We start from the raw sequence: 139,087 nt of genomic DNA on the forward strand, positions 1-139,087 counted from the left end.
AGAACTGGTCGAGCTCATCTGTCACAGGCTGGGTCTCCGACCCAGCACTCTGAGTTTTCTTTGTATTTTTTGATATGTTATTAGTTTGTGTTATTTCCTATTTGCCTTTAGTTTAGGCAGTTATTGTTCCTGGGTTTTCTATGTTTTGGGGTTTTCTATTTATTTCATCACGTATTAGGTCTGTTAAGTTGTGTTGTCATTTCCTGTTTTATTCTGACAATGTCATGTGTTCTTTGTTCATTGTATTTAGCTTTCCTCTCCTGGTCCTGTCATTAGGTTTACAGTGGGGCAAAAAAGTATTTAGTCAGCCACCGATTGTGCAAGTTCCCCCACTTAAAATGATGACAGAGGTCAGTAATTTGCACCAGAGGTACACTTCAACTGTGAGAGACAGAATGTGAAAAAAAAATCCATGAATCCACATGGTAGGATTTGTAAAGAATTTATTCGTAAATCAGGGTGGAAAATAAGTATTTGGTCACCTCAAACAAGGAAAATCTCTGGCTCTCACAGACCTGTAACGTCTTCTGTAAGACGCTTTTCTGTCCCCCACTCGTTACCTGTATGAATGGCACCTGTTTGAACTCATCATCTGTATAAAAGACACCTGTCCACAGCCTCAAACAGTCAGACTCCAAACTCCGCCATGGCCAAGACCAAAGAGCTCTCGAAGGACACCAGGAAAAGTATTGTAGACCTGCACCAGACTGGGAAGAGTGAATCTACAATAGGCAAGCAGCTTGGTGTGAAAAAATCAACTGTGGGAGCAATCATCAGAAAATGGAAGACATACAAGACCACTGATAATCTCCCTCGATCTGGGGCTCCACGCAAGATCTCATCCCGTGGGGTCAAAATGATCATGAGAACGGTGAGCAAAGATCCCAGAACCACACGGGGGGACCTGGTGAATGACCTGCAGAGAGCTGGGACCAAAGTAACAAAGGTCACCATCAGTAACACACTACAACGGCAGGGAATCAAATCCCGCAGTGCCAGACGTGTTCCGCTGCTGAAGCCAGTGCATGTCCAGGCCCGTCTGAAGTTTGCCAGAGAGCACATGGATGATACAGCAGAGGATTGGGAGAATGTCATGTGGTCAGATGAAACCAAAGTAGAACTTTTTGGTATAAACTCAACTCGTCGTGTTTGGAGGAAGAAGAATACTGAGTTGCATCCCAAGAACACCATACCTACTGTGAAGCATGGGGGTGGAAACATCATGCTATGGGGCTGTTTTTCTGCCAAGGGGACAGGACGACTGATCCGTGTTAAGGACAGAATGAATGGGGCCATGTATCGTGAGATTTTGAGCCAAAACCTCCTTCCATCAGTGAGAACTTTGAAGATGAAACGAGGCTGGGTCTTCCAACATGACAATGATCCAAAACACACCGCCCGGGCAACAAAGGAGTGGCTCCGTAAGAAGCATTTGAAAGTCCTGGAGTGGCCTAGCCAGTCTCCAGACCTCAACCCCATAGAAAATCTGTGGCGGGAGTTGAAAGTCCGTGTTGCTCGGCGACAGCCCCAAAACATCACTGCTCTCGAGAAGATCTGCATGGAGGAATGGGCCAAAATACCAGCTACTGTGTGTGCAAACCTGGTAAAGACCTATAGTAAACGTTTGACCTCTGTTATTGCCAACAAAGGTTATGTTACAAAGTATTGAGTTGTATTTTTGTTATTGACCAAATACTTATTTTCCACCCTGATTTACGAATAAATTCTTTACAAATCCTACCATGTGGATTCATGGATTTTTTTTTTCACATTCTGTCTCTCACAGTTGAAGTGTACCTCTGGTGCAAATTACTGACCTCTGTCATCATTTTAGGTGGGGGAACTTGCACAATCGGTGGCTGACTAAATACTTTTTTGCCCCACTGTATGTCTGTCAGCTGTTTTCCCCCATGTGTCGCCACTTCCCCTGATCACCTCATGTCTGTATTTAAGCCTTTTGTTTTCTTCATGCCATTGTCAGTTCGTCTGTTTATCTCACCAGAGTTACAGTCATAGTCTTAGCCTGTTTATTTTCCACCTCAGTCATAGTTATAGTTTTTGGTCTTAGTACCTTTAGTGTTTTGTTTCTTAGTGTTTTGCCAGCTTAGTGTTTTGTTTCTTAGTGTTTTGCCTGTTTGCTTTGGTCTCTTGGTTCATTTCCTGCCGTCATCGCAATAAAGGTTCACTTTTCTGTTAATCATTACTATTCCTCGTCATCATCTGCTTTTGGGTCCTGTTTCCGCACACATCGGCGCACCCCGCCGTGACATCATCAGCTCTTTCCACATCACCTACAAGTGTCCATGTTTTCTTTTTGATTTTGCATACCTCCTCACAGGTATTGCTGTACTGTAGCTTCCTTTCTATCTTCTTTTTGTATTCAGTTTTTTGTTTTAGATCTTCTCTTCCTGTTTGATCCATTCTTTGTCACCATCTCTAAAAGCTCCTTTCATGGTTAAAAAACCTTTTATGTTGCATCCTTATGGGAGAAGGACGCAACACATAACAACAATGTTCAGTGTCTAGTGGACTGAGCAGCACCTCCCTGAACAGGGTCCAGTAACCATCACAGTGTCAAATATCCAAGAAAGAGCCTCAAACATGAAGAGTTGTACAGCACCAGGCCCTGATATGGTTCACATCTGATGGCTAAAGAAGCTAACTGCACTCCATGAACGTCTGGCAGCACAAATGAACGAGATGCTCGTGGATGATGTGCACCTAGAATGGTTTCCCAAAGGCGGGACAGTCCTGATCCCCATCTAAATTCTGGCATGTAACATGCCAGTTAACATAGTGGATAAGATGAAGAGGCACATGGCTCAGTACAAAAGCTGAGCCTAGAGAGGAATTGACAGAAACACCAGAGCCATTATCAGAAATTCAGTGGTATGTGGCAAACAACACTAGAGGCCAACTTCAAGACAATTGCACAAGTTGCCATCAAAACAGAGATGCTCTGCTCCCACTGCTGTTCTTTACAGTCAGGAACCCCCTCACCCAAGACGTCTTTCAGACTGGAGAAATGTAGTAACAACTAGTGAGTGTCAGAAGGAAACAAAAGAAATCATGAATACATCAGGAAGATGACCACAATTGATCATGTGCTTAGTGAGTACCTCAGGTAGCAGAAACCCAAGAAAGGGGGTGGGGAACCGGGAGGAGGAGTTGGTGGTCGGGGTCTGGGATGCTGGGCCTCCCTGCTGCTGAAGGACCGGGGATGGTCTGCTTGTCTCCACCCCAGAGCAAAGGGAAACATCTCCTGGGTCTGGGGGCAGATTGCCCCTCTGGGGGTGATGGTACCTGGACCTGGGCTATAGAGTATGTCTGGGGAGGGTGAGTGTGCGTACAGTGTTCATTTGTTTGTCTCCACGTTGGGTGAGTGCTCATTATTTGTATGTGTGTGCGTGAGGGTGGGAATGCATGTTTGTGTCTGTGTGTGCCTGTCATGTGTCAGTCGGGGTCTTAGACTCCACCTCTCTGGGAACATCTCAGGGCCCCCGAGGAATCTCCCCCCACCACACTCCCTGCCAGTGGCTGATGTCCTCACCCACTGGTGCGTTGGTGGTTCCCAGTGTCTGGGGCTAGGTGCTCTCGTGCTCTGGGGGGCCTCTAGATGTCTGGGGCCTGGATCTCCTCCATGTCTGCTTCATGTCCTTGGGGGCAGGGCTATGACTCCTCTGAACCAGCTCCCCTCAGGTTGGGTTAATAAATGCCAGATCGGTGGCAAATAAGACATTTATTTTGAAGGATTTCTGTTCTTCCCATGCTTTGGATTTCCTCTGTTTGACTGAAACCTGGAGTTCCCCCGGTGAGTTAAGCACCTTTTCTGAACTGCTGCCCGCCAGCTGTGCTTATGTTAGCGCTCCGAGAGCTTCTGGTCATGGCGGGGGGTTAGCTGTTTTTAAAGCACACTTTGAGTTTAAGCAACTATCCTCATGGACACGCCACACCAGCTTTGAACTTTGCCTGTGTGAACTGGGCCACTCGCCTTCATTGCTGTGTGCAATAGTTTATCGGCCTCCTAAATATAACAAGGAGTTTTTATCTGAGTTTTCTGAGTTTCTCGCTGACTGCACATCCCGGTTTGACCAGGTCCTGCTGCTTGGTGATTTTCATCTGTTGCCCATGAAGCCCCTGGCTAAGGAGTTCATGGACCTGGTGAACTCTTTTAATCTTGTTCAATCTGTTAAAGGTGCCACTCAAGAACCTGGTCACACGTTGGACTTGGTGTTATCCTATGGGTTATCTGTCTGTAACTTACATGTGGAGGATGCTGTATTCTTTGACCATATGCCCATTGTATTTGACGTTGTTCCTCTTAGTCCTGTTGTTAAACGGGCTGCACTTATGCGATGCTATCGTGCCTTCGGCTCAGATACTGCTGAGGATTTTTCAACACTATTTGAACAACTTGTGTCCAGTCCCTCTGAGTCGTTCTCCGTAGATCAATACCAGCCTCTTGTCAGGTCAAGTACCAAGCGAGTTTAAGCATGCAGTTATTCATCCTTACTTACAGTTTTTGCCCGTTGCCTGAACACATTTTGCAAAACTTTGCTCATTGTGCCAAAACCCTAAACACAAGTACACATGACACAACACTGGGAAATATACCATTCACATCTGCACCAAATTGAAACTCTACTCTCAAAACCTAAACTCTGCTATCAAAACCTGACATTCCTTTGTCAAAATGTAACTCTGTTGACAAAATGACACATACTTGCATCATATGCAAACACTTACAGAGCAGGGGGAACACACTAGTCTACTTTATATAAAGCACTGCAGTCTTTGATTTCCATTGTTCATTCAGAAGGCATATTTTCAGGAGACACATTTGCAAACAACCAAAAAAGCAAATAGGCCTACTCAATATTGTACATTGCAGCACTGTACATTGCAGTACCATGAATTCAGATAAAGCAAAAAAACAAAACAAAAACAAAAAACCCATAATACAGTAATAGAAAAAACACTATACTGTAAACAAAAAATCATGACAATTGTGCATACGTGGGCTCATGGATCCCGCCGTCTGTTGGGGTCTGGCCACAGAACCTCATCAACATCGCAAGCAATGTCTTCTCCCGCTAGGCACTGGGGAAAATATCCTCTTCCATGTCAAATCCATCCATGGATTGCTGTCACCTGAATGTCGCCGCAGGCCTGTTCCATTGCCTGCAGAAGAGGCATGCAGGCATGTAGTTGGCGGTCATATACACGCCATCTCCAAGCCTAAAAAATTCCTCTATAGGGTTTAAAAATGGTGAGTAAGGGGGCAAGCATACCACTTCAAGTTGACTGTGGTTGGAGAACCAGGCCTGGACCAGAGCAGCCCGATGGAAACTGACATTATCCCATATCACCACAAACCTGGGCTGATCTGGTCTGTTCTGTACAACTATATCATGGAGAGCATCTAGAAATGTGAGTATATGTTGCCTATTGTATGGACCTAGTTTTGCATGATGATGCAGAAGCCCTCGAAGGCTTATGGCGGCACACAATGTGATATTTCCCCCGCGCTGCCCTGGAACGTGCACAATTGCCCTTTGGCCAATTACATTACGACCCCGTCGTCTTGTTTTGCACAGGTCGAATCCAGCTTCATCAATGAAAATGAATTCATGAGGCTGTGCAGCTCCATCCATGGCCAAGATTCTCTGTAAAAAAAAAAAGAAAAAAGAGAACATATTACTGCACTACAGTGCTACACATACAGAACCCTCACCCATCACACAGGTACCTGTGTAGCTCTCAGAATGTATTCATGTGGTACTGATATGGTACATATTCAGCTCGAAGTCCTTTGACCCTGTCACTGTTCCTCTCAAATGGGACTCTGTAGAGCTGCTTCATGGTGATGCTGAGTTTTCCCAAGATGCGTCTGATGGTGGTGATGCTCACATGGTTTATGTTGTTGAACACTTGCCTGTCTGCAAGTATTTGCTTTCGTAGCTGGTGGAGACGCATAGCATTGTCTGCCCTCACTAGGTCCACAACGGCAAGTTCCTGCCGTTGTGTGAACAGGCGTTGGCGTCCTCCCCCAGAAGGTCTTCGAGTCATTCTAGAGAAATACAACCACATGCTGTCATCGGTTTGCTTATTTTTCTTACAGTACTTTACTGTATATACTGTATCATCCACTGTACAACACTGTACTTCAATATAAGTAATCATGGTATGTTTCACAGAAACTACCACTTTGGCTGCAAAAGGAGCATTAGCACCCTGCAGTACCCTGCACACTTGATATGGTAACTGTAGAACAGTACTATAAAAACCATCTGAGTAGAGTAGAAGGCAGTGAGATGAAGACAGACCTGTTTTCTAGTCGGAATTTTCTTATTACAGATGCCACTGTGAAGCGGCTTAGATGTGGGTGGACTCTCTGCCCAGCTTCCCTCATAGTCAGGCCGTGGTTGATGACATGGTCCACCAAAGTTGCTCTTATATCATCAGAAATATAGGTCCGTGCATGGCCTCTTTGACCTCCTCCTCCTCTTCCTCTTGCTCTCCCTCCATCCATGCTTGCAAAGTTCTTGAAATGGCTAAACTGAGGGCTTTTTGTGGTTGGCTAATTGGTGTTCAGTTTTGCAAGTAAGTGCCTTCAGGTGTGTATTTGAGTGGTTGCAATTACCCGATGTGTTTTGTATTTTGGATACATGTGTTTTCCAAATGGCACCCTGAAATTTCATTTTGTGAACGAAGTGTCTTATGTATGAAATAGAGTGTAGTATGCAGGACCATGTGTGTTGCATAAAGGAGTAAGTGTGTTGCATAATTGCAACCAGAGTGCAAAGCAGCACTTTTGTTTAAGGTATGGGTACATGTGTTTGGGGTATGGTAACAAAAGCTTCAAGTTGTGTTACTTTAGTCTAAGCATGGGTTTATAGTGTTCAAGCAACGAGCAAAAACTGTAATACCATAATTCCCTCCACACTCACCACCAAGCTGGAGCATCTGGGACTCAGCTCATCTATGTGTCAGTGGATCTCCAACTTCCTAACTGGCAGACCACAGGCAGTAAGGATGGGCGGACATGTCTCAGCCTCCACCACTCTCAGCACTGGAGCCCCCCAGGGGTGTGTTCTGAGCCCCCTGCTGTACTCTTTGTACACATATGACTGCGTGGCCACTACCAGCTCCACCACCATCATCAAGTTTGCTGACGACACCGTCGTGGTGGGCCTGATCTCTGATAACAACGAGACGGCCTACCTGAAGGAGATTAGGAATCTGGAGAACTGGTGCCAGAGGAACAACCTCCTTCTAAACGTCAGTAAGACAAAGGAGCTGATAGTGGACTTCAGCACTAAGCAGGAGAGGAACTACCAGACCCCCGTCATCAACGAGTGCCCAGTGGAGAGAGTGGACAGCTTCAAATACCTCGGAGTTCACATCACGCAGGACCTGTCATGGTCCTGTCACATCAACACCGTGGTGAAAAAGGCCCGACAGCGTCTCTACCACCTCAGACGCTTGAGAGACTTCCAACTGCCCTCCAAGGTGCTCAGGAACTTTTACTCGTGCACCATAGAGAGCATCCTGACGGGAAACATCTTAACCTGGTTCGGGAACAGCACCATGCAGGACAGACGAGCTCTACAGAGGGTTGTGCGGTCAGCTGAGCGCACCATCCGCTCCGAGCTCCCTGACCTGCACTCAATCTACAGCAGGCGGTGCCGGACCAAGGCCAGGAAGATCGTGAAGGACCTCAGCCATCCCAACAACAGACTGTTCTCTCTGCTGAGGTCAGGAAAGCGATTCCGCTCCCTGAAGACCAACACAGAGAGACTGAGGAGGAGCTTCTTCCCGCAGGCGATACGGTCTCTCAATCACACCACCACACAGTACTGACCCACACATACAGTTCTTACACACACTGGACATTCTGGACATTGTTTTCACTTCATTACTTAAATCACGCTGCTGTTATTGTGTATATATTTATTTATATTTCTTCATACATTCTTATATAGTTCTATATTGTGTATTTTGTTGTAGAGTTATTTTATTTTCAACTTTAATTTATATATTTTATCTTATTCTTTCCCAGTTAAATTTACCCTTCATTCTAATTTGTGTTGTACAGTTATTTCATTTTTAACCTTAATTTATATTTTATTCCTTCCTAGTTAAATTTACCCTTTTTAATTTTTCATATTTATTTCCTATCTTATTCATAGCCTTTTCCTTTTTTGTTCTCTTTAGGTCACGAGCAGTTCTCCAAGCATTTCACTACATATCGTACTGTGTATGACTGTGTACGTGACAAATAAAAAAATTTGAATTTGAGTATGGAAAAATAACAAACACATGACGACTTCATAAGGTCAAGAATCACAGCAAAAACATCTCACATTAGGCTTTGTTTCTTAATTTGACTATGGGGAATAGGACGCTTGGACTATAGTGAGAGAGCACCGGTTCCACACTGATTCAAAGAAGCGCATGAATCACACTTATCTGACACGTTAACACAACTAAACACAGCTGTGGCCCTCGAGATATGATATTACACATATACACAATACAGTGTTTGTCATCTTTCAATGCCATTTGCTGCTGATGCTAGCCCCGGAGGCTTGCAAATCCAACCACTGGTGCAGGTTGGGTATGAAAATGACCGACAATCGAAGGCAGGTGTATTTGTCTTTCTTTTACACCTGGTGTGTGAAAAGCCCACGCTGAATGCCAGCACTGATAAACTACTTGTCCATGTTCTGCAGCTCAGGTGATACAGAAGGGCAGAGAGTGAATAGTAAACAAGAGACAGTTCTTTGGTTTTAATAAAGAAGACTGTTGCAACCAGCTCAAAGAATTCAGACTGTGCAGCTAGCTAAGCATGTAGGTCAGTTTACAGAGACCACATATCCCACAGGAAACCTCCATAAAAACCTCGTTTGATTCCCAGTTTACAGCTCGAGTTCTGGCTTCTGGAAACATTGGAGTGCATTCAGGACTATGGAGATTTTTGCCATGTCTGTTGTAAACCTTTCAAGAATATATTAGGTTTAGCGACAGTTTGTGTTTGATAAATAAAGTATTTCAAGATGTTGTATTTCTACATTTATTGGTTTATTTTTCAGATAAGATCAATATCAGTTTACGGCAGGGGTGTGGTCTCTGGCCTGCTGCAGTGGAGCGGTGGTGCTGAGGGGACGGGTGATTATGATGGGACTAATCACTCTCTCCCCTTTCCTCTGCACTCTTTACAAAGAAGGCAGGAGGGTAGGAAAATTGTGTTTACGTGGTTTGTGTCTTTCTTATCCATGCGAGTGGGTGGAAGTTAAGCTTTATTGTAATAGCTTAAAACACAATCTGCAGCATCATCCATAAAAATTTTTATATCTGCAGGTGTTTATGCACAAGACCAGTTTCAAGGGTTTTAGTTTTTATCATCAGACAACACCAGATTTCTCACTGAAGTAATGACATCAAAATGTAGGGAGTCTTCAGATTATACAAAGTTGTAATGTTTGCCCAGGTTGGAGCAACCAGGCCATATCTTTCCCAGTCCACCAAGCCCAGCCCCTCTCACGCCATTGATGCTTCAGCTGCCTTCAACTGGAAATGATGGTGTAAGATATCCTGTAAAGAGGAAACAAAGAGCATCTGGAAAAAGTGCAGGCTGGTGGCCGACTGGGGACACAAACAGGGACAGTAGAGTTGTCGCTGATGTCATGTGGTTGTGCGCATAATTAATCCAGGGCAGGTGAGATCTCCAAGTTGACCGGTTGGATGATGCAACACAGCAAAGAGCGGCATCAGTGCAGGTGGTTAGCATGCTCAGTTTTTCCATTAGTCTGGGGGTGAAAATGGATAAAAGACTGAGCGCTCCACACATGAGAGGTGAATTATTATTCCGAAATAAGAAGATGTGATCAATAAACAGCTGGGTGGTTTTGAGAGTGGATGGAAGTTTTTTTGGTTTGTTTTTTGTTGGTTTGGGAACAGAGACAGTTTCTAAGGGTGAATGAATACTGTGAATTTAATCAGCAGATGATTAAACAGAAATGTGAATTATTACACTATGAAATAAGATGTTATCTACAGATTTTTAACTAACCTGGCTGCACAGATAAGCTGTGTGTTGTAACAGGAACAGGAAGTGATGCTTTCGTTCTTGAGTCCCACTGAAATCTAACTTTGGGAGAGCTGCGATTAGTCTAGGGCATGGTGGTAAAATTTTGCAAATTGTTTCTCCAGGAATCTATTTGTAATCAACATGAATCATTGAAGCTGCTTTCTGCTGGGGGGGGCAGGCCACTCCATCACTGCTTGCACTGACCTTTCTCAACAGTGAAACCAAGAAATGAAACTTGGCGTGAACCACTCACATCTCACCCTTTACACAGAGACGGTTTTCCAAGAGATGTTGACCAACTTGACAGATGTTAGACTTAAAGTTGGATTAGGATGTGGTCGAGTTAGACAAAGACAGAGTGAGGACATCGTTCACTAGGGGCTCAAAAGCAACTGGTGCATTAGTTGACTCAATTGGCATTACCAAATACTAGAAGCGAAGACCGTCTTCCTCCGTCCTTTATACTTGACTGGAAGTGGTGCACAGGCCCAGCTCCAGAAGTTGATAGCCACTGCAGAAGGTCAAAAGCAGAGGAGAACAGAGGTCACAGTTCTTTAAAGTTATTTTGTTCAGGCCAAACAGGGACAGAGTTATTTATCTTTCTTTTAAACAAAGAAAAAACCTGCACCAGGAAGAGACACCAATGATACCAGGAGCTCAACCGTCACTGATGTACCTCAGCGGGCGCCGATTTAGAGCAGGCAACCATGAACTGCTGAGAGCGGCTGGTCCGGGTTTGAATCCCAACCCGTCAGTCTCGGTCGTTGTGTCCTTGGGCAAGGCACTTCACCTACCGCCTACTGGTGTTGGCCAGAGGGGCCGATGGCGCGATATGGCAGCCTCGCTTCTGTCAGTCTGCCCCAGGGCAGCTGTGGCTACAACTGTAGCTGCCTCCACCAGTGTGTGAATGTGAGAGTGAATGGGTGGATGACTGGGTGTGTAAAGCACGTTGGGGTCCCTAGGGGGGACAGGCCATTTACCATTTACCGTAGTCCTTTGCCACATGTCTTCCTTTCTCTCCTTCTGCTTTTACTGCTCCTATCAAATAAGACCAAAAACACAATTTTAAAAAGGACTTGGCTAAACTGTAGAGGCAGCTACAGGGCAAAGGAGCACAAGGAAGCAGATCTATAGAGTCCAAGATCTTTGGGGAACACCTCAGTTAGGTCGTGACACAAAGCCGGATGGTCGGAGGGAGGGACTGAAACAACCAGTGCATAGCTGACTTTGGAGACCCCAGAGACTCCCACAGGAAATGCTATACAACAGCGGTCCCCAACCCCCGGGCCTCGGACCGGTACCGGTCCGTGAGTCGTTTGGTGCCGGGCCGCGAGAGTTGAGGCTCAGGTGTGAAATGTATAGTTTTCAGGGTTTTTATCGGTTTTCAGCGTTATTTTGTTATCGTTCTTATCGTTAACTCGGTTTTCCTGGGTCTTTTCACCTGTGTTATGAATAAATCGTCTTTTTTTCAGTACCGGTACTAGTTTTATTTTGTTGTATTTATCCGCGACACCTTAAAGGCCTTAAAGGCCCACAACCGAGATGTGCGCCTTGTTGACCATACATACAATACACAAACATCACATTGGGGAAACAGGTCAGGCTAGGTAGCGAGGAAAAAAAACATCGAAATGTGTAACACAAAAGGATAATACAGGAATGCACAGATATCAACACACCATAGCACAATAAACACAGACAGCAACATGGGAAAGAGTTCCAGTGTGTACATCTGATCTGGGACCGCTGCAATCTTCGACTGCGCCTCCAGCTGACCCGAATATTGTCGGGCATAAACCGGTCCGTGGCGCAAAAAAGGTTGGGGACCGCTGCTATACAACATAGATGGTAAATGGCAAATGGACTGGTTCTTACAGTATATAGCGCTTTTCTACTCATCTGAGCACTCAAAGCGCTTTACACAACTTGTGCATTCACCCATGCACATTTTTCTAAGTGCTTTATAGCTAAAATTCACACACATTCATACTCCGATGGATGCATCAGAGAGCAATTTGGGGTTAGTATCTTGCCCAAGGATATTTGGCACGTAGACTAGGGGAAGTCAGGAATCGAACCACCAACCTTCCGACCAGTGGATGACCTGCTCTACCACCTGAGCTACAGCCACCCCTACAGCCAGGTGGGAAGTAACTCAGTTTTGTTGTTGTTGTTGTTTGTTTTTTGGATACAAAAAGTGCAGCTGTGCATAAGTTTGGCTGCTGTGCTCAGCATCCAGCTACGAAAGAGGAGCGAGAGGAGCATAAAGAGTAAAGTTTGTAATTAGCAGAAATGCAGCGCTTCTAAACAGCAGCAAACACAAACTGTTCATGTGTGCAGTGTGTCTGCTAAAGGTCCCACTGCTGCATTTTAAAGAGCGAACTTCAATCAGATGGAGAAAGATAAGAAAGAAGGACAGGAGAGGAGGAAGAGAGGTTTGTTGCTGAGGACTGCTCAGCTTGCATCAAGTGCTCATGGCTTCAAATCAGATGCTGGGTCTGTACATGTGAAATGTGCTACAAAATAAACTAAGGTAAACAAACGGTGTTATTTAAAGGTTAAAATAATCTGCAGTTTAGTTCAGGATGAACTGGTTAGCTCGGAGTAATGATGGATTCAAATGAAGATCATGGTCTGATTCAGGTTACATTATAGCAGGGACCTTCATGCTGTTAAAGTCAGGACAGCTGTTGACAGTTTTCACAAAGTCAAAGGCATCAGTCCGATTGTGCTGACAGAAGCTAGATGTGACACATTTTTCTAACCCACTGACAGAGAATTCAGGTTCAGGCGACTCCGGAGGAGCAGGAACATCAGGCTGTGAGGAGGACATGGTTTAGGTTCCAGAAGATTTAATCAGAACTATTAACTCTGTGAATGATCGCACCCTGCTGTCCCGGGCGTCCTGAATAGAGTGGACGGATCAAACTCGGTCCGCTGAGTCAGGTTTGCTAGCGGGATCGTTCTGTAGGTAGGCGCCACTCTACTGAAAATTCACCCGGTTTACGTCCAATAAGAAAGTGCATCCATAATCCAAACTTTACCCTGCAGAGTTAAAGAAAGATCAGTGCTCTTATTCTTGTGTCTGTCATTCATGATAAACCCAATCACGTCCACGACTTTAAATCAATATTTTTAGCTCGGATGAAAGAAATGTCATGGAGAGAACTCCGGATGTTTCATAAGCCACTGATCATGGTAGCAAAGGGATATCGTTGAGTGCAACACAAACTCCTGGTCATTAAAAATCATTTCTTGAGTCTTGGAAGGTTTGACGGCTAACAGTGGTTCTCTGATAATGAAATATGTTTAAATAAATATTTATGCAAGGACATCAAAAACACACGGTGTGTTATTTCTGCGGGGGTGCCCGTGTATCTGTCACTGTGGAAACCCATGCACATATTTGCTTAGAAATGTTGCAATTACAAATCTCCCAAGTCATCAAACAGACTGGAAAGAGCGAGCAGAGGATCACACACAATGGTGGCTTCTGGGTACACACTGAGTGGAACTGTAGCTGGTGCTGAGTGGACCCCCACACCCACCCAGTTCAAAGAAAATATGCATACATACAGGATTTGCTCCCTTCCTCAAGTCTTAATTTTTGAGTAGGTTTTCAGATGCTGACAGATACGTAACAGGTACATGTTTCAGATCATACATGTGTTAATAGTTAACATGTGTTTGTTAACAATCAGAAAACTCAACAAACTGTTTAATTTGGTATCTATCACACTCCTGGCCCTGACTCAGTTTCACTCTAGCTCTTGTTTTGACACATGGCACAGACACTGAGCATTTAACAGCGTGTCCTGAAGTCCCTCGTTTGTCTGTTTCTTAATAACAATGAAATGTACAGTAATTAATTACACATCAGTGGGGATTATATTAACACATCAATGCACTCCAGTTTCTTTGTGTAACTGGGGAGTCTTCTTCACTCTCAGGTTAATTATGTAACACAGTATAATTTACATTATACATTAACAGTAGAATGGGAGGCAGAGCCTTCAGTTTTCAGGCCCCTCTTCTGTGGAACCAGCTTCCAGTTTGGATTCAGGAGACAGACACTATCTCTACTTTCAAGATTAGTCTTCAAACTTCCCTTTTTGCTAAAGCATATAGTTAGGGCTGGACCAGGTGACCCTGAATCCTCCCTTAGTTATGCTGCAATAGACGTAGGCTGCCGGGGATTCCCATGACTGTTTCTTCTTTGTCACCTTTGTCTTCATGCACCACTCTTCATTTAGTCATTTAGTGATTATTAATCTCTGGCTCTCTTCCATGGTGTGTCTTTGTCTCGTCTTCCTCCATTCACCCTACTTGTTCATGGCAGATTGCCGCCCTTCCCTGAGCCTGGATGGGCCAGAGGCTTCTTCCTGTTATAAGGGACCTTTTCCTTTCCACTGTCGCCAAAGCGCTTGGTCATAGGCAGTCATCTTGGGTTTCTCTGTATTATTTCCCTCGAGGCACCTCTTGTTGTGACTTGGTGTTATATAAATAAAATTGAATTTTTCATGTTCAATCTTGCCTCTTAGTGTGTGAGACACCAATGATGTGCCCGGGGCAGTCAGTGTCTCTTTTCGGATGCTGAATCAGAAGATTACCAGAACAGCCCCTGAGCCACACACACACACACACACACACACACACACACACACACACACACACACACATCAGGAAAGACGGAATACTCAACCGGAAAAAAAGGGCCAAAGGGCACCCTGATACCTGCACAGCTGTGTAATAAGTATTGAGCTGTCAACAATTTCTAAAGGTGCTGCTGACATGAAATGTTTTATTAGGTTTCACTGATAACCCAGATCATGCTAAGAAGTCAAACCATCAATGTCCATAGATGAGTCATGTGTAATAATGAGAAGTACTAAACTCTTGAAAAAGAGAGGTGCAAAAAGGCACGGAAAGCCACGACAACAGCCTAAATGCATCAGATATTAGAAAACAATCCTTCCACTTAGTACAAAGAGCCACGTCCGAGAGCCGAGGACGACGTGTGGAGAGCTCCAGAAGGAACTGGAGTCAGTAGGTACAGTTGTTTCAAAGAAAACAATAAGTTATGCACCCAGTCACCATGGAGTGTATGTCAGTATCACCTTTAGAACAATAGTTAGAAAACTGGTGGCAAAAATGTTTCATAGCAGTTCAAATAAGAGATCTGCAGCAGCAACAGTAACATGCAGCTCGATGCTTCAGTATTATGCAAATGTGACTCACAATAATATGTAAGATCAAACCATGCAATTAGGGTCATGATTTGTTTGACAAAGATAGAATTTGTGTCGTTTTGCTTTGGTACAGCACCACAGAGGATTTTAAATCAGTCAGTATGTGATTGAATTCCAGACTTTCAGCTTTAATTTAAGCGGTTTTACAAATATTTTACATAAACTGCTTTAGAAATGAAACGAAACGTACGTGTAATGGCCAGAACACAGCCAAATGACAGCTAAGCGTCACAGTGGGATTGCTCCTTTCGTGCTTTCGTCATCTGTCCTTCGCAACCTAACCCGCCACTAGTCCCGCCTTTATCACTATGTAACGCAAGTGGTATTTTTGAGAACCCCTGTTATTTGTAAATAGTTATAAAGTAACACAAGCATTAATATAACAATCAGCCTTATTTCATGATCTGATACGTACTTGTATAATGAAGCCGTATATAGCCTTAAAAACTACTTGGTTTAGTTGCACGTCAATCAAAACTGTGCAATCATGTTCGGTTGAGAGTGTAGAGCTTTTCCACGTCAGTGTGTTTACTAAGAGCAGAGTGACAGCTGGAAGGTGTAGACTTTACTGACCTGTCGAGCATTTTTAAGCGAATGAAGAGCCGGTGTTTGGGAATATTTCGCTATCGCACTGTGGGATGTCCGACCTTTTTGCTTTGTTTCATTGCGGAGACTGAACTGAACTCTGGTCTTTTTCATTCACTCTTGGCCGGCTAGCCTACTAGCTTACCGAGCAAGGCTAGCATTAGCTATAGAAGGACTTCATCTGCGATACAACCGCCCTAGACAGGTAATATATTCATTTCAAATGGACAACAGAAGCGTTTTATGTTTTACTCAGCGGAAGTTTATCCTAAGCAAATCAGGGACGTACATAGTGGCTTGGATGATGAAAACACAGCTACCAGTAGCCTAAATAAGATGCTAGCTAGTTAAGCTAAGTAGGTAGCATGCAGGTAATTGGTCCCGTAAATTGCTCATTTACATTTGAGTTCGTCAGAACGTCGATTAAACTTAAGTCTGACGCCATGTTTTTCTTTTGATCAAATGATAAATGCCTTTCAATGAGAGAGAGCCTGTTGAGTTTGTCTTTAAGGAGATACTGCCTAATCTAATTAGCCACATAGCATATTAGATTATCAGAAGCTTGCATGGCTGAGTTTATTTTTTTGTTTCTTTTTACACTGATTGATAAAATTGTCTGCATTCTGACACAGAGGTTGAATCACCGGAAGTTACTTGTAATCCAGACACAGGCTAAAAATACCACTTTCCCCCAAAACAAGCACAAACTGTTCCATAAACACTGTTACTTTTTACTCAGCTTGTTTATGGGGTTGGTATTATGTGATTTTTCTTTCTGTCTAAGGAAATATTACCATTTTAAAGGGTTGGTACAAGTTAACCATAAAAATGTTTTCCTGCACATAAAAAATCCTGGCACCCCATCAAAGATGTTTTGGTTTCCACCAAATAAAAACCAGAACTGTGACAAAGATATTTATTTGTCAGGTTTCATTAGCTGAACCTAAAATACATTTCATTTTTGTTGCTTGTGTCAGCTGTTGTTGGAGATGAGACATGAATATATGAGGCCAATTGATTATGATGACTGTAATTACATTAATTTAATTAATTGAATTTAACAATAGTAAAATGTGCTAAGCTTAATTGGTGAGTTGCTGCTGCTGCATATTTTGACTATCGTTGATGCCCGACATCATCGTCCATAAGCACGACCCTAGTGACATCACCAGCCCCTGAGATGAACATTATAAGGAGCAGGTAGGACAAGGTGTCACTAAATAAAGGCCCCTGCACACTGAGGACACTACTAAAACAAAGTTACTTAGGTGTGGAACAAGGTGCCTTTACTTTGTAAATTAGGGATGTTTTGGCAACTAATTTCCTAGTCAATGAAATGCTCAAAGATTAGTCCACATCTGGGCGTTGTATGGCCCTGGACCACATCCAGCCTTGTAGTTATCTCTGACTCGCCCACGTGAGGACATTTGGGAATTTGGATTCAAATTTACATATGTACATGTGTGCACGTGAATGCAGCTTCAGTGTAAATGCATTGGGACTGATGTGTATGACAGATGTGAGTGTGCTGTCAGCTCACATTTAAAAAACAAAAACAAAGGAAAAAACCCAAAGATTTCTCAGCCGGAAAAGGGTGGAGTGGCCACTCCGGGTCGGGGATGAGTTCCTCCCACAAGTGGAGGAGTTTAAGTATCTTGGGGTCGTGTTCGCGAGTGATGGGAGAAGGGAGCGGGAGATCGACAGACGGATTGGTGCTGTGGCTGCAGTGATGTGCACGCTGTACCGGTCCGTCGTGGTGAAGAGAGAGCTGAGCGTAAAAGTGAAGCTCTCAGTTCACCGGTCGATCTACGTCCCTACCTTCACCTTTTGGTCACGAGCTGTGGGTAGTGACCGAAAGAATCCCCGGGCCACTGACCGGTACCGTCGTTTGGTACCAGGTCCCGAGAGTTGAGGCTCAGGTGTGAAATTTATGGTCTTCAGGGTTTTTATTGTTAACTCCGTTTCCTGGGTCTTTTCCCGTGTTGTAGTTGTGTCTTATTTTGAAAGTAATATTTACACGTTACCATAGCGACCAGAGAGCATTAAGGGACAGAGAGGAGGATGTTACTCTCAATGTTGTTGGCGCATTTCAGAAGGACTAATAAAGTTACACACTTACAAAGTGAATTCGCGTTTATTATTATATTTACAAAATACCACCGTTTTTGTCTTGGTCGGATCATTTTATTTTTTTGTATTTATCAGCCACACCTTGAAGGCCGGCCAGTTTGGTTTATTGGTCAGCTGACGCTAGTACTTATGACTCTATTACCTCAATGTCCATTCTGTGGCTGTTCACTGTAGTTTAGGTAGGTGGAGGATGTTTGTGCTTGTGGAAGTCAACCAGCAGCTCCTTTGTTTTCTCACCTTTGAGATGGGGGTGGTTCCGGTACCACCAGTTGACGGCGTCCTCAGTCAGTTCTCTATAGTCCCTGTTGTCCTCATTGGCGATGAGGCCAACAATTGCTGAGTCATCAGAGAACTTCTGAAGGAAGCAGATACCAGAGTTGAAGAAATCTGGGGTGTATATGTTGATTATGAGCTTACTTACGATAGCCAAGTTAGGGTAACTTATAAATCGTGAGTATTGTGACTGCTGAAGATGTTTCATATTTCTAATATTATCATATGTAAATGTTAGAATTATTTGTTAAACAATTTAAAACTTTAATAACCTTACAATAAAGCAACATCTCAGATTTAATCATTTTGAAACAAAGTGTAAACTTTCCATAACTTTGTATTGTAAGGTTTTAGGGTGGTTTGTTTCCCGGCTCAGGCATTACTGCTCGACTATGATAGAGTTGGGTGATCCAAGTGCAATTTCCTGACATGTCCTCTTTTATTACATAAGGGTCCAACCACAGATAACCTTGTATCTGTCCATTACCAGCATTTCACTTCTATAAATCTTCCAAGTTTGTGTGGTTTTTCCATGTCACCTGATGCAGCTTTCTCTACCGCATTTTTAACATCCTTATGTTTATCACCACACTGTGTTTATGTGCTGAAAGAGAAATAATTTCCTTCCTTGTAATAAAAAACAATTCTGAAGTGTGATGTCACTAACTTGGACAGTTTGGGAACTGTGGTGGTTTGTCTCGAAACAACCATTTCGACTTTTTTCTGGAAATACAAACTAGATTTTCAACTTTAGTTTCTAAATTTCAACTCTAATACTAGCTCTAATACGCCATCTTTTTTTTAAAAAAAAGGGACCTAATGATTCTGTCCTCTTCTTTATGTAAGACTGTAGATGTAGTTGTCTCACCCAGATGTAAGAACTAGAGACCTCTGACTTTCTGCATATGCTGTGGGGGAAATACAGACCCGTTAACAACTGTGGCTCATGAAATGAATGTCTGGTAATTCTTCCAGACTGCTGTCAGCTCCTGAGCATTGGGCTCATTCTCTTGCCAATATCTACTTAATATTATTATCCTTTTTTTTTTTTTCCATCAGCTATACGCCTGTCACTGTATCCAGCTATTTACACTTATATCTGGGTGTTATTTTAAATAGGCTGCTTTCTGTGTATTCAAAAAATGAATGGTATGAAAAATTGCCATGAGAGTCATGGCAAAAGGAACAAGGTTAATCCAACTATTCAGACCTGTACTGCTTGTCAAATATAAATCACATGTCATTTTGATTCTGTTTGGTTATCCATATTGGCTTTAGGCATTGGAAAGCCAGACACGGAAATTTGCTGTTTGCTTCTTATATTCGATGCACATTTACTGGTCATAGTTCTTAGACTTAAACTTGAAGCTTGAAGACTTAACTTTCATATAGTTTTTGTAGAAATTTGGTATTTGACATTGAATTTTTTAAAGTCTCACACATAAAATGACACAGTATACCTACTCAAATTTTTATTGGAACCTATCTGTTCTGAATAGTATGATCAATAATGTATGTTTCTTTTTTTTAATTTATTTTTTTAAATATCTATGGTTTGACTTGAAAAGCATACCGGTGGTGCATCTGCTAAAAATCGTGGACTAGTTTAAATCCTGGTGACCAAGGGCCGTTTTCTGAAAAATATATTGACAACAATAAGTTGGGGAAAGATGTCACCTAGGATTTATAAAAAATAACATGGGTGCATCTACTAGGAGGCTGAGGGGTAGCACTGGCGACCACCAGTATTTTTACTGGATGCCGCCGTCAATACTACCAGATTGACGGCAGCAAAACTGGTACGGTAGATAACATCACCCCCACCCAAGACCCCGAGTGTGATGGAAGAAGGATCATTGAGTGTGAGAGAAACTGACCTGAGAGATGGGATCATAGCGAAGCTTGAAACCTGGATCCTCCCTAGCCGGTTACCACGACTATGTAAAGTATCCTCTGAAGATCTACTAGATGATGTGAATGAGCACATGGCTCAAAACATGAGCGGGGCACAGAAAGGGATGGGTAATAATACCAGAGTAGGTAAACACCAGCTGCTGGTAGATCAAGCAGTCGTCCGAGACTGCAAGACTAGACTGACCAAACTGTGCCCTTTCTGGATTGATTACAAGAAGGCCTGTGACTCGATGCCCCACACATGGATCCTGGAATACCTAGAACTAAACAAGATGAACAGGACCCTAAGAGCCTTGATCAGGAACTCAACGGGGATGTGGCGGACAACACTAGAGGCCAACTTCAAGGCCATAGCACAAGTCACCATCAAGTGTGGGATCTACCAAGGAGACGCTCTGTCCCCACTGCTGTTCTGCATAGGCCTGAACTGACTACAGATACCGACTACGGGATGGAGCAGTTGTCAATCACCTCCTGTACGTGGATGACATCAAGCTGTTTGCCAAGAGTAAACAAGACATTGATTCACTGATCCACACCACCAGGATATACAGCAAAGACAAAGGAAGTCGTTCGGACTGGAGAAGTGTAGTCAGATGGTAACAAAGAGAGGGAAGGTAGTCAGAACTGAGGGGACTGAACTACCAGAAGGCAACATTGCAGACATGGAGGACAGTTTCAAGTACCTAGGGATCCCGCAGGCAAATGGGAACCATGAAGAGGCCGCTAGGAAAGCTGCAACCACCAAGTACCTGCAGAGGGTCAGGCAAGTCCTGAGGAGTCAGCTGAATGGCAAGAACAAGATCCGGGCTATCAACACGTACGCCCTGCCCGTGATCAGGTACCCTGCTGGGACAATAACCTGGCTAAAGGAGGAGATGGAAGCTCCTGACGATGCATGGAGGGTTTCACCCCAAATCCAGCACCCTGAGGCTGTATGCTAAGCGGAAGGAAGGAGGCCGGAGGAGACAACGACCATCCATGAATACATCAGGAACATGGCTCCAACTGACCACATGGTCAGTGAATACCTCAGGCAGCAGAAACCCGAGGAAGAGGAGGAACCATCATGGATGGACAGGCCCCTGCACGGTATGTACCACTGGCAGATAGCGGAGGTGGCTGACATCCAGAAATCTTACGAGTGGCTGGACAAAGCTGGACTGAAAGGCAGCACAGAGGCACTAATCATGGCAGCACAGGAACAAGCTCAGAGCACAAGATCCATAGAGGCTGGGGTCTATCACACCAGGTAAGACCCCAGGTGCAGGCTGTGTAAAGATGCCCCTGAGATAATCCAGCACATAACAGCAGGGTGCAAGATGCTAGCAGGCAGGGCATACATGGAACGCCATAACCAAGTGGCCGGCACAGTGTACAGGAACATCTGTGCCGAGTGTGGCCTGGAAGTCCTGAGGTCAAACTGGGTGGTGGTGAATGACCGAGCTAAGATCCTGTGGGACTTCCATGTTAAAAACTTAAATTCTTCTGTGATTATTTTATTAAGGGTGAAAAAACCTCGATGACTTTCACTAAGAAAGACTTACAGACAGGCAGAGATGGTGGCTGCCTGCTTGGATGGATCTTTAAGAGGTGACGATAGTTTCAGTGCAAATGAAACGCTGCAGCTGAACAACAAGCACTAAAATGAGAAAATCCCTCTTTTGAACGTTGTATTTTCCTAAACTTTATCACAGAAAAAATTATTGTTTTTGTAACAGTGATTTGTAAATACGTTCTGTCAGTGATTCCTTGAATACCATTTACATGTGATAAAATCAGGGCTGGCATCGAGAGGATATTTGGGCTGGGGTTTGGAAGTCGCTGGCTTCTGTGGGGGTGGGAGCGCTCTGAATGGTCACCCACTGTGTGACAAAGGAACCCACTGTGATGCTAATGACAGCCTGTGCTTTCTTACCTGTCTGTAAAAGTCACAGCAGGCAATTTACTGCATTTTAACATGATGCAATCCATACTTCATTAGTAAAGCTACTGTCAAGTCATCCATTCAATATATTTTTACCAATTGTGTTATAAAAGTGTTCATTTATTTATTCACCGTTAAAATACCATATTACATTTTGATTTTGCATTGTATATAAGAACATTAGCAGTGCAATAAAAGCCTCGTTTTATGCTTTCATGTTCAGAAACACAAGTCGACAATAATCAGAGAACACAAACGGTGTTGGCGACTGTCAAGCCTTTGAGTCGCCGAGCAGCTGAATAGGGGAATAATGTTGACGCGCCCGCTGTTTAAAACGTTAGTCAAAGTTCCAAGTTAAAACTCCTTTATTTGTTATCAAATCCTTAAAATCCGTAGAAAAACAGTGAACAAAAACATTCCAAGCTTGAGCGGTCAGCAAAAGTCGACTTCCCCCATCACCCACTCATTCACAAAATTTCCCTCGGGCCGTGAACAGGTGATATAGCAATCACTATTACTGACACCACGTGACCAAAAGCTACGCCTATCCACAACAAACAGTACTTTCTGTCTGGCTGCTTCGCTGTGCACAGCCTCTATTTTATTTGCTGCAAACACATATCCAGGTATGAGTCTGTCATAATTAAAAAAAACCCTGAACAAGTATAAACATATAGTGTAGCAGCCTGTAAATGACTGCAGCGCCACACTGCTCCCCCTGGTGGATACATTAGACATTACCACTGGTTTTCCTAGCTGTTTAGCAGCATTACTACTCCATGGTTGCCTCATCCACGTCACAGGCAGGGGCTATCATTACGGTCACCCATCTGCCGGCAGTCAGTCAGAATTCCTTCATGGTCCTGTCAGGGAGAAGGCAGCAGTACACATCTTTCAGTGGCTGTATCTGTCCATGGTCCATCCTTTAGCTCCAGTCCCTCCTGCGCCCTCAGCCCAAAGCCTAATGTTCTAAATTCAGCAGGTATCCAATCATTATTTTCCCCAGCGTACTTTTTACACTGGATGCCCTTCCTCTACCTACAATTGAACAAGTAACCTTTCACTTGCTAAGTGAACGTAAATCAGTGTAGCATGGAGCCACAGATGAAGAGCCGCATTATAAACGCCTGTAGAAATGGCCTTTCAGTGACTTCAGGTTATTTAGCCTGGCTCTAGAAGTGACCATATGCTATTATGTGTTTTCTGTCAGGAAGCAGCATGGTGGATAAGAACATCTACATCGTCCAGGGTGAAATTAGCACCGTTGTTGGAGCCATAAAGAGGAACTCCAGATGGAATACCCACACTCCACTAGTAAGTTCAACACAAGCGTGTTATGTGTTGTTTTACACAGTTAGTTAGATTTACTAACAATATGAAAAAGTGACCAGCGTGAACGTGATGAGCTCCAGCTTGGCTGTATGTCTGTCTACAGTCAGTCTGCTTCAGGGCCAAACAGTAAACCCATAATACTGATAATACTGTGTGTAAGTGTTTTCTTACCAATCAGATTCTGTTCTTTACCCAGGACGAAGAACAGGACCCATTACTCAACAGCTTTGGCAATCTCAAGGACATCCTGAACACCATAAAAGGTACGTGGCCTTATTTAGGCTGTGTGCTAATTTGAATTCCACTTTAAATACTGAAAGATTTGATTTTTGAGTCACAGCTTCACTGGAGAACCTTCAATCTGTAAAAAGTGTTATGAATTCGTATTATTGAACAGATACGAGTCTGCAACTGTTCATCAAGATTTGCTTTGTTGGTTATCTTATTTTCAGGACTTCCACGTACTTACAAGTTTATTTATCAAATGACCTGAAGTTGAAGTTAAAGGACAGGTCCACTGTTCTTCTGTAAATCACCATGGCATAGATCTGTTAGAACGTGCTATATATGGGTTTAGCTCAGGAGGCAGAGCAAATGATCTGCCAATTAGAAAGTTGGTGGTTTGATCCCAGGCCGGGTGCTAAAGTGTCCTTGGGCAGGATACCGTACACTCAGTGGAGAGTGTATAAATGTTAGAAAGCACCAGAGTGTAGTGTTGTTGAGTGAGGCATGTTGTATAAAGTGGAAAGAACGATTTACGTTACGTAATGACTCACTGTGTTTTGATTCCTGCAAATGTGATGATGACATTTTTGACCTTGACCACAGAATTTTTTAAATTTTTCAATAAATGCCAAATGTACCATGTATACATGTATATAAATAAATGGCCTGGCCTGTATTTATATAGCGCTTTACTAGTCCCTAAGGACCCCAAATAGAGCTCCTGTGGACTTGCAGAGCAGCTGACAGTCTATGTGACTCATGTTTTCATGCTTCATGTGTGAAAATGTCAGAGATCACAATAGGTCGCCTATTATATTGACTGGCTCTAAATGGGATCTTTTTATCTAACATTACTCTTAGCCAACAGAAGAAATGAGCAGGAGCGAACCAGCAGTTTGTATTTTACTGTTTCGTTCTAGTTGCTCGAGGAGTCTGAAAGCAAAGTGTTAACAGTGATCAGTGATGTCTACACAGATCAGGTCAAGCAGGCATTTGTTGCTCTTGTTGATAGCACATCTGTAACAGCCGTCAGGCTACGATGAGAGTTACAGTAGTGCTGTTACAAATGTGCAGGGAAGGGTTGGGTGGCTTTATGAAATGATGGTTTCCAGTTTAACTACCTGAAGCTGCTGGCCACCCAAGGTGCAGAGGGTGTAGTGCACATACCCCAGGGCACACCCACACTTGTGTTTCCAGTAGATTCAGGTTGTGCCATTGGATGTTGTAGTAACATTGTTACTGAGTGGGACCAGTTATTCACGAGTCCTCGTGTCTGTAAGTACAATGGTGGTGCTGAAGCCCCGCCTCTCCGTCAGCTGGCCTGCTCTTTCTGAGCGGTCCAAGCTGGCTCCGTCCCGCATGTTGTCATGCCTTTGGAGTGAGAATCCTGGCAGCTCCCATGGCCCTGCAGCTCTGGGCAGTGGGAAAGATGAAACACACACAGCACTAAGCCCCCACCGCTGCTGCTGCCTTCCTCCAGGGAATGCCTCTGCCACTGTGAGATGGACAGGCACTGCTGGCTGAGGAGGAATCCACAACACGGGCTCACCCTCCTCTTTTCTTTTCCTCCTTCCATAAGCTTTTCCCTTCAGCCATCAAATCACCAACCTCACTGCCTGCATTATAGTTCTGTGTTTGACCAGACTGCAAGTTGAATGTAATGCTGGATTATTCTTTTTTTCTTTTTTAGACATTTGCATTAAGTAATGACTTGATGTCAAGAATGTTTGAAGGCCTTGTTCCGTCCTTAAGTCCAAATCTCCTGTGCAGTCAGCCTGTCAAATGTTTCATTCATACTTGGGTTAGAGGAATAACCGCAGCAGAGCCAAAGTGCTTGAGAGACTGATCAATTTGTTTTGTTTTTCGCAGCAGCACAACAGCCTAATAAACCTTTCACACAGAACCTCAGCGCTGTGCTGGTGGATAAATCTTGTGGGTGGGCTGTGTTTTGCTGCTTGGTAGTAGCCCAGCTGTCTGCTTAATGAAAGCCCGGTAATTCCGTTCGCTCTCGTGTGCGTCTCCGTTCCTCTAACGACAAGAATCAACCAGCAGAGGAAACGGGCATTAGTCCCCACAAGATTTCTTTTCGTTTTTCTCTGCAGCTTAGTGTCGTGGTAGCATCGGTCGCTCTGGCAGTCCTGCTCTGCTGTAACCGGCGTGATTGACAGGACCATGTGCCGTGGTGCAGCTGGAAGTATATCATCTGCAATTTTAGTTGGGTAAATATAGCAGGGAGTCTTGTCAAGCAAAGAGATGAATTGTTCTGGGAAAGGAAGTGTTGTGTCTGTTTTGTGAAAGCGGGAAAAGCTCTCCCCCAACTTCTGGAAAGTGTAAGGTCCGTTCTTGACTTCAGAACAATGAGAGCACAGTCAAATAGTTGGGCCAGCGATGGGCCATGTGTTGTAATGCCCTTATTCAGACAGGCAGTCCCAGGAAACCGGAGCTATTCCACCGATTTACATGGGACGGTTTGTATCGAGCGCCATACTTAATGCTCCGGCGCTAATCTCATTAGACTGGTGTAACTGAGTGCTTTTCACAGCTTTGACCAGAAACTGAATCGGTATTTTCTTGCTAAAAATTGTGGCACAAGAGGCAGACCACTGAAAGCACTGACCATTCATTTCAGTATGAAATCAGGTCCTAGCACACCCTGTGAGCGCTCTATTGTTTAGCAGTTGTCTGTTGTCTCAGTGGCTGCTGCTGGCTTTGGTCGTAGTTGTTAGCACGTTTCATTCGTCACACATAAAAGTCGCCCAAACAGAAGATGGTGATGCATTTATTTTTTCTTCTGCTGCCCCCCCCCCCCCCCCCCACTGCTCTGACCACACTGTGAAACATGCAGACCAAAAGTGAGGGGTGTGCATAAATTCTTTTGATCGTTGTGGAAGGAAACGTTATCAGGTGCTCGTTGGCGAACAGTTGTAACGACGTGAATTACGATGTTCTTCCTAATCCGGGCGCTGCGCTGGAATTACAAACAAGCCGCCGACGCTGACAGATTGTCTTCCCAGATTCCCTGTGACCATGAACTCAGAGCTTTGGTGTTCTAACATGGAGGCGTCGTTCTGACCTGCAGATTGAGTCTTCATCTCTTACTTGACATTGGCGGAGGGTCTCTCCCACACAGGGCCGTTATCACACGGAGAAATCCGTCTCGCTCTCTTGTTGAATAATTCTGTGGATTTCTTTTATTGGCTGACTATCCCTCTGAGACTACAGGAGAGCAGAGAACAGCCCTTCCTGAAACAGATTGTATTTCCTCTCCTGCTCACCTTCTTTTTTGTTATGCAGAAGTCACTGAGCCTCAGCTACTCAAATCTTCAATTCTTTCTTTTTACTCCCTGCACTCCCACCTCCCCCATCCCTGTGCTGCAGCCAAACAGTCTGCTCCTAAATCCCTTCATTTTTATTCATACAAATACAGGTTTAGAGCCCCTTGCACCCTCCAGATACATAGCCAGAGTGGCCCTTTGACTGACAGCTTTCCCCTTTACATCCAGACAATAACGAAATCCACAAGCGCACCTCTAATTGACTCGAATCACTAGCACGGCGCGAGGAGCGGATGTCTTGGGGGCATGGCAGTGGACTTGCAGAAGGAACACGGCGGAGGATCACTTGATTGCTCTCTAGATGGGCTTCGTAATAATTATCCGGCTTATGAGGCGTTGCAATCGCAGAATTATGGCAAAAATATGAGATTTTTAATCATTTCGCTTTGAATGCTCATATTTCTTTCTTTGATTTCAGTGATACTTGAGGGCCACAACAACAACAACCCTCACTAATTCATCCCATTTTACCTTCATGTCAGTCATCAGGAGAGCATGCACACATGCTGTCCCTCGTCGTCTCATTTCAAGGTCGCGTGCATGCAGTTGTAGGCATCGGCATGCCTCTGGGGATTGCAGCCCAAGCACTTATGAACTGGTTGTGGCCTTTTACCCCCACCTTCAACAGTCTCACCCCTCCCTCCCTCTTTTCTGCCACCTGATCTTCACACATATATCACTCCCAATTGAAGTGGCAGAAGACAACTGGCAAATGCCGATGAAGAGGCGCCATAATTCATGCTGCTTAGCTGCTTATGCAAATATGTTTACTTATGAAGGCATTCTGAGCACAGAGAATGTGCCTCATGGCGATGCTTCACATGTCTGCTGCCAGGCCCCGGCGTCTGAAACCCTTAAGCATGAGATTATGTTCTCATTCCTTCTGTCAGTGTCGTTTTATGACACAGTAAGAAGACGGTGATCGATTCAAGCCGTCCCTTCTATTAATCTGTAGTCTGATTTTTCAGGATAAATAGTCCAGATTAACTCCTGAGTGTATTAGTATTTAGTATTTATTTATTTATTGTCATTGTCAAGAACAATGAAATTGCGTTTGGGGCTTCCATACAACCCAAAAAAAAGAAGAAAATAATAAATACCCCTTAAAAGCCCAGTGTGACTCCAATGCAATAAGACAATCCTTAGCAATAATGTTCGTAGAAATTCAGACAAAGACAAAGAGTGGACACATTATTGTACTGCTCTCCTACAAACTCTAACACTGGCACTGATGCATCAGGAGGAACTTGAGCTTCAGATATACTCTTTAATTAGACGATGCTGTAAAATAACGCATGTACAGATATGAAATGTTTAATCACAAACGTGCTGTTTTCATTCAACTCTTGTTGCATTAAATAAATACAACAAGTTGTAGAATGAATAAGATGTAAACGGAACAGCACTGGAGCTTTTAGATTGAACTCTTTAAGCAGTGCTGCCTGACAGTTTCTTCTCATTGCTGCCAAAGAAGCAAACAAACCAAATGCTTTGGAAACAGAATATAAATGTTCGCTGCCTCGGTGTAGCACGGTCCTGGATGCCTGATGGGAGACAGCATGGACTATACAGGTGTGCCAAGCATTTGGCCTACTGGTTTTAAGAGTCCCATCAAAACAGCTAAAAGAAGTAGCCGCGGGTCCTCAGACAGGCTGCCACCTAGTGCTGGTTCGTAGCTGTAAATCTGGCCAGTTAACCGGGGAATGACAGGCAGGGCTTAGGCCCAGTTTGAAGTGGGGATGCAACTGTTGTTCTGTTTCAGACGCTCTCAACAATGTGCTGAGTGGATCGAGAGTCCCACCAGAGGGCTATTAATCATCCTGTCTGTTTGGGTGGGGGTGGGGGGTCTGGACTTAGTCACAGAGGCAGCAGAGAGCTACATGGGACAAAGGGTCGAAGGTGCCGCAGAGGATCTGGATGTTCTGACAGAGCTGAGAAGAAAGCAAACTCTTCCCCATGAACCCCGAGCTGAAGGAAGAGGAGGTCGAGGAGGAGGAAGAGTGGGTGGAGGAGGAGGTGGAAGGCAGCTTTGGCTTGAACGTCAGTTTTTGAAGTTTTAGTCCACTCATAATAATCCTGAAGTGATTTCAGATCAGTTCAGCTTAGTTCCAAGTCGTTGAGCTTTTGTGGACATAATTTATTTCTGATGAATCTCTGATCAAAGGTCACAGAAGCATGATGTACACATTTAAACTCTTATTGTTCCTAAATGCAGTCGCTGCCACACATTCTGTGTTGGAGTCTTTCCTTTGGATGCATTTAGCTTATTAGGACAGTCTGGCAGCACAATGGAGGAATGTTCTTTTGTTGGCACTTATCAGCTTTACCTCCAAATAATATGATTGCTTGGTTTTTTTGCCTTATTATTATTGTTGTTGTTATTAATGTTATTATTATTTGGACTGAACGGCCAAAAAAGAACATCCTTTGCTTGGTAAACCAAAACGTCTTCATCTGGCCTGGTCAAGAACAGTTTGTTGGGTTATTGTATGAAAAAGCTCCGACTAAGAGACACCTTCATGACTGTAAAGACAAAGGGTTTACCTCCAGTGGTAATACATGGTTAAAAATGAAAAACAAAACAATGCAATTATTAATGTTACATGCGAGTATTATACTGAGAATCAATTTAGGGATAATGTTGACTTAGGCAATACATTTTCATTAATTCATTTAAACTGTAGAAGCCTCTATAAAAGTTTTGTTCTGATCTATGATTTTTTTGAATAATCTGAAAGGCAAGTTTAAAGTGATAGCACTATCAGAAACATGGATAGATGAGGAAAGGGGTTGGGACTTTCACATTGATGGGTATGAATTACATCATATAAATAGATCTAATAAGAAGGCAGGAGGTGTGGCACTTTTTGTTGATAGTGATTTGAAATGTAAACAGGTTGAATATATGTCTGTGGCTATTGATGATTTAATGGAGTGTGTGACAGTAGAAATAGAAAGGGAAAGAAAGAGTAATATAATTGTTACTTGTATGTATAGGAGGCCTGGGACACTGATAGAAACATTCACAGATGTAGTAGAAGATTTATTAGGCAAGGCAAAGGGAAATAAGACATTCTGTATTTGCGTTGATTATAATATTGATTTTTTAAAAATGTCCAATCATAAGGCATCATCAGATTTTTTTTGAGTTATTATTTGGAAGAGGGTTCTACCCTCTGATTACTAAACCTAGTAGAATAACTGAAAAGTCAGCTACTTCAATTGATCATATTTTCATAAATTGCTTGGAATTCAACATTATAAGTGGTCTTGTCATAAATGACACAAGTGATCATTTACCTGTTTTTGTTACTTTAGATTATAAAATGAAACAAAAGGAGGAAGTGTGTGTAGACAGATATATAAGAATTAGAAATGATGATGCAATAAATGAGTTCAGGCAAGATCTTATGAAAGAAGATTGGAATGAGGTTTATGTAAATGACGTTAATGCTGCATACGAGTCATTCTTAAATACTTATTTGGTTTTGTATGAAAATCACTGTCCACTGGTATTATATAAGCAAAAGAAAACTACTGGTAAACCATGGATAACAAAAGGACTAGAAAATGCATGTAAAAATGAATGAAAGTGGCAAAAGTTATCCCTCTTTATAAATCGGGAGACAGACAAAGTTTTAATAATTATAGACCAGTATCATTGCTATCACAGTTTTCTAAGTGCTTGAAAGACTCTTTGCACAAAGATTTGATAGTTTCATTGAAAAACATCAACTGTTAAGCGAAAGTCAGTACGGATTTCGACGGAACAGATCAACAGCAATAGCATTAATGAATACTATTGAAGACATTTCATCAGCAACACATCATAATAAATATACTATAGGGGTATTCATTGATTTAAGAAAAGCTTTTGACACTCTGCAACACTCCATCTTGATTTCTAAGTTAAGAACTTATGGTGTGAGAGGAATGGTATTGAACTGGTTATTTAGATAATAGGTTTCAGTATGTGCAGTGTTTAGGCGACTCATCTGATAGAATGAAAATAGAATGTGGGGTCCCTCAAGGTTCTGTTTTAGGACCAAAACTTTTTAATTTATATATAAATGACATTTGTGATGTGTCAAAAATGTTGAATTTTGTTTTGTTTGCAGACGATAAAATTTTTTATTGTTCCGGAGAGAACTTGAAAGAATTATGGTTATTGAAATGAAAAAAATTTAAAAATGGTTTGATGTAAATGAGTTATCACTGAATTTGGAAAAAACAAAGTTTATGATATTCGGAAACCGTGTAAAGGAGGAAGAGATGGTATTATCTGTACAGGGAGTATTAATTGAAAGAGTGACAGAATTCCGTTTTCTGGGTGTAATAGTGGATGACAAGTTAACATGGAAATCACATATTGAACATGTTAAAAAAAAGATGGCTAAAAGTGTTTATATCCTGGGTAATGTTAGATATATATTAGATTGCAAGACAATGAGAATATTATATTTTTCATTGTTTCTACCCTATCTGAGCTATTGTGTTGAAGTATGGGGGAATACATACGTGACTGATATGAAATCATTATATTTATTACAGAAGAGAGCGCTTCGAATTATGCATAATGTTAAATATAGAGAACACACTAATTTGTTTATAAAATTGAAATTATTAAAACTAGAAGACATAGTGAAATTACAGACTTTAACTATTATGTTTAGGGCGAAAAATAAAACACTACCTCTTAAGTTACAAAGTTTATTTGTATTGTGTTCAGAAAATGGGGACGGCAGAAGGAAGTTTTATTTTAAGCACCGGTTTGCTCGAACCACGCAAAGGCAAATGTGTCCAACAGTCACAGGCATAAGAAACTGGAGTTCTCTCAGTGATCATCTTAAGTGTTGTATAAATGTTTCTCAATTTAAAATCTGCTATAAGAATAAAATGATGAACCAATATGAAGAAGTTGAAAAGAATAGAATTTAATTGTAGAAAAATGATCCTTTTAGTTTGATATTTAGTGGTATTGCTCATTGTTGAGTATATTGTTCTGTTTGCTTTATTTTGTTATGTGCAGAAAATTGTCATAGTGTAATTTTGGTTGCCTACTTGTATTATCACAGATAGGGGGCAGGTATCAATAAGAATTTATTCTTCTTCCTGCTCCTTTTCATGCATGGAAACAGTGTTACTTTAATTGAAAGGAAGATTGTGTATGGGAATGCATTACTGCTGTACCATGTGTGAAATAAAAAAATAAAACATATCATGTAATGTGTTTAAGGATGAAATCAAACACGAATGATGGCATGAAAAAGAGGATGCTGATGATGCACAGCAAGCCTCAAACATGTTGTTAGTAACACAGTGACTCCTCCGTTTGATAGTTTAGTGGAACGCTTTCTTATGAAGGCGCTTCCTGAATTCCCTGCTGATTTTGGCTCGACGACTCAAAAGAACGTAACTTGAAACAAAATGGTGAACATTCGGTGTCTTTCGTGCCGTGACTAAATCGTAACGGGAAATCGTTTTTTTTAACCCTTCAGCCGTGAAAAGGAGTAATGTAGGAGCTTCCAGTCCATACAGGAGGTGCATCTACCAAAGCTCTTGGACAAGCCTGAATCTCTGTAACGCTTGTGAATGCCATAAGTCAAGAATTGGGATGTGCACAACTAGACAACTAATGGGCACTGTTGTCAGTCGGTACCAGACGTGCTGGTTGTTTGTTCTGATGAATTTTCGTTGGTACCCAAGTCCGGTAAGCTCTTTGTCTGAATGTCTACCAGTTGGAGCATAGTTGTTGAAACACTATACATCTAGGCCTGATGTTTACATGTTTTGTTAACACCACTAGAACGAGAGGCTCATTCTGGGCTCTCCCTTAGGAATAGGGTGAGGAGGTGGGTCGGGGCTGGGAGTAGAGGCGCTTCTCCACATCGAAAGGAGCCAGCTGAGGCTGGGCATGTCCTACTGGAGACCCGGACACACTGAAGAGATGTTATTAGATTTTCAAATGTTATTCTTTCTCATATTTATGACTGAGTTATGAGTTTTTTACATTAGACTCAAATTTAACTCAAACACTCAGATGTTAAGAGTTAGAGTTGGTTACTCAGATGTTAGTCGACTGAATTGCAGGAGCATCCCTATTAAAGAAGGAAGTCACCCAGAATTCCCAAATCGAGACTTTGGCGCTTTCAGACACAAACAGGCACATTTTGCAGTGGGTCACTTTTGCTGGTCAGCTGTTGATCAGACGCTCCCGGACAGTGCTGTCCACACTCAGGACGCTGGGACGGTTCTCTTAACTTATCCTTGGGCCATAGACTGGATGCAGTGTTTGGACAAAGTGTGTGTGTGTGTTACGTCCCTCTGCAGCCCCTAATCATCTCAATGTTTTCAGCTGGTGCTAATTGGCCACACCTTGTCAGGTGTGGATAAAAGCATACCTGAAGCAAGCTTCCCAGAGAGCTCCCTAGTCTTTGCCTCGGTGGTACCAGCCATTTGAGCCAACCTGCTATGCCATTTTAAGATAAAACTTCTTTTCACCTACACTCTAGTATTCGTCTCCTTTTTTATGTTGCGGCTTTTGAGCCGGGTCGTAACATAAGCGGGGGCTCGTCCAGGATATTTGGACATTTTAGTGGAGACTGAATGTCAGTTTGTTTTGCTTTTAAGTGGGTTAGTGATGGTGTTCACTGTAATTGAGCAAACTCCCTTTAGTAAGTGTGTTTCAGCTGGGTGGCTGTGCTGCCCTTCCATCCAAGCACTTGTTTGTTGTTTTGCTTTATTGTTTTAGTTTATTGTGTTTGGTGGCTATCCTAGGTGGGGGTACGCTTCAGAGTTTGGTAGGAGACTATATCTCTGGTCTGCTGCCTGCTCTCGAGTTCGCGTTTAAAGTTGCCTCGAGGCTGGTACACCACTGAAGACTAGGGTAGGAAAAGTAAGGGTTTTGTTGTTTTTAGTGTTTTAGGCTGGGAGTTGCACATAGTAAATCTAGAGCTGGGCGATAGAACGATAACGATATGTATAGCGATATAACTTTTACTCGATAGAGAAATTAAGCTATCGCGATAGACCTCGCCGCTCTTGTCCTCATAAAAAAAAAAGAAAAAAAAAAAGGTCAGCCGATCCAAATTAAGTAGCGCAGAGCCGGACCAATCACAGCCGCAGCGTCACGTCGCGTGACTTGTTACGTACAGCACAAGTGCCAAGCCGCACGTGTGTTTGTTTGGGAAGCAGCCAGCGGGTAATGGAGGAAATGAGTGTGCCGACTAGAAAAATCAACCGAGCGTGACCGAAGAGAAAACAGATGATGGTTCCAATGCCGGAGAGATTGTCGAACCGAAGAGCCACAGAAGTTCCGTAGTGTGAAGGTATTTCTGCTATTTCAAGTCTGACAAAAAACAGAGTAGCTGCACTGTAAATTGTGCCGAAAGCAAGTCTGGAAATACAATAAACTGGTGCATGCGTCACACTGTGCGCCACGTTATTGTTTCGGTGAAATGAATTTCTACAATACTGTTACTGTTAATTCTACTCTCTGCAGTGTTTAAATGCTTACATATACACACAGTTACTGTCCGTCCACACTTACGACTCTGTTCTGCTTCTATGCCCCAGCTTTGTTTACTTTTTCCCACCGAGGCTTCTAGACTTCTGATTGGCCAACATTTCTGCACGGTTAGGAATCTAGCGCCACCTGCTGCTTTGGCATGTTCATAGCAGCGTTTTCCTTCATTTCTGCCTTTATGTGTGGACGGGATTATTTTTTAAAACGAAAACGGAAAATCTCCGTTTTCAAAAACACCCGTGTACGTGTGGACGTAGCCTGAGTCTCTGACTGGAAGCGCTAATTCGTCATTCGGCTTTTGTCAGACTAAAGTAACTGTTAAAACTGTTTGAAAAGCTCAGCTATACAACAAGGAGAGATTGAGAATTTCCTTTTAGTTCTCAGTTTATTTGATACTGACAAAAGTTAGTCAGTTTTGTCTGTTCTTCTGTAAAACAAACTAAGATTTATTTTTAGAATTAATATTTTGTTTCTAAGTGGAATTGACAGTTTAGTCTGTTTCATTTGTTCTATTTTGAAACTTAAACGCTTTAGTGGCTGCCTTTTGTGTAGTTTGCAATATTTGCCTTTATTTAGCTGAAAAAGTCTCGTGTTCCTTAAGTACATCTACCCTGTTGAACTTATTATGGGAAATAAATATTTAAAAACAAGCTGCTGATTATTTCACATTTTACTTGTGAGCAACGGCACATTTAAATCTTACAAATATAGTTATTTGGCTTATATCGTGATAGATATCGTTATCACCTGAAATGAAAAAAACATATCGTGATATGAAAAAATCTCATATCGCCCAGCTCTAAGTAAATCAGTGGCACCAAACTTGGTAGGAGGTTTGAGACCATTCATGATTCTGGTCTGTAGCTGAGGCAGGTAGGCTGTTTTTAGGTTGGCATTGTGTGTACACCATGTGTGTGCATATGTCAGTGTTGATGGATGCTAATGAGATCTTTGTGAGGTGAGTGTTTTATGCTGTGACCTTTAGTGTTGTGGGGAATATGGCTATTTTGTTGGATCACTTGTGAGTGTTGTTGGCCAGGTGATGGCAATAACACTGTGGGGTGCTGAGCCACCCTTGATGTGATCATTGTGTGGCCATAGCTCTCTATTTTGTGGTTGGTCACTAGTGTGCTTGATTTACTGAACTTTTTGGATTAAAGTAACTTGTTGTGGTATAGGGCCACTTGTATGTGACTGTTTGTGTGGTGGAGACAACAGATCACTTAGTTGTGATTATTTGTTGCTACTTTTGGTTTTGTGTTGTAGCAGATCAGGTAATCATTTTGGGTTTGACTGTTGTGCTCCTTTGTGTTGGTCACATGTTACTTTTTGTGTGTTCAGTGTGGCAACTTCAAATCCTCATGCCCATCCATGCTTACAGATGCCAACTATAATGTGAACACTGTGCTTCTGTTAGCTTCAACTTTTATTCCAGGTTTGTGGGTCAAGGACCTGAAGGCTTCAGAGGGGCTTTTAATAAATTTAAGGGTCCTAGAGGAACCCTTTTAAGGGAGGAGGTGTTGCGTCCCTCTGCAGCCCCTAATCATCTCAATGTTTTCAGCTGGTGCTAATTGGCCACACCTTGTCAGGTGTGGATAAAAGCATACCTGAAACAAGCTTCCCAGAGAGCTCCCTAGTCTTTGCCTCGGTGGTACCAGCCATTTGAGCCAACCTGCTATGCCATTTTAAGATAAAACTTCTTTTCACCTACACTCTAGTATTCGTCTCCTTTTTTATGTTGCGGCTTTTGAGCCGGGTCGTAACAGTGTGATTGAATGAATGAAACTTGTAGTAACGTGCTTAGAGTAGAAAAGTGCTCTGTATGTTGTACATGGCTGTGAAGTGTGAATCACACGGAAGGAAACGAGGCTGTTGTTGGTGTTCTCCCTAGAAAGGTAGCAAAGCTGGTCAAATCACAGTACACAGTTCACTACCTGTGTATGCAGCACCCCCACCCTGTCTGTGGAGGTGAGGGTGTGTGTAGGTGGTAGAGCTGAGTTAGAAAATAAGGGCTTACATTATATTAGTATTTCAGGGAGGAACCGTCTTGCTGTCTTGCTTGTGTGATGCTTGCATCCTTAAGCCTTTGGTGTCTCAGTGTGAATCCCACACTGGTTTGATGGACTGGGTTAATAAACCTCTCAGCAACCACACACACACACACACACACACGCACACACGCACACAGCTGCCTGTTATTTCATGCCCCCATAAGGGAGCTGTGACCACAGACGTTGTAATACACATATCCAATTAGCTAAGGATTGCATCACATGTCTCTGGATTCTCATGGAGTGTCCACGCTGGCCTGTCCTACACACAGCCCATCAGATAGCACTGTTTTTACATTTTCCTGTCCTCAGTTCAACATTGCATCATTTATAGTATTCTGACCTCTATAGCCTGATTTGTCTTTGCAGTTTAAACAGTGTGAATTAGGGCTGGGCAATATGGCCTAAAATCAATATCACGATAAATTGAGCAGTTAACCTCGATAACGATAAATGGACGATAACCACCCCAAGTGCCAAAAAAACAAACTTTTTTTTTTTTCTTTCATTTGATGGGGCTGTGGCAGGCAGCATAGTTCCTCCAGTTATTTTGATAATATTATTCCCCCTAGACCTATTCATTGCAATTATATTATTACCACTTTAAAGGACTGTAAAATGTCACTGAAAATAAATGAAGACAATAGTAGTAAGTACTTTTAGTGGTTAAGATTTATTAACTGAACAAAATAAAAAGTGTAGGATACAATATGTAACCATGCTCTCTAAAAAATGTGTATCCCTTGTAAACAAAATAGTTTAATAATAAATATGTTTCACATTGGCTATTCACAAAGTAAACAATGATTGTGCAAATGTAATGCCATCATGGACAAAGGCCTATCTCTGCTAAGGCCTTGAGGTACTATAACTTGTAAACAAATAATGTCACAAACACAAATGTCAATTGAACACAGAAAAAACTATAATAAATACTAAGCACTGCCATGTGACTAGTGAAAACTACAAACTCTTAAACATTAAATTGTGCTGTTTGCAAAAAACTTCAATAGAACACTGATAGTTAAAATTAGGCAGGGCTTGAACATTTTTTTGTTAACAAGCGTCTCCTCTTCCTCCTCCACCAGCTCTACCTCCGTCGCTGCTGCTTCAACATTTAAATCGTCCTCCATTTGTTCACCCGTGTCTCGTCTTGTTACAGGTAGTAGAGTCATGTGACTCCACCCCGTCAAGTCTGTAACGTAGCACAGCGTCTTAAAGGGACATGAACATCGCCAACCTGCACATGCCTTTTCTTTTTTTTTTTAAATACCGAATTTACCGACATGGGCAAAATGACATCGATGAGAGTCATAAATTTCGGTAACGATAAATTTTTGATATATCGCCCAGCCCTAGTGTGAATGTCCTGAAAGCCTGAGCTTAGGTTTTGTCTTTATTTACTCCACATAGTTTGAAGTTTTTCTGTTCAAAGTTACAACTTTAAAAGTGTTTTTTAAAGATTGCTAATGGTAAAATGTTAATGAACTAGTACATACATAGGACCTTTTTCCTCGATTTGAGAACCCGGCTCATGTTCTCCTGCGACTCTTATTCACACTTGATGCTACAGGGGAGGCGTCGGTGTCTGCTCGGAGGACGTCAGTCCACTCAGTTTTTTTCTTTTAGTCTTTTGTGTAAAATATACACGAGTTTTAGTCGTCTGCTGTTCCTGTGACAGTTTAACGCCCTGTGAGTTTTCTGTGGCTGCAGTTCATTTAATGTTGCTATGTAGGGCTGTGCTGTACGACCCATGTCTCATCTCCATAACAAAAAAACACGTTTTTCTGTAAATTCAGTGAATAGTTTGTACAATCACCACATTAAAAGTACTATTTCTTTTTTCATTTAAGTTCAGTAATCCAAAATGAAATGAATATGGATCTTTCATGGCCTTAACACACGAGCAGTTATCAGTTTCCATCATGCGGTGTGCTGGTCATTAAAACGGTCTGTCTACAAACCTGCACAGTGTCCAGTCTGTGCGCACGCTTAACATCATAAAGCGTTGTGTTGTTTGGCTCGCCCACGTGTCTGTTGTTGCAGCCGAGGATGCTACATTGCAGATTTCAGCACTCTGACCCAACACTTGTAGTATAAATGAAGTGAATCGTCTTGTGTGACGTGTTTTTGGCTGAGCGTTGTGTACCTGGAGTGTTGAGCAGTACACAAAAGTGTATATCTACAGTGAGGTCAATAAGTATTTGATCACCCTGTGAATTTGCAAGTTCTCTTACTTCGAGATCATGGAGGGGTCTACAGTTTTCAGCATAGGTGCATTTCCACTGTGAGAGACAGAAAAATCCGGAAATCACATTGTATGATTTTTGAACAATTTATTTGTGAATTACTGTTTCAAATAAGTATTTGATCACTTGCTTATTAGCCAGATTTGTGACCCTCAAAGACCTGTTATTTTGATTTTAACACTCTGGGGTCGACCGACACGCCGGCGCGTCAAAGTCACATGAAGAATTTAAGACGACACGGCAACAACATGTAGCATCCCAGAGTCGAAAGGCCAGACTTCAAACTATATACCAGTTTTTAAATTGTGTCAATAGGCGACATACAACCAGGGTTATGATAAGAAATACACGTCATGTTTTTTTCTGAACAAACAGCGGTGTTTACAGCGGGAGAAACGGTAAAAACGGCGTTTTCTAAGGACAGCGCTCGGAAACACTCTGCGCTTGCGAGTGAAAAAAGACCCTTTCCTATTGGTGTTAAAGTGTACTATGTCAACCAATCAGAAAAATGATATGGCAACATGTGGCATTGAGTTGTTTAGGGAGAGGGGGCAGGTTTAGGAGTGACGCCCACGAGAGAAAGAAAGAAAGAGAGCATGTTTTCACATGTGAGACATGAGTGATGTTTAGTGTGTTTGGAGGCTGTAGTTAGTGTGTAGTGTAGTCATTGTTTTGTTTTGTGTGTCAGTGATACCAGTGAATGTCACAGTTGCTGCCTTAAAGCTAGGGCTGGGTTTGATTATCGATTAAAATCGATTCTGGCTTGGATAACGTGATATCGATTCATTGAAATCCACCAGGATAAAATCACACTTCATGCACAGCTCTCTTTCTGTTTTCTGCATTATTCGCTTGCTTGTTACGCACAAGTCTACCGTTGTTCACAGCCTGTCGGACGCTGTTCTTTTCCTTTTAATTACTTCCAAAAAGAAAGCCTCATTTCTGCTGTTCAATACTGAACAAATCTAAACTTTTTAAAATTATGCAGAATTGCAAAATGCTCAGCTGTGTCTCTAATAAAACCTCTGTGACTTTGCTCTGCTTCACTTGAGCAGCATCAGGTAACGTTCATGTGCTGATTAATGGTTTTCTTTCATTTTTGATCTGCTGCAGAATATTTTTAAGGTCATCTGCTGTAAAATCCCAGGCAAGGAAAGCACCTTCATGTTTTCTTTTCCTCAGTTACTTTCACACAAAGACCTCTGCTGTGATGCTCACACCTTTTGAGAAAGTCTCGCAAGTGTCAGCTTTCTTTTTATAGAAATAAAGATATGGAAATGTACTGATACGTGATCAGAATTATAATATTTCTGACTGTCTGAGGCAAAATTAACCGATTCAAATCGAATCGTGGATCGAATCGATTCGTGTGAATCGACCTGCTGTCAGACCTGCAGGTTTATCCCTGTGCTGTTCTCCTCGGTCTTATACTGGACAGAAACGATTTTTTGGACTGGCACAAATCATTTGTGTGCCTTCTCCTTTGATGCAGCACACCTCATTGTTCTGTAAATAGTTTTAAATGGTTATATAAAGAACGCCTGAGGCCTGGGCTGCATTTTTAGGTAAATAGTACCATATAACTTTGTTGTTTGCAAAACTTGTGCATAATTTTTAGAAATGTACAATTTCTATTTGCATTTCAAGTTATGAAAAGGATTCCTTAAACATGTTTGTGGATTTTACAGTAAAAAATAAAACTTTTCTACTCAGATTTTACATTTTTTGCCTAAATTTAGATCAACTGTGCTAATATCCATAATGCTAAAATGGAAAACATAACTCCAATTTCAGATATTTGAGGTTGTGCTGAAAATAGTGAAAACAAGGCAAGATGAACAGTCTTTAAAGGTGAAATATAGAAGTAAAATCAAAAGTGGTCAAAAACGGTCAACTATACCCTGGACCCCAGAGGGTTAAATAGTCGAGCTACACTGTGCTCATGGTTCTAAATTAGTAGCACCTGTCTGAGGTCGTTAGCTGTCATAAAGACACCTGTGCACCCCACAATCAGCCAAAGTCTAAGTAGCAACATGGGCAAAACCAAAGAGCTGTCAAAAGACACGAGACATAATTGTAGACGTTCACAAAGCTGCAAAGTGTGTGTTACTGTGTTTGTGTAATCACAGTAACCCTGTGTCACGGTACCCTCGTCTGACTTTTACTCCCTTTAAGTTTGCACTCTTGGAGAACGTGTGAGAAGAACAAAGAAAATAAAATCAGTATATAGAAAATACAAAACTGTTCTCTGAACATGAAATGCTGTCCCGGGAGTGAGCTGCTCCCAGGCTGCTGCTCGTTTGTTTCTCATGTTCTGTGTGGAAGCAAATAAGGCCACGTTACAGTACTTTTATTTTGAAAATGTGGTAGCTACCAGCCAGTTAGCCAGTTGTGGCTGTTCTCTAACGTTCTCTTAGTTTAGGACTGCAGCTAGCAGCACTAGTCAGTCTGCAGCTGTTGTGAGCTGGCTGATCCACACTGACTGCTCTGCGTTGGGTGCAGAGCTGCTTGGTATATTCACTCTTGCAGCTCCTTATCATGCTGCAAATCCAAATCAGCAGCACTGATCAGGCCATTGAAGATCAAAGATTCAGGACTTTCTCCTTTGACTCGTGTGAACATTGCCCGTCGCTGTATAGATCACAGCTGAACAGATTTTTTTAAATAACTACTGATCGATTAGAAATGTTTGCTCTTTTTTTGTAACTTCTGAAAAACCTCGTTGATCACGTAAAGGCCGAATCGTGTCAGTCCCAGACCCCTGTGCTGGTGTTTACAGAGAGCTTCATCATTTCCACCCACAGACACAGTGGCCACACCATTTTCTTTAAAGGTGACAAAGGGGATAGCCAATTGTTTTTCTGTTTATCAGAGGTGACATGACCAGTGGCGCAAGGGGGCGAGGAGGCCCTGTGTTGCCATAACTAAATATACATCCCTGACAGCTCCATAATAGGTTCCAGGAAGTTCAGTCAAAAATAAAAACAAAGCAACATTTCTAGCTGATTGGCTTTGAAAGGCCGTTTTTCCTTGCTGAATGGGAAAAATGTGGACTTCAGCATTCCATGGCCGTGATGCCAGTCGGATTGGATAGGCGCAGCCTTGCGTGTGCAGAGCGAGCGTGATGTGAGGGAGACACATTGCACTGCAGAAACCAACTTTATGGGAAAGAATTTGTCTACATGTTTGAAAAAAACAGCAGATACTGGAAATGTTTTCAGTTGTGTACATCTGTCATCTTATCATGCGTTATTTAGAAATGTGCACGTGTGTGATTTTTGTGCTTTAAACGTAGGGCTGGGCGATATGACCCAAAATTCATATCTCGATATTTTTTACCTGGACGGCAATATAAGATATATATCTCGATTTTTTTTCTTTTTTTTTTTAATCTATAAAGTAAGAACAAAAAGAGAGTTCTTAGTCAAAGCTGTGTCCCAGATGTCACACAGGCACTTTTATTAACATAGAGCATAGATGTACATAAGATTTACTCAAAAATAAATTATGAGCATTTATTAAATAATAATGCTCCATAAATAAAAGAAAACAATGTTGTTTTTGTGCATAACAAAAAGCTCACAATTGTGCAGTCAAAATGTAAACTAAAAGATGCTGAGCATAGTAACAAAGACAGATTTCACAGCTGCTCTGTTCCCAACTTCTACTGTGTGACTGACAGCATTGAGTTTGAAATCCTCTTCGTAACCACGTCTCTTAACAGGTGCCATTTATGGTCCTTATACACAGTAGGGTAATATTACGCTGAAGCACAGTACCTATCACTCCGCGAAGCTCCTCGGTAGCTGTTGTCACTACCCGATCCGTACCGGAAACCCGATCGGTACCCCGCATGCACAAATCTTACGTCACTTCCTCTCTTTGCCAACATTGCGACATTCAATATATTTGACTGATACGGTTAGCGCCCAGTTAGCTCCTAGCATTTCTCAACAGCTCTGCCTCCTTTTCGACTGCCCGGGACATTTAAACAATGGATAATCCGTATACAAAGAAATTCATGCTTTTCTCCTCAACAGAGAGCGTCCCCCGATTGAGCAACAGCGCCGTAAAATAAGAAGAATGGCGCCGAATTACAGAGTTAATAATGCAGACTTTGTAATATCTCACGTGTAGATTCATCAGCCAGATTAAGTGTTTACTGACAATTGACAGTGATAGCGCACATCATCATCACTATTCCAACAATCCTCTCCTCACAGACGAGTATAAACACACTCGACTATCGCTAAATCAAATTTAACACACGTTTGTAATGATGATAATTCAGTTTACAATAGGGTTCAGTCGCTCAGTCAGCAGGTGGCGGTATCCTCGTACACTGGGGAGTAAACTGCCATTAAACGAACAGAAGAAGAAGAAAACATCTGCACATGCGCGGTACGGATCGGGTAGACCCGATTTGTACGGTCAGACTTTGCACATGCGCAGTAAGGATCGGTGAGTCCTGATCCGTAATTATCTTTTTGTTTTTCGTTTTTGTCTACATTGTACTGAAATGCTTCATTATTGCAAACAATTTAAGATATACTTGTTATTCTTAACATCTTAACAGATACTCTGACCCGTAACTATCGTAAAACGCTACGACCAGAAGTAGAAGTCGTACTAAAACATTTTTGACAGATTGCTGAGTGCCGTGTTCCACATAAAATCGGTTCGCGGCCATCAAGCACAACCAGAATTCATACATAAGGCGCGCTGTCAACTTTTGAGAAAATGAAAGGATTTTAGTCCGTGCGGCATCTCTGGGCTAACCATGCTAACGCCATGTTAGCGTGGTTAGCTCGTTAGCGTGGTTAGTTAGCTAACACGTTGACGGCGTCCAGCCCCACGCACGGGGCGATGCGCAGTAACTTGTTAACGGAGATTTGCCGTGTCCATCTTGTCGCTTCCTGCAGGTGAAGCGATGGGGGAGGAGGGGGAGCTGTGTTTAGTGAAGGAGAGGCGAGGCCGAGTAACGTTGCGTAAAGACAAAAGTGGACGAAAGAGAGGCAAACTTGCGGCTCCACAAGTATAATTATAACGTAACATAGACTATATCGATATAAAGGATATCGTCACATCTTATATCTTGTATAAAAAATATACCGATATTTTTTTAAAAACTCGATATATCGCCCAGCCCTATTTAAACGTGCAGGGTGGTTTCTGGGTGTTCTTCTGTTGGGAGGTTTTTGGTTCTTTGGCTGTGTGTGGTTCATATCTGTGCAGGCTGAAATCCAGAAATACTTGCAACCATCTAATCCACGATTGAAAAATGATGCTGTTCCGTGTAATTCCTCGAAGTCAAAGCCATCGAGCAGCTTTTTATTCCTCAACACTGATTTTTGAAGCAGTTTATTTGCAGTCACGTGCGCATCTATCATTGTCAGTGCAGATGCTGATAAATGCATAAAGATAATGCACTCTCTGGAATGCCTCTCATTTGCTCAGCTGCCTGGAATTACGCCACAGTATCTTTGAGGAAGCACTACTTGAGCTTGGTTTAGGATTACTGCGCTCTTGGCACACAGCCTCAGTGTTACTCTTCACCACTCCTTTAGAAAAATGTTTTATCCCTCCCCCACCCCGCTTTTACCTCTCAAGTTTGGTTAAATTATGTGCTGAAAGATGTTTTATGACAAACAGCAAGCCCTGGGGAAGTGCACTTTGTACATGGGTGGAAGTGGGCTGCAATGTGAACAGCAGTGAAGTGGCTCGTTTTTCTCCTCCTCTCTAACCACTCAGTCTGTCCTCACGTTGGCACTCACAGCAGACAAGGAAACGTGGATTTCATGGAAACAGCAAAAGTCTGCTTTTATTTGAAATGATCAGCACATTTTCTTACTGAAAGTGAACTAACTGTAAAAACGATTGGCTGACATCTCTTCAGTATAATGGTAGACCGGTACTTCTTTGTGATGCCCCCGCACACCTGCGCTCTCTCAGGTGTGAGCCCCCCTGCTGTGTTTCTGCTCTGCAGCTCACGGAGGCCCAAAGGGGCATGGACTATGACGGGCAGTTCAGTGCCCCACTGTGGATCAACCTGACTGGGTTTAATGTCTCCCCACCATCCACAGTCCACAGTGTTGTTCATGTGTTGCCATGGACAGCTTACACGTTTCATCACTTTTTCAAAATGACGACTTATGGGCCCCCTTTGCCCTCGGTATAGATCACGGTCATGTAGAACTGAAATAGATGGCAGCACTGAGGAATAGATGAGTGGGTTGGATCATAAGCTTTAAGCTGAATGTCCAACGTGTTCATGAAGCCAGTGCACCAGTACAAACAGTCCCTGTACAAGCCCACCATGGTTTTCTGTTAAAATAGCACACAATTATACATACACTGGTTTAGTGTTTCCAGCTTTGATTGTATACCTGCCTCTATGACTGATAACTGTGGTGAACAGTAGTTGTAGCTGGCATCTGTTTATTGGCCTCATTCCTGCTCATTGTGTCACTGCATGTTACCACTGTGCTGCTGGTGTCTTTTGGAGCATTGGCACCTGTTGTTAGCTACCAAAGAACAAGCCTGCCACAGCTTATCTCTACAGTGTTTCATGCTGTAGTGTCAGTTTTTGGAGACTTTGCAACCCTTATGCAACCTTTACATCCCAGATTTTAATCAGATGTCGGTAACAGATAATCTAAATAAACTGCTATAAGGTGCAACACACCACAAACACATTGAAAGCCTGGTGATATTTATTCCCTGCAGGCCAGTTTATATAAAAGCACTGAATGAAGTGCTGCTTTGTCACAGGCGTTTGCATTTATTAATTCTGTAATGCAGGAAATGTATAAATGCTGTTATACTTGATTGTAATCTGCTGCTTAACTTTGCTGCTGGAATTACAGATAAGAGAACACAGGAGACACAGAAATACCTGTTGAGTCAATAAAATTCAATTCATTTTGATCTGTTGACCAACTAAAGGGATCTTCTTTAACAGCTTGGGGACGGTGACCTTTAGCGTTTAAATGTATGATGTCCAGCTCTCACTGTAGAAATCAACAGCAGCTCTGAGCGTGCAAGAAAAACTATTCACTGGACTTTACATGTTTATTTCAACACATTTTCTGTCTCAGTCCATCTGTTGTCTTCTTTCCAACATTGCTTTATTTTCTTGTCTTTTGTGTTTCTTAATGATTTTCAGTCTCCATTTTATCCCCTCATTATCTGATACTGTCTCTGATTGGGGATTGTTTGTTGCAGAAGAAGAGTCACGTGACTTTATAAGGATGGTTTTTAATGGAAGCAGAAAGCTTTTCTTAACAGACAAAGTTGGTAAGGACTGTGGTGAGACACGTTATTTCCAACTGGAAATTAAAGAATGGTAAATGGCCTGTATTTATATAGCGCTTTACTAGTCCCTAAGGACCCCAAAGCGCTTTACATATCCAGTCATCCACCCATTCACACACACATTCACACACTGGTGATGGCAAGCTACATTGTAGCCACAGCCACCCTGGGGCGCACTGACAGAGGCGAGGCTGCCGGACACTGGCGCCACCGGGCCCTCTGACCACCACCAGTAGGCAACGGGTGAAGTGTCTTGCCCAAGGACACAATGACCGAGACTGTCCAAGCCGGGGCTCGAACCGGCAACCTTCCGATTACAAGGCGAACTCCCAACTCTTGAGCCACGATCGCCCCCGAAATACATAATTTCCCCAAATATATTAGTGACATAACAAGTGTATAGATGTTTTCTGTCTTTTGTTTTTCTGTTTTTCCAATGTGTAACAGCGTGTAACACTTTGTAACAGTGTGTAATGGTGTGTAACGTTGTGTAACACTTTGTAACGGCGTGGGACAGCGTGTAACACTTTGTAACGGTGTGGGACAGCGTGTAGCACTTTGTAACAGTGTGTAATGGCGTGTAACAGCGTGTGACAGCATGTAGAACTTTGTAACAGCGTGTAGCACTTTGTAACGGCGTGTAGCACTTTGTAATGGCGTGTGACAGCGTGTAGCACTTTGTAACGGCGTGTGACAGCGTGTAGCACTTTGTAACGGCGTGTGACAGCGTGTAGCACTTTGTAACGGCGTGTAGCACTTTGTAACGGCGTGTGACAGCGTGTAGCACTTTGTAACGGCGTGTAGCACTTTGTAACGGCGTGTGACAGCGTGTAATTGCGTGTAGCACTATGTAACGGCGCGTGACAGCGTGTAGCACTTTGTAACAGTGTGTAATGGCGTGTAACAGCGTGTAGCACTTTGTAACAGCATGTAACAGCGTGTAGCACTCTGTAACAGCGTGTGACGGCGTGTAGCACTTTGTAACAGTGTGTAGCACTTTGTAGCAGCGCGTAGCACTTTGTAACAGTGTGTAATGGCGTGTAACAGTGTGTAGCACTTTGTAGCAGCGCGTGACAGCGTGTAGCACTTTGTAACAGTGTGTAATGGCGTGTAACAGCGTGTAGCACTTTGTAACAGCGTGTGACAGCGTGTAGCACTTTGTAACAGTGTGTAATGGCGTGTAACAGCTTGTAACAGCGTGTGACGGCGTGTAGCACTTTGTAACAGCGTGTAGCACTTTGTAGCAGCGCGTGACAGCGTGTAGCACTTTGTAACAGTGTGTAATTGCGTGTAGCACTATGTAACGACGTGTGACAGCGTGTAGCACTTTGTAACAGTGTGTAATGGCGTGTAACAGCGTGTAGCACTATGTAACAGCGTGTGACAGCGTGTAGCACTTTGTAACAGTGTATAATGGCGTGTAACAGCTTGTAACAGCGTGTAGCCCTTTGTAACAGCGTGTAACAGCGTGTAGCACTTTGTAACAGCGTGTAGCACTTTGTAACAATGTGTAACTGTGTGTAGCACTTTGTAACAGCGTGTAACAGCGTGTAGCACTCTGTAACAGCGTGTAGCACTTTGTAACGGCGTGTGACAGCGTGTAGCACTTTGTAACAGTGTGTAATGGCGTGTAACAGCGTGTAGCACTTTGTAACAGTGTGTAATGGCGTGTAACAGCGTGTAGCCCTTTGTAACAGCGTGTAACAGCGTGTAGCACTTTGTAACAGCGTGTAGCACTTTGTAACAGCGTGTAGCACTTTGTAACAGCGTGTAGCACTTTGTAACAACGTGTAACAGCGTGTAGCACTTTGTAACAACGTGTAACAGCGTGTAGCACTTTGTAACAACGTGTAACTGTGTGTAGCACTTTGTAACAGCGTGTGACAGCGTGTAACAGCGTGACAGCGTGTGACAGCGTGTAGCACTCTGTAACAGCGTGTAGCACTTTGTAACGGCATGTGACAGCGTGTAGCACTTTGTAACAGTGTGTAATGGCGTGTAACAGCGTGTAGCACTATGTAACAGCGTGTGACAGCGTGTAGCACTTTGTAACAACGTGTAACTGTGTGTAGCACTTTGTAACAGCGTGTGACAGCGTGATAGCGTGTGACAGCGTGTGACAGCGTGACAGCGTGTGACAGCGTGTAACAGCGTGTAACAGCGTGTAGCACTCTGTAACAGCGTGTAGCACTTTGTAACGGCGTGTGACAGCGTGTAGCACTTTGTAACAGTGTATAATGGCGTGTAACAGCTTGTAACAGCGTGTAGCCCTTTGTAACAGCGTGTGACAGCGTGTAACAGCGTGTAGCACTCTGTAACAGCGTGTAGCACTTTGTAACGGCGTGTGACAGCGTGTAGCACTTTGTAACAGCGTGTGACAGCGTGTAGCACTTTGTAACAGCGTGTGACAGCGTGTAGCACTTTGTAACAGCGTGTGACAGCATGTAGCACTTTGTAACAGTGTGTAATGGCGTGTAACAGCTTGTAACAGCGTGTAGCCCTTTGTAACAGCGTGTAACAGCGTGTAGCACTTTGTAACAGCGTGTAGCACTTTGTAACAACGTGTAACTGTGTAGCACTTTGTAACAGCGTGTGACAGCGTGTAACAGCGTGACAGCGTGTAACAGCGTGTAGCACTCTGTAACAGCGTGTAGCACTTTGTAACAACGTGTAACTGTGTAGCACTTTGTAACAGCGTGTGACAGCGTGTAACAGCGTGACAGCGTGTAACAGCGTGTAGCACTCTGTAACAGCGTGTAGCACTTTGTAACAGCGTGTGACAGCGTGTAACAGCGTGACAGCGTGTAACAGCGTGTAGCACTCTGTAACAGCGTGTAGCACTCTGTAACAGCGTGTAGCACTTTGTAACGGCGTGTGACAGCGTGTAGCACTTTGTAACGGTGTGTAACACTGTAATCCCAGGTGTGAAGCGCAGGGGTGAGGAGCTGAATGTAGGAGAGCTTTTTAAGTGTGTGGGTGCTGTATACCCTCACTATCCCCAACGATAATGAGATGGCAGAGATCAGCATGCAGAACTAAGTCAGTGATGTACTTTTGCTGTGTTTGGAAAGCGGCTGACACACTGGCTGCCAGGGAAACCCACACTGCTCCGTTGCCTGCTCAAAGCACTCTCCCCTTTAGCCCAGGGTAAACTGAAACAGCCAAGATTAGTATTCATCCCTCTTAATGCTGTAGCTTATAATATAGTCATTAGGTGACTGGAGACTAAGCCATCCCACCTAACTGCTGTGATTTATTAAACACACAGAGGATTTGCTGTCAATGCAGTGTGGACATAAAGCGAACGTCACGTCTAAGTACAGTGGTATCAGCTTATTAATGCTGATGAGCTGTGCTGTAAGTGGTTACATTCATACTGGGGGAGGGATGAAATGGGATGACTCTCAACTGAATCCTGCTTTCCTGCATTTAGTCCAAGTATCTGAGTTGCATCGCAACCAGCTAGCATGTAGGCTCCTGGTGTTTGTGTGTCAGTTTACCAGCCTGTATTTGTGCTCAGTGTGTAGTTATACTTGCACATCAAGTAAAAGTTATTTTGTTAGTGTAGGACGTGGTAGCTATTTGCATACTGGTGTTCTTTTTTCTTACTTATTTAACTGAGTGTTGTTTCTAAAGTCAGCACAGCAATCTTCTCAGGGTGCTTTGTGTTGTAAGAGAGAGTCAGACGTTCTTCTCTGGTACTTTTGGGAAAAACTGGGCTCAGGAATGGGCAGCACTCTGTCACAATGACTGGTGTGAGGCAAACTGAGCTGAGTACACACTTTCTGAATAGGCTTTGTGACATGTTCAAGCCGTGACACCCATCTAATTTTGTCAATATATCAATAACTATATTAACCAAATGTAATGTAACATGTGTGACAGTTGGTGTGTGTGGTATCACAGTGAGATGAATAATTATTCTTTGGCAGGGAAATGAGACAAACCCATCTCAGGTGTGATGTTTGAATTGTGGATGCATTTCCAGGTTGGAGAGTGGTTTTGATTTAGAAGATTTTCATGAGGAAATCTGAATATGACATGTTAGTATAGACAAGGCAGCAGCAAGGTGGAAACTGAAGGTATTATTATGGGATATTGGATGTTATAACCCCTCAGAGTAATAACTGTTTTTGGTGTGTTTCATTGGATAATAGGAGCCAAAAACAAGCTAAGAAACAAAGCTAGGCCCATGAGGCAAAACCAGTAACAATATGATACCCTCCTGGCAATAAGAAGGTAATGTGTCTGCTTTCCATCATAATGACCTTATGGGCTACTGTTTTAGTGTAGCAGGATTATACCAGATTATAATATTTAAATTAAGCCTGACTTAGGCTGCCAGCATTCTGCTTGGCTTAAAGCAATAATGTAAATATCAAATCAAATCAAATCAAAATTTATTTATATAGCACATATTAAAAACAACAGTGTTGACCATAGTGCTTCACAGTCAATAAAAACATGAGACAGTTAAAACAAACAATAGAAGAGGACAACAAACAATAGGTAACAACGCAACAAGCTAAAACAGCCAACTAGACAGAATCAAAAGCCAAAGTAAAAAAATAAGTTTTAAGACGTAATTTAAAAGACTGGATCGACTCGGCAGTGCGAATATGAACGGGGAGGTTATTCCAGAGTCTGGGTGCCACGGATGCAAAGGCCCGGTCGCCTCTCGACTTCATTCGAGTCCTAGGTTGTGCTAGGAGCCTATGGTTGGATGATCTAAGTGCCCTGTTGGGATTGTATGAATGGAGTAAATCAGAAAGATAACTGGGCGCTAAATTATATCTCGTTTATTGTTCTGACTTATTAAATATAACGTGTAGTGTGTGCTAGGTTTGGTGTAATGAGCTGCAAACTATAAAACTGCCTGTTTCTGTTTAATACTACATGAACAAGTTATTAAAGCAAACTTCAAGAAGTGTGACCATTACCAGGAAACACCTGTGGTACTTTCTGTGTAATTAGCAGGAATAAGGACTGTTTTTATTAGTACTGAAAGTATTATTAGCTACCAAACATAAGCACCTTTCTTCACCTTAGTGTTCAAGACATGTGGCCACAGATCTGACGATCAGATTACCAAATCCACCCGTGAAGCTTTCAGTTTACCGGTCAGTTTACGTTCCTACCATCACCTAAGGCCCGGTGCTCCGGGTGGTGAGGTCGGGGCAGCAGACATGAGTTTCCTTTGAAGAGTAGCTGGGCTCACTCCATCTCCTTAAAATTCTGTTGCTTACTTTTAAAATTACTAATAACACAGGACCAAGCTATCTTAAGGAAACTGTTAAACTCATATGCTCCTGCGAGGGCTTTAAGATCATCCTCACAGTTATTGTTGGTTCAGCCCAGATCTCGTTTGAAGTCTAGAGGTGATCGAGCGTTTGCTCTAGCTGCACCTGAGCTGTGGAACAATCTCCCGATTGGCATCCGGGCGTCTGATTCTATTCAATCTTTTAAATCACGGCTTAAAACATATCTGTTTGAACTTGCTTTTTCTACCAGTTAAATCCTGGCCTTGTTTGCAGTGAGTTATTCTATTAATTTTTCTGTTTGTCTTGCGTTGTCTATGTTCTCTATCACTGTGTTTGATGGTACAGCTTTACTTTGCTATAGCTGTGTGCTATAGTTTACTCTTATTAGTGGTTTTTACCTGTGAACATAATTCCACACTTATATGACTCTGATGTTATAATGTTAATTGTTTTATTCTTTTATTCTTTTATGTAAAGCACTTTGGCATGCCCTTGGCTTTTAAATGTGCTCTATAAATAAAGATTGTTGTTGTTGTTGTTGTTGTCCTACAGAGAGCCCAGCTTCTCTTGGAGAGTAGAGCTGCTGCTCCTCCACAAACTCCATCCTCCTTTAGGCATAGGTGTCACAGTTGCCCTGCCTTTGTCTTATGTCTTTAGACGTATGATTCACTTTAATCCCACTAAGTCTTTAAGTCTTTGTAGTGTTTTGTTTTTAATTGGTTCAGGTCAAACTGAATAGATTTAATTGAGTTTAGACATAAACACAGGTGTCTTAATTTTAGAATAGGTGCTGACAGCAGATCTAAAAATGGTTCTCTTAAATCAGTGCTGGGGAAGTCCAGGCCTCGAGGGCCGCTGTCCTGCAGCTTTCAGATGATGATCCAACACAGCTGATTTAAACGGCTAAATGACCTCCTCAACATGTCGTGAAGTTCTCCAGAGGCCTGCTAATGACCTCATCGTGTGATTCAGGTGTGTTGACCCAGGGTGAGATCTGAAACCTGCAGGACAGCGGCCCTCGAGGCCTGGACTTCCCTGCCCCTGTCTTTAGTGGTACTTGGTGATTGTGAAGAACTGCCTGTAAGGAGATTTTTACAATTCAATGGCAGTTTTTCAGGCGCTGCATCAGTTGTTAATAGCGGCTGTGCGTTGTCTCCAGTAGAGTGCGCCTGCAGTGTGATCGTGTGGGGGAGGGCGTAGTGTGTGAACACACTTGCACAGTGTGTGTGGTTTCTGGAATCTCTCCCGTTCCTTGGGAATGCCATTAATGGGGAGGTGAAGGAGAGCAGCAGGTGAAACAAATAAGGATGATAGCTACACACACACACACACACACACACACACACACACACACACACACACACACACACACACACACACACACACACTTCAGTCTCTTTTTGGCTCATGCAGACTGGATGTTGGTGCCAGCTCTGTCACCACATATGAAAATGGTCACAATGGTGTTTGACACTAGGTTTGTTTGCTATTATATACACAACAGTCTAATTCCACATGGATGTGTGTGTCTAAAGGCACATGTAGACTTGAGTATTTCCAGTGCAGCATCTTATTACTTATCAGCTGTTTGTTTTCTTATCCTCGTGCCTGCTGATATGTGGTGGACACGTCGACGTTCCCTGCATTTCCATTTTTCCTTAAATCAATCATCCTTCGACTCTGCACTCTTCGCTTCTGTATCGTGGATAACTGACACGATCCAGTCTGAGCCTGAAACCATGTATTAGTTTATCCTGCTGAATGACAGTCCACAGCCTTACTCTGTACTATTTCCAACCTCACACACTCCCGGCTCTATGCGCTCTCGCTCCTGCTGCCCACCTAAAGTTTGCCCCCCCCCCGTCCTGCATCATAACCAAGACACACGCTGACATTGGCAAGGATACATGGTTAAAAGATGGGATGGAAATTGCGCGTCTTGCTCTCCACTGTTTGTTTTTCTGGAAATAGAGGTGATAATATGAGCCCATCTTATCTGAAGGGCACCTCACTGTGATACTACAAGCAAACACTTATGCATCCAAATGAAATGGAGCCATTTGAATCAGGCGGCTGCATTTATGCTTTAAGAGCTGATAGGATATGTCAGCAGTGACATTTTACATGATGTTCAGTGTGGAGCAGAATATCTCGCACTTAACATCCCCATTAATACAGAACTGTTCGTATGTGCTCAGGTTTTAATTTGCTGTGATAAAACATCCGTTATCTATAATCACAGTGACCGTGACTAGTGCTCGTCCATCACAGAGGGGACAGCAGACTGTGAAACACATTAAGTGGATGCTGGGGCCCAGCCAGCTCCCTGCTGGAATAATGTAGTCATTGTGCAAAGTATGCACCATTGAAAATACATTTTACGTACAGGATAACAGGTGCAGAGCAGCACAGTGGCTGGCAAGCTGTGGCCTAGGCACGGTTTGGTAATAAAGTCATGCTGGCTGAATAATGCACCTGCTTCCTTTTTTATTAGCTCTGTTTTTCAGACTGGAAACAGAATTCTGCTGGCAGCAGTAGTAGCTGGACATCATCTACAGTTTTAGACAAACCACAGTTACGATACGTGCATCTCATATCTGAGGCCTTCTCACCTGACGATAATAATGATGGGATTGGGTCAGTGAATGATGCACTTACTTATGTGTAGATCTAAAACATATTCATTCATTTTTAATTAATATTAAAGACAAGTCTGTGGTGGATGCTTTCCACTGAAAACTCATTGTTACATTTGTTTGAAAAGCTGATCCAGCTTTGAGTTCTGCTCAGGCTTCAATGAACTGAAATGTTCATTTACTGAATACATTTATATTTGCACTAGGGCTGGGCGATATGGCCTAAGATTCATATCGCGATATAATTTGAAGCATGTGCGATAACGATATCTATCACAGTATATTATTTTCTTCTGTATAACGTATTTTCCACACTATAAGGCACACTTAAAATCCTTTAATTTTCTCAAAAATCAAGAGTGTGCCTTATGTATGAATTCTGGTTGTGCTTACTGACCTCGAACAGATTTTGGCAGAAATCTGCTAAAAATGTTTTAGTACAGCTTTGGTAAGCCGCACTGCTTGATGGATCGTCAGAGCATTACGCTGCCGTAGTGAGGAGCTTCGCGGAGTAATCTGGGTCCAAAACTCTGTCAGCTTCAGGTTCCAAAGTCAAACGAACACTGAGAGTTAAAAACGGTCTAAATTCTTTCATCTTTAGTTAAATCATCAGTGTTGCTGCTTTATCGGGTGTAACAATTAAGTTTAACATCCATGAAAACAGAATTTATTAAATTTAACGGAGTTAGAAGTTAACAGGAAGTTAGATCGCTAGTTTACACCTAAACATTTCATAGCATGTTCTGACAGAGATTTCTGAAACTAATTCAAACGTACAGCTCTGCTGTCACTTCCAACATAAATGAAGACAGGAAACTAAACAGCAGTGGCGTTTGTAGGGTTATTGAAGTTGGACTACCTGGTATATAATGTTGTGCTACGTGATTGCTAGCGACACAGCTATGTTAGCATAACATTAGCACAGTGAAGCTGGAGGATGAACGCCAACTTTTTTTCCACTCATTAAAAGTTAACGTGAGGGATTCTGGTGGTCAGGGACAAATGCAATCGCATAGCAGGATGCTATACACGGGGCAAACTTCAGTCAGGACAACAAATGAGATTATTCATCCACAATACGAGGTTAGTTATTAATATATTGCAACAACATGGGAACAGAGCAGCTGCGAGAGAATTCAACATTAATGAATCAATGTTACGGAAGTGGAGGAAGCGCAGTTTTTGGCTTTCCCCATATTTCAACAGTGCTTCATCTCTTTGCTATGACTGTCGGCATAATTTGCAGATGATCATGGTTTTAGCCGCTACGATGCTTTCGACCAAAACAGGCGCAGCTTGATGACGTGATTTACTCAGGAACAAATAAAATACTGAAAAAAGCCAAACAATAACATTTTAAGTTATCGAAGTGACTTATATATCATGTTTAACCTGAGTAGCGAAAGACGTCGGTGGGTTTGAAAACGATTTGTCGGGAGTCCGGTGTTCTCATGGCTCTAGTGAGCCTTGCTGTCGCTAACCGATCCGTACCGGAAACCCGATCAGTACCCCACATGCGCAAATCTTGCGTCACTTCCTCTCTTTGCCAACATTGTGACATTGAATATATTTGAATGATACGGTTAGCGCCCAGTTAGCTCCTAGCATTTCTCAGCAGCTCTGACTCATTTTCGACTGCCGGGACATTTAAACAATGGATAATCCATTTACAAACAAATTCATGCTTTTCTCCTCAACAGAGAGCGTCCCCCGATTGAACAAGAGCGCCGTAAAATAAGAAGAATGGCGCCGAATTACAGAGTTAATAATACTGACTTTGTAATATCTCACGTGTAGATTCATCAGCCAGATTAAGTGTTTACTGACAATTGACAGTGATGGCGCACATCATCATCACTATTCCAACAATCCTCTTCACAGACGAGTATAAACACACTCGACAATCAAATTTAACACACGTTTGTAATGACGCTAATTCAGTTTACAATAGGGTTCAGTCGCTCGGTCAGCAGGTGGCGGTATCCTCGTACACTGGGGAGTAAACTGCCATTAAACGAACAGAAGAAGAAGAAAACCCCTGCACATGCGCGGTACGGATCGGGTAGACCCGATTTGTACGGTCAGACTTTGCACATGCGCGGTAAGGATCAAGGAGTCCTGATCCGTAATTATCTTTTTGTTTTTGTCTACATTATATGGAAATGTTTCATTATTGGAAAAATTTTAAGGGATACTTGTTATTCTTAACAGCTTAACAGATACTCTGACCTCTAACTATCGTAAAACGCTTCGACCGGAAGTAGACACCTTTCACACATGCGGGGTACCGATCGGGTTTCCGGCACAGATCGGGTAGTGAGCCTAGCCCCCGGCTAGCTATCGAGCTAGTGGGTAACAGACGTCTCCGAAAACGTCGGAGCGCTTTTGAAAATATGTGGTGTCCTGATAAACTGAGCAGATATTTGAGGTTTACACAGCTACATTCTCGCCTGAAAATATGTTAAACGTTTATTTTGTGACCCAGAAAGAATAATAAGAGTAATATTAAAACTAACTAGCTGCCGCCATTGTTGGAAACTGAGCTGGGCTGTGCTATGAATTCTGGGACACAGCTTCTTCCTCTTCGGGGTTTAACGGCAGCTGGCATCCTTGTACATGCAGTGCTGCCATCTTCTGTTTCAGTCCGTTATTACACTCTTAAATCCTGCTACTGATTCCTGCGTCTTTTGTGATCTTACAAAGCTTCAAACGAGGCGTCGACTATTAAATCAGTCGTCGACGAGTCTGATAGTCGACTAATCGTGGCAGCCCTAGTACATAATTCATCCAAATATCTCAACCCGTGTTTTTTATCATTGTGATGACATCTGTCCTCTGCTTGGTGTCACTCATGGTGAAAGGATTGCTCAAATAAAATGTGTACTTTTGAATTTCAGAGCCACATTTATGTCTGTCTCTCCCTGATGCAGACAACACTACCACCTTAACATGGAGCTACATGACTTGTAGTAAAATGTTACATTTAAAAACTCACCAGAAGTTATTTTCAAACAATTATAAGTTGTTCTTGTCATTTAAGAACCGTGCACATCATCACCAACAGCTACGTTCACCCCATTGCAGGGCTCCTTAGAAGGGACTGTTCAGGCCTCCATGGAGTGCCGCACAGAGGCTCTGGACTTTACACATAAGGATGTTGTGTTAAGTCTGGTACTGAACTATACGTTTTGTCCTCTCTGCCCCACAGAGTTGATTCTGTTCATGTGGATGTTTTCAGTCGCAGAAACGTCTCAGTGACCCACACAGCAGCTTTTTCCACACCTCCCCCTCCTCTCAGTGGCTTTAGTCACTATAGCAACCACATCCCACAGCTGTGTGGTGATGTCACACTTTCTCAGTCATCTAAAGCTCATCATGGCTGATCCTGTAGGTGTGTATGTAGGAGTATTCCTACACTAGCTTTAAAACAGAGTAGCACAGCTGTATTATAGTCCATACATCCAACAAACAGCATTCAAACCTTTGGTGACTGGCCAGGTGTCACAACCTTTACAAAATAATAGGTCATAAATACTTAAATTAATAAGGTTAGGGATATATATATATATATTTGCCTTAGCATGAGGCGCCTCAGCACTGCAGTCACAGACCTTCTTACTTGTGTCACTGGTGGGTTATCAGTGTGTGGGTCCGGGCCACAGCGTCTGTGGCAGAGGGTGTTTCACCACTGCTGTTTGACCTGGCAGAGCTCCCACAGATACATGACTCACCGTCGGTCAGTTTAGTGATGATGACCGTTTATAACACAGGCTCTTATACACTTCCTTTCCATATAACACATTCTTAACATCTCTGTTCAGTAGAGCAGGGCGATATGACCAAAAAAATTTATCACCATATACATTTGAAAAGTTGTGATAACGATATAATTGATGATATAATTGACACGAGACAAAATACTTTACAACTCCTCAACTTTATTAGTGCAAAAAAACCCGACATCAATGTATTTCCACTGAAACAAGCAGCTGTTTTTTATCTGCATTAAAGTTATATAAAAACGTAACAGTGCAAACTCCTCGCTGACAGTTTAACCAAAAGGCATTTCCAGTGGAAACTGGCCGACACATCCTCAGCATAACCATGTATAATATCCACAAAACTTAAAAAGAGGTTATACACACACAGTACGGTAATATTATGTTGAAGCGCAGTGCGTATCACTCTGCGAGGCTCCGCCTACGATAACCGTAATGCTCCGACAATCCATCAAGCGGTGCGGCTTCGTAGCTCAGCAAAGTCGTACTGAAACATCTGACAGATTTTCGAGCGCCGTGCACATAAAATCGTTCCGAGGTCAGTAAACACAACCAGAGTTCATACATAAGGCACACGGGATTATAAGGGGCTCTGTCGACTGTCAGAAAAATCAAAGGACCAGCCCTACTGTTCAGTTTTAATAAATATAGATGACATAGGCAAACCTCACAGCAGGCCTGTCAAACCTATGGCCCAATTATACAGTTATATCTGCCCTGCGAGATAATTTCATATGTCAATTATTAATGTCCCGTCAGTGTGTGGGAGCCGCGGGTTCAGCCCTGCTGAGAATCAGTGCAGGGAGGGGTGGGACTCGATTTCAATGGGCACACCATGTGGCCAATCACATGTAATGACAGACTGGGATCATACCATTATGTGAAAGAGTCAAAGGGGCAGACGTTCCAAAGACAGCAACGGTAGTGGTACAGGCCAGGTACACTGGGACACGGGGAGGTGGGTTTAAAGGCAAGCGTGTTGGGAAAACGTGAAGAGAGCAGCTTCTGACCGCAGTGATAACGGGATGAGCGCAGAATTTCTTAGGAGCTAAAATGAAAAAGATTAAATGTACAGTTATTGAACGTCCCGTAAAATAAACTACATGCAGAAGTGTGTGCATGTTACCACACAAAGTCATTAAGAAATAAACAACTACATGACAGAAAAGTTTCTACTTTACAAAGTTCTGTTTATTTACGACTACAGTGTAAAACCCCAAAAACCTTTTATGCTGTTTTCCAAATGTGTTCATGATAACTGAAGAGTCTTTGTTTGGCTGTCACAGCAGCTTTTTCTTTATCATGTAGAAGAACATTAAACAGACTGTGTCACAGGGATGTGGTGACCTCTGACCTCGGACTGACAGACTTGGCAAAGGAAAATGAGGAGCATGAAGTAGGCAGTGAAAGGATACTGCTGATCCATGAACGGGACAGTAAGTGCTGACTGTGCACTGAGGAGCAAAGGGAGAAAAACGCCACACTCTTGTTGTGTTTGTGGCCTCATTTATATCTGTTCTTCTAAATAGCAACAAATGTCTAAAATCAGCAGACGTCTGCAACGTTCTGGTTTATTTCCCACAGAGTCCAGTCAGCCCTGTAACTGCCTCTTAAAGGGATGCATGGAAGTTAGTGGGTCTCCATCATTAGAAGAACTCCATATTGTGCTTAGATCCTGCATTTTGGGATTGTAGAGCTCCACGACTCTGTTTGGAAAGCCTTACAAAGACACCACAATAAACAGAGGCCTGTTTGCTTTCTGCTTTTGTCCTTTTTGTCTGAACAGTGTCTTCAGCTCAGATTCATCTGCTGTAGTTGCTCCCTGTGCTCTAAGCTTTTCTGCTCCAGTGCCAATAGATGCGCATGTGTTAAAGACGGCCTCTGTTGCTCAGAGAGTTTGCCTCATCCTGATGTGCTCTCTGGGGGCAGAGGTTCACCCCCGGCTCTCTTCCCTTCCTTTGCGAGGGCCATTTGTGAAGGTAATGCACACATGGCTGGATCCTCTCCTACAGCTCTGAGCAGAGAGACGAGCTCCAGCAAGTCAAGGTAGATGGGATCAGGCTCATGGTGAATCATAATGGCTTCATTTCACAAACTGGTTTTCTTTTGGTCTCCAGTTAAGCTCAGCTCCAGTTGGACTTGTGTACAAGACAGACTGTATGCAGCAAACACAGCTCATAGAAGGCAACACGCACCTCTGACTGAAAACTCATTTCTTTATTGCAGTTTGGTCAGTGTCGTCCTGAGGTCAGTCTAAGCTTGGCTGCAGCTATAATTATTTATTTTCCTGGACTTCTCAAAGGCCACAGAGCGGCTGCATTCAGCCCTGTGTTTACTGATGGCCCTTTGGATCGTCTCAGATCTTCCTCTTAAACTACATGTGTTTGAATATAAAGTAATAAACCACTGCCACCCTCCTAGAAAGCTGATGGACACCTATCATAGTCTCTTACTAAAAGTGAGCACCGAGGCTTTGTGATTGCTTCTGCAGATATTTGTGAAAGAACTGCTCTCAGGACCAGGGATGGGATGGGTTTCCATAACTGCTACATCCAGGCCTTGCATCACCACAAGCAGTGCAAGCCACCAGACACAGTAGTGTGAAACAAGCCACCGCTGGACTGTAAAGCCGTGGAGACAAGTGCGAAATGATGCTTCTGACAGTGTGACGAGCAGCACCTGACTGCACTGTGCTGGTACGGTGTGCATTCTTGTAGTCGGCTCTTAGTTTCACCCTCGCTGCTGCAGCACACGGAGACAGCTCCCAACGCTGTGGGAAAAGCTTTCAGGCTCACAGAGTGGGTAGCGGTCCTTTGTAAATATGCTCTTAAATCATTATAGTGATTCATTTTATTTATTGTTCATCACTTCGATCATTATCTGTTGTGTTTACGTGTGTGATATAAAAAGCTAGAGTGTTGGTGACCCTGCGGTGCTCACAGACTGATCTGATTGTTGTTCTTTGGTCGGGTTTTGCAGATTGACCCTAAAAACACTGGTGGAGGTAAAAAATGAAGAAGAATAGATCAATAATAGGGAGTGTGGAGCCTCTTTACCCAAATGCTAACCTATTCTACTGTTAGCACACTTCTCTCCCTGCCTTAGCAGTGCCTGTATCGAAGATCTTGCACCCCCCTCGTCTTCCCCTCACCATTAAGTAAAACACAGGTCATGTTAATTCCTCATCGATTTATCGGCGCAGCTGTTTGCACGAACCATCATTTGGAGTCTGGGGAAAAACTGTTTGCTCCAGATCATGACAGTGATAAAACCTTTGCAGGGGACCGTGTGCCTGATTATGTGTGCCTGCATTGTTTTTCAGAGCTGTCAGATGTTGAACCCAATATTTTCCTGAGGCCTTTCCTAGAAGTCGTGCGCTCCGAGGACACCACTGGACCAATCACAGGCCTTGCTCTTACCTCTGTCAACAAGTTCCTGTCTCACGGCCTTATAGGTAAGAAAATCCTTACCTGTACATGAAAGCGACCTGGTTTCCAGATAGTAGTGGAGCAGCTTCATGTGAAGACTAAACATGCTGATGAATGTACTCGATTCTTAAACAAACCCAAAAACCTCATGCCCAGGATGAGAAAGCATCATTTCCCAGTTTAATCACATTTCCTTCAAATGGTGAGACTGGTGTGGGACCGGTTGTAGGTCTAATATTAATAACAGGAGGGTTCCTGGTAATTGTAAAGCTCTTTGGGTGCCTTGAAAAGCGCTATATAAATCAAATCCATTATTATTATTATTGTTATTATTATTATTATTATTATTATTATTATTATTATTATTATTGATGATGATGATGATGATGATGATGATGATGATGATGATGATGATAATAATAATAATAATAATAATAATAATAATAATTATTATTATTATTGTTATTATTATTATTATTGATGATGATGATGATAATAATAGTAATTATTATTATTGTTATTATTATTATTATTATTATTGATGATGATGATGATGATGATGATGATGATGATGATGATAATAATAATAATGATAATAATAATAGTAATTATTATTATTGTTATTATTATTATTATTATTATTGATGATGATGATGATGATGATAATAATAATAATAATAATAATAATAATAATAATAATAATAATAATAGTAATCATTATTATTATTATTATTATTATTATTATTATTATTATTGATGATGATGATGATGATGATGATGATAATAGTAATTATTATTATTGTTATTATTATTATTATTATTATTGATGATGATGATGATGATGATGATGATGATGATGATGATGATAATAATAATAATAGTAATTATTATTATTGTTATTATTATTATTGTTATTATTGATGATGATGATGATGATGATGATAATAATAATAATAATAATAATAATAATAATAATAATAGTAATCATTATTATTATTATTATTATTATTGTTATTATTATTGAATAAATAGCAGAAAAACAGTTAAGCATGAGGTCAGCCTCGGGCGAGGGGGTCAGACGTGTGTGTGTGTAAGAGCCATTTAAACCATGAATTACATTCTGCAGATTGTGTGTCAGATGTTGTCATGTGTCTCACACAGTGTTGGGATAGTGGCTGACTGTAGTGTGCTAGCACCAGCAGCCTCTTTTTTTCTAGGTGAAATCCAGGCCAGAATGTGGCTGTGGGGCCTGTGTCTGTGACTTGGTTCAGCAGATGAAGGAATACGAACACCTGGCTGAGGTGACTTTCTTTATGATACCAAGAAGAGCGGAAACCACCTTCAGGTGAAGTCCAGGAGCGCAGTCGGCCCAGGAACATGTTTCTGTTCTTCATAGCTGCTGCAGAATGAACCGAAGGTCGCTGCCATCGTTGGCCTCGTCAGGGAAATGTGGCCCAGTGTCTGCCAAGTGTGAAATGACGATGCATCACCAGGTGTTGGTGTGAGCAGCAGGGTCTGAGGCAGCGTGACGGTGCTGTCAAACGGCTGTAGGCACCCTGTTAGAGAGCTGCTGGGAAACTGTCTTGGTGCTCGCTCCTTTACATTGAAGATTTCTTGCGAAGGATGTGAATAAAACTGAGGAGCAGCTTCAGTCGGTGCAGAGCTGCACCCCATCTAGGCCAGCTAAGGAAAAACCTGAAACTTAGAAGCTGCATGTCATTAAGTTTCTGAGCAGGTAGAAGATAAATGGACTCAAACATGACCGTTCCAGTCACATACTGCCCCCTGCTGGCCACACAGACACCACAGAGTAAGGCTTTGGTGGATTTCTGTTTTCTGGATGCAAGTTTTCCTCACTGAGCGTTTGTAAAGCTGCCTGCAGTCACACAGGCCTGTCAAAGTGCAGAGAGAGAACAGCGTGGGTGTCACACAAATATGATACAAAAAGGTCAGCACACTGTCAGGCTACACTGGAATACAGTTTAATAGTGGAATAGTCTACAGACATCTCTGTGGAAATGACTGTCAGACGCACACATTTTAATTTTACTTAGAGAGCAGTGGCTCCTCTCTGTGGTCGGAGGGCTTCTGGCAGAGCGAGAGCAAACTAAGCCCGGTTGTTGACAGATATCCAGAAATGGGGTCTATTCGCTCTCATCTTATTGCTCATCTTTCCCCCTCTGCCCCTTCTTTATTTTCTCAGAGTCTCCTGTAGTCAGCAGTCCCACACTGTGCTGCTAGCAGCCGCGTGGTCACTGGACCTCACAGGGCTCAGCCGAGGCTTAGGCTGCAGGGACTGCCAGAAGAGACGAGCTTAGAGTACAGCTGAAGCCTGCCTGGGGCCGAGGCATGAGTAAACTCTCATGTTCTTAATAAACTGCCTGCTGTAATGAAACAAAGTGTCACACAGGGCCATTTGCTGAATCTCACAGTCAGAGCATTAAAGAAAATGAGTGTAAATACAGTCAACTAGTTCTTTGGACGCATGCTCAGTGTGTGAAAAGCTGATTGTAGTTCAGACCCCGCTCTGTGACGAGAACCACAGCTCATAGTTAGCAGAGCAGCATGGTGTGCTGTTAGGAAGATGACCAGGTGAACAAACTGCTCAGGAACAGAACGAGTATAAATCCAATAAAGTAAGTGTTCCCTGTGTGTGGTTTGTCATGCAGAGTGCAGCTCGAGCTCTTTTTGTGCGTCGCTGCCTCTGCGCCCACTCTGTTATGCCACAGAATGTGTGTGTTTCTGGACCACAGTTTGATAGACTCGACTTCATGTGGCAGCTGTTTCAGCCCCCTGTTGACTTTGCAGCCCCGCTACCCCCCCCACACACACACACACTGAGCCTCTCCTTTCCTCAGTGTTATTTTAAACCCCCCCACCATAGCCCACCTTTGGACACCACTTGCCTCCGCTCTGTGCCAGAGGAAGGATTAGTGTTTTCTATCACTTCTGTCTCTCTGCTCGATCCCCATGTGGCTCCAGTTTCTCTGTGTGGGTGTTGGATGTTTCCAACACGACCTCCACGGTTGTTGTCGCCCTCGACTCTGGAGGGATGTCAGCATGACTCCATCTCCCTGGACTTTTCTGAAACCAGTTCTCAGCCTTAAACGAACCACCGACTCTTGTTCTCCACACCATCTGTCAAAGAGCAAATTCCCAAGAAGTGTCTTTAACTTTAATTACATATCATGTAGTAAACACATGTTCAGAGGGAAAGGTTGTGTCAGAGTGTTAATGTTGACAGGCTGCATTGTTGCCTCGCTGGGATAGTCCTAATCCCCCCCCTCCTGCTTATTAGTTAATGAATTGCTGCTCGTGAGGATGGTGGGAAAGAAAAACAAGATGGCTCAGCCACTCTGGTTTCAAAAACACTGGGGCTGTTGCTCTGACAGGAGTCGGTGGACGTAAGCTGTTTGTCCAAGCTTACGTTCAATAAAGGGCCACATCTGGTCTCTAGATCCACGGTTTGAAGCACGTTGTCGATGGATGCTGTTGGACATGTCTTCATAGTTGCTCATTGCCACCACGTGTTGGATATCATGGCTCACACTGTATTTATGTCACCGCTGAACATCTGGCAGTCACTGATTGGAGGAAAAATGCTCACTTTACGGTGCTCTGTGCTCAGTGTTGGGGAGTAACGGAATACATGTACCGCCGTTACGTATTTAAAATACAAAATACGAGTAACTGTATTCCGTTACAGTTACCGTTTAAAAAGGTGGTATTCAGAATACAGTTACTTTGTTGAAATAAATGGAATACACTGCGGTACTTTCCTGTTTCATGTTGTCGCGGGTCAGGACTGTTTGGGTTTGTTTGACAGCTACGTTCTGTTGTTCCAGGCGGCAGCGTTACGGTTGCCATGGTTACAGGGCGACGCTCTCTCTCTCTCTGCGACTGTGTGTTTCCTGGGTGAGAGAGCGCCTTTTCGTTGTTGTTGTGCTAAGCTAACAGGCAGAATGCTACAAGCATAGCTCTAAAGAATGTAGCATCATGGGCAGTGTAGTTGTAAGTAAGCTATTAAGACTCGACTGTACACCGTGTTCCTGTTTTCCTCCGAAAACAATAAGTTCCGTTGGAGCAGCCTTTCGACGCCTCTCTCTGTCTCTCGCAAGAAAAGTTGACCCACACAACAAAGTAAAGCTATTTTTCGGCTACGAGCCGACAGGGACCCCGCCGTATTAGTCAGAGGTCCCTTTACTACAGTTCGGAGTCGCGGACCTTCAGTAATAGTAATAAATCACACAGCAATAGTACATTCACGTTGTTGTAAAAAGCACGATAATATATTAAGTAATCCAAAGTATTCAGAATATGTTACTGTCATTGAGTAACGTAACAGAATACGTTACAGAATACATTTTGGGGCATGTATTCTGTATTCTGTAATGGAATACATTTTAAAAGTAACCTTCCCAACACTGTCTGTGCTACATCATTTTATATGCTTGTGGTGTATGCCACACGTTCTGCAGCAGCAAAAATAATAGTTGATTATTAATGAAGGAAATCTCAAAACTGGCCGTCATACGTTTTGAGATGACTGAATCAAGTCTTCCTTTATTCAGCCAGCTGTGCGAAAGCTCAAGATGAAGACGATGTAGCATAAGTCCAGTCGAGCTGGACCTCATCAATGAACACGCGTCTGAGAGTCAGTCTCTCTTCGGCGCCCCTTCAGTGACGACAGTCTGACTCTGAGAACCTTCTGTTTGTTGTCTGTTGGCAGATGCTAGCCACGAGGCAGCAGCGGAGGCCATTGAGAACATGGCGGACGCCGTCACGCACGCTAGATTTGTAGGAACAGACCCGGCCAGTGATGAAGTTGTCCTTATGAAAATTCTACAGGTATGCCCCGTTTGTTTGGTCAGCGCTGTCACTGCCAACCACAGTATGCATGTTAGTACAGTTGTACCTGCTGCTTCAGGTCCTGAGGACTTTGTTGCTGACACCAGTGGGAGCCCACCTGACCAACGAGTCTGTTTGTGAGATCATGCAGTCCTGCTTCAGGATCTGCTTTGAGATGCGTCTGAGTGGTAAGTTTATTTGAAGCTAATTCAAGGAAGCATTGCATCCTTATTGGAAACAGTTTGATCAAGTTTTACTGGCACATTCCAGCAGCTCCTTCACAACACGGCTCCTGTGATGCAGTGTTTATCATTTAATGCCTGTGAAATGGTACTCAGACAGGCTGGGAGTGAAGAATAAAGCTGAAATAATAAGAATATTAAATCATTCTGACCCTGAGGACTCGACATTAGGTACAGTGTTTGTGTGAGATTAGCCTCACACTGATAACAGAAGACATTTTCACATCTTATTCATCTTATTGGACGACCTGTTCTTCGGCTGTACCGCCGTCTTCTGTGAGGTTCTAGTCCAGTCCTGTTATTTACATAAAAATATCAAATTATGTCTTAAACTGTCTCCACCCAGAGGCGTCTCCTCTCTCACGCAGTTTTTGGTTCTCATGTCTCTAATGTCTGTGTGTGCAGAGCTCCTCAGGAAGACGGCTGAACATACACTGGTCGACATGGTGCAGCTGTTATTCTCCAGGTAAATAAATGACGGGGTTGTGTTGGTGGTTTGTTGCAGATGGCAAGTTGACAGTCTTTAATATAAATGAGGAAGGTTGTAAGACAAACACTCTCGTTTTGGAACTTAAAATAAATGTCCATAGTAAGTTTGCCAGAGATACAGGTTAGCACCTCATGGCAGGATATTCAGAAGAGCCTGAAAAGTGGAGGCAGAGCTTTGTGAGCTGTGGGCTCACTGACAGGCTTTGTGTCCACATTAAATACATGATCACACGTTCAGTAAGATCTGTGAGAGAAATGCTTATTGTGTCTTAAATGTTTGTCTTTTGACCAGAACACTCACCACAAGCTGTTGTTACCTCAGTCTGTTTCTTCCAATGTAAGATTCTGTATATGAAGTTTGCCAAGTTTATTCTGATATTTGAACAGCGCTGCTCCCGACAAAGGGAAAACCAATCCTGCAGGGAGACCTACCTCGGCACTTGTGAAGCCAAAGGGCAGATTTGCTTCACCATATTTTCTAGTCTTTGGCTTAGAATGAAGTTGGTTTGGAAACATATTCAGCGATGCTTTGTGTTTCTGTGGGCGCCCATGCTAGCAGCGTCCAAGCGTTTTGTTTTTTCCCCCCATTTTCATTCCGCTCCCCCCCTGCATTGGCTCTCCACCCCCCCACTTTGGGAAGGTCTGGTCTAATCAAACCGCCCTCTCACTCACTCACAGCACCATCGTCCACACCATGTGTTCAGGAGTGCCAGGCACATGTGGTCACAGACAAAGGGATGAGCCACTTGAGCTGCATGCTGTATGATCTGCATATAGATAAAGCTGCTCTCTGATTCAGCAGCAATGTTCCAGCCCCCATAAATATTAAGCACACACACATCACGCACTGAGTTAGCATTGCCAGCAACGCCACATAGAAGCAATCAGCAAAAGCATGTCTGCTGATGTGAGTGAAACCGACTGCAGCTGGATAACAAACAGAGCTTAAATTAAAGGTGTGATTTGCTTCACCTCCTCCCTGATGTTGTGCATTCTTAACTAAGACTATTTGACATGGGGTTTGTCACAAAGCACTAGCTTATCGTCCTTTCAGTGAAGTCCAGAATTAGTTTTTGCCGAGGTTGTTGCCGTTTGCTGCCAGTTCCTCCGAGCAGTCCAGTTGTTATTTGCTGCCTGGATTCTTGTTATCAAGTCCTCTTACAAGACTTGACTGTGTTAGCATAAATCTCACTAACAGACATTTCAGCACACGAGCAGGTGCAATGAAGGAGTCTGGACTTTTACTCTATTGTTCTCATCCTGCACTCTCGCACACACAGACACACATACGACTCGCAGCTCATTTCCTTCGTGTTCAGCCCCAGCCCCCCGCTTGTCCACAGACCCCAGATAATAGAGATGTGAGTCTGGGATGCCCTCCACCCTCACCCACCTCCATCAGAGAGTAATGAGCAGCAGCTCAGTCTTAGATTGGCTGCTGAACGTATTAAGCATGTTAATCTGTTGGACCCACAGATCATCCAATAATCGTGCTTACAGAACAACACTCTATTAACGCTGAGCTAATGTCAGGAGAAGGCTGCTGGCTCGCACAGTGCGTGCGTGCGTGCATGCGTGCGTGCTTGGATGTTGATGAGCTCTAATCTCATCATTTTCTAGCGAAGCTTTAGCTTCACAGAAACCTGGTGACACACACTAACATACTCTGTGTGATGCCTTACGTTTGTGGCTTCACTGAATGTGCTGGCACTCTTACAGTAATATTTCCTCTTAAGCAGCTTATGACAGGCTCTGTGTTTAGTGCTATATGTTTTTTCTTTTGGGTTTTTTTATTATTTATTATTGTACTTTTGTAGAGTTTTAATCAAAAAGTCGTTGTTAGTGTTTTGGCTTTTGGTTCAGGGCTAAAGGATGCACTAAATAACTTTAAAGCAGTGTCCGTGCAGGAGCCAGTTACCACCTCTGGGCCAGTATACAGCAGTTATTTAAAGCCTCTGCCTAAATAAACAGGGAGGCGTGAACTTTTGGTTTACACGCTAATAAAGGAATGGCACAGAATTACTGCTGTGACTTCAACAAATCAGTCACTGGACACTTTTCAAAGACTACCAGTCCAATTTGATTTAAAAACAACTTTAATTTGTTTTTCTTTGGCTCTGTCATGCAGACACATTACTTTTGCTGTAATGAGCTGTTAATTAGTCATCGATGATTTTGATAGTCGACGTAATCGTGGCAGCCTTATTCGACAGCCAACATCCAGACTGACGGCGAAACAACCAGTAGGTCAGCATTCCAATATTCGGAAGAAGCAACTGCTAACACAACTAGAGATTAACAATGTACCATATAAATGCTACGGCGAAGAGGAGCCAGGACATCAGGGGGGAGATGTCATCATCCTCACCCTCCAAGATTGGTCCAAGATCAAGGCGGTGTGGAGGGAAGCTGGGGAACTGTTAGAGCTGGAGAAAGGTGTGATGAAGAATACCTTACCTTGCATGCCTTAGGCCTTAGAAACTGCCAAGCAAAGCATGGCCTCGGCTTACTGCCTGAACAGGTACACCAGAGAAGGAAGTCATGAGAATAAACCAGCTGTTCTCCACTCAGCCATCCAAGGTGTGCTCTCAGTGGCAGAGTACATAATGCACAGGCACACGGCTCAGTACATGAATACGTCAGTACAAGAAAGTCTACAAATGCCTCGTAGATCCTGGAATTCCTAGAACACCACAACATCAACAGGACCCTGATGGCGAGCAACACTAGAGGCCTACTTCAAGCACACAACGCTATCAAGCGTGGGATGCGTCTGTCCTGTGCAAGCCTGAACCCTCTCAGTGAAACAGCAAAGATACTGGAGTGGCATTTGGACTGGAGACGTGTAATTGGATGATAACAAAGAGGGAAGGTAGTCAGAGCTCAGGCTATCATGTCTGTGTAGGGCCTCGGTCAGCCAGGTCATGATAATCGAAAGAGCTTGGGAGGAACAGTGACTGGACTTCTTTGAGTTTCTTGACGAGGTTTCATCTGAGAAGCTTCTTCAGTTCTAAGAGGAACTGGTGGAGAGATTGAAGCTGTTCTTTAAGAGAGCCATTGATCATCTGCCCAATCACATGAGCCAAGATGTGAAAACAGGTGTGGGTCAGTATCAGCCAAGGTTTTGGATGAACCCATTGGGAGACCTTGCCCCACCCTATCACGTGATTTATCGATATCAAATGACCCAAGACGTGAGTGGACATCAAGCCGTCTGGGACGGGACCTTAAACCTGGATTAGATGAGCTCCGTAGATTACAATAGAAATTGTCATGAAAATAAAGAAAACCCATTAAATGAGAATGTGTGTCCAGTCTTTTGACTGTTGGTGTGTTTGCTTCCATTTCTAATTCACTTACATCATCTAAGATGCACAGCGTGGGCGAGGTTGGTGATTTATGTCCTGGACTGTAGATGGGATGTTGTAACATGTTCATGTCTCTTTACAGACTCCCCCAGTTCAAAGAGGAGGCCAAGAGTTATGTTGGTGCTAACATGAAGAAGGTAACATGGCTGAGATTGTGAATGTGTGCTGCTTGCTGTCATCGTGCTTTCTCTTATTCTTTGTTAATCTTCCGTCTGAGTCTGTGTCCTCCCCCTGTGCTTGGATCCACTTTATTATTTGTAACTATTAGTTTTCTTTTCAAGTTTCCTGTACTTGGATGTGTCCCTGTTCTCCTTCCCACAGACCCTACCTGTCATACTGGACTCTGAGGATGTTATTTGTGCAGAGCAGCATAGAAACACAAGTCAGAGTGGGGTAGACAGGGTACTTAACTGGCAGGGTTAGCATGGCTTCTTGGTGGGAGTGCATGAGCGCATGAGCGTTAAACATCGGTGGTTTTAAGGATGTAGTTGAATCAAACATCAGCATCTCAACATTTCTGCAGTATCCACCAGTGAGCAGCACAGTGGTGCTGTGGTGTAGACTGCAATTACATGTTGTAGTTGCACTAAGTGATAACAAGAAGAGTTAACAGCTACACTCTGGCTTTATCTATCAGATGCTGCTCTTTTATTGCACTGTTAGAGATGACATTTGTGAGTCCTTTGTACTGTATATGCAAAAATAATTAGGTGAGTTTTCTCCTTGAGCCCCTGAGAGGTGTTCAAGCCGTGACTGTGGTGCTCTGTTCGCCTGCTGCTGACTGCTCCTGCAGCTTCTAATGGCAGTTTTTATCTGAAGCTCATTCTTACATTGCACCGGCTTTATGGGCAAAATCACTTTACAGCTTTAAATGTGTAAATCTTTTACATATTTAGTGTAATTAGAAGATCTATCACATGACTAAATATGAAGACGCTTTGAGCTTACAGGTAAATTCAATCCCTGCAAACATAAGTCAGATGCAGGTTAAAGTAAACGGCTTCATCCAGTCAGCTGTGCTCACCTCTATGAAAGCCTGTTGTGGTTCAGTCTGGACTTTCTGTGGATGTCCCTGCCTCTGAAGCACTGACTGGTACAGCACTGTACACCACAACACAACAATGACCCTTGTTTGTCCTTTGAGCTGCTGGTTACGTGTCACGTCACATATGTGTATTCGATGCAGATTGGGGTGTTCCCAGAGTTTTAGCGCTTGTTGCTTCTTGCATGGTCTGCCTGTCCACTGACACATCTGTGCTGGCTGCTCTTGGTTACAGCCTACAGTGACTGTGCACTCTGATCCGGAGCACTGTTTGCACTCCTCCCATCGTGCATAGATGTGTATGCTCAGTTGTGTTATGTGTTGGTCCCACTTATCTGCTGATAATGTTATCCATCACTAATCACGGGCCTTGCCTGCTCCCCTTCTCTTCTGAGGCTTACAATATCTTGTGGAAAAACAAACGTGTGCAGGTAAGGAAGATTACTCTCAGTATTTAGGCTAGGGCAGTATATAGATTCTCTCCCAATAACCTTTGACTTACCCTCGCTACCTTAACCTCTTTTCCTTTACCTGTGACCTTGGCAAGATGGAGGCATGACATGACACAAACAGGAAGCAGGCCTGCAGATCCTGCTGATCATTGTGTGACACATAGCAGTGTATGACTGTGTAATACTCACATCTGGATTATCACACTTTAAATGATTGAATTCATTTGGGCTACACAGCTGTTGGATTTCATTTGCCAATATGTGTCCCAGCTGTTAGCAGATAGCTTTTTTTTTTTGTATGTGTGTTTTTCTTTATTTAAAACAGACTTCCAACTATCCCAAGTGTTAAATAAATAAATAAATAGTTAGAGGATGAAAACCTTAGGGAATATTCTTCCAGCAGAAGTCTCTTCCTGTTCTTTTTTGACTCTTTCTCATAGTGGGGCAGGGCTATGCGATCTGCATACAGGGATCGTTTCATATTCTGTTCAGTGCAATCATTTTCATTGCTTTAGATGATGGTTTGTAATAGTGCGCCACAGGAGAATCAGCCAGACAAGTCAAGGAGCTCGTTTCTAAACTGTAGCATGAAAACAGCAGAAAACCGTGCTGTGCAAACTATGTGGCAAGTAGACGCCAACACAACAAAGCTGCACTAGCTAAGCGAGAGTAACGTGCGAGAGTATGGAGACAGTTTACCAACGAGACGTCGTCAAGTGCTCAGATAAACCTGAGACGTTAGAATGACCTTCTCCCCGCAGCACGCCATGTCATAAAGAGTCACTAATACAATAACGAGCATATATACAAGCATATATAAATCTGGTTTCAAAGCACTCCACTCCAGGTACACAGCGCCGGCTGAAGACATGCCACACGAGTCCCGGTGCCTCTTGTGTATTACGAGTGTGTAAATGATCTGGATATAAAGAGAAGTGAAACATTGTCATTGCTCAGTGATGATGGACCAGCTGACTCACTGAACCACTGTGTTTCCTCCAGCTGAAGATGCGTGCCGGTGGCATGAGCGAGTCATCTAAATGGAAGAAACAGAAACGTTCTCCGCGGCCGCCTCGGCACATGGTCCGTAGTTCCTCCGGTCAGATGGAACCAAGCCAGCCCAGCACGCTCAACAACAACCTCTCGGGTAGGACGCGCTGTCGTAATAATGGACTCACAGCCGTCTGTAAGCAGAGCTTGGCTTTCAGGTCTTTGGTGGAGCGCTGTATGACTGGATCCTGTGTTCTCAGGTGGTGTCCCGTTCATGGAGGAGGGCTTGTCCAATCCCAGCCTTCCTGTCTCAGACAGCTCTGCCTCATCTATCTGCAGCCCAACAGCCACTGACAGCGGCCTGGACACCTGCTCAAAAACTACTTCCAGGGAAGACCTTTCTGACCTGGATCAGTGCAGCTCTGCATCAACCGCTGGTGCAGCCATTGCACTCACAGGGACTGAGTCTGGCTCTACAGATGCACAGGTGAACATGTTTCTAATGGCTCTTGTTTACATTTTCGGCTCCGTGAGAGACATTGTATTTCCTCGCTTCTCCCTGTCCTTCTCTAATCTCTTGTGCTGCGCCTCTTTCTGTCTAGTTTGAGGGCCAGCAGGCTGAACCAGCCCCGTCAGCCTCAGTGGAGTCCATCCCTGAGGTTCTGGAGGACAAAGACTCCATTACAGAGCAGTCAGACAGTGCCTCTGTCCATGATATGGATTACGTCAACCCCAGAGGCGTCCGCTTCACACAGTCCACGCAAAGAGATGGTAGGATCCAGCTGAATTTAGCAAGAAGGGCAGAAGATGATCTGAGAGTTCCACGTTTCTGTGATGTATAAAGACAGCTGTAGAGCGGTTCTCTCTAACCTCTTGTCCTTTTGCCTCTTGTCTGTAGGAGCATCCCTCATCCCGTATGGCCTGCCGTGTCTCAGAGAGCTGTTTCGTTTCCTGATTTCACTGACCAACCCTCATGACCGCCACAACACTGATGCTATGATGCACATGGGGCTGCAGCTGCTGACTGTAGCCCTGGAATCAGCACACATCCCTAACTACCAGTCCTTGTTAGTGCTGGTCAAAGACGAGCTCTGTCGACACCTGTTCCAGGTAAATTAAATGTAGATGATGTCATTGCTGACAGTGAGGAGCAGTCCTCGTCAAAGCCGCGGTCTTATTTTGGTAACTCTGTGCTGATCGGAGTCTTTTTAGCGATTATTGGCTTTTTATTGAACTAAAGCATCTGGTCCAGGTTCCTTACTGAGACGGCTAAAAGTGTAGCACCATATATTTGTGTTTCACTGCTAATGACAGACATGACCGGAGTGTTTTTAGGTTATAAACCCAGAGATCTACTCTTAACCTTCTCGACTGATTTATCTGACCTCAGATGGACTGATTGGTTCTCTTTGTCGAGGCCTGAGTCCTCTGCAGGGCAGTACGCTGGTGTAGTTATGAGGCCTTGCTGATGAAGTACCTCATCTGTGTTCCAGCTGCTGAGTGTGGACCGTATGAACCTGTATGCTTCATCCATACGGGTTTGCTTCTTGCTCTTTGAAAGTATGAGAGTGCACCTGAAGTTTCAGCTGGAGGTAGCTGTTCTCATTGATCCACACTCCTGTCATTCAGCTTTCATAGCGTTAGTCCCTGAGGACCTGATGGCCATGTCTCTGTTTGCTCAGATGTACCTGAAGAAGCTCATAGACATCATCACTTCAGAGAACATTAAGATGCCCTACGAGATGAAGGAGGTGGCTCTGGAGGCACTGGTCCAGTTATGGAGGATCCCCAGTTTTGTCACTGAGCTCTACATTAACTATGACTGTGACTTTTACTGCTCCAACCTCTTTGAAGACCTCACCAAGCTGCTGTCTAAGGTAACTCGCCCTGAAAGGCTTGCTAGTGATGAACAGGCCCTGATTACCTTTTTGTACTGAGAGCAGACTGCTGCAGTTGTTCTGTTTCCATGTATTTCAATGGCAAAATAATGGAAACCAGTTTTCTGTTAGAAGAGGTTTAGAGCGTCCTCCATTTCTTCTACTCCTGAGTGTTTTCTGCAGAGGACGTTTGGCTCTGTTTACACACTGGTCACCACTTGTAAAATATTAGTGTTTTAGGTGATAGGAACAACATACAGGTGATAACAGAAAGCAGATTTGCATTGATCTCCAAACCAGCCGTCCTGTTCCCCATCGTCCACTGCACATGTCAGCTGTTTTGGTTGCCGTGCAACAGTGATGTTGAATCAATGTATAAACACAGTCTCGAAAACTTGGGCTGTGTAAAATGTAAATAAAAACAACATGCACTAATCACATAAACTCATGTTATTCACATGAGAACCATGTTTTGTGTGAGTCAGGACTGCAGAGAGCTGTCTCCCAACAGGAGGAGGAGTCCTCCGGCCAGGCTCCTCAGCTTGCAGGCATTTAAAAGAAGAGAGGATGCTGCACAGTGGTACACATGTGGTCAAATAGTCCATCAACTTCAAAATGACCTCAGACGAAGCTGATCCAAGCGAAGCAGACAGAAACAAAAGATCAGTCAGAACAGAGCCAAACATGTCCAGTCGTAGGAACGATAATTATAACACTGTATTCACAGGTAGTATTATGTACCTGGACAATAGACCGTTTGCAGGCTAATATTCTGTAGATTATGATGTGAGTATTATGTGAAAGTGTTTTTTCTTCTGTGGCGATAGAACGCGTTTCCCGTGTCGGGGCAGCTGTACACCACCCACCTCCTGTCACTGGAGGCGCTGCTCACAGTGATCGACAGCATCGAAGCTCACTGCCAGGCCAGGGTGCTAAGCAGCATAGCTCAGCAAGACCAAGCAGAGACTGCGCTGGCAGACGGAGAGGGTGCAGCCAAAGCTGAAACAGACTCTGCAGCTGGTATAAGCACAGATAACTTCACACCTCATAGATGCAGCTTGGGTGTCATTTTACTGTCTTTTTCACCTTTGTCATGTGATTGAATAACGTTGGACACGGACGGCTTCAGTAAAAACATTTCCCTTCTGTTTACAGATGTTAGTAGACTTGGCAGTACCAATGGTTTGAGTCCCTCGCAGCCTGAAAAAGCACCAGTGTATCCTCCAACCAGTGGACATCTAATGGCCGAGAAGATGAGGCTGGGCAGACAGGATCAGGGAGACGGCGACCTTTGTGAGGCCTCCGTCTTCTTTAAAGTTTGTCTAAGCGCTGCGTGGAAACTGTTCAGCTGAGACTAACAGAAATTCTTTTCTCCAGCTGAGAAGAGAAGTCTGAAAAAGCCTCAGCGTTTCTTGTCCTGTTTACCTGATTCACACGAGCTAATGGAAATTAGAACAAAGAAAAAGGTATGTGGAATTCATTTAATGAGAGTAACGTAAAGAATAACATCTGCAGCGTTTCTTGCTGTGTGTCAAGCTGCTGATCACAGGCACGGAGCAGTTTAACCAGAAGCCCAAGAAAGGCATCCAGTTCCTCCAGGAGAAAGGCCTCCTCAGCAGCCCCATAGACAACAACCAGGTGGCCCAGTGGCTGAGAGAAAACCCTCGACTGGACAAGAAAATGATTGGCGAGTACGTCAGCGATCGGAAGAACCCGGAACTCCTGGACAGCTTTGTGAAGTAGGCTTAGCATCCTTTCATTTCAACGTGTGCTCTTCACAGGCAGAGCCGTGTGTGTTCAGGAACAATAACCAGTAATGCACCGTGTGAGCAAACAATAATCTGACTGGTTTCTTTTCCAGCACATTTACCTTCCAGGGGCTTCGTATTGACGAGGCCCTGCGGCTCTACCTGGAGGCCTTCAGATTACCTGGAGAGGCTCCTGTCATTCAGAGACTCCTGGAAACGTTCACAGACAACTGGCATGTAAGGGACACGTCCTACAATTCATCATTACTGCAGGACACAGCAGGATATCGGGCCACACGTGGTCTAGGCTGCGCTTGAGTCAGAGACTAAGTCATTTCACTCTTAGTTTGAATACTAAAGCTAAAAGAAGTCTGGACACCTGCAAAGGTCATAATAAGAGCGTGATCAGAGATGAAACAGACCTGAGAATGAGCATCAGCTGACTGCTGTAGCAGGATCAGGCACAACAGTAATAATGTGATGATCCCACTGAGGTTTAGATTCCTATCAACCTCTCACTTTAGGGCCAATAGGGGTTCAGGGGTTTGTGGATTGGGTGGTGATCTGAAGGTCAGCGCTTGTGTGGAGAAGGAGCCTGAGCCTAGGATACAGAGCCTGGTATACTGGTTTCCCCCAGTTTGGCGTCTGTATACTGGGACTTTTCCCAGTGGACGAGGGGGTTGCTTTCCTCCAGGTCAGGGAAGCAGGTACTGAGCGTCATTTGCACCGATGCACCACTTCAGGTCCCACAAATAAAAAAGCTTTAACAATGAGGCTGGAGACGTCATGTCGCCTGGGTGGTCCGCTGGACCTCACCCCTGGGTGGACGGGGTTCGCCCTGAGGTTCTCTGGATCTTGTAGGGCTGTCTTAGTTTTGCATGGAAGACTGGGACAGTGTCTCTGGTATGACTGGCCCTTTGCTGCAGGCACTCCCTAAGAGCTTGGTGTGCATTACCATTGGAGTCATTGCTCCTGGTGAAAGTTGGCCTGTGCTGCTCTTTGTCATCGGTTCTGTTCATAGCATTGATGGATACGATCTCTCGGCACAGCCAAGTCGTGGAGGGGCTCTGGCCTTAATATCACATCTCTGCTGTTCACAGCTGATGTGGTTGTCTTGGCCTGATACGGCAGTAAACTGCAGGTAGTTGCAGTCAGTTAGGACAAGTGAAATGGAACAGTGACAGATTGTTGATCAGAGGTTGACGCCGTGTCTGCAGTGATGTGGACACTACACTGTTACGGTGAAAAGCCTGAAAACGAAGCTGTTGATTCTGTGGTCAGTGTATGTTCCTGCCCTCACATATGGCCACAGTGGAGACTGACTGAAAGAGTGAGATCTCAATTCAATTCAATTTTAGTTATATATATATATAATCACAACAAAAGTCGCCTCAAGGCGCTTCATAGGTATCATCCTCCTCTGTCATGTCTCGGCTCTCCCTTGGTTGTTCTGAAAGCGCCAGTGTAGAGTCACTCATCTGACTGGGATGCCCCCAGTTTGAGTGTTTTGGGCACATCTTGCCTCAGGATGTCTCTGCTTAGGCTGCTCCGCCTGATATCTGACCCACTGTAAGTGGCAGAAAATGGACAGATGGATGCTGTGTAGTTTGATGTGTCCATCACAGCTTGTCTGAACAGTGTGCTTCAGTCACTGGAAGGACGGTGCATGTGTCTGAAAGCAGCTATGGAGGGAGTTCCTACAATGGTCTTCCAAGAACTGAGCTGTTAAGTGGCAGCACGGTGCTGCAGAAAGAGGAGGCAGCCTATGGAGCCTGTGCCAGCTGTCACAGGGCAAACGCAGGCATGCAGCCGAACAGCTCGCCAGTGGCATCAAACAAAAGACTGATAAATGTGCATATACTCTTTTATTCTATTGTTCTTTGGCTAATAATGTTACCACTGGGAAGACTTGGATTATGTAATTATCTAGTGTCCCCTAATAGACCCTAATAGTGCAGTGCATTTATAATTTAATGCTTTTACTCGTTCCAACATACCTGGAAACAAACTCGGTCACATTCACATGTTTCACAGTCTGGTCACAACCAAGCGTGTTCATCACAAGGTAACTCCACTTGTAAGAGGCGGCCCTCAGTATTGTGGTCAACCCTGCAGATTGTTTAGATTATAGCAGTGGGATGACATAAGTGTCAAGACAGAGTCACGTATAGAGTGTGACAGGCAAAGGACAAACTCCACAGGGGAAACATGTGACGCCTCAAAATAGCAGGAGGAGCCATGTGACCTGGAAACTATTCCTAGTAATGTCCCTTTTTTTTTTTTTTTTTAGGCCAGCCGCACACAGGAGTAGGCTTTGAAAGAGAAGATGATTCATTCTAGGCAGTGACACTGTAAATGGGTTTTCCACTGTGTGGGGTCAGTGTGGTATCAGCTGAGAGGTGAATCTGGAGGTCAGAACACGGGGAGTAGTTGTAGTGTGCCATAGAGGCACAGCAGCCTCTGTTTGTTGTGTGATATCTGGTCCATGCTCTGTGTTTGTAGAAAGTCAACGGCTTTCCTTTCATGAGCAACGATGCTGGCTTCGCCCTGGCCTACGCTGTCATCATGTTGAACACTGACCAGCATAACCACAATGTCCGCAAGCAGAACATCCCCATGACCGTAGAGGTAAGTGATCACACACCTGTGTGCGGTTGTGAAGCATGAACTAGTCGTGCCAGTTTGTGTAAATGGACAGCAGTCATTCCCCCAACACTGGTCTGAAAGGATATGCCTCCGTAGCACCAAGAACGGAGCTTTGAAATAAGATAACACGTATAAGAAGCGTTTGAGATTTATTATTGTGCAAGCCCAAACATGGCAAATGTCACCGGACAACACCGCTGCAACAGGAGCGTCGAACAGGACATAAAAACAAAGAGCTCAGTAAGAAGCTTGAATCTAACATGATGGTTGTGTTGGAGTGTCACAGGGATGGTAGTTTGAACCTCATCAAACCAGACTCAACTGCCAAAATGTAACCAAGCAACAATGGTAACACTGGGATGAACTACCAATGTGATGGGAAGATATATTCATATGGTCTACTAATGATAATTACCTAACCTGAATGATTACAGCTATGCATCTGTTTACATTATATTGTCAAAATCCAGGTGTCCCAATCACTTCATGGCCACAGGTGCATGAAGTCGAGCCTCTAGCTGCTGGGTCATATTGATAGGATACCACCTGTGCAGCTGCAAACAGCTGCAAACTGCAGTCGGGAAATTTCCTCACTACTAAATAGTCCACAGTGAGCTGTTAATGCTATTATTATCAGAGAGGTAGGCCAGGTAGAATCACACCTGAGGCGTGTAGTGTGCAGACGGCTTTCTGCAGGATCAGTTACTACACACTGACAAACTTCATGTACTGCTGCACTCCAAGTGTGAGGCACAGCATCAGCTGCAGTGATGTGCACATCAGTATCCCATGAGTCAGTATGCCACCTCTGGACTCAGGAGCAGTGCACGCGCTCTCTGGAGGAATCAGCATTCACCGTCTTCTTACCCAGTGGACGAGTCCTAGCAGCAGGCAGGAGAACAGAACTATCTGACCAGGGCTAGTGGCTCAGGGTGTGGGGCTGATGTTCAGGCTCAGCTCCTTAGGTTCAGTGAACTTCATGTGTCAGCGTGCTGAGATATTTTGGATCATCTCATGCTCCCAACCTTTTGAGAATAGTTCAGGTGTGGCCCCTTTCACGTCCAACCTGACTGTGCACCATAAAGACGTGAATAAACAAGTTTGGTGTGGAAGAAGTTTGACTGGTCCTGTAGTGGTCCTGTAGCCCAACACCAGTATGTGCCTCACATATGTGGGTCCTTCAGAAGAACTGAAGCTCTTACAGCTGCAGACATCATAGGAAACATTGATGGTTGAATTTATTTATTTAAAAGGGACAGTGCAGTTTAACACAGTTCAAGTGCAAGACATGACACTGATGTACCGCACACAGGTTTATAGCTGCTGCTGATTTTCAACAATTGTCCCTTGTTGGGCTCACAATCTAATAACAAAGATATTAAAGTCGTTGTTGTGGTTCTCATTCACCAGCCTGTTGTGCATGAGTAATAATGGCTGAATGAAGCGTAAAACGTCCGCCCTGTTTCCCACAGTAATCGAGTAAATACTCGGTGGTCAGCAGGGAGCTCGTTAACAGAGAAAAGTCCTGATGCTGAGTTACTTCTATGCAGTGTTTTAAAGCACAAACATGTTGAGTAGAGAGACTGTCCATGGAAACACTGTGAAGACTATTAAGGTTGTTTCAGTGATAAGAAATGAAAAGTCAAATGCATTAGCATGAGTCTGTTTCTTATACCTTCATTATCATTTCTTTAACAAAGTCAACATCCTGATTATCTACACACTATGTTTGATTATTGTAAAGTTTGCAGCTCTCTCTTAAATAACGATATACCGAGCTAAATGAAAATGGTGAGCTGTTGTACTTCACATGTCAGGGTTAGGTTAGGTTAGGTTGTTTCATTTAAAGTTCAGTGCACGAGTTAATAGAGACGTTTAAACTGAAGCTAGTTGCAAAGCTCGTTTGTTACAGCTGCTGTTACAGAGTATCCCTCCCGCGATACCACATCAGCACGAAAATAACACAACACTGTCACTGAAGCCTGCCATAAATGTTGTAAATATGATTATAATACTACTAATGATAATGATAATAATGTTGTTGACCTGTGTATTCTAGCAGAATGCAGTCAGATGTTGGTGAGGCTGAGAGTAAAACCACAGCACTGGTTCTGACATGCATGTGTGAGAAACCCATAAACACAAACGAACCCATTCAGCAAAACAGCAAATTAAAGAGAAGTACATCAAAGAGTTTAGACCAGCGGTCCCAAACCCCCGGTCCACGGCCCAGTACCGGTCCGTTAGTCGTTTGGTACCGGGCCCTGAGAGTTGAGGCTCGGGTGTGAAATTTATGGTCTTCAGGGTTTTTATTGTTAACTGTTTCCCTGGGTCTTTCCCGTGTTGTAGTTGTGCGTCTTATTTTGAAAGAAATATTTACGCGATACCATAGCAGCCAGAGAGCATTAAGAGGGGAGGATGTTACTCTCAATAGGAGGACGCTGCTATTATTATATTTACAAAAGACCAGCGTTTTTGTCTCAGTCATGTCATTTTATTTTTGTTAAACATGACACATGTGGTGGTTTGACATTCCTCTAACAAAGCTGGTGTTTGCACTGGTGAAGCTGCTGGTTCAGAGCCCACAGCTGTAGTCAGTGGCTCCACACAGTCATGGAGGGGGGTGGATGTCGGTGCTCTCTGCCTTTGGTTGACGGTGTCGAAGCCTAAACTGTGTGTGGCACTCACTGACGAACACACACTTGCTTTCTCTCTTCTTATGTTCACATAGTTAATAAAAGCTGGTCTGACCTCATCGTCTGTTGTTGTGTATTAAAATCATTTCTATGCGCTTTCAGCTGTAGTCTGGGGACAAACTCACCGAGCTCGGGGTCAGCCAGCACACAGACGTCCACACAATAGTTTGGACAGGGCCAATAAAAGTGGCGCCTGGCACTTCGCTTACTTAGGAGCTTGTTGCAGTATGTAACATTCATCACAGCATGTGTTGGCACCAGTTATTTTTGGAATGGGAAAACTATGGCTGTGTGCACATCAGATCGTGTTCCCCGACAATAACATGACACGAGTGCGGTTCAGCTGAGGGCGGTGGGATGGTAGGTACTGTGTCCATGAAACCCAGCGTGCTGTTTCCAGCAGCTGCTCCCAGACCAGCGCTGATACTGACCACTGTGCGTTTCAGATGGCATGTTCCTGATCCTTAGCAGGATCCTGTTTCTGCGTCTCTCTGTGGCATCGCTGTTTTCCTAATGATGCACCTAAAATATATTAAATGACACATGAGTGCGTGTCCAACCAAGGCCTTTTAACTGTTGGTGTGATGCTCTGAACAAAGCACTAGATGCCAAAGGATCACACATCGGTGCTCTCACTGACGTGTGAGTGGAAATAAAAGTCTACTGGTCACATGTTTGAATAGAGTTTGTAGAGTGAAACCAATGCTGCTAACTGCTAACACGATGTTTCACTTTAAAACAGCAATTCAAGAAAAATCTAAAGGGAGTCAACGGAAACAAAGACTTTGACCAGGACATGTTGGAGGATATCTACAATGCTATCAAGTAAGGCGCACAGCACAACTCCCCTGATGTGTTAGCATCTGCTATCAGCAGCCAGACCTGAGCCTCATCTCTGTGCTCATCCTGGTTCAGGATATCTTGTTAAAAATGCCCATCACGCTGCTTCATTCACCTCATTTAAAAGCAAAAGGCTGATTCTGTTCATCTGCATGTAGCGTTTAATGTTTCTCCTGCTGAAACGCCACATCCGGATGAACAGAATAAGGCTTCTGGGGTTTCCTTACCTGCATCAACACAGATCTAAAGAGCTTCCAGCTGTTTCCATATTGATGTGATTAAAGAAGGCGGGCAGCTGTCCGAGGCTCATGAATAGACTGATGTTCTTTCCTTTGCAGAAACGAGGAGATTGTGATGCCGGACGAGCAGACGGGTTTAGTGAAGGAGAATTATGTGTGGAGCGTCTTACTGCACCGCGGCGCCTCGTCCGAAGGCGTCTTTCTCCACCTGCCGCCCGGCAGCTACGACAATGACTTGTTCACCATGACATGGGGCCCCACTATCGCTGCACTCTCCTATGTCTTTGACAAGAGCCTCGATGATGTCATCATCCAGAAGGCCATCACTGGCTTCAGGTATACAGCACTCAGATGCACTCGGTGGTAAATGCTACGAGACGCTGCGAGTTGTAGTGCAGGCTGCCGGCTGGAAGCGGCCTTTAGATGTCCACATCCACGGGTTAGCCTGCAGGAGAAGCACGGTCCACCCACACACAAGTTACTGTTATTGACTGTGGACGGACAAATCGTGTGACTACTGTAGGAGAAAAAATGCACGTTTTAAAACAGGCGTAGTTTTGTCAGGCATTCAGTTGAAGTAAAGAATGAAGTGTAAACACTTTGTGTTTGTCAGCTGTTAAAGTGTGCAATCGTCTGTGTTTGGCAGGAAATGTGCGATGATTGCAGCTCACTATGGCTTCAATGACGTGTTTGACAATTTGATCATCTCCCTCTGCAAGTTCACCACTCTGAGCAGCGAGGTGGGTCCACAGCTTAAATCGCTTCTGTTCACAGCCAAAGACACTGCCGTACCTTTGACACACAGTAAGTGCACATGTGACACTGCTTAGTCCAATCACGTGTTTTGGGGATCAGCTGATTAAAGAACACAGTTCCTGACTGTGTCCCCTGTCACTGGTTAGTTTGGCGTTCTGGTTCACACAATCATCGTTTGGTGGTTTCTGAAGAAAAACTGACACCTCTGATACACACCCCACATTAAAACATGTGTACAAAATGTAGCATCTGCTAATGTATAAATACTGCTAACACATAAATAGTGCCGTGAACTGAACTGTGATTGTGAGAAAATGTACTGTTGTATCAGTTGTGCTCCACAGCAAACACTGAGCCGTGCCACACACAACTGTAGTGAGGATGAGTGAACGCAGCAGTTTAAACTTGTACAGACTAGGGCTGCCACAAACGATTATTTTGATAGTCGACTAGTCACCGATTATTTTTGCGATTAGTCGACTAATCAGATCATCATCCATTGGACGTACAGCGTACAGCTTATTGCACCAGCAGCATCTGGTCTTATATAACTATCATTAGCTTACAGCTTGAAGTGTTTGTGCTAACTAAAAATAAAGACAAGATGGTAGTTTATTAAATTTTAATGAAATCTGCAGATTGTTTCGGTGAAGTTTAATAAACTCCTTGCTATCTAAAATATAACAGGACACCGGAGTATATTCTGGAGCATCTCACACTTCTGATAATCAGCTGTCTGCTTGACGTTTATTCAGCTGTGTAAAAACTATAACTTTAATCTCAGCCAAACCGATTTACTCAGGAACAAATAAAATACTAAAGAAAGCCAAACAATAACATTTTTAATTTATCTAAGTGACTCATATATCATGTTTAACCTGACTAGTGAAAGACGGCGGTGGGTTTGAAAACGATCTGCCGGGAGTCCGGTGTTCTCACGGCTCTAGTTAGCCTAGCCCCCGGCTAGCTATCGAGCTAGTGGGTAACAGATGTCTCCGAAAACGTCGGAGCGCTTTTGAAAATATGTGGTGTCCTGATAAACTGAGCAGATATTTGAGGTTTACACAGCTACATTCAAGCCTGAAAATATGTTAAACGTTTATTTTGTGACCCAGAAAGAATAATAAGAGTAAAGTTAAAACTAACTAGCTGCCGCCATTGTTGGAAACTGAGCAGGGCTGCGCTATGAATTCTGGGACACAGCTTCTTCTTCTTCTTCGGGGTTTAACGGCAGCTGGCATCCTTGTACATGCAGTGCTGCCATCTTCTGTTTCAGTCCGTTATTACACTCTTAAATCCTGCTACTTATTCCTGCGTCTTTCAGGATCTTACAAAGCTTCAAACGACACGTCGACTATTAAATCAGTCGTCGACGATTTTGATAGTCGACATAATCGTGACTAGTCGACTAATCGTGGCAGCCCTAGTACAGACACACGTTTGTTGTCACTAATGAATTGATCCAGATTTCATTCAATGTTCCTGCTGATGCACTGAGAGGATGTTTTCACACGTGGCTGGGTCAGTACCACTCCTCCACCTGTTGATGTCAGCAGAGAGTCCCCACTGTCAGCACCTTAAAACGACCTTTGTTTAAAAGAAGCCTTCCTCACAGCTCTCAGCTTCTTAAACATCTACAGAAACAACAGAGTTTGTGAATGATCTAATTGTGTTGTCCTGCATGTTGTTCAGTAACAGTAATGTATTCAGATGTGTAAATAGTGTTTGTGTGTCCCCCCACACACAGTCTGTGGAGAATCTTCCCACCGTGTTTGGCAGTAACAGTAAGGCCCAGACAGCCGCCAAGACGGTGTTCGACCTCGCTCATCGGCATGGCAACATCCTGAGGGAGGGCTGGAAGAACATCGTGGACTCGCTGCTGCAGCTGTTCAGAGCTGAACTGCTGCCCAAAGCCATGGTTGAGGTCGTTGTTCCGTCCTCGCTTTCTGATAGTACTGCATAGATCATCTGTGGCATCTACTGTTTGTTTGTTTGTCTTTTGTAAAGAGAGACATAAAGTTGTGCTAACACCTACCTGCCTGTGCCCTCAGGTGGAAGACTTTGTAGAGCCCAATGGGAAGATTTCTCTTCAGAGAGAGGAAACCCCTTCAAATCGGTACACACCAATCTCATCCTCCATCTTTTAGACCAATAAGTGTCACCACACAGTGACTTTTTCCCAAATACTGGTGAACTTTTTTTTTACCTGCTAGAACTGCTTTCAGCTGCTCCCATGCTCAGCGGTTAGCTCTGCATGTTTGTGAAATACCAGCTTCACGTTTAATTCCCCGTAGAACAGACCGGATCTTTAAACCAGTACAAAGGCATGTGCTAGCTAAGAGGCCATGGAGTAAAAGGACATTTTCTCCTCATGTGTTACATTCAGTGGCGAGTCAGCAGTGCTAAGTGTTTTCAACTGGCTGACGCTTAGTGGAGCCGAGCAGTCAGGACTCAGAGGACCGTCCACAGAAAACCAGGAAGCCAAACAGGCTGCTGTCCACTGCATCAAGGTACTGGACTCACCGCAATCTCTGAACACAGTCCAAACACCAGCTGCCATCCTCAGCTTTATTTCAAATACAGTTCAAGTGAAGGCATATCGTAGCAACAATGACACAGAGCCAATGCTCCGAGTAATCAGACTACTTGTAGTTACAGTAATTGGTGCCTAATTAAAACCAGCCCCATGTTGCAGTGTCTGACTTTTATTCAGTTAAATGACGACAGCACCGGTGATTGTTTTGGTTTGTTATAATATGAACGTTACAGCCGTGATATTTAACAAACTGGATTTAAAGCTGTGAAAATGGGAACAACGTTAGCCTGCTTCATAGTTTATTTTTACACATTTGGCCTTATTGAGCTGTGCACTTTGACCAACACTGTTCGGACAGCTGACACTGTATCAGATCACCATCAGTAGGTTTGCTGTTTGTCTTCCAGCAATGTGACCCAGAAAAGCTGATCACCGAGAGCAAGTTCCTGAAGCTGGAGTCTCTACAAGAGCTCATGAAGGTTATTGTTGTTCAGCACATACTTTAACAGTCTAAGTGTTAGCTTAGTGTTTCCCTTACCATTCACCTCATGGTTCAACATAAGCACACTAAATGACCTGGATTCTCCTGTCAAGGCTCTGATATCAGTCACCCCAGATGAAGAGACGTATGATGAAGAGGATGCTGCCTTCTGCCTGGAGATGCTGCTGCGCATTGTTCTTGAGAACCGGTGGGAATGACTCTTGTGACATCGTTTGTGTTGTCAGTGATTTTGAGCACAATAACGAGCTGTTTCTCTGCGTTTGTGAGCAGAGACCGTGTGTCCTGTGTGTGGCAGACGGTGCGCGACCACCTTTGCCAGCTCTGCGTTCATGCTAATGAGAGCTGCTTCCTGGTGGAACGAGCTGTGGTGGGACTCCTTCGACTTGCAATTCGCCTGCTACGACGAGAAGACATCAGCTCGCAGGTATACAAAGATGCTTCCTGACCCCGGCACACAGATGTGGTCTTGCAGACTCGGATCATCATCAAGTTAGCAGACAGTCTCAGTTTTAGGGCAGCTTAAACCCAGGTAGCTGGATGCTGTTGGTGCAAAGCCACCTGTGCTGGTGGTCTCTTTGACCAGCACGATGACCGTGCTCTCTGATGCGTCCATCAGAGTATGAACATGTGTGAGTGTCAGAAAGCACTGAAAAGCATAGAAGAACGTGCTGGTGTGAATGTGGCATGTTGGACATGGATACAGATTAGCATGTCATTTTAAAATACCTGTGTTGTTCTATTTTGAATATTGTTGTTCTTTAAAAAGACAAAGTATTTATCCACCACAACACAATCTTTCGAGTATTTGTTACTCGATGCGTTGAGTCAAACGGCAGATTAGTGAGAATTTCAGAAGGATGCAAAGAAAGCAGGAAGAGTAAATCATTTAGATCCAGCAAGCACTTTGGGCCAAGTGCATGTTAGATCTAAAGGTTTGTTTCCTGTTTCTGCATAATGTTGTTGAGTTTACTATTTCGTTAGAATTTACCAATAAAATAAGACTGGAAATGTCTGATGTGCTTAAACCAGGGTCGGCAACCTTTCTGATGATGAGTGCCTCTAAAATTCCCTCAGAGGTCAGTGTGCAATATGACTGCATTAGCAATGAATTTAATAACGCTCTATATGAACAGTTACTCACTATATAGATCAACTTCATAGGATTATATTTGTTTGCAGATGTTGGCAGCTGTCAGCGAATAGTTATCAGCTATTTAGAAACAAAAAAAGACTTTTTATCCATAACAGCAAATGAACTGTACAACAGAAAATACAATTTAATTTAAATTTAATTTAACTCCCACCGTAAGGGTGTGTTTTAACTGATGAAACTGTGTGGTACTCAGGCTCGGACGCCTGATTGCTGCCTTTGTCGCATAAGCTAACACCAGTACAGTAACCGTGCCTTTACAAAACACAAAATAAAACAACATCAACAAAGCAACCCTATTAGTGACAGTACAGTTTGGTAATAGTCATATTTGTAGCTTTAACACGTTATTTATCAACAACTCACCAGCTCGGCTTCATCAGTCATAACAGCAATATCAATGAAAAGAAGATCCGGCAGGTAGGAACTATGGCTGTTAACACGTACCATCCCAGACTGACATAAATCACTCCGTCTTAAATACATTTGTCATTTAAAGCAAATATGGGTCTGGCTGATAACAACAAAATAACCTGACATGCTAGAAATATGGGAAAAACCACACACTCCCCTTCCCTCATCCACCTGCTGGCCTCTGTTGGAGCTCCGCCACCACCAAACCACTGAGTTATTTTTACACATCGGCCAGCATCGGGACAATCCACCACCTTTCATTGTTTATACCGTTACAAAAAAAAAATAAAAAAATCATCGGCCCATTAAAAATGGATGAAAAATGGCCGATGGCCAGTCCAGCTATGGTCGTGCCATCAGTTAACCGTTCGTGCCCAGGGTTGCCGACCCCTGACTTAAACGATTTGAACAGATTACCACAGTGCTCTCTCGCTGTGCGCCCACAGGTTCTTCTCTCCCTCCGCCTCTTGCTGATGATGAAGCCCCATGTCCTCTCCCGGGTCAGCAGGGAGGTGGCTTATGGCCTTCATGAGCTGCTGAAGACTAATGCAGCCAATATCCACTGTACAGATGACTGGTACACGCTCTTTTCACTGCTGGAGTGCATCGGAGCTGGAGTGAAACCTCCTGTCGCCTTCCAGCTTACCTCGGCCACAGCTGACACTGACACAGGTTCAGCTGAACAAGCGTCTAAGAGCAAATAGAAATACATAAAAACATCATGTTAGGAGTTTACATGAACATGTCTTTGTTGGCATTTACTGCAGGTGCCCAGTCAGACAGTGAGCTGTCGTCTCATCATCCCAGTGAAGTGAGCTTAGACCGAGGCTACACATCGGACTCGGAGGTCTACACTGAGCACAGCAAGACCAGGATCCCACGCTCGGCCACTGATGTGGATGTAGCCAGCAGTGGATGGCTCGTGGTTAGCACATACACTCACACTCACACCTGCTTCATGAGTAACAGTATGTTGCATATGACACTGAAACTGTAACAGTATCATATATAAAGCCAAGGACATGTTTCTTTTCCTGATTTTATTTGAAAGCTTAATTTATGGAAAGAACATGGGATGCTTGTTTTATTTCAGATGTTTCTTTACCCCCACACAGGTTGGGAAAGATGACTTTGAGATAAGTAAGACCCCCACAGTCGGGTCAAAGGCTCAGCTGAATCACCCACTGGTCAACCAGTACAGTCTGACACTGGGTCAGGACCTTGGCCAGCACGACACAAAGTCTCTCATCAAGTGTGTGGAGACGCTTTCTTTCATCGTTCGAGACGCCGCCCACGTCACGCCTGACAACTTTGAGCTGTGTGTCAGAGCGATACGAGTGTTTGTGGAGGCCAGCCTCAATGGAGGTGAGACACTAACGTCTGGTTGGTTTTATCAGAAGAACTATTAAACTTTGTTCACTTAGTACTAAACACACTGAGTTAAATATAGCAGGTCAGTACTGAACACATCACCAGTTTATTTCTAAAGGTGTGACTGGCATGAAAGTCTCACCAGATGTTGATAACAACACATTCAGTCCACTCATGCAAACACATCAAACCACAGATGTCCATAAATGAAGTTATGATTTAATATTGGAACACGTTCATGAGTCCTCTTCACACGCTGAGGTTAATTATGGAGCTCCACAGGGTTCAGTGCTAGGACCAATTCTGTTTATATTATTCATTAGAAGGCATAGCATACATTTACACTGCTATGCAGATGACACGCAGATCTATGAAGCCAGATAATATATTCACATTCCAGTTTCTCTCCAGTGTCCGTGGGAAAGTACCAAGAAATGATGAATGAAACATCCGTGCCTCACATGTGGTCAAAAGCTTAGAGCTGTGGATTCAAGCAGCAGAAATGAGCTGGTTTTAATTAGTGGTTTCATGGATGATATAAAACGGTGTAATTACTGTGTACTTTCCATCGCCACTTACTGAGACGAGGAGGTAAACTGCACTGCATCCACACGGCCACATCTCCAGCACACCCAAGCAGCAGCATGCTGGATGTGCACCGAGCTGCGAGGGCTCTCTTTTAGCTGCTTGTGGCTTTAATTGGTCCCATTATTATAGCATGTTTTAAACCCTTTATAGATCGCCTCTCTGTTTCCTCATACTTGTCCAGGTTACCGCAACCACGACAAGAAGAAGAGCCACAAATATGACACCTCCAAGTCTCGGATGAGGAAGAAGGCAGGCGGCAGGGAGAAGGACAGCGGAGGCAGCGTGAGGCGAAGCAGCAGCAGGACCTTCAGCCAGCGCCCATCACGTTCCTACAGTGATGATGAGGAGGATGAGGGTGTCCCAGCCAGTTACCACACGGTGTCATTACAGGTTAGTCAGGACGTAAGTACAACAGCCCTCTTTACCCTTCCTTACCCTTCTAATGATGAGAACCCAGCTGTCCCAAAAGCATCTTGTTTTACCCACACATCTCTGATTCAGTTGAGCATTTTAATGCAGCACTGAGACTCCTCCCACTGACTGTAGTGTCAGCATGTTAGACGCCTGGTTTGGGTCACAGATGGAGTTTTATTCAATTCAATTCAATTTCTTTATTGTCCCACAAGGGCAAATTAGTTTAGCAGCAGGAGGATAAAAATAAACAGAACAATACTATAAAATAATAATAACAGTAATAATGATAGAAAGTTCAAGGACAATTATTTGCCATTAAGGAGACAAGACGCAGTAGGGATAAAAGAGACCTGGAGTCTTTTAGTCCTCCTCGGAGGTGCCCTAAAACGGCGGCCGGAAGGCAACAACTCAAACTCACTGTGAAGTGGGTGGTTCACACAATTAATAATAGAATGAGCCTTTCTAAGCACATTTCTATTGTAAATGGCCAAAAGTCCATCTTGCCAGCACCCTGAAATTTTGCTAGCAGTTTTTACCAGAAGTCCCAACCAATTCTTATTCTTCACCGTCAGGTTACCAAACCAGGCAGCGATACAAAAAGACATCACAGATTCGATAAAGCTTCTATAAAACAAGGACAACATCTCAGATGAGACATTAAAAGATCTCATTTTCCTTAAAAAGAACAGTCTTTGAACTTTTTTAGTAGTGGCATCAGCATGAGATTCAAAACACAGTTTATGGTCAAGTACCACACCTAGATATTTATAACTCTCAACAGTCCCAATATCGGCAGTTTCAATGATAGTAGGTGATGAGCTATAAGAGGACTTCCTAAAATCAATAATCACGACTTTAGTTTTGGGTGCAGCTTATAATGTGTTGCATCAGGACTCTTACAGCTGTAAATCCACGTCAGCTGTAAATGTAGCATCACACTCTTCCTGACAGAGTCCCATTTGTTCTGTTTCTGATGTGGTGATGGGTCACAACACTGGGTTGAAGGATGTTACCTGTTTATGCTCATTGTTACTGTCAGTGTTCACCAGAGTTTCCAGCTAATTTCAAAGACCATTTCACTTGTGTTCTCGGCACAGTCACAGACTTATTGTAAGTGTAAGTAGGTGGAACATGCTGTGTTTAGAGTGTTTACACGTTAAACAGAGAGTTGAGAGCTGTTTCAGTGCCTGATCTCATCCTTCAGTGCAGATCAGAGCGGTGGAGCTTTTAAGTCAGCATGTTCAGAGTTGGATGGACGTTTGAACATTTTTGTGTTGTTGGTCTGGATTTAACATCCAATTAATGTATTACACACACACAGGAAGTAAACATTACAAACCAAAGTGTAGTTTGTGTCGTGGATGTAGATGTCAGTGCTTTGACCCGTCTCCGTCTTTTCTTCCTACACAAAACCATCTTCACTGCTTCCTGTACCTGCTACTATGGCTGTTAAACTAACATGGCTTAAAATTCTTCTCTTATTTTAAAGAGCCTTGTTTTGTACCCAGTGGGAGATTGTAACTACAATACTTACGTACAAATTTGAGTTTATTTTGTTTCATTCAAGTCGTTTCTTTGTATAATGACACTCCACCTCCTCTCGGACAAACATGGTGTTTTCCTTGATCACATTTACTGATGTCATTGCCAACTAATGACACATAAAGAGCAGCTTGTGAAGAACTTCGTAAATGTAACTTCATCTACGATGAAATTAGATGAAAGACAAACATTTAAACCACTTTGTTGTGTTCACCAGTAGTTTTGAAATATTTTCCTGTGAATTCCTGGAAAAAATAGTCAGCGTATTAGTTCATGATGAAATTAATTATTAGCTAAAGTTCTGTATAAACTGGTTTATTGACCAAATAAACTATTAACAAGAAGAGCAATGCTTTTATATTAAAGCATAAATATGAATAATCTCCCTATTATTCACTGTGGAATTGCAGGACTTCATAATATAATGTCTGTATAACATATAGCATAGTCTCTTGTTATGTGATTGATCAAACTGTTTACTGTCACAGACACCATTACTGCATCCTTGCTGCTAGTAGAAACTGAGTAAACATCTAAATAGTCTGTACATGGTTTTATTCGTCAAGTTTGAACTGCAGACATAAAGCTGGACATCTCCTTATTATTAATGCTGGTTTTTGTGTGTGGGGGGGTGCAGCTCTTAGATCTGATGCACACCTTGCACACCCGGGCTGCCAGCATCTACAACTCCTGGGCAGAGGAGCAGTGCCATCTGGAGGCCTCCAGCAGGAAGATTGAGGCTGATTCTCAGACTTTGTGGACCAGCTGCTGGTGCCCCCTGCTGCAAGGTAGGAAACTATTCTGTGCTCTCTGACTGTCGTGCACACATTCACAGTGTGTGTGTAAATATGGCTTGTAGTAAAAAGCCTGGTTGGAGCTGAAAACTAGAGGTTTCCAAAGTCTTCTTGGCAGTTAAATTAACAAAGGGATTTTGGTAATAAAGATCAGCATTTAGGAAATTCAGAAGTCTTATTTAACGTTTTAAAAATTAGAAATTTATCAATTGCACAAAATGTCTTAACTCAAAACTTGAAAATGTATTTATTTAAATGTGTCTTGTGAAGAATTGTGAGCAGACTTTGTTTTCCCTCATGGAAAACTAGTCCCTGTTCAGATACTCAGGGAATTCTTAGCAGGATCACTGACGTGCTCCATCCTGGAGCTGAGATAGTCCTCGATAATCTGGTTTGACTTCAGCTGAAGCTCAGTCTCATAGGTTGGTGGTGGATATTCCTGAATCTTGATCTTAGGTGTTGTGTTGTGTATACTACAACATGTCTGAAGTACTTGGTGTATTTTTTGTCATAGAATAAACTTTTTTTTGTTTCTGTTCTTAATGTAGACCAAATGCACAGTCTTGTATATTGTCTTACAACATGTCTTTTTACAAGAATTTGAATTTCTGGTAGATCTGTGTTGTTATAAAGGATCTCAGACCACGCTTGCTCTTTCAGTGTATGTGTGTTACTGTTTCTAGTACAAGGTTGAGAAGTCTTTTTCTTTTTTAGGTGCCATTTTCTTTTTTCCACACTTTTAGTTTTCTCTCAGATGTCAGTTCTGCTTCAGCTCTGTAATGCAGTTTATGTTCATATCAGTGTCTTCGTCACAGCTCCACTCAATGTCACTCCCACAGGGATTGCTTGGTTGTGCTGTGATGCCAGGCGACCGGTTCGCATGCAGGCCCTCACCTACCTCCAGAGGGCACTGCTTGTTCATGATCTGCAGACACTTGATGCAATTGAATGGGAGTCCTGTTTCAACAAGGTAAATGCTGAATGTCTGCGTTATTTCAGGACTGTGAAGACACCTTTGTTCACTCGTTTTTCATTCGTGTTTCTTTGTTGGCTGTCAGGTGCTTTTCCCCCTGCTGACTAAGCTGCTTGACAACATTAGCCCAGCAGATGTTGGTGGTATGGAGGAGACCAGAATGAGAGCCTGCACGCTGTTGTCAAAGGTTGAAAGCATCACATATTGCACTGCACACAACCACAGTTACACAAGTTAAACTAACATTCCAACCTGCGTCAGATCTATGTCGTAACTGGAACCCCATTTTAACCCTATGCTGACGTGAACCTGAGAAATATTAACTACATGTCGGGTAAACTACATGCATACCACAACAATTTGAATGGCATGGAAGGTTGCAGTGTGATACATTTTAGGTGATACATTTCCTGCAGAAGTTTAAATCAAGCTTAATATTGTTTAAGTTCCCACCAAAACAGCCCTGACCTAGATATATATGACAGAGATGGATATAGTGCCTAGAATGTTTCCTGTGGTATCTGGCACTGAAACATAAGCAATTGATCAGTCGAGTTCTGTGGGCATGCAGGGCACACGGGGCATGCAGGGCAGAGGGGACATGCAGGGCAGAGGGGACATGCAGGGCAGAGGGCACATGCAGGGCACATGCAGGGCAGAGGGCACATGCAGGGCACATGCAGGGCACATGCAGGGCATGAGGGTACATGCAGGCCACATGCAGGGCATGAGGGCACATGCAGGGCACATGCAGGGCACATGCAGGGCACATGCAGGGCACATGCAGGGCACATGCAGGGCACATGCAGGGCACATGCAGGGCACATGCAGGGCACATGCAGGGCACATGCAGGGCACACAGGACATGCAGGGCACACATGACATGCAGGGCAGCTCCCCTGATTTGGCCTGTTCTTGTGAAGATACAGTTCACATAAACACTGCCTGTAGCAGTTTCCAGGTGGTGCCACGTGTCAAAGTTAAGGCTCACCACATGGGTTGCTCAGAAGAACATTTCATTCCAACAAGATCCTGAATTGTATTCCCTTCACCTGTCAGTGCCTTTAATGTTGTGGCTAATCAATGTTAATAAAAGTCGCTCTGTCATTGGTTCATTTTGTCTACATCTCTTTGCCGTAGTTTGAGTTTAGGTGGTCAAACAGAACATTTTCTTCTGACGTGTGATTGTCTTCTAGGTTTTCCTACAGCACCTCTCTCCTCTGCTGTCCCTGCCTACCTTTGCTGCCCTCTGGCTCACCATTTTGGACTTCATGGATAAGTACATGCATGCTGGATCAAGTGACTTGTTGGTAAGGAGAATATAATTCTTATGTCCACATTACCAAAATACCATGGTAGTTATGACTGTCACTATGAGAGAAAGGTGTGTGTAGACTGTGTTGCCTGTGTGTGTTCGTGTAGTTGGAAGCCATCCCTGAGTCTTTGAAGAACATGCTGCTGGTTATGGACACAGCAGGCATCTTCCACAGTGCTGACTCTAGGACAGGATACTCTGACCTGTGGGAAATAACTTGGGAAAGAATTGTCTGTTTCCTGCCTTTATTGAGGGAGGAGCTCTTCAAACAGACTATCATACCAGGTGTGACACACTGACATGACAACCTGTAAATTTGAGCTTGTACCGTCACCAGTTTTACCCCGTTGTATCATCTTTCATTTTAGATGCAGTACCCAATCCTCAAGCAGAGTCTGTGCAGCTGACAACCCCAGCAGGCCGGCCCCCATCGCCTCAGGTGTCTCCACCTCCCATGCAAACACCCGCCCAAGCCCCAGTAAACTCTACAGTGGCTCAAAGCTCCAGCAGGCCGGCCTCACCACTGGAGCCTCCACCAGCCAGTGCCAACGGTAAATGTCTGAAACTTTCCTCTATTATAGCACAGTATGATCTCCGTCAGGGTACAAATACATGTAGGATATTCATTTGTTTTAACGGCAGATGGATAAAATGGCAAAACTTTTAAATGGTCTAAATGACCGTCTGTGTGTAAGTTGAAACCTGATGTTAGAAAACCCAGGGGGCCGAATGGCTCAGCCACTGTTCAGCTGAGGTCATGGTCATGAGTGGCCTACCACTAACTGTGGAATATTTAGCAGTGAGGAAACTACTGGATGGCTGGACTCGTTGCACGAATAGCATCCTATCACCCATTCTTACACACATGGTTGTAAAAGCAGTCTGGATGGAAACAACGTGGCATGTTACACACCGTCAGTGTTAATAGTAGTGTGTGAAACCTGAGGGGAATCCTTGCTGCTTCTGCAGGTGGGTAATTAGCAGCCAGGTGCTGGTAATTAGTTGCACTTTGATTAACTGACCATCTCGTATCCAAGTAGTCAGAAATGTTGCAGTCTGCAGGTCTGCAGTATTCATGCTTGTGGTAACCCAATGCCAAGTATATATGAGTCTTAAAGAAGTAGTTGTTACGGCCCATCACAGATTCATGGGCCATATTAAGTCATTTCCATCAGAAACATTCAGGACTGTTGTCAGTTTTTGTAGCTGTGGATCAGCACATTCATCCCGAGGTCAGAGCATGCATGCTCAAAAGACTGCAAGGAAAACAGCAAACTGCTCCAAGTGAGACTGTGTAGGCCTCATGTTCAGGCATATCACACTGATAACTGATGTAGAGCAGAGACTGAATCACTGTGTTCTCTCGTTTCGTGTTCCAGGATCAGGCCGATCATCTCCGGCCCCCCCCTTGATTCCTCCCATGCCAGTGCCATTAACAACCTCTCCTGTCCAGGGTCCTTCACCTTTAGGCCAGTCCCCCCTCATTCTGCAGCCCCTTGCTTCTCCTCTGCAGGTGGGAGTCCCACCCATGTCCCTGCCAATCATTCTTAATCCCGCCCTCATAGAGGCCACATCCCCTGTACCACTGCTTCCTGCTCCCAGATCGACAACTCCTTCCGACGAGGTCCAGTAAAGTCCAGCTGCCCCCCAGCCATGCTGTTCTCTCCTTAACAACTGGAAGAGCTGCAGCTTAAGATGGGACATGGAGTAGTACCGCATTTAAAGGAGAAATCCTCCAGAATGGAAACCTGGTGACACCGATAAAAACTCAGCACTGATGTTATTGTAGGAAAAACCCAACAGGTTAAGGTTGGTTTAGAAGCCACGCGCAGTCTTTGAGAGGTTAGTGCGACCCACTGAGAGCAATTTACTGATTCCACAATTTTCAGCAGTGTTCACCGTGCATATATTTTAAGTCAGGCAGTAATTTTAAACCCACAGATCGAACTTATCCCCATTGATTTATATTTGTGTTTTTTACTGTTGTAAGTCTGTAAACGGATGAACAACACAGCGTGTTAGTTGTTCTCTTTGAACTCGGTGGGTGATGGGTTCAGAAAGCTGACTTTGATTACTATTTATTGTTTTTAAAATAAATAGTACAGATGTGTTAAGGACTGTTTCTAAGAGGTTTGTAGTGCCAATGATGATCGTCTGCTTGAGTCGTGATGCACACAGTGGCTGTCCAGGGGTCAGACTGTGCCTCACTGCTTTGTTTTAACAGTTTTTACATAAGAATGGAGCCGTACAGACAAAAACACACTGCACATCCTGTATATTTGACACACACACTGCTTATTCAGTGCCAGACTGTGTCGTTTGGCTCTGGATATCAGCAAACAGAGCTCCGTCTTGTAAATAGCTTCTGAGTGAAGTGTTTTCATTGCCCCACCTCATCGTCAGGATTAGCTTCATGTTGGGAGTGATGAAAACATTTCATCTAGACTGAGCACTGTTGTGTTTTTACATCAGAAACACCTGCAGGAGTCCTCTCTTCGCCCCAGGCTGAACTCATAGCTTTGCTCATATATGTCTATGCTTCACAACAACCTAAAGATAAGAAGGACAGTGAGTTGTGAGGATTGTATGATCTGCATGTTTTAAGATTCCCAGAGCCTTGGCTACAGTCTGATGTTGCAGAAGGCATGACAACATCAGCATGTGTAAAATGGCCAAGTTCGATTCATCGTTTTGCCCCAAGCTTGCATCTCATAACCTTCAACAAGCAGCAAATGGAGGCGTAAACATTCCACTGTCAGTCTGTAGTGAGCACGCTCTGCACAGGAACTGCTCTGGTACAGGAGCTCGCCACGCCGTCACGTCACCTTCTCCTGACTTGCATCTTTGATTTGACAGACTCGTACGAAACATCTGAAGTTTGCAGCATCGTGCCAGAGAGGAATCACACATGTAGACCGGTGGTTTTCTTGTTGTTCTCCTTTATTTATCCAGGTAAAAGGCTCACTGAGATTACAGTCTCTTTTCCAGAGAGAGGTTGCCAACAGAAGTTAAAACATTTCCACAACACGTCCTCAGTTTGAGTCAGCTGCTCCTCTTTGCTTCCATACATGTGCTGGCTCATTGGTTAAATGACCATCTGATGTCAAATTGACTGGAAACCATTCACAGCAGTCCTGGGCTTCTCTCACGGATGTTTTGTGTTATTTATTGAAAGTGGACTGAGCTGCTGCAGTACGATGGCATAGATGCAGTGTATGTGTGTCAGTCAGGTAACACTACGGCCTTATAGAGCCACCAACATGTAAGCTGAGTGTTTATTTGTTGGATGGCATCGTAGATTTATCAGAAGCTGATTGTGACTTGAACAGGAAATTCCGTGAATATAATGTCTAATGTATATAAATGAAAGGTAATGTACTTTTTACTATGTAATAAATATGTTGTAAGAAAGTGCTCCTCCTGGTGTCTGCTTATGTTTTAATTCTGAAAGAACACGGAAAAATACTCTTAATGAAGGGATTAAGCAAAAGCAACAACGCATTCGATATCACTACATCGATCACTACTGCCGTCTTCTTCTGTTTGTCTACCACCACTATGTCTGGTTGGTTAGCCACCACCATTTTGTCCGTCTGTATCTGGAAGTCCCACAGGATCTTAGCTCGGTCATTCTCCACCACCCTTGGGGGCATCTCCCAGTTTGACCTCAGGACTTCCAGGTTATACTGGGCACAGATGTTCCTGTACACTATGCCGGTCACTTGGTTATGGCGTTCCATGTATGCCCTGCTTTCTAGCATCTTGCACCCTGCTGTTATGTGCTGGATTGCCTCAGGGGCATCTTTACACAGCCTGCACCTGGGGACTTACCTTGTGTGGTGTGTCTCACATTTTTGATATGTTGCAATACAACTGGGATAACTAACATATAACATTATTGTGTGTGTAGTAGGGCTGCCACAAACGATTACTTTGATAGTCGACTAGTCACCGATTATTTTTGCAATTAGTCGACTAATCAGATCATCATCCATTGGACATAAAACTACAGCTTATTGCACCAGCAGCATCTGCTCTCATATAACTATCATTAGCTTACAGCTTTAAGTGTTTAAGGTGCTAACTAAAAATAAAGACGAGATGATAGTTTATTAAGTTTTAATGAAATTTTCAGATTGTTTCGGTGAAGTTTAATAAACTCCTTGCTATCTAAAATATAACAGGACACCGGAGTAAATTCTGGAGCATCTCACACTTCTGATAATCAGCTGTCTGCTTGACGTTTATTCAGCTGTGTAAAAACTATAACTTTAATCTCAGCCAAACCGATTTACTCAGGAACAAATAAAACACTGAAAAAAGCCAAACAATAACATTTTAAGTTATCTAAGTGACTTATATATCATGTTTAACCTGAGTAGTGAAAGACGGCGGTGTGTTTGAAAACGATTTGCTGGGAGTCCGGTGTTCTCACGGCTCTAGTTAGCCTAGCCCCCGGCTAGCTATCGAGCTAGTGGGTAACAGACGTCTCCGAAAACGTCGGAGCGCTTTTGAAAATATGTGGTGTCCTGATAAACTGAGCAGATATTTGAGGTTTACACAGCTACATTCTCGCCTGAAAATATGTTAAACGTTTATTTTGTGACCCAAAAAGAATAATAAGAGTAACATTAAAACTAACTAGCTGCCGCCATTGTTGGAAACTGAGCTGGGCTGCGCTATGAATTCTGGGGCTGCGTCTCAATTCAGGGTCTGCATGCTTGAAGTACGTGCACTGTCACTACCCGATCCGTACCGGAAACCCGATCGGTACCCCGCATGCGCAAATCTTACGTCACTTCCTCTCTTTGCCAACTTTGCGACATTCAATATATTTGAATGATACCGTTAGCGCCCAGTTAGCTCCTAGCATTTCTCAACAGCTCTGACTCATTTTCGACTGCCCGGGACATTTAAACAATGGATAATCCGTATACAAAGAAATTCATGCTTTTCTCCTCAACAGAGAGCGTCCCCCGATTGAGCAACAGCGCCGTAAAATAAGAAGAATGGCGCCTAATTACAGAGTTAATAATGCAGACTTTGTAATATCTCACGTGTAGATTCATCAGACAGATGAAGTGTTTACTGACAATTGACAGTGATAGCGCACATCATCATCACTATTCCAGCAATCCTCTCTTCACAGACAAGCATAAACACACTCGACTATCGCTAAATCAAATTTAACACACGTTTGTAATGACGCTAATTCAGTGTATAATAGGGTTCATTCGCTCGGTCAGCAGGTGGCGGTATCCTCGTACACTGGGGAGTAAACTGCCATTAAACGAACAGAAGAAGAAGAAAACCCCTGCACATGCGCGGTACGGATCGGGTAGACCCGATTTGTACGGTCAGACTTTACACATGCGCAGTAAGGATCGGAGAGTCCTGATCCGTAACTAGGGTTGCCAACTGTCCCTTAAAATACGGAATCGTCCCGTATTTCGAAACAAAAGTACACGTCCCATATTGAGCTAATAAGGGACGCACTTTGTCCCGTAATACAGTGAGAATCAAAAGTAGTCTATAACGTTTAATGGAATTAACGCTTTGTTTGAAAACATAATTCCCAGCCCCTCTCCTGCTTTGTGACCAATGAGCTGACAGCACACTTATGACAATTCGAGTATGACAATTCAGATTACCGCTCATCTCATTGGTCGAGGAAAGGTCGCTTGCGGAGAAAATACCGGAAGACAACAGATGACCACAACAAGAAGCATGGCCGACAGGGAAACAAACGCCGACACTGCGGTGCAAGTCTCGGACGACAGTACACCTAAAGCTGGGCAAACACTGTGCGATTTTTTTCAGTCACGTTATTCAGCTCCTGCTCAAACTGCACGATTGACTCGCAGGGGTTAGAAGTTGGTAGGTCACGATGCAGGTCTCACACTATACGCCCGATGCTCTGATGCGACCTGAGTGCTCACACTGTGCCTCCATAACATGAAGGTTATAACAGATAATCTGTCGCTCGCTCTCTCTGTCTGTCTTACACTCACACAGACACACCACCACCATCAACTTTGCTAAATTGCTAATGAAAAACATTGATCAGGCAGCTGTGATTGAGCAGCAGTGTAAATCCAACTATTTTCACGGTTGTTGTGGTCGTGATAATTTTGTTAGGCCACATCGAAAAGGCTCGGATGAGCTTTCCAAAGTTCTACAAGTTGTGCCTCCATCGCTTGTGTCCAGATCACACGCTGCACAGCCGTGCTGCTCCGTCTTTTTCACCGACGTTTACGTGTTTGCGCGTGAGCAGTGTGAGCGGCTGTGGTGACACCCTCATAGATGAATAATGATGATGAGTTATGATGCGTAATCATGGGAACAAGCGGGTTTACAAACAGGAGCAGCTGATTAGCATTAGAAAAGCTGAAATAATACCTCAACTGAACTCAATTGTACTAAATGTGCACTGTTACAAGAATGTTTTTCTTTCTATTATTTTCTATTATTTTAAGTTAAGCAGGACAGAGTTCTTTTAAAGAAAGATTTACTTATATTCTCAAAAGTTAAGCATGACAGGCTTCTGTTTAAGAAGGAGACCTGTTTTACTGTGTTAATGTTGTCATTTTGAGCTAAAAATAAATGGCTAAATGATCATTTGTTTCACATGTGTTCATATCACAAAGAATAGAATATGCATCTACTTAAATCAACTTCAAGTCAAATGGTTAAAAAAATAATTTCACACACAAAAAAAGAGCTAGAAAATTCACCACACTGGGAAGGGTGAAGACAACTGGGTCGCCCGGCCCTGGCCACGAGGTGTCCCTTATTTATTTTCCAGGGAGTTGGCAACCCTATCCGTAACTTTCTTTTTATTTTTCGTTTTTGTCTACATTGTACTGAAATGCTTCATTATTGCAAACATTTTAAGATATACTTGTTATTCTTAACATCTTAACAGATACTCTGACCCATAACTATCGTAAAACGCTACGACCGGAAGTAGAAACCTTTCGCGCATGCGGGGTACCGATCGGGTTTCCGGTACGGATCGGGTAGTGACACGCACTACGCGTACTACGTACGGTGCGTAGGGTTAGGGTTAGTTCGCGAAGTACGAGAAGTGCGGAAGTGAGAGGCTTGTGAAATGGGACGGTATACGCTTCGTCGCGCTGTTCAGGTTGCCTAGCAACCATGATACTAACCGCGATACACGTTACATACAGCTTTGTTTGACAGAAATGAAGCATTTTTGTTCATTCATTTTTGTCATGACATCACTTTGATTAGTTGAGTATCTGAGGCTGAGACCACAGGACTGTAAAACATGATTGTTGGGCTTCATTTCTGTGCTGAACAGTCATTTAAGATTAGTTAGTAAATAACAATTAGTTAATGTTGTTCATGAGACTAAAGTCATCTCACTGTGGTAATGTAAATATAATATGGCCAATATTATAGTATTGTCAGATTATGATCTATATCTATAGATCTATCTATAAAATCACTGACTTTCAGCTTGTTGTGTTTGTGGATATATGACTGACTGTAATTATTAAACATTCGCACATAAATAAGTGACGTCATATTCAGTACTTTTGACAGTTCACTCTTCGGCCGCTCCCTTCTGCCGTAATTTGCATCAAAATTATCCACACCCACCGCCGCGCTATGAATTATGGGATCTATGGGATCTATGGGACCACGAAGCGTGCACCGGACCACGCTTGATATTTGGGGAAATCAACGGCGCATTTGGAGTACACTTCGAATTGGGACAGCCGTCGTCGCGTGGCGGTGACGTAACCGCACTTAAAATGCGTACTTCAAGCGTGCAGACCCTCAATAAATGTAAAGTGTGTACCTTCTGTCAAGAGCAACCTGAAACAGTTTCTCATCTGCTTTGGTCATGTAAATTTACGTGTAAATTCTGGAAGGATTTCCACAAGTTTATTACTGACTTTGTTCTCCCTAATCTTCAACTATACTATAAGGATGTTATCTTTGGCTATTATAATTTTAAAGACAAGGACAATGATGCTTTCTTCTTTATAAATTTGGTTTTATTTTTGGCAAAATTTCATATACACAAAAGCAAAGTCCTCGGCAGAAAGCCTGAACTTCTTGTATTAAAAATGGAACTTGCACAATATATAAGGACAATCTCATCAAAAAACTCTAAGGCTCTCAAGACTGTTAACATCTGTAACTGATTGAAACTGCTAACTTGATTTTGGCTCTTGCAAACTTTTGTTTATTTATGTTCCCCTTAATTTATTTTATTTTTTGTACTCACTTTTGTCTCACTGTCCTTGTCACTCTTTCTGTTCTTCATTGTACTACCACAATGTCACCTTTTATGTGATCCCTGTTTTACTTGACTGTATGTCTAAAATGTGATAAAAAAAAATTAAAAAAAAGAAGCGTGCAGACCCTGAATTGGGACACAGCCCCTGACATAGCTTCTTCTTCTTCTTCTTCGGGGTTTAACGGCAGCTGGCATCCTTGTACATGCAGTGCTGCCATCTTCTGTTTCAGTCCGTTATTACACTCTTAAATCCTGCTACTTATTCCTGCGTCTTTCAGGATCTTACAAAGCTTCAAACGACGCATCGACTATTAAATCAGTCGTCGATGATTTTGATAGTCGACGTAATCGTGATTAGTCGACCAATCGTGGCAGCCCTAGTGTGTATATACACGTATATGTATGTGCAAAATAACTTTTTTGTCCCTTTTATCTTCATCCCTGATCGATCGCTGTGGCACCACAACATGTTTCATCTTAGCAGCTTCTCACAGTTGTCATTTGCGCTGAGCCCTGTACATTTTCCAGTATTCGTACTGGTGGTTACACCTGTGACCACAGCAGGTTTGACAGTTGGATGGACTACTCTGCACAACAAAATGAAATGATGCTAATTTATTTTTGAGTCAAACTGTTCAACTGAGGAAAAAAATACTACAGAGACAAAGACATATACAACCAATATTTGTTGTAACTGTAACAAACACAGAGTCTTTGCAGTGTGCACTAGTAACAAAATTTAAAGGTCATTCAAGAATGAAGCCAAAGCAACCCAGATCAGTTAGAAACAGAATTTCGGTAGAATCACAGATGAAGTTTTCTATCAAATGGCATTTCTAAAATCCAAAAAAGCCTCTTATATACACAGGGTGTACCGTGCCTCCAGCTGTGCTTTGTTCTACTTTAAAACAATATTGTGAAAAAGGAGAGGAGATGGTAAGAAGAGGTGCTGACACTGAGCAGACCTCTGGTGTAAAACGGTTTTATTTCATAGCAGAATGCCAACCACAGGTTTGAATTAGTAAACTAAATATATCAGAAAATACCGATGCTGCGAAAGAACTGTTACATTTGTACATGGATATAAAAACAGTGAAATGAGGAGCCAAGAGAGCAAACTCTACCCACTTAAATTATCTACTCTAGAAAGAATACGATCTTTGAAGGAACAGTGGAACAGAAATGTGAACAGCACTCCACACACAGATAGATTTCTTCTTTAACACATTCCACATGGAAAACCCTACTGTGGGACCACCTACCTATACCAACAGTGACAAACAACAGTTAAAAAATAGCCCCCAAACACACGCACACACACACGCACAAACCGGCAATCTTCATTTGGCCTCCAGCTTGGCCATTTCCTGAAGGTATATTCCGATGCTCTCGCTGTCAAACAGCACAAAGTAAATGTTTTTCAGAGAGGAGCTGGTGCAGGACACAAAGTGGTTGGAGATGGCCTTGAGGATGAGCTGAGCGGCTGTTTGCTTTGGGAATCCGTTCCTGTGGGAAACGGTTGGACAAATGAGACTGAGGAAGACAAACGACAAAGCTGTTTGTGATGAAGAGTAGCTGAACAAATGGCAGAGCTACGGCTAAAAATCTGTCTGCAAACGTGTTCGGTCTGCAGGCTGACGGTCACTTTGCTACACAGATCAGTGGAGCTGGACGTACACTGGACCAGGTGCAGATCCACACTGTTAGCTGAGGCCCTGGGTGAGTGTGTCCTCCCATTTATACACACAGAATACAAGCTGAGATCAGCAGATCTGCACTCAATCTTACTGTAACGGTCACGGCGAGGTCGACAGCTACATGCTCATTTACACTAATGTCTAACGCACAAAAGGCGTCGCGGTCGGGGACCAAAGAGACGCGTCTATGAGGCGACACACTGTGTGTGATGGAGCTCACCGTCCAGCAGGCAGCGAGGGGAAAGCCACAGACTTGAGCTTCTTCTCCTCTGCTGCTGAGAGGCAGTTCTTCACAGTCTTCTCGAGCTGGTCCTCACACTTCTCCGAGCCCCACTGTGGGATGTTACAGTGGATGATGAAGCGGGCTGCCATGCCACTGGCCTGGCTCACTGCCACTGCAGGATGAAAGCATGTTAGGGTGACCACCGTCGCCTCAGACAAAAACGTGTCTGCGCCCAGTCTAACAGCTGATCTCTGTGCACTCTATTTACTAGGCCCGGATTTGCATGTATCACGCTGTCTCATCAGCTACATCCTACTGTGGACATGGATGTGATTCAGTGGCTGTGACGACGCAGCTGCGTACCTGATGCTACCTCCAAAGGCCCTTGTGCTTTCCTCAGCTCCTTAACTCCTTCCAGGAACTCTCGACCTCCAGCTTTTTCCAGGGCGTTGCCTGGAAGACCAGCACAGCAGCCGCTCAGCATGAGGACGCATGAAAGAAACCAGACACGTTACATGAACCGGTGCTGCTTACCCACTCCATCTTTGAGGTCCAGCTCTGCATTGGTTGGGTTAATTATTCCCTCCACCTTGATTGTTCCAATTTTACTCATTTCACTTTCTGTTAATGAAAGCTGTGGATTCACAAAGACAGAGTGACAAACAGCTTTGAGCAGTAACACAACGCGGTGACTTTCAGCTGGGCTTTTAACGCGGCTTACTTTCTGTCCGAGAAAGAGACTCTTTGCTGACAGGATGGTGAATCCATCACCGGGACCGTCTTCCACTGTGGAGTTTGATACAGCCTCTTTGTCATTGTCTGTGCTCTTTGCCAGATGGAGAGAAAAACGTTCACTTCAATCAGCATTTAAGTTACCAAATGATAATGACTCTGGTTCTTTCTCGAGTGCATTAAACCAGCTCTGGTTTGTCTCTTCTCTGATTGAACAAATCAAACACAAATGTACAGAACACACGGCTGTTAACAGAAGAAGGGTTAGAGACTCATCGCCATCATCACAGATGGCTTTGCTGGGCACACTGACCTTTGGCTTGCGCCCTCGTTTGCCTTTAACCTTTTTGAAGGTTTTGGTGGGCTTCTTGCTCTTCAAGCGTTCCTCCTGCTTGTCCGTGACAGACGCCTGGCTGTCCACTTTCACTCGGCCTCCCCTCTTCTTGGAGAGCAGCTCTGGGTGGATACGAGGTAGAACCCCTCCGTTTGATATGGTCACTCCTCGCAGAAGCTGATGGAAGAAGCATTTTGATAAATGAACTCATGTCTGTGAAGAAACGTTGTCTGTGCACACACGTGACCATGTGGTGACCTCCGTCTTTGTTTGAGGATGATACAAAAATCGCTCCACAGCCGACAGGTGAATGCTGTTTACCACACTGTAGTGACGGCTGCACTGTGAGACAGATTCATGTATATAGAGGTTTTTTTAATATGCGTGTGCCCATGGTGACAAAAAGGTTCATCATCATCATTTAAATGCAATTATCATGAACATTACCCTCCAAACAGACAGCTGAGAAGAAGAACTGATGTCAAATAAGATATAAAAAGATGTTCACTTGTTAGTAAAATATGAGAAGCTCATATAAGTCAGTGTGGAGCATTGTGCACGCTCGGTCTGAGCAGCCGGAGGCTTTCCAGGCCGATGCTGTAATCTCCCCGTGTCCCAGGTCAGCCCTGGGGCAGCGTGGCCCGAACACCTCGCCCAGGCTGTGACCCCCTCTGCTGAGGAGCAGGAGCCCCTCTCCAACGAGGTCGGCCGCCTTTTGAAGGAAGCCACATTCAAACTAACAACTAAAAGGTTGGCCTGGATCAACAACTGCAGCGCCATCTGGTGGCAAATAGCTACATAACATTCAGGACACAATTTAGCAGCATCATCCTCAGCCTGTGAAGGAGGATGTTGTGCAGCTCCAGACTGAGAGCGGCTGATGCTTACTTCACATCTTATTCAGAATAATTAGATTCACTGTAGTCTGTGGGAGCTGCGATTGGTCGGGCTGCCGGGGACAAATGATGATTTCACTCACCGATGTCCAAATCAAGCCGTAACCTTCATGCAGCGTGTTTTCTGTCCAACTACTACAGCAGACAGAGGAAAAAATCCACACAGACACACGAAAAACCCCGAGATCCCACGACCGGTGTGCTGAGAGACGGCACCTGAGAGACAGGTGACGAACCAGCTGGTCAAAGCTCTGAATGGCTCATTTATTTGGCTCCTTACCGATTTCTTATTCTTTAGCATTTACGTCACACTTCAACGTTTCTGATCATCAAACTAATTTTAATGTTAACATAGCAATCCAAACCTACCAGCTATGTGGAAAATGAACTGGAGTCCTGCAATATCTGAACTCAGATACATCATAGCAACAGTGAAACATGAGCTGTGTCCCAAAACGTCGGCTGCTTCCTCCTGAGGCCGCATTTGTAGACTGATTACGTCACAGCGACTGTCCCAATTCATAGACAAATGCGTCCTCCATTTCCCCAGGTTTGAAGGATGGGTCGGGTGTGTCCTTCGTGGCCCAACCTATCCCAGAATTCATAGCGCGGCCTAGCCAATTCCAGTTTTCAACAATGGCGGCTGCTACCTAAGTTTTAATATTACTCTTATTAATCTTTCTGGGTCACAAAATAAACCTTTAAGATATTTTCAGGCAAGAATGTAGCTGAGTAAACTTCAAATATCTGCTGTTTATCAAGACATCGCATATTTGCAAAAGTGCTCCGACGTTTTCGGAGACGTCTGTTACCCACCAGCTCGATAGCGAGCCGGCGGGTTCAATGGTCACTGAGCCGGCGAGAGCAGCGGACTCCTGCTTCATCGTTTTCAGACCCACCGCGCTCTTTCGCTACTCAGGTTAAACATGATATACGTCACTCGGATAACTAAAAAATGTTATTGTTTGGCTTTTTTCTGTGTTTGATTTGTTCGTGAGTAAATCGGTTTGGCTGAGATTAAAGTCATTAGATTATATTAAATAAAACTTCATTAATCCATCGGGTGGGTTCCTCTGGGGTTTTCACACAGCTAAACGTCAAACAGAAAAATGATTGGTAAAGTAAATCCGTCAGGCATCTTTCTTGGCCTTTAGTCAATAATTCTGATGGCAAAAGAACCAACAGGTGAGACAAAAAAACAAACAAAAACTGATTAAACAGACGTGTGAGACGGTCGAGAATTTACAGCAGTGTCCTGTTACATTTCAGACAGCAAGGAGCAGACGGCCGAGTTTATTAAACTCCACCGAGACAGCGCTGACGCAAACCTGACCGTCCCATTTCACGGTCGCCGTAAGTTTATGGCCTGAAGTTCAAGCATGCGCAGCAGCAAGTAAACCTCTACAAAGACAACAAACGAAATGATGTGAAAGGCCAGACTGAAACCAGACTGAGGCACGACCGTCAACAGGCTTCATACTCTGAACCGTCCAGTGGGGCTGAACGACCTCAGCTGCTGTGGCCAAAGGTGGCAAAACCAGTTCAAATGTTAAGGTGACTTTTTCCACACAGGCCAGCTGGGTGTGGATAGCTCATCATTACAAACTGAAGTTTGTATTTAGACGGGTCATCTTTTTCTAATATTAACATTTGTTTTAAACATTTACGTGCAACTCAACCAACCAGGGGTTGGTTACATCAGCAAGTATTTACGCTTCTCCTTGTTTGTCTTCTTATGAGCAGTCCTGAAAACATGCATCAATGTTTAAACAACCTTTAAGGTCAAACCTTCAATAAACTTTGGCGAAAGGTGTAAAACACGCTGGCCAGTTTGATGTGTTAGCATACACGTATGTGTCACGTATGTGTCACGTATAGAGCACTGTGTTACCTGGTTCAGCTCCTCGTCATTGGCCACAGCCAGCTTGATATGCCTCGGAGTTATTCGGCCTTTCTTGTTGTCCCGTGCTGCGTTTCCTGCCAACTCCAAAATCTCAGCTTACAAGAGAGGAAACACATGGTGCACACTCATTAGGCAGCATTTAAACATGTTTACTGTATTTTCCTTCACTCAGCATGTAACAGATTGTACTGGTGTGAAACTACACGGCTGCAGCAGTGAGTCTGTGTCTAACACTGACTGATTAAACTCCTTCATTTTGTTCCTATATGCTAAAAACAGCATATTCATAGCCAATAACCGGTCAAATGAGCTGTCAGCAGCATTTGTGGATCTATAACACTTTATATACATATATATATATATATATATATATACATATATGTATATATATATATATGTATATGTATATGTATGTGTGTGTGTGTGTGTGTGTGTGTGTGTGTGTGTGTATATATATATATGTGTGTGTGTATATATATATGTGTATGTGTGTATATATATATGTGTATGTGTATATGTGTGTATGTGTATCTATATATATGTATGTGTATCTATATATATGTATGTGTATCTATATATATATATATATATATATATATACATATATATATATATACATATATATATATATACATATATATATACATATATATATACATATATATATATATATATATATATATATATATATATATATATATATATATATATATATATATATATGTACACTAGTGATTGAATAAGAAAATCTTGAAGAGAAATATGACGGGGGGCAGATGGGATATTGCACAGGAATGAGCAGCAGAAATTTACAGTATTGCACTTTTAAATATAAATATCAATGACAATAAAGTGGAGTGACCAGTGCAGATTAAGCAGAGTACTTGTGAAGCTGCAGGTAGCTTCTGAGCGCGTCCTGTGGACTGTGTGTGTGTTTAAGTGTTGTGGTTGAGGTGTCGTATGGTTGGTGGTAAAAACTGTTTTTAAGTCTTGTAGTCCGAGCAGACAGACTCCTGTAACGTCTGCCAGATGGTAACAAGGAGAACAGCTGATGTGCTGGGTGGCTGTGGTCCTTGATGATGCTGTGCGCTTTACGGAGGCTGGAGATAAATGTCCTGAATGGCAGGAAGCCTCGTGCCAGTGATGTGCTCTGCTGCCTTCACCCTCTGTAGTGATTTACGGCTGCTGGCAGAGCAGCTTCCGTACCAAACTGTGATGCAGCTCGTCAGCAAGCGCTCGACTGCACACCTGTAGAAATTTGAGGTGATGTTGGCGTTCATGCCAAACTTCCTCAGCCTCCTCAGGAAGTAAAGCCGCCGGCGAGCTTTCCTGATAACAGTGTCTGTGTGAAGGGTCCAGGAGAAGTCCTCGGTGATGTTGACTCCAAGGAACTTGAAGCTGCTGACCCTTTCGACCTTGACACCGTTGATGTGGATGGGCTGGTGTTCCCTGACTGGTCGTTTCCGGTAGTCCACTATCATCTCTCTAGTTTTGCTGATGTTGAGATATAATCTAGAGTTACCTTATGTTTACATTTTATTTTGCTGTTTTTACTGTTGCTGTAATAAAATGTAATATTATTATAGTTACACACCCACTGATGTTTAGATATATGTCCATTAGCAGGCTGGACGTCATCAGCCCAACCCTGGAGCTTACTGTTAGCTTGCTTTATCCATTCCTGCTCCTATGTTTGGGATCCCTGCTGTGTTGAAACTATTATGTCCATGTTTCAGCCATCGAGCTGTGATTCGAGGAGAAGTTGAAGAATATGGATGTCCCTCTCCGTCTTTACTATGCTATCCATTTTGTGCCTGTACCACTGACAGCCAAACAGCCCCAGAGCATGATGCCACCACCATGCTTGACCTTTGGTGTTCTTAGGTTTGCAAAGCCTCGACTCCTGCAGGATGGCCTCTCTCACTGAGGCAAAACGTTTTTCAGGAGGCACGTGGCTCCTGGTCATGGCAGGCTTGATATTTCCTGGGTTGTTCCCGAACACCCTAACCTAGTTACTCTCATCTGAGAGCGACAGTTACCCTGGCAAAGTGGTTACACATCAGAATAACTGTCTGAACTGCTTATCTTGGAGTCTGCAGGTGTTTAGAAATGGCTCCGTGAGGCTCTGTGTATGGCTCCTTCCCAACTTGTGCACAAGTCTGCTCGCTGCTCGTTTCACAGGCTACTCCCGTATTCAGCAGTGAGTCACCACAGCAGGTAGCGTCACACATTTGATCTGACAAAGTTTCATCCCAGGCCTCCTCCGGGATTTCATCCAACAAACGTGGCACATTTAAAGCTAGCAGCATGTTTCGAAGAAGCTGAGACGGGCAACAAACGACTGAACAGGCTGTAAAGATGCATAATTACATTAGTTGTTTACAGGTCACAGAAGGACTGTCTTTGACCTCATCCAGACCCAGTGAGGTTAAAAAGGTTTAGCTTTAGTTAACAGTACGTTCATTAATGTTGAGTCAGAAATGTATCAGAACTGTGAGCTGCTCTTTGGAGTCAGTCTGCCTCTGTATGTGACAAAGTTTCACAGGTTAAATGTCAATCACATATATATATATATATATATACCCACATAAAGGATTATCAAAGTACTCTGAGCTTTGACTGTTGCAGAAATTCAACTTTGAATTATGTCCCTTAGATATGCCACAGCACACTGAACACACTCACATGCTCTCATGTATCAAACTTACCTGCCAGGTACTCAATTACAGCTGCCATGTACACCGGAGCCCCCATGCCAATGCGATATTTGTGCGTGCCAATGCGCAGATACCGCATCATGCGCCCCACTGGGAAGATGACACCTGCCCTGGCTGAACGGGACAGCTTGGTGGCCTTCTTCTTTCCTCCTCTGGCTGACATGTTTGTCTGGACACAGTGCGACAACAGCCAGTGACTGACACAAACACATGCTAACAATAATGAAACTCTCGTTAGCAGGATGCTCTGTTCCTCTAAACTGTACTAAATAAATACGTGTGTCCTCACAATTTCCACAACACTCAGCCGCAGTGAAACCAGATCAATGCAGTGGCATGTAAATAACCCCTTTCCCATCATCCTGATGACATGTTTTAACTGTAAATGAATGCACTGTTTTATATGGAGCTCACAGCCACTGCCAATTTAGAATCACAAATTAATTAGCATGACTTTGGGGAGAAAGCTGGAGGCCCAGCAGAAACACAGGGGAACAGAGAGAACATGAAAACTCCACCCGTGTATAGGCAGATGGCCCCGCCCCGCCCCTCCCTGAGCCTGGTTCTGCCAGAGGTTTCTTCCTGTTAAAAGGGAGTTTTTCCTTCCCACTGTCGCCAAACTGCTTGCTCATAGGGGGTCATATGATTGTAGGGTCGCCCTTACACAAAGCACCTTGAGGCGCCTGTTGCAGTGATTTGATGCTGTACAAATAAAACTAATTGAATTAAATACAGAGTTCAATGGAAACTGTACATTAATGTATATTAAACAAATTCAATCAGAAACAGCGAGTTATTATTTGACAGCTTTTCAAGCATCATGTGTTCACAGCTGTCCCCACATACGTGACGCTCAGGTGAGAACATGGTTTCTGACGTCAGCCAGGTGCTGGTGGGAGACGCAGTCCCGGCGTGAACACACTAGCTGCGTGTGCTTTCATTGCACATTCTTTTACACGTGTGGCTGTGTGTGTGCGTGGTGTCATAATGAAGGGCACGGTGTTTGTTTTCCACGCCGCGCTATTCGGAAAGGTTATTGATATGCTGCGGCCTGCATCCGCGCCGCTGGAGTTCACGCACATCGTCCCCACGTATGTACAAACAGCATCACGTCGCTAGTGTTAATAGTGTGGATAGTGTACGTGCGTGTAGTGTAAACGGAGAAAAGGGGAACGCGACCTCAGCATGTAAGCTAACGTTACTGTACCGAGCTAGGTCGGAGCCAGGCGAGCGACACCTTTACGGCGTCGCCACAAAAGCCTCGCTTTGACGGCTGGCTCACGGAAAGTGTCGGAGCCGGCTTCGCTCCCACTGAGAAGTGTTTTTATTCCTTCACGGACACGAAGTCAGCGTGGACACGAAGCTACGAGCGGACGTTAGCTAGGTCGGGTCGGCACCATGTAGCAGCTTCAACGTTTAACGGCTCCGCGCACATCCGTTACCGTACCACACAGACATGAACCTGAACGAGCCTTTTCTCCACAGCAGACCCACCCGCCCCTTCGTTTTCCACGGAGGCTCCAACACACGGAAAGTAACGCGTCCCCGTCGATCCGGATATGCGCTGCGCTTCGAAACATCAAATAAAGCCCAAGTTTCTACCTGTTTTTCTAACGTGAATCTGCGCGAACTCGTGACGCTCCTGTGCAGCAACAGACGGGCCGTTGTGTTTTGCCGTCCTTGTGCCTAATAATCCTGGTTCCAGACCTCAGGAAAAAAATCCCACACTGCAAGCAGGAACAGCGTAGTCGGTCGGAGGCTGGCTCTGTGCTACTGATGCTGCAAAGGGGAAAAATTCAGCGGAGGGAAAATCCTGCAAAAACGCCCCCGACAGCTCTAACGGAGATCAACGCAACACAATCCTACGGCAAAGTAACTGCTGGTAAAATCCACATTAGCCCAAATAAATAGCTTACAGCCTAAAACGGCACCACAATAGGCCTGTGAGTGTATTTCACTGCATATCCCTGGCGTTTGTTAGCTAAAGAGTGAAGGCTGTGAATAGAGTCCAAAGTGGAATGAAACAGGAAGTGGACATCTGTCCTTAAGCATCCAGACTGGGGGTGTGAGACTCGGGCTGATAATCCTAGAGACATCACAACAGTCAGATCATTTAGCTGTAGCTCAGGAAGTAGAGCAGGTCACCTACTGATTGGAAGGTTGGTGGTTTGATCCCTGGCTCCTCCAGTCTGCATGCCAAGTATCCCTGGCCAAGATACTAACTCCAAGTTGCTCTCCGCTGCATCCATCGGAGTGTGAATGTCGTTAGAAATCAGTTTAGAGTCAGTGAGAATGGGTGTGATTGGGTGAATGTTGTATACAGTGCTTTGAGTACTCTGGGAGAGTAGAAAAGCGCTGTATAAGAATCAGTTCATTTACCATCATTTGAGTCCATCTTTAATTGACCAGAGCCAATAGATGCAGGCACAGCTACATCCACCTACTGAAGATCTGCATCTGTTATAACGTGTTTGCCCTTGATTCTTCCTAACATCACTACACAGTGTTGAATTTCACAAACATTACATCTTAGGATGTGAGCTTCTCTGTTGTGCTAATCACTGTGTTAGTGGCACATCCTGCAACTCCCCCCTTCCCTCGCATGATTGGAAATAGCTGTTTTTCGTGTACGTTAAACCTGAATTGGGTTCAGAAAAACTGTCTCCCTCTCTCTGTCACATTGTTTCACATTACTGTGGTTGTTTGCACAGTTTATTTTTTTACATTTCAGTTGATTTATTTTTATTTTTACGGTGATCATGTTCAATGGGATGGGAATAAGGATGATCCCACCACAACAGAGCCTCCAGTGTGTTTTACAGATAGATAGCTTGTACCTCTGTCCTGATGTGCTCCATACATACATACACATATAACCATAAATTTCAAATTTGGATACATCAATCCATAAAACCTTTGCATCCACTTTCAGAGATATCCTCAAAATGATTATGGATGAGCAATGAGGTGACAGTTGCATTGTCAGAGGACCAAATGGCTGAGTGGCCTGTTCTGTCCCTGAGAAGGAGCCTCCTCTGCTCCCCTCTAGTGCAGCCACCAACTGCAGAGCATTTACCAGGAAGACCCAACTAGCTTGTTTCTCCCTGCTTCATCTCCTCAGATCCCTGGGAGGAGTGGTGGAGGTTTTGAGGTGGGACTGGTGTTCAGTATCACCATGGAAGCCCCACCAATCCAGCACATAACAGCAGGGTGTAAGATGCTAGCAGGCAAGGCATACATGGAACGCCATAACCAAGTGGCCGGCATAGTGTACAGGAACATCTGTGCCGAGTATAACCTGGAAGTCCTGAGGTCAAACTGGGAGACGCCCCCAAGGGTGGTGGAGAATGACCTCGAGCTCGAGAAAATGTGGAGGGTGAAGGTAACTGGTCCCAGTGGTAATCGAAGCACTCTGTGCAGTGACTCCCAAGCTAGGCGAGTGGCTCCAGCAGATCCCAGAAACAACATCGGAGAGCTCTGTCCAGAAGAGCGCAGTCCTGGGAACAGGTAAGATACTGCACAGGACCCTCAAGCTCCCAGGCCTCTGGTAGAGGAGCTTGAAGGATAGACCACCCACAGGGTCATCTGTCTTTGTGTGTGTGTGTTGTTTTTACTTAATCCCTTCATTAAGAGTATTTTTCCACTGCTGTGTTCTTAAGATGACATCAGCGAAGTATAAGCAGTGACTGGTAGGGAGGAAATGAGCAAAGACTTTGGAGATAATGGAAGTATTCTTACTTGGCTTAGTAGACAGGATAGCTGTGAGGGGAACCAGTAGGTGGCTTTTGGGAGTGATGTACATCAAAACGGTGGAGAGTGGCCAGGTCCACAGCGGACTCCGGGCTTGGACAAACCGGCAGCATTGTGCTCCAGGCGAGATGTAGCTGTGAGACACTTGAGTTATCCAGACAGGTGACTGGGAGACAAATGCAAGAGAATAGCCGGATCCAACATAAGCAAAGTGCACACTGGAAACAGTTTCATTTACTACCGATGGGGATGGGATGATAAGTCTTAGAAGCAGTGCCACAGCTGGTCCTTAAATACGCAGTTCAGGTGATGGCAATGTGCTGCAGGTATGAACATGTGGGAGACTTCCCACAGCTCCGCCCCAAAACCCAAACCTGTCCACCCAACCCACAGTATAGAGTGGATCATCTGCCAGGTGGAAGGTCTGTAGTTGGGTCTGTAGCTCATGAGGTCTGCTTGTTGAAATGCCCTTGGGGAAGATACTGAAGTCTGAGTTGGTGAGTTTTAGGATATTTGTGAATAACACATAAAAATCCTTATGCATAGGAAAAAAGCACATCTATGAATGTGGACTGTAAAAGTGAGTGCTGAGCGTAAAGCTTTATATCACTCCCAGTCCATGTTTCAGTGTTTTACTGTTTCTGGAGGAAATCACCGCTGGACTGCTGTAGATAGTTTTTCAGGTCTGCCACATCTTCGTCCACTTTGCTCAGTTTTTAATGTCACATTGTACACGATTCCAACATACTTCAGGTTTTTCATAGACAAAAAACTGGGAACAGATTACGTGGGTTTACGACAGGCTAGTAACAATTTAAGATTGGCTCTTTACTAAACTGTTTATGTAGACACAACAGTGGCTCATCCCTGCAGTTAAGTGAACGTTTATGCTTGAACAATAGGTAAGTGGCTTAACAAACCCCCTCTGCACATCAGTGATTTTTAAAAATAAAGTTGATTCAAAATGTTAGTGAGATTGTGAGACATTGCTTCCTGAAAGGACAAAGGACAAGCTAGGAACAGTAATTTTAGCTTACAGGGTCCCGAGAACAGCGTAAGATTGTTTCTGTCACAATAGGCTGTTGCTGAAACTCTATTTGACTTCTACCACCAGGGGTCAGTGCAGGATCTCTAATGACTCAGACAACAAACGTTTCTCTGGGTTCACCAGGTTACAGATGATGAGGATTGCAGAAAACAGTGATTTAATATTGTCTCATGACAAGCTTCCTGTCTTCAAAATGGATAAAGTTGGGCGTGCTGCAATAGTGTCATTTATGAAATGGTTCAACAACGTAGAGAGAAGACTGCTTAAAGCTCTGCCCTTCATCTTCGGTTATGGACTCACTGCTGTCTCAAAACAATTTGTGTTGAAAGGCTAGCAGTATAGTGTTATTTTTACAAAACCCTCTTTAGATGACTTCGCTTATGTAGACAAATTCTTTAGTCAAGTGTTTTTGTTTTTTGCCCAAAGTAAGCGCCCACAGCTGTGCACCTTCCAGCTGTGCACCTTCCAGCTGTGGCTTAAGGTGTACAGCTAGGTCAGTGGGTTGTATTAAGGTACCCCTGGGCCATATGCTGGCATTGAAATTGCCCTGATGCATCCATCAGAGTGTGAGTGAAAGTGGGATGCTTAATAAACATGAAAGGCAAAGGTGGGAAATTCATCTTCCCAAAGGGCCACATGAGTAACTGGAACTGTCACTGGAAGAGCTGTTCCAATGAGCTCATCTCAGCTCTGCTCTATGCTAATTGTATCTTGCAAAACCACAAAGAATCAATGAATTGCAAAGTAGAAGTACAAGTTAGCTCATCACAGCATGTACCCAGAATCAACTGGAGCTCATTTAGTTTTATTTCTAAGCGATGCTTTTCCCTTTGCAGCCAGTCTTAGGGTTCTCCACCTATAAAATCCCCCTTTAACTCCTGCTAGTAGTAGAAGTAGCATAAAACCAACGTATCTGTTGTTATTACACAGTACACAAATAAATGAACCACAATGACTGTCACAGCACCCAGTGATTTAGCCACTAGTGACATGAAGGGTGTGGGTCTGGTGGGCAGACAGGGGCAGATGTAAAATCCTGGGTTTTGAAGAAAAGGCTACTTAAGCATCCCCAGGCTTTGCTTCTCCCTCTTTTGTTTTTGGGAAACATTGTTACTGTTATATCTCATCAACCAAATGTTGACCTGCCGCTGTCTGAACTGCATGAGCTGGCCCACATCTCTGGAGTGAAGACTGGGCAATTGGAAGCCAGGTATTCATGACTGCATAGTGAGGGTCATTTGCCCAGTCCATGTAAGCCCACACTTCTCTGCCTGCCTGGTGGCCAATATTGTAAAGCTGGTATCTTCAGCACCACTCTCCAGTTGCTCCTAGATTGATGTAAAATGAATGCATGTACACAGAGTTGTTTGGTGACCTCTGTAAATAAGACCAAGTTAAACAGTAGAAACACTACTGACACTACTGACAATGAGCTACAAAACAGAGAACAGCATCACAACATTCTAGATCAATTCGATTTCAATTCAATTTAATTTTTAATTTTTAATTTTTTTATTTGTATAGCACCAAACCACAACAACAGTCGCCTCAAGGTGCTTTATATTGCACAGTAGATCGTACAATAATAGATATGACCCCCTATGAGCAGCACTTTGGCGACAGTGGGAAGGAAAAACTCCCTTTTAACAGGAAGAAACCTCCGGCAGAACCAGGCTCAGGGATGGGCGGGGCCATCTGCTGCAACCAGTTGGTGTTGGTGTATAAAGTCACAGTGAGTGAAAAAGATGAGTGAAGAAGAAACACCCAGTGCATCATGGGAATCCCCGGCAGCCTACGTCTATTGCAGCATAACTAAGGGAGGATTCAGGGTCACCTGGTCCAGCCCTAACTATATGCTTTAGCAAAAAGGAAAGTTTGAAGCCTAATCTTGAAAGTAGAGATGGTGTCCCTGTAGAGATTAAATTATTCATTAAATGCTCTTTGCATTACTTTAGTGTTAACCCACATCACGGCCCCTGTAAATACAGTAACACTTAACTTTTCATGTGTACACATATCTCCATAAATCCTTATCCTTATAAGGAGGACATAAAAACATAATTTTAAACTAGCCTGTGTGGCTTCCCATGATGCACTGTTTCTTGTTTACTCAGCTCTTTTCCTCCACTATCTGTCTTTTGCACAACACTTTGTAAAAGACTAAACACATTTTAAAATTCCAAGCAAAATAAGTTACTTCTGTTTTTATCTTAAAGCTGACATTAAGGGGAACTGCCTCCTGTTAGTCTTGTTCAACTCACCCTAAAAACTTGCTTTAGAGAGGCAAGCCTTGGATGACAATTTGTGTCAATGAAGATTCCCAAATATCGTCTGCTAAACTTCCAACAGCGCTGTGGCAAACCCCATGCCCGTACAGTGCTGGCCAAACCAGTGAGGACCACCACAGCTTGAATGAAGACTCCAGTCGGGCATATTCTCGCTGCGTATCTCCTCTGCCCCATAAATATTTCCTTCATCATGCTTTTAGCCTCCATGTCTGTGTTCTGTGTGATAAAAACATACATCTACTATTAAAAGAAGAAATATATTATAAAAGTAGAGACATCTCAACAAACATTTGAAGGCAAGACGAAGCTTCCCTAAACATACACATAGGCGCCAGACGTCTGCTTTAGATTTTAATTTGCGATTAAGTTCATGTTTGTTTTATAATCCATAGATTCGTTACGTAGTTGATCTTTCCAGGATTAATACATTTGAACATTTATGTTTATGTAAGGTTATGTGACTGTGTGGGATTAGAGTCTAAAAGAGGTGCTATCACTTTAAGTATGTAAGTGCAATAGCAGCATGAAAGCCTGTGTGAGGGAACGAGCAGGAGCATGGACGCTCAGGAGTCTCACGGTTTCTGAGCGTGTGCACACGGGGTACTGGTTAAATGTCTTATTTTTGGAACTTTAATGCTTATTTTGGAAGGAATTTGTAATAAATAAATAATCCTCAAGTCAAAATTAAACTGGAGGCATTTCTTTTGGAAACCCAGGAACGCGCGTCAGCCATAGACTCCCTCTATGAACTTGGTTTATTGGAAGTTACTCTACAATACATTTCCAAGATTCCCACGAATTACACATTTAACAATATCTTGATTTCTCCCTTAACATAGAGCATATTAAATTTAAAAAATTGCACTGCAATAAGACCCTTACCGTGTCCAGGGTGTACCCTGTCCAGTCAGTAGTTTATTACAGGGCCATTCACCATTCACTCCATACCATTCACACTCACACCTATGGCTGTTTAGAATCACCAGTTAACCCCAGTAACTGCATGTCTGTGGTCTGCGGGAGGAAGCTAGAGTACCCGGAGAGAACATAAACACAGGGACAACGTGCAATTAACATTTAAAATATCAGATAGACGTCTTTGAGTCCATTTATTTATTTCTGCTTTTGAAACTTTATTTTTTTTAAAAAGGTTTTGAAGATTTGTTTTGTAATTTGTAATTCAAAATGTTTCTGAAATGAAGTTTTTATTGAGGAATCCATTTTCAATTTAAATTATTTAGTATTGGATTAATAATTCATTTTGAAATATGTATAATTAGCAATTTTATTTTAAACTAATCAAAGAATAAATTACTTTAGTAATGTCTAAAGAAATAGAAGATTCATATATGAATTTACTAAGGCATATTTTATTGCACATTCATTACTGATTCATTGTGATCACTGTACTGGTCCTCTATATTGGGACCAGTAAGGTGTGACACAGAAACACTCTGTGAAGCATGAGCAGGCATAAAGCAGGCAGGCGGTGCTTGAGCAGTGAAATCTAAAAGTAGCCCTGAGTTAGAACCTGATCCTGGAGTGAAAGCAGTTTGTCTCCTTACATGTCAGATCAGCATTCTCTCAGCCTTTTTGTAATGTGTCACCATCATTTGGTTGCAGTTGGCCGTGTCTCAGCTATGTTGACTACCAGCCATTCAATCTGACATGGGGGCAGCATTTTTTTAGCGATCCTCTCGAACTCGACCCGTTTGCTCCTAAATGTCTGTGAAGAGTGAGGAGGGTCCTGTAGGAAACGTACACATCAGCACTTGACCGTCATATTTCCCTTTCTTTTGAAGTGTGTTTGGTTTGTTTGCTTTTGGTAAACTTTATTTTAGATCAACTCTCCGTTTCATGACTTTCAGTTAAATTAGCCATTTTCTGCATGGTCTCTTTATTTTCTCTGCGCTCACAAAACTACAGCAATTTGTTCTTGAGTTCAGAAATATATAAGCAGCTTTTTTGCTGCCATCTAATTCAAAATGTAATCAGTTCTTCTTTTTTTTTTACCATGTAATCAGGACTCAATTTCAGACTTCCTTTATTTACAGGGAATTTTCAACAACAATATCCAAATAAACAACAGCAGTGACGCTCCCAGTCTCCTTTCAGGTTCCTCACAGAATCCAAAACATTTCTAATCTGAATGTTTCACTTCAGAAACAGCAGCTTTTTGCACACAAGAGAAAAACACTGACAATGGCAAAGAGCCATCACACAAACTTTGTTTACAAGATTGAAACATAGGGATGAACTTGGCAGGGGTGGCTTGTTGTTTTAACGTGGCAGTACGCGACTTGTGGCGTGGACCACTTGCAGCACTATAACACTCAGCCAGGTCCTTAAGAAGCAGCTACAACAAGGTCGTCAGTGGCAAGGGTGTGATCCCTAACAGGTGTGGAGAGACCAGAAGGCAGGGATTTCAGTGGCGTCGTGTTAGTGCACCAAAACCAACACACACACACACACACACACACACACACACACACACACACGCATGCACAGACAGTTAGGGAGGAGAGGCAGGCAGACGGTGGCTGTTTGCAGGGCAAAGACTGAAGGCCAGGTCTAAACTGGTTATCAAACAATCTTTCTTTTAAAGATCTTTTTAGGATCATATCTTGTTGACTGTAAAACTGGGCTGTCTTTGTGTTTTTGTGTTTTGTAAGTCAATTTGTCGTTTATTTGTTCTTGAATGAGGGCATCTGCAGTAGGACAACAACAGCAGCAGTCCTATCAGTCAGTAAAGGAGGTGCCATCCGTGAAAGCACTGAGGGAGTCACCGAGCCTGCTGTCATTTAGGCACCAGGATTGCATTTATTGCTGTTCTTGCGTGATTCCTTTACATTTCATGCTGACCCTTGTTTATCTCACCCTGGGAAAATGACCCTATTTGCTGGCCGGGTGGGACTTCCTACTGTCCTTTTCCCTTGACTATCTCATCACCTACACATAAGAGGGAAACCCAGCCTTTCCTCCCCTGACTCTTTATAGACAAATATCGTGACAGATTTAGGGGTCGCTGTTTATTTTAATCCCTTTGTATTTTGCTGTGTGACCTGTGAGAGTAAGCATGTCAGGTCTCACGTGATACCTCATAGTACCACAATACTATGAGGTATTGTGATTGGAGGACAACAAAGACTTCTTAGCTCAGATTCTAATGGGCAGTGTTGATGTATGACATCCTCATACTTGTTATTTCCTGCTGTGGCTCAAGCTAATTTGTTTCACTTTCAGCTCTGGGGTTCAACTATTGTCACTGCTGGCTTTTCCTTCTGCTGGAATATTTATCTTGGAGTATTTGTGTCCTCCTAGGTCTTAACAGTTTTAGAGATAAGTACTGCAGCCAGACCCTGATTTACAAATGCTACGATTACCCATTATTAATGAAGTCTTTCCTTTCCAAAGTCCGCCGTGTCCTTGAAAGTGTGTTACGACTTTTTGTCCCGTCCCTCCTTGGTGCCATTGTTTGTTTCAACAGTAATGAGAAGAGATAAGACTGACAGCGACTGAACTCCAGGTAAGTTCAGCACAAGTGCTAACATTATTAAAGACTCATCTGTTTTTGACAGCCAGCTATTGCATATTTACATTTTTATATGAATGTTACACCTCAGCATTGCCATGGAAACCTGCTAACATACTAATGTTTGAATGTAGCATCAGCAGTAAGTAGTACTCGCTGTACTGCTGCACAATAGACCAGCACAGTAAGTGCTGTCTGCAAAACTGTAAGCAGGACATTTTAAGTGCAAACTGCTTTTATTTTAGTCATTACAGTTTGTGTTTTTTTACATAATATAATTTAATATGAAAAATATAACATTGTTTTAAAAATCTTTTTCTTACACTTTATTTAAAAATGGTCATTTGCAACTTGATATTATTCTAATATTTTATTTTGAGTTTGAGTAACAGTAGAATAACTATTTATTTAAACAGTATAAATACAATGAAGTGCTTCATCTAGTTCTGCACCCACAATCATTTTCTGCTGTAACTAAGCAGAACGTGCTGATGGATTACATGTGTGTAACATGTGTCAGTGATTGTACACGTGATGATCAGTAGAAACAAATCCTTGAACTGAATTTGTATCCAACTTTGAGCTGGTACACAGGCTGTGCTGAGCCCTCTCCTACCCCTGCCCCTCTAACACCATCATTAAATTTGCTGTTAACACTACAGTCATAGGCCTCATTAGCAGAAGGGAGGCGGCTGTAATTCAATTCAATTCCACAAGTAAGCCTGCAGTGTGAGAGCGAAGTGCAATAATGAGGTGATATGGTACTACAAGGTCATTAAGATAAGATGAAGATAAATGCATGAACTAGTTTTTCAGCGTCACTCTGAGACAGGATATTTCTAACTTTAGAGATGTTGCACAAATGGAAGAAAGCAGTCTTACATATTTGTTTAATATGTGCGTTGAAGGACATGTCCTGGTCAAAAATGACTCCAAGGTTCCTCACAGCGTTACTGGAGGCCAAGGTAATGGCCCCATCCATTGGGGCGATCGTGGCTCAAAGAGTTGGCAGTTCGTCTTGTAACCAGAAGGCCCCGGCTCGGACAGTCTCGGTCGTTGTGTCCTTGGGCAAGACACTTCACCTACTGGTGATGGTCAGAGGGGCCGATGGCGCGATATGGCAGCCTCGCTTCTGTCAGTCTGCCCCAGGGCAGCTGTGGCTACAACTGTGTGTGTGTGAATGCGAGAGTGAATGAATAGTGGAAATGTAAAGCGCTTTGAGGGTCTCGAAAAGCGCTATAAAAATGCAATCCATTATTATTATTATCCAGAGTAAGAATCTGCTTAGATACCATATTTCTAAGATTTTCAGGGCCGAGTACAATAACCTCAGTTTGATCTGAAGTAAGAAGCAGAAAGTTAGCGGCCATCCAGGTCTTAATGTCTTTAAGACATTCCTGCAGTTTAACTCATTGGTGTGTTAAAAGAAGTATTTGAGGCCATATTTGTAGACCGACTATGTCACAGCGACGCAACGAAGGCTGTCCAAATTCGTAGACTCCTCCAAATGCGGTTGACAAACGCATCCTCCTTTTCCCCAGATTTGAAGAATGGGTCGGGTGTGTCCTTCGTGGCCCATCATATCGCAGAATTCATAGCGCGGACCAGCCAATTCCAGTTTCAAACAATGGTGGCAGCTACTTAGGTTTTAATATTACTCTTATTACTTGTGCTGTCAGCTTTAATCTCGTTAAAATGACGTTAACGCCATAACCGCATTAATGCCGCAAATCTCTGTTAGCGAGTTTGCGCCGATCGCCTGTGCATAGGGCTGCACGGCATCAACACATTAGCGCGGTTAGCTCGTTAACGCTTTAGCGCTGTGCAGCCTCACTAGAGCCGGTGAGAACAGCACACTCCCGGCACATCATTTTCAAACCCCCCACGGTCTTTGGCTACTCAGGATAAACATATATAAGTCACTCAGAGAACTTAAAATGTTATTATTTGGCTGTTTTCAGTGTTTTATTTGTTCCTGAGTAAATCGGTTTGGCTCAGATTAAAGTTATTATCACAGTTGGAGATAGCAGTGTGTTTATTTACAGTGAAAACAAAGGTTGGCAATAGTTCAATGTGCAAACAGTGGTTAGTCGTGTCATCCTTCCCGTGCTCACACTGTGCGTGGTAGTGAGTATCCGTTCCTCCTCCAAGTGTCTCCTCATGCTCGTGAATCTCCTCCATCCCTTTTCCTAGCCTCACACGAACAGTTAATCACTAGATAGAGCTGACAACACTTTACAACGCCATCGGTTCGCAGATACTACCAGGCTTAGTGCAATACTCCAGTTATACTGAGCGCCGGGGGATCAAATCAATCCCATAATCGTACAGCTGACAGTTATAGTTTAAACGTCAAACAGAAAACTGATTAAACGGAACTGTGAGACGGTCGAGAGTTTACACCAGTGTCCTGTCATATTTTAGATAGGAAGGAACAGACGGCTGAGTTTATTAAACTCCACCGAGACAGCTGGCGACGCAAAACTAAAGGCTCAACCGTCACATTTCATAGCCTCTCGGTCTTCGAAGGACCTGGCCTTCGCGGTCTACATGTGCCGGGTCTTTCGAAGGATGCGGCCTAGGTTTTGGGACACAGCTCGTCACTCTCCTTCTTGGTCAAATAGCCCTTACACAGGCTGGAGGTGTGTTTGGGGTCATTGTCCTGTCGAAAAATAAAAGATGCTGACGCTGCAGGATGCTGTGGGGGCCATGCTGGTTCAGTGTGCCTTCAGATTTAAATAAATCCCCAATGTGTCACCAGCGAAGCGAATTTATGTGTATTTACACTTTTATATTTGCTATTTTCTTATACTTGCTGTTTTATTATATTGTTATTATATTCTGTGGAATGAATGATGAATGAATGTATGCTGATCTTCAGCAACAATAGTTCTGCATCATAGGTCATAAAACATCTCCTGATTTATGTATCATCACATCAGTCAGGATCATAGCAGCACAGGTCAGCTGATCACAGCCTGTACATAAGGAAAAATCAACTTTTGTGACTAAGGTTGATGAGTAATTCTTTTCTGCACCACTGCACCGAATCATATGGTTCCACCATCTGGCAAATCCCACTCGAATCCCTGGGAATAACTCTCAGCAGTGAAGCAAACCGGAAAGCTAGGAAGCTGTTTTTTTCTTCATGGTCCAGGGAATCAATTTTTATTTACGTGAGTTGTAACTCCATCTTGGATTGGTGTATCCAGCTGTCTTCAGTGCATCCATACTACAGATAGCATTAATGAACTGTGACACTGTTCATATTTGATGCATTAATTTACAGAAGGAAATGCATTTCATTTAGAAGTAAACATTCACTGATGTTAGAGGTAGTGTAGGTCTGATGCACACGCCACATTGCAACACTATATTTTGGAAGATATCTACTCCTAAAAATCAAAAGCTTTTCCAGTTGGATATGGCTCAGACGTAATGGATTTTTCCATTAGTTTGAATTGAAGCCCACTATCCTCCTGCAAATGTGTTTTTGTGAACAGTGTAACAGTTTATGAACAGCTTATGAACAGACTCCAAAATAAACACATAAGTCTCCCTTTTCTTTAGACCTTTAAGTAATAGTAACATAATCTAATCGTGTGACCAAAGCACTGCAGGGCACTGTTAGGGCCATGACACATTAAGTTATGTTTTGCATCAACTAGACAGACTTTTGGGATTCCTCACAGGATGCATCAGTTTTAACACAGAAAAGCAGAAAAGGTGCTGTCTTAGGTAAAATGAATCTGTCTACAGTCTTTCAACCATAGTTTCTCATTTTTCAAAACACCATTTAAAAATCCATCTATAATCACTTGCTTTTTCCCTTTAAGTCTTCATATTGTTCGAATGAGCCGAGTCATCTGGAAACTCCACTATTTTGATAGCTGGGTAAACAAATGCAGAGGCAAGCCACTCCTGCTCCCCTGATGTGGAAATAACCATTCACTGCAGCTGTCTGCTAATGTTTGCAAATTAGTGTGCTAATGATTTATTGATGTAAATCCATCCTTTTACTGAGGTATTCAGTAAAAAGTGATGAGTCAATTTGTTCTTCTCTTTTCCCGTTACGTGACTTCATGTATTTGCTCATATTAAAATGCGTTTACAGTTCCTGAAGCCAATTCACTGTGTGTTTGGTCTTCCTAACATCCTGTGGTTTTGAGAAGCTCACCATAATTAAAGTCAGATGGAGCCCATTTAATAATCCACCATGTGCTAACCCAGGTCTGTGTGACAGCCCCGTTGGCAGCAACATGTTAGGCGGACTCAGAGCTGTTTCCCAGCCCAGGAGCTCCCGGAAAAGTCATTTTCCAAACCATGCTCAGGTGGCACTCTTAACAGGCAGCTGGAAAAGCTATCTGACTGTTTGGTGCATTTTTCTCATGACTCACCTTGGGTAATGGTCAAACCTTATTTTGCGTTGCTTTTGTACATAAAGCATCATCAGTAACATGTGTAGATGATATAAATGACTAGAAGGAGCCTTCAGTGTCACTAAACTGTGATGCGGCAGAATTCAGTCACAAGAAACCTATGAATGTATTTCAGTGAAAAACACCACAAAGAACTCTTTATTAATGTGAAGAACTGTTCCCAGCTGTACAGAGCGCCTTTCTCAATGTGCTTTTTACCAGGTTCATTGTCAGCCAGCTTTATAGCTCATAGGTCTGTTCACACTGTTCGGCCTCACTTTTATGGAACAAGGATTGAAGGAACTACACTATGTGCAAAAGAATAGATGATGCATCCAGCTTTGAATTGGACACCAGGCCTTTACTGAAGATGTAATTCTCAGATGCCTTGCACTAATCACTAGTCTATTTGTGCTGTTGTGTTTTTACTGGTCAGCAGCACCAAACAGGCTTCGTAAACTAAAAAAACCCCACAATATACAATAAAGAAAGGAAAACAAATTTTTGTCTATAAAAGCCAGTAATGAGACTTTATTCTAAATGTTCTACTGTTGCAATTAGCTGTGCAGAAATATAATTTCCAGCACATTTATTGGTTTTAAATGTGTTTGTACACATGCGTTTGTTGTTGCGATGTTTGTGTTTTTTGATTATTAATATTCTTTAATTTAGTTAGTTTCTGGTTTTCTTTAATTATTTTTAGATTCATCACTCCACAAAACCTTTTCCTGATGAAACCTTGGCGAACAGTTGAATGGACAGATAAACTGTATACAGTAAACTGTATTATATGTGGCATTTTTATAGAATCACCTAGAGAAATTAGAACTTTGGCTACTAGTAACAAAAAATTAAAATTGGTTCTATGTTATCTGTTATGCATACAGTAGGGATGTTCCTGCCAATAAGACTGACTAGTCTAAAACTAAAAAGCACTCAGATATCAAGTTAAATTCGAGAACCATTTAATGTCAAAAAACTTTAAACAAAGCAGTTTGAAACCATTAATCACATTCTTCTTTAATTAATCATGTATTATGAACATTGCATGTTTTGCTCCAAACAGACAACAAAAAGAAAAGCAATTAAAATAAATCAGTGTTAAAAATGATATGAAAACATGTTGCAATGAAATATGATCATGCGTTAAAATATGACAAAAACAGATGTTCCTGTACACTATGCCGACCACTTGGTTATGGCATTCCATGTACGCCCTGCCTGCTAGCATCTTGCGCCCTGCTGTTATGTGCTGGATTGTCTCAGGGGCAGCTTTATGATTAGTGCCTCTGTGCTGCCTTTCAGTCCAGTTCGGAGGAGGAGTTCGGAGAGGCCATGGAAAAAGACTTTCGGACTGCCTCGAAGAGATTCTGGCAAACCGTCAGGCGTCTCAGGAGGGGAAAGCGGTGCTCTACCTGCACTGTGTATAGTGCTGGCGGAGCGCTGTTGACGTCGACTGAGAAAATTGTTGGGCGGTGGAAGGAATACTTCGAGGACCTCCTTAATCCCACTGACACGTCTTCCGGGGAGGAAGCAGAGTCTGGGGATGAGGGGTGTGACCCACCGATTTCCGGGGGCGAGGTCACTGAGGCAGTTAAACAACTCCTTGGTGGCAGAGCCCCTGGTGTCGATGAGGTCCGCCCCGAGTTCCTGAAGGCTCTGGACGTTGTAGGGCTGTCTTGGTTGACACGTCTCTGCAATGTTGCGTGGAGATCAGGGGCAGTACCTGTGGACTGGCAGACCGGGGTGGTGGTCCCCATCTTCAAGAAGGGGGACCGGAGGGTGTGTTCCAACTACAGGGGGATCACACTCCTCAGCCTCCCCGGGAAAGTCTATGCCAGGGTGCTGGAGAGGAGGGTTCGTCCGCTAGTCGAACCTCGGATACAGGAGGAACAATGCGGTTTTCGTCCTGGTCGCGGAACACTGGACCAGCTCTTTGTCCTCTCGAGGATACTAGAGGGTGCATGGGAGTTTGCCCAACCAGTCTACATGTGTTTTGTGGACCTGGAGAAGGCATTCGACCGTGTCCCTCGGGGCGTCCTGTGGGAGGTGTTGCGCGAGTATGGGGTGTCTGGCCCATTGCTACGGGCCATTCAATCCCTATACAACCGTTGCAAGAGCTTGGTTCGCATTGCCGGCAATAAGTCGGACTCGTTCCCGGTGGGTGATGGGCTCCGCCAAGGCTGCCCTTTGTCTCCGGTTCTGTTCATAATTTTTATGGACAGGATTTCTAGGCGCAGCCAAGTGGCGGAGGGCTTTCGCTTTGGTGGCCTCAGAATCTCATCTCTGATTTTTGCGGATGATGTGGTTCTGTTGGCTTCATCGGGTGAGGGCCTCCAGCTCGCACTGGAGCGGTTCGCAGCCGAGTGTAACGCAGCGGGAATGAGGATCAGCACCTCCAAATCTGAGGCCATGGTTCTCAGCCGGAAAAGGGTGGAGTGCCCACTCCGGGTCGGGGATGAGTTCCTGCCCCAAGTGGAGGAGTTCAAGTATCTCGGGGTCTTGTTCGCGAGTGATGGGAGAAGGGAGCTGGAGATCGACAGACGGATTGGGGCTGCGGCTGCAGTAATGCGGACGCTGCACCGGTCAGTCGTGGTGAAGAGGGAGCTGAGTGTAAAAGCGAAGCTCTCAATTTACCGGTCGATCTACGTCCCTACCCTCACCTATGGCCACGAGCTGTGGGTAGTGACCGAAAGAACGAGATCGCGGATACAAGCGGCGGAAATGAGCTTCCTCCGAAGGGTGGCTGGCCTCTCCCTTAGAGATAGGGTGAGAAGTTCGGCCATCCGGGAGGGGCTTAGAGTAGAGCAGCTGCTGCTCCACATCGAAAGGAGCCAGCTGAGGTGGTTCGGGCATCTGGTAAGGATGCCCCCTGGGCGCCTCCTGGGCGAGGTGTTCCAGGCATGTCCCACCGGGAGGAGGCCCCGGGGCAGACCCAGGACACACTGGAGAGATTATATCTCTCGGCTGGCCTGGGAACGCCTTGGTATTCCCCCGGACAAGCTGGAGGAGGTGGCTGGGGAGAGGGAGGTCTGGACCTCTTTGCTTAGGCTGCTACCCCCGCGACCCGACCTCGGATAAGCGGATGAAGATGGATGGATGGATGGATGGATGGATTCAGTGCAGAGAGGTCTATTAACACATAGTGAGTGAAGAAGAAACACACAGAGCATCATGGGAATCCCCCAGCAGCGTACACCTATTGCAGCACAATGTAATGTTGGGTTGTGTTTAGTGGTTGAGAGGAGGCGGTAAAAACACTGTCAGGACTCTTCCTGCAGCATTTCGGATTAACTGAAGGCTTTTCAGGGAGCTTTTAGGACCAACAGTAATGGTAAACTGTTGAAATTTCTTGATGAATGAAGCAGATATTTGACTTACTTGGGCTGTGACCGCTTTGACACGAGGCCACAAGAACACACAAGTATGTATATTGAGAAAGACCCTGGGTCTCCAATTACTGCATCTGTAATAAAACACACTCAAAAAAAGCAAAAAAAGCAAGTCTTGCTGGTGTGTGCGCTTGTGCGTTTATGAGTGTCTGTGTATCTAAGTTTGTCATGAAACACACTCGATAATGAAGGTGAGAAGTGGCAGAAACCCCTCCTCCGTGAAGCAAGAAGCAGCTAGAGAAAGGTTCAGCAGATCTGGCCTGTCCTGCAGTCCCACAGGAGTGCTGAACACCCGAGGTCAAACATTTTGATGACACTGGATGCCTAAGAGGGACACCCCAGACTGAGTGCCCACAGCAAGGTTAACTGCCCCAGAGAAACAGATGCAACCCTGCCAGTGGCCACCCAAGGACAAGCTCTGGGCCAAGGGTGTGTACACACACACACACACACACACACACACACACACACACACACACACAAAGAAAAATTGCATAAAGTATTAACCCCACCCTCCTAATTACAGACAAATGGATGTAGTAGTCATGTTATCAATGCAGTGTCTTAAAGGTCAGCTTAATGATTTATTGGTAAAACAAAAACAAATGAATAAATAAAAAAGCCTTATAACTTAAAAACTATGATCCTTAAACGTGATCCTTACAACACTGTGGTGGGGTGAAGTTGGTGGCCTGGCTGCAGAGGAGGACTGGAGCTGTGGGTTCAGGGCGTGGTGGCAGGGAAGGCAGAGCTTCGCAGCTGGGGAGCATCTTCTAATCATGCCTTCCCTATTTCAGTAGCGGGCGGGCCGGAGAGGAGCAAGAGCTTTTAAAACTATATTTCTTACTGCCTTTGTTTGTATTGCCAACGTTTAGGAAATGATACATGTATATGAGGATTCAAAATATCACAGTATAGCTTGCAGCCAAATGTCATGGCACATTTAACCTCTGGTCTTACTTGTACATTTTACATGTGCGTTTCTTTCCAGCTGACCCCAAAATGGATTATGTGTTTACAGAAAGTATTGTCAAGAGAAAAGGAATAAGCTCTCTAGGTAGTTACAAATATATTGCCATATCAAGTTCCAATCCAACCCAACTTTATTTATATAGCACTTTAAGATACACAGCACAGGACCAAAGTAAAGTTATCAATGTCAAGTTAATTACAAATAATACCTCTGGGAATCCCCGCCTTACTGTGGTGGAGGGGTTTGACTCCACCCGGACTGCCCTTCATACCTTATTCTGTTCATTGTCTGCAGTGCAAGCAGTTCGAACCCGAGTGTGAAGCGGCCCACTCCAGGTCAGGGACAAATCTGAGGGTCTTGTTGATGACTGAGGGGTAAGGGGAGCAGGAGATTGATAGACGGTTGGTTTATTGGCTGCAGTGAAGTGGATGCTGTACTGGTCTGGCATGTTGAACAGAGAGCTGAGCATAAAAGCGAAGCTCTGGATTTACTGGTGGATCTGCGTCCCCAGATTAGGCTGCTGCCCCCATGACATGGCCCCGGATAAGTGGAAGAAAATTGATGGATGGATGGATAGATATCCATTACCTGCTCCTCTATAATGTTTGTGCAAGTAAACTTCTGTTATGTTAGCCTTTTCTGACTTTTACTGCACTTCTACTTAAAGTATGTTTAAAAAGAAAAATGAAAACAAGATAAATATATACAAAATACAGAACTATTCTCTTAAAAGTTAATACTGCACAGAGAGTGAGCTGGCTTGGCTAAGTGCTATGTATTTTCAGTACTTTAAATAAATATCAGAATGTCCAAATTTTTAAAGAAATGAGATGACACATGACAAATGAGATGACTAATGCCGTGGTTCTTATTAGGAGTTACACTTCAGTCACAGGAGCTACCTCAGAGGTATGTGGGCAGAACAGGCGGATCTTCCGGGCAGGCCAGGGATGAATACTTATGTGAAATATTTATAGCCACTAGATAGCTAAGCAGCGATGTCTAGTAAGAACAACAACAACAACAAAAAAAGGTTCAGAACACCCTCCCTAAGGACCCCAGGAATAGTGGCCCCCAAATCACTCTTTCATCTGCTCTTGGAACCTCTGCAAGCATCCCCTGAAGTTTCTTCCTAAACAGACTAGAAGATAAAAGCACAGCTGAACCAAGGAGTCAGCTTCAGGTTTCAGTCTGACAGTCTTCTTCTATTAAAATAGGTCCTGAATGTGGTGACAAAGGCTGAGCCATCAACCTGTCCCTGCTACTACGTTCTGCATTCCAGCTGGATATTTTTAGCACTGGCATTTAAACTTGGCAAGACACTGCATACGCCACTATTTCCTGTTACTGTGAAAGGCAGTGTGCACACATCACCACCCATTAAAGCAATACACATGATACTACAAAGTAATCCAGGTTATGAAAAAGTGAGTAAAATCACATCAAAATTTTTTATAGCTATGTATTTTGGATAAGCAACACTGCAAACAGGATCTATTCAAAATGTAATGTTGTCAAATGACACATAAAAGTAATGAGGGCAGAATGCCTGACAAAGTGAAGCAGGATGTTGCTATAGTGTGCTCAGTGTAAATGAGCACTTTGAAGTCGAAACATGACAGAATTATTTACAAAATTGTGAAAAAAAATTTTCTCTTCAAATCTATATTTAATTCTAAGTTGTTGTTTTTTTAATTATATTATTATACTATATAAAACCCAAAGAGGAAGGCGGGCTGATGGCATTTAAACATCTTTTTAATATGTCTCTTTTTTAGAATATCAACAAATTAAATCCATAGTAAAAAAGAAATTTAAACCGGGTCAAGTTGAACTACAAACACCACCAAGTGTGGTTCAATTTCTTACTCTTAAAACCCCCAAATTACTTTCCAAAATATACAGAATGCTTTCTAAAACAGATGAATCAATATCACTTCCTATTGCAAAATGGGAAGCGGATTTATCAGTTAACTTAGACCAAAACTTCTGGTCTCAGATTTGCTTAAAAACCTTTCATCTAATTAGAAATCCCAGTCTTCAATTAATTCAATACAAAATATTACATAGAGTGCACGATACAGGTCATCGGATGTTCAAGATGGGCTTTACGTCTACCAACAACTGCTCACACTGCCAAACCAATTCACCGGACAATTATATCCACGCTCTTTGGTTCTGTCCACCAGTTCAGAAGTTTTGGCGCGAGATATGTGAAGACTTATCGAAGTGTCTGAAATGTAACATTCCAACTTCCCCCTTAGTGTGTTTGTTGGGCAGCTTAGATAATGTCACTACAGATAAGATATAGCCCATATGGTTTTCACTGCCCTATGCATAGCCAAGAAAACAGTCCTCATGAACTGGAAAAATAAAAATAATCTTAATTCTAACCAATATAGAAATTATCTATTAGATTACATTAGTCTTGATACAGCCTCTGCCACCACATCAGATCAGTTGCTCTGGGCTCCTTTGATCAGCTCCATCACCTAGTGGGGGTGGGGGGGGTCTTAGTTTGGTCCCGCCTTCGTTGTTGTGATTGGTGTGGGGGTAGGGACAGGCTTGGGGCATCGGGTGGTTCCCCAGGAGCATCTTCCTTGGAGGGCTTGTATAGGAATTTCTTTTATTTATGTATTAATCACATTATTTTTGTCACGGTCCTGGGTCTCCTGACCCAGCGTTTTTAGTTCTTTGTGATGTTTGTATTATTGTACTTGTGTGAGTACAATAATACAATAATACTGGCGCGGGATGCCACCAGTGCATTGAGCCACCTGAGGGGCTCTTCAACTGGTGGGGGAGGCTGTTACAGCTTGCAGGTCTCCTCTCTCCAGGAACTCACTCTGCAGGTGGGGGAGATACAGGAGAGGTGGAGGACGATCTCAGCCTGGGTGTCTATTGTCTTGTGTAGTCTGGGAGATGAGTGGATGACAGTTCAGGTGCAGTTTTCTCTGTGGAAGGGTCTGGTGGGCTGTCCCGGGCTCTGTGGGGCCGGGCGGCGCTGCTGAAATGGGCCCCGGACCGGATGGGCCTGGGCCCCCTTGCCCTGGTGGGTTTCAGAGTATGAAACCCTGGTGGGTTTCATCTCCAGCTGCCTCCCTCTTCCCGCTCCACCACAATCACCCACAAATGCCGGGCCTTGGGGTTAAGGTGTGTCACCAGGGTGCAGGGGAGGCATCTTCCCCTCTGTCCCCTTCTGGCTGCCTGTGCCTCAATTTTATCCCACAACTTAGACATTCACATTACTCACACTCTCGTAACACATACATATAGGATCTTGGGGGTGGGCACGCTACACGGACTCCAAAAGACCATCAGGGTGTACACCTCACCCCTGGCGTCGTTGCCCACCTCTTAATTTTAAATACACGTAGACATTGAGGGCTATCAGGAGGGGCTATGTGCTTACCTGCTGCTCTCTGGCAGGTAGCTCCATGCCCTCCTGGGTTTTAAATGCACCGTAGAACACTCATGCATCAACACTACATATGAGCGGGCGGAGGAGGGAGGTTTGGAGTCTTCACCCCTGTTCTCTGTGGCCTGATGGGGCGGGGGGGCCAGGAGGAGGAGTTGGCCGTCCGGTTGGGCTCTGGAATGTGGGGCATACTGGAGATTCTTTTATTTATTCATTATTTATTTATTATTATTATTTATTATTTATTATTTATTATTCTTCATACTGGAGACTCTTTCTTGGATATCTGCCACTGTGATGGTTACTGGACCCTGTTCAGGGAGGTCGCTGTGGTCTGCCCTCAGATCCACTAGCCACTGAGCATTGCCGTTATGGGTTGCGTCCTTCTCCCATATGCTCTTCCAGTATTGCTCCGTCGCCAGCCTTGGTGGTGCTGTCCTCTTATTATTGATCCCTTGCCACTGAGAGTACACCTTTGCTGGTTCTGTGGAGAACAGCTGGTTTATTCTCCTGCCTTCTATCTCTCTCGTGTACCTCCTCAAGCGGCTGGCCAAGGCTGTGAGTCTTTGCTTGGCAGTTTCCAAGGCCTCAGGTATGGACCTTCTTTGAAAGGTGCGACAAAGAAGGTGCATATATATATATATATATATATATATATATACATACATACACACACACACACACACACACACACACACACACACACACACACACACACACACACACACACACACACAAGGGACCAGGTCAGGGGGGAGATATCGTCACCCCTACCCGAGATTGGGTACAAAGCCCCAAGTGCGATAGGAGAAGTGCGAGAGGAACTGACCTAAAAACAGGATCATGGCCAAGCTTGAAACCTGGATCCCCCGTAGCCGGTTACCGAGATTACGTGAAGTACCCTCAGAAGGTCTGCTAGATGATGTTAATGCAGCACTACGGACGATACCTACAACCACGATTACCGACACTAACAAGCTGATGTACAATACGGCAGCAGTGATCAGTGAGATGCTTGGCTACAAGTTGAACAGCCACAAGGGGCAGTACCCTCCATGGAGAAGGAGGCTAGAGGGCAAGATCAAAGTGGCACGGAGGGAGGTTAGCCAACTAACGGAGTTGCAGAAAGGTGCGGCAAAGAAGGTGCATAAGAAATACAGCAAACTGTCCATACCTGAGGCCTTGGAAACTGCCAAGCAAAGACTCACAGCCTTGGCCAGCCGCTTGAGGAGGTACACGAGAGAGATAGAAGGCAGGAGAATAAACCAGCTGTTCTCCAGAACCAGCAAAGGTGTACTCTCAGTGGCAAGGGAACAATAAGAGAACAGCACCACCAAGGCTGGAGACGGAGCAATACTGGAAGAGCATATGGGAGAAGGACGCAACCCATAATGGCAATGCTCAGTGGCTAGTGGATCTGAGGGCAGACCATAGCGACCTCCCTGAACAGGGTCCAGTAACCATCACAGTGGCAGATATCCAAGAAAGGGTCTCCAGTATGAAGAGTTGGACAGCACCAGGGCCCGACATGGTTCACGCCTACTGGCTGAAGAAGCTGACTGCACTCCACGAGCGTCTGGCAGCACAAATGAACCAGCTGCTAGTTAACGAGAGACACCCGGAATGGCTAACCGAAGGTCGGACGGTCCTGATCCCCAAGGACCCCAAGAAGGGACTGGTCCCATCCAACTACTGACCAATAACCTGCCTCAGTACTACATGGAAGCTCCTGTCAGGCATCATATCGGCTAAGATGAACAGGCACATGGGTCAATACATGAGTGGGACACAGAAAGGAATTGGCAAGAATACCAGAGGCGCAAAACACCAGCTACTGGTAGACAGAACAGTCAGCCGAGACTGCAAGACCAGACTGACCAACCTGTGCACTGCCTGGATTGATTACAAGAAGGCCTATGACTCAATGCCCCACAGCTGGATACTGGAATGCCTAGAATTGTACAAGATCAATGGGACCCTAAGAGCCTTCATCAGGAACTCAATGGGGATGTGGCGTACAACACTAGAGGCCAACTCCAAGCCCATAGCACAAGTCACCATCAAGTGCGGGATCTACCAAGGAGATGCTCTGTCCCCACTGCTGTTCTGCATAGGCCTGAACCCCCTCAGTGAGATCATTAACAAGACTGGCTACGGATACCGACTACGGAACGGAGCAGTTGTCAGCCACCTCCTGTACATGGATGACATCAAACTGTATGCCAAGAGTGAACGAGACATCGATTCACTGATCCACACTACCAGGCTATACAGCAATGACATTGGAATGTCGTTTGGACTGGAGAAGTGTAGTCGGATGGTAACAAAGAGAGGGAAGGTAGTCAGAACTGAGGGGATTGAACTACCAGAAGGCAACATTGCAGACATAGAGGACAGTTACAAGTACTTGGGGATCCCGCAGGCGAATGGGAACCATGAAGAGGCCGCTAGAAAGGCTGCAACCACCAAGTACCTGCAGAGGGTCAGGCAAGTCCTGAGGAGTCAGCTGAATGGTAAGAACAAGATCCGGGCCATCAACACGTACGCCCTGCCCGTGATCAGGTACCCTGCTGGGGTAATAGGCTGGCCAAAGGAGGAGATAGAAGCCACTGACATAAAGACAAGAAAGCTCCTTACCATGCATGGAGGGTTTCACCCCAAGTCCAGCACCCTGAGGCTGTACGCTAAGCGGAAGGAAGGGGGCCGGGGACTGGTGAGTGTCAGCACCACAGTCCAGGATGAGACAACGAACATCCAAGAATACATTGGGAAAATGGCCCCAACTGACCGAGTGCTCAGTGAATACCTCAGGCAGCAGAAACCCAAGAAAGAGGAGGGAGACGAGGAACCATCATGGAAGGACAGGCCCCTGCACGGTATGTACCACTGGCAGATAGAGGAGGTGGCTGATATCCAGAAATCCTACCAGTGGCTGGACAAAGCTGGACTGAAAGACAGCACAGAGGCACTAATCATGGCAGCACAAGAACAAGCTCTGAGTACAAGATCCATAGAGGCTGGGGTCTATCACACCAGGCAAGACCCCAGGTGCAGGCTGTGTAAAGATGCCCCAGAGACAATCCAGCACATAACAGCAGGGTGCAAGATGCTAGCAGGCAAGGCATACATGGAACGCCATAACCAAGTGGCCGGCATAGTGTACAGGAACATCTGTGCCGAGTATAACCTGGAAGTCCCGAGGTCAAAATGGGAGATGCCCCCAAGGGTGGTGGAGAATGACCGAGCTAAGATCCTGTGGGACTTCCAGATACAGACGGACAAAATGGTGGTGGCTAACCAACCGGACATAGTGGTGGTAGACAAACAGAAGAAGATGGCCGTAGTGATCGATGTAGCGGTTCCGAATGACAGCAATATCAGGAAGAAGGAACACGAGAAGCTGGAGAAATACCAAGGGCTCAGAGAAGAGCTCGAGAGGATGTGGAGGGTGAAGGTAACGGTGGTCCCCGTGGTAATCGGAGCACTAGGTGCGGTGACTCCCAAGCTAGGCGAGTGGCTCCAGCAGATCCCGGGAACAACATCGGAGATCTCTGTCCAGAAGAGCGCAGTCCTGGGAACAGCTAAGATACTGCGCAGGACCCTCAAGCTCCCAGGCCTCTGGTAGAGGACCCGAGCTTGAAGGATAAACCGCCCGCAGGGGCGTGCTGGGTGTTTTTTTTTATATATATATATATATATATATACACACATTTATTTGAGGTGACTCTTTTCTGTTAAGCCATGAAGAGGCTATTTGGTCTCTCCAATGTAGACGTCTAAGCATTCCTCACTACACTGTACAGCAGTGTACAATGAGACTCATACACCGACAGATGTCTGTAGAGTAGCCAGAGCTCCATGTCTCTGGCAGCAGTGAAGAACAAAGCAGGCTATAAAACCACTTACCCTGTGTTACCTAATGAAGCTGCTGCTGTGCATGGCATTTATCTGTATAACGGAAACAAGCAAATGGAAATACAATTAAACACTGCTCACCTGTTCTTTTTTCTCAGATTTTTGTCATTTTCTAATTGTTGGTTGCTTTCACTGTATGATTTCATATGTTTTAGTGGAAAGATGAATGCAGTGATGTTTGTACCATCATGATGTGTGACATTTCTAAAGTATTGTCTGAGATTTATAAAGTAGGTCTCAGACTTTGATAAAGTGATAATTGTAACATTGTTGTTGATTTTTCTGCCAATTTCAATAAAGACCAAAACTCACAATGTATTTGTTAGTAAATCTGGTTTTCAAGACTTTGTCTTCCCCACTTTACCAAGACACAGTGGACATAAACTAGCAAAAGAGTTGGATGGAAAGACCTGCAGTAAGGATGTACACATCCAGAGGACT

General features: G+C 43.7%; 2 protein-coding genes across 7 annotated transcripts; one reads left to right on the plus strand and one right to left on the minus strand.

Annotated features, from left to right (window-relative positions):
* The first annotated feature begins 15,835 nt into the window (after positions 1–15,835).
* Positions 15,836–98,552, plus strand: gbf1 (golgi brefeldin A resistant guanine nucleotide exchange factor 1). 4 transcript variants are annotated; one of them, XM_026190775.2, is made up of 41 exons: positions 15,836–16,132; positions 23,382–23,485; positions 23,700–23,766; positions 61,201–61,332; positions 66,036–66,154; positions 66,234–66,342; positions 66,802–66,862; positions 70,336–70,390; positions 71,691–71,726; positions 72,750–72,894; positions 72,998–73,224; positions 73,340–73,508; positions 73,636–73,847; positions 74,231–74,329; positions 74,420–74,614; positions 75,442–75,634; positions 75,770–75,907; positions 75,992–76,080; positions 76,151–76,353; positions 76,476–76,599; positions 78,865–78,990; positions 82,447–82,529; positions 82,883–83,119; positions 83,430–83,523; positions 85,287–85,463; positions 85,591–85,655; positions 85,926–86,049; positions 86,483–86,554; positions 86,670–86,764; positions 86,848–87,001; positions 88,588–88,813; positions 88,909–89,066; positions 89,257–89,506; positions 90,282–90,502; positions 92,694–92,844; positions 93,690–93,820; positions 93,909–94,010; positions 95,020–95,133; positions 95,246–95,423; positions 95,507–95,689; positions 96,518–98,552. In XM_026190775.2, the coding sequence occupies exons 2-41, from the start codon at positions 23,390–23,392 to the stop codon at positions 96,769–96,771; spliced, it is 5,664 nt and encodes a 1,887-aa protein (XP_026046560.1). In that variant the 5' UTR covers positions 15,836–16,132; positions 23,382–23,389; the 3' UTR covers positions 96,772–98,552. The 4 variants fall into 4 exon arrangements, with proteins under 4 accessions (XP_026046560.1, XP_026046561.1, XP_026046562.1 ...); XM_026190776.2 differs by having other exon boundaries at positions 90,282–90,490; XM_026190777.2 differs by lacking the exon at positions 71,691–71,726.
* Positions 98,553–104,010: 5,458 nt separating this feature from the next.
* Positions 104,011–113,775, minus strand: macroh2a2 (macroH2A.2 histone). Of its 3 annotated transcripts, none has more exons than XM_026190394.2 (9): positions 113,515–113,775; positions 111,904–112,081; positions 109,184–109,290; positions 106,376–106,573; positions 106,052–106,156; positions 105,865–105,964; positions 105,694–105,783; positions 105,328–105,502; positions 104,011–104,916 (listed from the first exon to the last, which is right to left on the minus strand). In XM_026190394.2, the coding sequence occupies exons 2-9, from the start codon at positions 112,073–112,075 to the stop codon at positions 104,751–104,753; spliced, it is 1,113 nt and encodes a 370-aa protein (XP_026046179.1). In that variant the 5' UTR covers positions 112,076–112,081; positions 113,515–113,775; the 3' UTR covers positions 104,011–104,750. The 3 variants fall into 3 exon arrangements, with proteins under 3 accessions (XP_026046179.1, XP_026046180.1, XP_026046181.1); XM_026190395.2 differs by lacking the exon at positions 113,515–113,775 and adding an exon at positions 113,407–113,505; XM_026190396.2 differs by lacking the exon at positions 113,515–113,775 and adding an exon at positions 113,120–113,393.
* Between the last annotated feature and the right edge of the window lie 25,312 nt (positions 113,776–139,087).

The sequence above is a fragment of the Astatotilapia calliptera genome, chromosome 13 (genome assembly GCF_964374335.1).
Source record: "Astatotilapia calliptera chromosome 13, fAstCal68.1, whole genome shotgun sequence".
Lineage (NCBI taxonomy): Eukaryota > Metazoa > Chordata > Actinopteri > Cichliformes > Cichlidae > Astatotilapia > Astatotilapia calliptera.

Excerpts from the sequence above, each read along its gene's own strand:
- macroh2a2 (XM_026190394.2), bottom strand. The coding sequence starts at position 112,075 with ATGTCAGCCAGAGGAGGAAAGAAGAAGGCCACCAAGCTGTCCCGTTCA. Across the intron at positions 106,157-106,375 it reads AACGAGGGCGCAAGCCAAAG|AGCACAGACAATGACAAAGA; the intron begins GTCAGTGTGCCC and ends CATCTGGCAAAG. Across the intron at positions 105,965-106,051 it reads GTCTCTTTCTCGGACAGAAA|CTTTCATTAACAGAAAGTGA; the intron begins GTAAGCCGCGTT and ends GTGAATCCACAG.
- gbf1 (XM_026190775.2), top strand. The coding sequence starts at position 23,390 with ATGGTGGATAAGAACATCTACATCGTCCAGGGTGAAATTAGCACCGTT. Across the intron at positions 86,050-86,482 it reads CTGCTGTCCACTGCATCAAG|CAATGTGACCCAGAAAAGCT; the intron begins GTACTGGACTCA and ends TTTGTCTTCCAG. Across the intron at positions 93,821-93,908 it reads GGGAGTCCTGTTTCAACAAG|GTGCTTTTCCCCCTGCTGAC; the intron begins GTAAATGCTGAA and ends GTTGGCTGTCAG.